The 126,272-nt window shown below is 34.7% G+C and overlaps 3 protein-coding genes across 5 annotated transcripts; 2 read left to right on the top strand and 1 right to left on the bottom strand.

Annotated features, from left to right (window-relative positions):
• Positions 1 to 9,228: 9,228 nt before the first annotated feature.
• Positions 9,229 to 42,232, top strand: LOC149806126 (heterogeneous nuclear ribonucleoprotein F-like). Its single transcript, XM_089951016.1, has 10 exons — positions 9,229 to 9,325; positions 14,511 to 14,601; positions 16,941 to 17,099; positions 19,835 to 19,978; positions 22,624 to 22,762; positions 24,600 to 24,829; positions 25,125 to 25,441; positions 32,082 to 32,217; positions 38,367 to 38,558; positions 41,430 to 42,232. The coding sequence occupies exons 2-10, from the start codon at positions 14,517 to 14,519 to the stop codon at positions 41,540 to 41,542; spliced, it is 1,515 nt and encodes a 504-aa protein (XP_089807142.1). The 5' UTR covers positions 9,229 to 9,325; positions 14,511 to 14,516; the 3' UTR covers positions 41,543 to 42,232.
• Positions 42,233 to 44,878: 2,646 nt separating this feature from the next.
• On the bottom strand, positions 44,879 to 116,568 carry LOC149806125 (calcium uptake protein 1, mitochondrial-like). Of its 3 annotated transcripts, none has more exons than XM_089951012.1 (13): positions 116,479 to 116,568; positions 110,890 to 111,263; positions 107,712 to 107,862; positions 101,400 to 101,562; positions 93,437 to 93,474; positions 90,640 to 90,660; positions 72,689 to 72,797; positions 64,063 to 64,145; positions 62,521 to 62,715; positions 56,734 to 56,874; positions 51,426 to 51,534; positions 49,562 to 49,651; positions 44,879 to 46,767 (listed from the first exon to the last, which is right to left on the bottom strand). In XM_089951012.1, the coding sequence occupies exons 2-13, from the start codon at positions 111,237 to 111,239 to the stop codon at positions 46,616 to 46,618; spliced, it is 1,602 nt and encodes a 533-aa protein (XP_089807138.1). In that variant the 5' UTR covers positions 111,240 to 111,263; positions 116,479 to 116,568; the 3' UTR covers positions 44,879 to 46,615. The 3 variants fall into 3 exon arrangements, with proteins under 3 accessions (XP_089807138.1, XP_089807139.1, XP_089807140.1); XM_089951013.1 differs by having other exon boundaries at positions 110,890 to 111,260; positions 116,479 to 116,548; XM_089951014.1 differs by lacking the exon at positions 90,640 to 90,660.
• Positions 116,569 to 116,657: 89 nt separating this feature from the next.
• Positions 116,658 to 125,950, top strand: LOC149806124 (DNA sliding clamp PCNA-like). The gene is made up of 6 exons (XM_089951011.1): positions 116,658 to 117,057; positions 121,234 to 121,331; positions 122,295 to 122,362; positions 122,696 to 122,840; positions 124,862 to 125,035; positions 125,449 to 125,950. The coding sequence occupies exons 1-6, from the start codon at positions 116,837 to 116,839 to the stop codon at positions 125,523 to 125,525; spliced, it is 783 nt and encodes a 260-aa protein (XP_089807137.1). The 5' UTR covers positions 116,658 to 116,836; the 3' UTR covers positions 125,526 to 125,950.
• The last annotated feature ends 322 nt before the right edge of the window (positions 125,951 to 126,272 follow it).

The following is a 126,272-nucleotide window of genomic DNA, read 5'->3' as shown; positions in this document are numbered from 1 at the left end:
AGAATTCGTGTGTGTCATTTACTCCGTTACAAAAATTTCCCCAAATTAGATATGACTAAATTCCTTTATTTGTTATTTTATTAAAACCTCATTATATATTGGATTCTTGGCTTTAATAAAAACTAAACAGATATCGCTGACATAGAGGTAGATAAGATATAAGATAAAAAAACATATAATGATATGATTACAAAAACAAACACCATGAAATTAGAAAACATTACAAAAAAAAAAAATTCTAAGAATATTTAAGGTAGGAAACATTATTAGGTCTTTAAGTTTGTTCTTGCAGTCAAAATAAGTGAGTTTTGAGAGCCCTCTTGAATGTGATCACTGTGTCTTTGTGTCTAAGTTCAGTGGGCAATTCATTCCACGTTGCTGGGCCCTGGTATGCAAAAGAACGCTGTCCATATGACAGTGAAGCTGTTGTTGCTACAAACATGTTACAAAAACACGTCACGCAAGGGCTGGAAAATATAGAAAGCAGATAATTTGGTAAGCAAAGGAAATAATAAGTCCCCGAGAACATACTTTGAACAATGATGTGTTTGGGGCACTAAATCTACAGACTTCTGGTCAACTATTACACATCATTTTTGTTCCGCGGTCGAAAAAAGCCATTCTTGTTGAACGTAAACAAATTGTAATCAGTAATAGGGAAAATAAGTGAAATCTTCAATAACCTTTATGCAAACGTGGCATAAATACAGAGTTTGCTTTTTTTTTTCTTTCGTAAAGGTATCAGGACTATTAACTGTAACATAAATACAGGTCTTGAATTCAAGCAGATTTACAATGAAGAAGTTTCAGATTTCCGTGCAACTGTTCCAAGCGTTGGCGCAAGTCTGTTTTGTCCTTGTAACAATCTAAATAATACAAATTAATACTAGTTACAGTCTAATAATTTTCCCGGTGGTAAGAAGGAAGAACCGATAGTCTTGTGAATGAATAACTCCTTGATAAAAGTAATTACATGTAGAGACCAGTCCATTTGATAATAGTAATTGCATACGCAGACCAGTTCTCTAGATAAAAGTAATTACATGTACAGACCAGACCCTTTGATAAAAGTAATTACATGCACAGACCAGTTCTCTTGATACAAGTAATTACATGTACAGACCAGTCCCCTTGATTAAGGTAATTACATGCACAGACAAGTCCCCTTGATAAAAGTAGTTACATGCACAGACCAGTTCTCGTGATAAAAGTACTTAAATTTACAAACCATCTGTCATTTTACCATATATATATATACACACACAACACACCATATAACTCTAACAGAAATCAACTAAGACCATGTTGGCATAATTTATGAGAATGTTTTAAATACGTATTGGGGTATTTTGTTTATAAGGTTACATAAGACAGATCACTGCTTCACATTTACTTGCAGAATGGAAACACATTAGTAACTGCAGTTCTGGTGGAATTATCTAAGGTCTTTAACTGCCATCCACGTGATATTTGCAAGTTGAGTACTTACATTATGTCAGATGGCTCACTACGTCTCCTATTGAGAACTCTGTAATCATGCGAAGCAAATTAACTGTAGCGTGTCTTATGTATGTAGACTGAAATTCTGGGTTCCACATAGTTTAATCCTCGGATCTTCATTTTTTAATGCATTTAGAATTTATATTTTTGTCTTATTTCATGAAGAATGGTTGGTTCTCTTACCAAAAAAAAAAAAGGGGGGGGGGGTGATGGGGGGTCTCATTTGAGCTATGTCAAATTGTTTTTCAATCATGCCGACTGTAAGTCGTATCTTCAGTCCTACTAATTGCTGATAAGGTAAACTGGCAATTTGACTAAAATCAGATCACAACTGTCCTACGTCAAGATCTCAAGGCGACCGCTTTGGTTATGTTCTGGTGACCGATGTTATTATCATAATCGCTAAATTGTATCAGCCAATTAGATGAAGTTTTATATCTTTACGTTTGGGAGACTGTGCAATATTACCGAATAGCATCAATGTATGCCATACAACATAATTCACTTTCAACTTTCTGAAAGCTGTATTTCCATTGCCTAATTCAAATGTCACCAGACCATAACCCCTAAGCGGTCGCTGTCAGATCATCTTCTGATTTTAATCATATTGGTAAACTGTATGGAAATTAATCGACGTCAAAAAATAAAAAAAAAATTAAAAAAATACAAACAAAATGGGCAATTAAAAAAACACACAAAAAACCCCCCAAGAAAACCCGAAAGAAAACAAGCATGCGTGAAGCATAAAAGTAATGCTCAGACAATAAGTTCAATACTCAAATAAAACAAATGAGGCACAAACGAAACAGACAAATGTAAAATGAAACAAGGCATGAATGAAACGAGCAAATGCCAAACGAAATAACTATATTTAAAACAACTAAGATTAATGCTCAAATAAAACAAGCGAGGCATAAACGGAATAGCCAAGAAACAAACAAGACACAAACGAAACAAGCAAATGCCAAGCAAAATTGAACAGTGCTTAAATGAAACAAACAAAACATAAGCTGGTTGAGCTAACGTAAAATGAATAAGGCAACAACAGTAAATGTGTGTTTCTACACTTATTATACAACACGCTTGAGAAACAAAATGAACGAAACATGATAATCAATGATCAACATCATGAAAAGAACAGAGGGCGGGGCTGCATTGTAAAGGGATATTACAACCCCCTCCCCAAAACAGCAATGAGACTGGTGGCACGTTTAAGAATCAACATTTAAGACCAAATTGGTGATAAAAGAACTAAACATGAATTGAATTTAAATAGGTAATTAATGATTTTATCCAATGTAACTCTTATGTTAATTACAGATAATGAATTTGTCCATACACCGATCAACAATATGTAATTAATGACAATCAAATCAATTAACCATTAATAATCAATTTTTTACGATTATTATGAGGACGACAATACGGTGTTTTAAATTCATTCTCTCTCTCTCTCTCTCTCTCTCTACTTTGAATGACTGAAAATTATTAACAAATACAGACATTTTATCCTCGTGTTGGGAGGAATGTAGCTTTGCTACACATACCAGCTATAAGGATGATTTTTAAATAACAAATTCAAATCTTATTATAGTGGTGAACATATAACCCTTTGAGTCGGTGAAGACTTTTTATATCAAAACTTTCGTCTTTATATATTTTTTTCGATTTGAATAGATTCTGCTTTTTTATCCTTGTGGCACAAAGACAGACTCAAGTGATAATAAATACCCATACCGTTGTAAAATATGTCACACGGTTCTGCGAATCTTAACATTTCTTTTTCTTCGTTAGTACGGTAACCAGATTCCTCCGCTCATATGGATAAAACGTGTGTATGTGTTAATAATTTTCAGGCATTTAGAGAAAGGAGAGATACACAAAGAATTTTTAAATCCGTGGGATCAGTTGCACATACAAAAATCAACATTTGCCGATTTCTTTGTGTTTCGTTTGTTTTATTTGTGTGTATTTTATTTTTACAAGCATGCTTATTTTATTTCGGCTTTTTGGGGTTGATCTGAAAATTACTTTTGTGTCTTAATTTCACATTTTGCAGAGATGGCCTTCCATAAAGCTGATGTTGAGTCGGACAAATCCAGCTTTGCTTTTCAATGGCCCAGATGACATCATCGTATGCCGCTCTGTGAATGAAGAAGATACAACGAGGGGAAACAAATCTCACTTTTTTAATGAGTTAGTTGCCACCATTCATGCCCTATTCAAAATATAACATGAAATAGCGACTAGCAGAAACTAATTTGGAGTTGAAAGAATACGATCACAAGTGGGAAACGGACAACTGAGATTCCAATGAATTGTATAGATAGTTGTAGTACAAGGAAAACACTACGAAACTGGGAATTAAGATATGATTTTAATATGTATATCTACAACTCTCTAAATTACTTAAAATGCAAACAAACTGAAGAATTCTTGACATGGTAAAGTAATCTTTAGGTGAACATTTTTTTAAAATTGCGTCTAAGATCGAGTTAGGAATACTGTCTGATTCGGATCCTGTCTGATTCGGAATCAATAACGGGCTGATTCGGCCCAAATTACAGGCTTATTCGACATAAATGAGAGTCTGACTCAGACCATGTGAAATGTTAAAAGAAACACAATAGAACATTGACTGTTTTAGTAGCTATTACTAAATTAGCATCTATAGTAATATACTAATATCTATAGTAATATATTAATATCTATAGTAATATACTAATATATAGAGTAATATACTAATATCTATAGTAATATACTAATATATATAGTAATAGAGTAATATCTATAGTAATATACTAATAGCTATAGTAATATACTAATATCTATAGTAATATACTAATATATATATAGTAATATACTAATATATATAGTAATATACTAATATCTATTGTAATATACTAATATATATATAGTAATATACTAATATATATAGTAATATACTAATATCTATAGTAATATACTAATATATATAGTAATATACTAATATCTATTGTAATATACTAATATCTATAGTAATATACTAATATATATAGTAATATACTAATATCTATTGTAATATACTAATATATATATAGTAATATACTAATATATATAGTAATATACTAATATCTATAGTAATATACTAATATATATAGTAATATACTAATATCTATTGTAATATACTAATATCTATAGTAATATACTAATATATATAGTAATATACTAATATATATAGTAATATACTAATATCTATTGTAATATACTAATATATATATAGTAATATATTAATATATATAGTAATATACTAATATCTATAGTAATATACTAATATATATAGTAATATACTAATATCTATTGTAATATACTAATATCTATAGTAATATACTAATATATATAGTAATATACTAATATCTATTGTAATATACTAATATATATATAGTAATATACTAATAGCTATAGTAATATACTAATATCTATAGTAATATACTAATATATATATAGTAATATACTAATATATATAGTAATATACTAATATCTATAGTAATATACTAATATCTATTGTAATATACTAATATCTATTGTAATATACTAATATATATAGTAATATACTAATATATATAGTAATATACTAATATTTATAGTAATATACTAATATCTATTGTAATATACTAATATATATATAGTAATATACTAATATATATAGTAATATACTAATATCTATAGTAATATACTAATATATATAGTAATATACTAATATCTATTGTAATATACTAATATCTATAGTAATATACTAATATCTATTGTAATATACTAATATATATATAGTAATATACTAATATATATAGTAATATACTAATATCTATAGTAATATACTAATATATATAGTAATATACTAATATATATAGTAATATACTAATATATATAGTAATATACTAATATATATAGTAATATACTAATATCTATTGTAATATGCTAATATCTATAGTAATATACTAATATCTATAGTAATATACTAATATCTATAGTAATATACTAATATCTATAGTAATATACTAATATATATAGTAATATACTAATATCTATAGTAATATACTAATATATATAGTAATATACTAATATCTATTGTAATATACTAATATCTATAGTAATATACTAATATATATAGTAATATACTAATATCTATTGTAATATACTAATATATATATAGTAATATACTAATATATATAGTAATATACTAATATCTATAGTAATATACTAATATCTATTGTAATATACTAATATATATATAGTAATATACTAATATATATAGTAATATACTAATATCTATTGTAATATACTAATATCTATAGTAATATACTAATATCTATAGTAATATACTAATATCTATAGTAATATACTAATATATATAGTAATATACTAATATCTATAGTAATATACTAATATATATATAGTAATATACTAATATCTATTGTAATATACTAATATATATATAGTAATATACTATTATATATAGTAATATACTAATATATATAGTAATATACTAATATCTATAGTAATATACTAATATCTATAGTAATATACTAATATATATATAGTAATATACTAATATATATAGTAATATACTAATATCTATAGTAATATACTATTATATATAGTAATATACTAATATCTATAGTAATATACTAATATCTATAGTAATGTACTAATATCTACAGTAATATACTAATAGGTTGATTTAAGCTCTTACATCAGATAATTATTAGCAAATTTTTCTAGCCGAAATCAAAATATGAGCTATCGCATTTAGACTTTCTTTTAAACCAAACTAATTTTCCATTGTATCAGTAAAGAAAATATAAAATCAGCTATTCATAGATCATGCCAGTTTCAACAATATGAAACAGGAATGCATATAACTGATCCGTTGTATTTATTGATTTCTCATCAAACTCGTGCTTTCTTCGTTTATGTATTATGCAAAGGGGTCTCTTTACCTAGCGAATCCATCACTCACGTGAATTCTGCCAGAAGTTACTTGTTTTCCCCTTGTTTCCAAGGATTTCTCGACAACAACCGCTGTCTACTGGAAATTCTAACAACGCGCCAAGACTATAAGTATTTTTTTCTTTCTGTAATCAATGAATGATCACCAATATCACAACTTCACAACTGCATGCTAACCTCTCAACTGCGTGCTTTCTTATTGTTAGATTTCCGTAACATAACGCCAGTAATTCACGCTGCGAAAATATAAATTTAACTCAAACACCAAATACAGGGAACTATATATATTTTCCTACTCTATCCCTAGGTCAGTTGAATTTTACACGTGAACTTATGTCATATTTACCATCATAGCAACAGTAAAAGGTGTTTCATAATAATGGAACAATCCCTTATCATTTATTTCGCTGTACAAAATATCAGTCTCGATCACAAATAGTTCCCATGGAGATAAACAATCAATCAACACACCATGTCCACTTATTATGCTCTGACCTGAACTCACAACGAAACTAAACCATGCCATCACGAAATCTCACGACGTTTGCCCTGGACCAGGGGTATCCAACTCAACCGACCAGAGGGCCGCATGAAGGCATTTTCGATGGCTCAAACATTTTGCGGTTTGGTCGGGCGTATGCGGTCCGCGGGCCGCATGTTTAATACCCCTGCCCTAGACATAGGCTGATTACTCGGGCAGAGGAATATTTCTCCAACATCGACTTCCCATAATCAAACAACTAATCACTAAAATCTAATAAACCTATAAAACGGAGACGTAAATTCAAATGGCACATAGGTACCGAATTCGAGCGATTGACGAAAATAAAATAATGCAATATTTGCCATTTGAAAAGAGAAAATTGCCACCAGAATATTCTGTTCAAAATAATATTAATTATGGACACATGGGATACCACCACTGTTTTTTTCATGACTCGCGATATGTCGGCCTATTCTGCGCGTAACTTTGAAAAGATGTGATGTTAATGCATTGGGCTATGGAAATAAAATACACCACTTTGGACTATGGAAAGAAAACTCACTACTTTGGGCTCTTCCTGTCAGCATTTCAATAAATGAATTATGTCAGGTTTACAGCTGTTTTACAAATATCAACGTAAAAATGGCAAAAGATGGCAAGAGATATTATGCAAACTAAACCCATACTGTAAAAGTAATTAGTAAAAGTTCATCATTTTGTAAAAAAAATAAGCTATTATGTTGAAGATGTGATGTGATGTGATTTTGGATTTTTAACGTAGCTTTAACAATTTTTCAATCATATCGCTATGATGTCTGCAATGTGGCAGTTTATAGTGATGTTTAGCACTGGGGCATCATGCCACAGACATGTAGCATGATGTCCCACCCAGTCACATTATCCTGACACCAGGCCGACCAGTCCTAACACTAACATCTTAATGCTGAGCGCCAAGCGAGGCAGTTGTTTGTACCATTTTTGTAAGTCTTTGGTATGACTCGGCCGGGGATCGAACCCACGACCTCCCGCATCCGAGGCGGACGCTCTAACCACTAGGCCACATGAGAGGTATTATGTTGAAGAGAAACAACAATTAATAGTGTGTCATGTGTTTACAATGTGAAAAAATTACTTAAGTATTTAGAAACAGACTATACGCCAGGGAATTTCTGGATAATCCCGTTCGAGCTGCAAGGTGACAAGTTGGATAGCAGACGATAAAGTAGGTGTGGGTCAACTTGCAAAATTATAAACTTGAATTAAGATGCAATATTGTTCTAAGGCAAAAATTTCCAGCTTTTAAATAATGTATTTACTTGTATGATTCTAAAATATAAATATTAAATAGGTTATTATGAGTTACAACTTCAAGAAAGTAATGGAGTGGGTCTTCATGTTGACATTTAGAAATCACATTTTGATTGTGGGTTATTTTTGTACACTTTATTAATATAACTTTACTTAATTAAAGGATGGTTGTTCATTCTTGATACAGATTGGATTCTCAACCAAAAATAACACGTGATCCAACGCTTACAGAAATGACATATCGTTGCGCAGAGTTACACGACGCTTAGAATTGGCCGACATGGTTATATATATAGTGTTAGTAATTCGTAGAACCTAAAATGACACATTATGAATTCAGAGAACAAAATTTATCATCAGGTGTTTTAACAAAGAGGGGGAAAAAAAAGAATAAAATATATTTATTCTTACGAGGTCGACAGAATTAAAAGAATATAGACGTGTGATATTGGAAAATCATATTGCATGAAACTAAATGATAAATATTACGGGACCCTCATTTCGGATTTTAGAATACACATTTTTTTTAGTACTATTTGTGTATAGTACCATAATAATAATAATAATGAGGACTTTGTATAGCGCCTAATCTTTAGAAGCTCTAAGCGCTTTACAACATTAGACAACATCTATAAGTTAAAAAAACATATAATTATATGATTACAAAAACAATCACCATGAAATTAGAAAACATTAAAAAACACGCTGAGAATATTTAATACACAGTATAACAAGGAATTCTACATAAGTCTAACAATGGGATCGACTTACCAAGATGTATCTGTCAAATAATGAGAAATATAATATTTTATACGAATATAAATGTCACATTTAAATCCAGGATGAAACTTAATAATATTTCGGATGGTCCGAATCAGCCCGTAATTTGGGCCGATTAAGCCTGGTCTGAAAAAGCTCGTTACCAAACAATTTGAAGAGGCAATTTTTATAACAACACCGGTTCCTGCAGACCACGCTAGAACGCCATTTTGTGCTGCTTTGGAATATTGACGAACACTAAACGTAACAAAATAGTACTAAAAGGTATAAACTCTACATAACATGTATTTCAAGAAAAAATAATGTTATTACTAAGATTTACTAATATGTATAGTTAGCTGCCTTCTTCCACGTCCAAGATGTAAGGGCAAGACATGCAGTGCATGACGAAAGAGAAACAACATTCAAGTCCTATTTCTTTAGTGTCACATAAGAGGAACGAATTAGATACATTTAATTCTGAATTTGCAGGCACTAACATAGGTCTATTGAGTTTTTATACCGATTTTATTAAGCCGCTAACTATAATAAATAGATGTAAGGCCATTTGACTGCCCCATTGTCAGTTTGTACCCCTTTTGAGATTTTGAAAACGAAAAGCATGAAGAATGTGTAAAATGCACAGAACTTACACATTTCATTTATTCATTTTAATTTCTTATCTCGACTGTCACCAAGTGGTCCATAATGTTATGTTCGCATTTTAGATCTAAAGGAATTTGTCACAGGTGCTCGACGCGAGCTTGATGTTGAGAAAAAAAGCAATAATCTGAAGGAAAAAAATCATACTGATTGACAAAAATACATTAGATTACCCCCCCCCCATGACCCGTTCTGACATAGGACCCTCTTTATCATAATATATAAGAGAGAAGGTACGTAACTTCCAAATACTTCGTTCAACCCATGACCCTCGATTTCCTTCTGCTATTTCTGTCTTAAAAGGTACACGACCATACTGTATGGCTTGTTTTACTCCTGAGATATTTTTCTATTCATCAAGCCATCACTGACATTTCTGCATTGTACCAAACTGAAGTAACAGGCGCCTAAAAAAACAAGATTTTTGCAGATTTTTTCTCTTGGGACAAGTGTGTGCAGATGTGAAAACCGGTGAAAAGACCTACATGTACCATGTTTGCAACTCTGTTTCCTCCTTTTTTGAATTACAGAATGGTGGTGGATGCAAAAGTAAGTTTTTACTTAACATTAACTCGATTCAACCTTATGAGTCCTGTTCCATGCAAGAATGAGACATTGTCTTCTTCACTGCACATGCATCGTATACATGCGACTCTATTTTCAAAATAAGTAAACGATGCGACACACACTTTAATGCCGAAATATGATTGGCTCAAAAGGTTATACTTCTTGTCACATGAGCTTGGTTTTGTCTAAGCAGCAAAAATGCGAGAAAATCGCACATGTCGGAGCCCGTAACTTCTATGATTTATTTACCTTCAGATTTTTTTTCTTAACATCAAGCTTGCATCGAGCACCTGTGATTTGTATTGGATAATCTGTGTTATTCACACAGCATGAGTGATTTAGTTCATAGTGGTCCATACCACTGGGTAATTCTGTTTGTGTGATTTGGATTTTTAATGTAGCTTTAACAATTTTTCAGTCATATTACTATGATGTCTGCAGTGTGACAGTTTATAATGATCTCTAGCACTGGGGCATCTTGCTGCAGACATGGTAAATATCAGCACAGCTAAAGTGATCAATTGATCAGCACATTATCCCACTTAGCAGGTGGTTGAAGCAGGACAGGCAAGCGTTTGAATTTGCTGTCTGGCTATTGCATGGATATGGAGGACTCCTGCTTAAGTGATTATCTGCATCCCAGATAAAATTGCATCCAGATATATGTAATTAAGCATTTCCAATACCTCTGTAGTGAGACCTGTTTGAAGGCTGCATTGGGTGAGCCCATTTTGTTAATTTGCATAGGTATGATCATGAAGTGGAACAACCCATTCTAGATAACTCATAGAGATGCTAGGTAAGTTTACAAGAAAAAAGTTATTACATATCATTGGCTTGAATTAGAATGTTTAAGCACATGTATTATATTTTTGACAAGTTTGAAACAAGGGCAGTGTTTCTTGGAATTCGGATTTTACTGCATATGCAGAATGCAAAGCATGATCATCACTGAAGCCCAACAAAAGTAAATTTCAGAACTCTTGGTTGATGGAGCTTTACTTTGTGAAGATGCCAGCAATAAAAAGATAAAGGGATGCAATTAATTCTTTGAACACATCAATATATATCAACTTGGTTATGACCAGAATTCACTCAGAGAATCCAGCAGAGAAGTTTGAACACTAATAACACTGGCATTACCTTCAAACCCCTTTGAACTCTAATGAATTTATATTTGAATTGTAGCTATTGCAACGCTGGGTGACAATATTCAAAAAAAGGAAATTTTGGGCATGTGGAAATGGGAGTCCAGGCCTGTGGAATTTCAGTCAGGGCTTGTGAATTTATTTAAGTTGCCAGCCCTGGGCCAGTGTCTTAAATTTTTTTTACTTTGATCACTTAAGTAAGAATGAACTTCCTTTTGCCTGGATGTCCTGACTGAGTTGCTGCTGCATATCATGGAGAATTGCTCTGCTTTTGTGTGGAGTTGCATCTGAGTTATAATAATGTTAACACATGATGCCAGATGAAATTTTTGCTAATATCAACATAAAAACAGTATATTGCAAAATGTATTAATACTACCTTATGTAGTAAGTCTAATTATTATTATGTTTTTGAATATACAGAGTGTTCAATCTAGGTTTGGAGCCAAGGGTCCAAATTAATCCCACCATGTAATCTGAGGGTGCCAATTTGAAATACAGAGGGTCAAAAATAATGAACTTAAATTACTGTAGTTAAAATTTTTGCTGAGAGAAATGTACAGGACAAATAATATAGCTAGTCAGGCTATGACAATTGTAAATAAAGTTCCTCAACATAAAGTCCATTTCATGGAAAGTACAGATTGAAATGCTTTATCTTGCTTAGTTGCCTTCCATGCAGCAAGAGCTTGGCTGTAATCAAATTCTGCAATGTTCACTTTTTTGCAGTGAAATCAGACATGATGTTTTTCCGTTTTAAAGCGGAATAATTCTGCTTTTCTCCTAACTTGGACCAGATTTTTCTTGATATAGTCCATTTTTTATATCATCTACGATCCAGTTTTAAAAAAAAACGGTCTGTCCATTCCCATTATGCAATGACCCTTGTAAATTATTCATACATATATTGTAAATTATTCATACATATATTAGTTAGCACACGACTCTTATAAAGAGTATTCTGATTGATTTTGGTCATAGGTTTAAATTCATCCATTGAATCTTCGTGTAATGGAAGTGAATCTTCGTGTAATGAAAACTGATGGCAATGGAAAGAAGAAGCATACTTGCAAAACATGGCGTCTCGGGTTGTTGAGAGAGACCACGGCGGGAAAAGTTTAAATAAAGCTTAAAAAAACATATGGGAATAGGAGTGGCCAGAGCAAAAAGTTGACTGAAATTTTGTTGGTCAATTTATACTAAGACTGAACGCTAGAGGACTGGCATTTTGTGACCTCTGCAAGAAACATCTGAATTACGGTAATCGCATTTCAAAGAGTTTGGAACAGCACCTACAAAAGAAGCTGCATATGGAAAAATTGAAGCTCAGAAGGCATCTGGAAAAAGTGTAATTGACTGCTATAGGAAGAAAGATTTCTTGCATGAGAGAATAGCTGTAGCCATATGTCAGAATAGGCGCACTGTATGTCGCCAGTACAAGGACCTGCTTGAAAGGAAAAAGGCTCTCATTGAGAAGGAAGAGAAACAATTGCATATTGACAAAAAAGTCGGTGGTGACAAAAAGGCAGGCTAAAGAAATCTTTGACTAAGCTGCAAAAAGAGCTCGACTGGCATATCAACAGATTGTGTCTATTGGAAAAAAAGACAAGTGAATGTATGGGATTATTTGTATATAGTTAATGTACTTGGGTGTTTATTTGACAGATTTGTTATGAAAAGAGAGAAGTATTATATATTTGCTGCAAAAATTTTGAAATTATTGTGACATAATTACAATGTGAACACTGGCATGCACATGAAATAACTCATGTGACTATAAATATTGTGAAATTATTCAAGTTGAACATTTTTGGTAAGTTTATTAGTTTTTCAAATGATTATTATGGTTTATTTTATGATCATAAGTTGCAACAGAAGCATTTTTTTAAAGTGTAAAATCCAGTTTTGGCCGGGGGCCTTCATCTCCCTGGAACCTCGGATTGGCTTGTTGCCCCTCAAAGACCACATTGATAAAGGACCCGCAAACCCCCTTAAAAAATTTTCAGCTTTTTTATTATTATTGAAGACCAAAATCATGTCTGTGAAATTCTCATGAGCTTGCTGAGGCTGTCTGCTGACAGTCCATTTCTGTTAGAATTTGTTTAGTCATTTTATATTTAAAATCTATGCTCACAGTCTGCAGTTTATAGTGGTGCAAGTTAAGCAATGTTAAGGAAATTAGAAAATGGGTCACCATGATGCCTGTGTAAAAGTTTTCATAATACGTGTAATATCACAAGGATTTTTTCGTTGCAACACAATGGGCTTCATAAGCACCCATTCTGATTCCACTGCAGCTTATCAGTACTGTAAGTGATGGCTCGAGTGGCGTAGTGGTTAGAGTGCTTGCGTTTGCTGCAGAAGGTCATGGATTCCAACCCCGGCTCAGTCATACCAAAGACTTGTAAAATGTAAAAATAATAATAGCTGCCTTGCTATGCGCTTAGCATTAGGAGGTTATTATTAGGACTGGTTGGACCGGTGTCAGGATAATGTGACTGGTGTGTCATGATGCTACATGACTGCAGCATGATGCCCCAGTGCTAGACATCATTAAAAACTGCCACATTGCAGACATCAAAGTGATATGACTTGAAAATTGTTAAAGCTTCGTTAAATATCCAAATCATATATCAGACAAAAATGTAAGCAGATTTCACAGGCTTTTCAGAACTTTAGTTTTTACAAAAGAAATCAATTTCATCCTTTCCTTACTGTTTTTTTCTGGTACAATTTTTCACAAAAAAAAGAGGATTAGCTGCTGTTTGTACAGTTGAAATCATTCCTGTTCCTGCCTTCAGAGTTTGTTGATTGTCCAGTAGCATGACAATTTGAGTGTATCAGAGCATACATGCCAGGTGTCAGCATAAGTGGATTATGATCCAGCATTGCACTGTTAAGATGGTTTTTTGTCAGTAGGAACAACAGATTTTTTCAAGTATCATTAGATACATTCCAGTGCATTTTATATCCAAGCTTCCTTTTTAAATGTTCAGTTATTCATTTCAGTTATGCTTTACAACTGCTGTTAACCATGGAAATATTGTATTTGGTGCAAATGAATGATCATCTTTTTTCATATTTTTTTATAGATAAAAATGGGAGACGATGATGGATTTGTCATCAGGCTACGAGGACTCCCATGGTCAGCTACAGAACAAGAAGTAGTCCAGTTTTTTGGAGGTTATAGGCATTCATCTTTTTTCTGTTGTCACACATATATATATATATATATATATATATATATATATACACACACACACACACACGTCACATCTTACTAATTGAGTTTGTTAAATTCATGTAAGTCTTTCCATGGCTGGGAAAATTTTCATTGCACAGTTCCACACTCTGTGTACTTGAGATTGATTTCATTAAATATACAGTCCTTAGTATTTAGTATTAAAGTTAATGTTAGAACACTTACTGGACATGTGTGGATTTCTAAAAATAAAAACAAAGATATATAATTTTTAAGGACTTTTTGTGAAAATATAAAGCAACAATTTTACAACATATGTAGTTAAGCTAGAATTTTTTGTTCTTGAAGTTTAAATGAGATACATGCAGATTTATATGAATTTCAATATTTACACTTGTTACTGGCGATATATCCAATACATGGTCATGTATTTAATTCAGATGTTATGGGTGGGACACATAAAAGAAGTCCACATTGATTTAAAACAAGACACATTTTCAGAGTTATTTTTACTGATTCCATCCAGAGAGGGTTGTAAGCGAATATTGATAAGACTAATTTCGTCCAGGAAAAATAACCTCAGAAGACCTGGAAATTTTGTTTCAGAATGTAAGGTGATAACATTGACGAGTATGATCTTTATGTGTAAATGTTGTTAACCTTGAAGCATAATGCAGGAAAGTTTGGTTACAATATTGTCTGCATTGATATACAAGATCAAGGTCTCTGGTGATATTTTAGGTACAGTTTGCATTTGTCCTTTACAAACAATTTAGCTGAACATAATGTTTACCATCACTGCTTTATTCTTGGATTACACATCTGAATTTTTTAAATATCTGTTTTCCAGCTTCAGAATAGAAGTACTTACTATTGTTAAACCTTAATGAAAACTGCTTAAAGGAAACAATCACTTGCATGACTGATAATATCTTATTAGGGTAAGCAGGCCTGCATGTAGTTGACTTACAACATGAACTCATGTTCCTTTTATTGTTATTTTCATATTTTGTATCCATTAAATGTAGTTTTGGTTAATATTTCCATAATACTGTGGCTTGCATCTACTTCAGTTGAACAGGTATATTTGTAAACCTTAAAACTGAGAATTTAAACTGAAATTTGATTGGGAGGGCAGGTTCTTTCATAAGTATTCTGTAATCTCATGCATGAAAAAAGTATTGTCCTTTATTTAATTTTCATCTTAATGAGGTTTTAAAGTATTTATTTACCATTCAAGCTTCAAAAAATTATTTTAAAATTCGTTTCACACAAAAAATAAAAATTCTTTAGTAATAGAAGTTATACTCTAGCAAGAGTTTTACATGCATTCTCGATACAAGCAGATATTTTAGTTGTTGTTGGAAATAATCCAAGAAGGAATATCATTTATAGTAATCACCAATATCATTCAAGGCTTTTCGTTGTTTGAAGATCAATATTTTTAATAAGAAGTGGTTTAGTGAAAATTTTATTGAATCGAATGTATGATAAATTATGTTTTCAGAAGTAACTTCAGCTACATCAGGAAAGTGTTTGTGGCAGTAAAGCATATAACTAGTGTGTCTTGCAGATAATAGAATAAGTACATGAGCCATGTTTTTTTAGTGCTATTGGTCATAGATGAGAAGAGTTTATGGGATGTCCATCATCTAATATAAATACTTCTGTTAGCACTTTTTTTTAAAAATTGCTACTGCTAAAGTATTTAGAGGAATGCCAGGAAACTTTACATGCCATGGGCAAGTTGGTCTTGAATGAAAGTAGTGGTGCTTGAAATCTGGTATGGCCATTTTGGAAATCTTGTTATCTTCATTATGGAGGATCATATCAGAATGAGGTTTTACTCAACAGACTTGCAATGTCTTGTTGGTCCTCCAAAAAAAAAGTACTGATCTGATATCCAATATGATTACCATTACAGCCATCTTGAAAGTTTTTTTTATTGAAACTACTCCAGTATGTCACCAAACATAAAGGGCACCACCTACCACTGACAGACCTTCAAGTTCATATGTGTATCGATAATGTATCATATCTTGTGGGCGTGTGTTGTGAATTGTATCAATAATAGGTCTATCATTTCACATAGCTGTGACCAGGACAGTCTTCTGGGCTTTTCAGTTGAATAATAGCTTGGTCCCATACTCAGATTGTCCATTTTTCAACCATGGGCAAAGGGGATTTCAGCTCCTGACTGTCAATACATGTTTTAGATATATTCTTTAGTAGAATTACTATACCCCCTCCCAAAAAAAAAACCAATGAAAAAAATGCACGAAGATATTAGATATTGATTGCAGTCAACTTGATTTTTCAGATGAAGTTGAAATTGTTGATGGGGAAGATGGGGTTCATTTCACATATTCTCGAGAGGGCAGACCAAGTGGTGAAGCTTTCCTAGAATTGACTTCAGAAGAAGACATGGAGAAGGCTCTCAAGAAGCACAATGAACACATGGGGAACAGATATATAGAAGGTATGTTGAGTCAGGGGTCAAGCTAGACTTGAATTTTAGGGAGAAGTGACTTCTCCTTTTGGACAGAACAGGGAAAAGTAGGAGCTGAACAGGGAGAAGTGGGGCCTAAACAGGGAGAAGTAGGAGCAAAGCAAGACATGCAGTATATGTGCATGTGTTTTTTTCATTCTCTTAGTTGAATTATGGCATCTATTTCCCAGTTTAGTTCTTCAGTGTGTTGTCTGTCAACAGTTACAGGAAAGTTTTACGACAACAAAGAAATTAGAACGAACAGTATGATCTGAAAGATGTATGCATTTTCTCCTATGTACATGGTGCAGGGGTTGTTTCAAACTAGTTTAGAAATCTTTTCAAATGACATTTTGCAATGAACTTTCAGAAAGTAAAAATAAAAAGAAATTCTTGATTGATTAAGGGTAGTTGATTAAGCATTTTTACTAACTTGTACTAACTTGAAATTACAGTCCATTGATATGATTGCAAATGAAAGGGGGTCCTGAGTGGTCTAAAGCACTCTCTGTTACGGATCACTGCCATCTCACCTCTGTCTGCATGGGTTCAAGTCTCGGAAATAGCCAATGTTGGTATGTGAGAAAGCTTGCCAGTAGCTTCTCGTGGGTCGGTGGTTCTTTCCTGGGTTTTTCCGGGTTCTTCCTCCACCATTAATACTGACCGCCATGTATAGCCTATCGTATGCTGAAAAATGGCGTTAAACCCTACAACAGCAACAGCAACAAATGAAAGATTTTATTATTTGTCTACACACTTGGTGTAACATAAAGCATTGGTTAAATAGTATTTGCTTTGATGTTTTTTCTTCTTTTTTTCCTTTGTATTTTCACAACAAATTAGTAAACTCAGAATACAGTCTTGACCTTAAAGCATCTCTTGTCGAATTCCACAACATAGCATTGTCCTGTATATTTATGACCTACATAATTGGTTTTAAAGCTAAATCTTTAATGTAATAGTCTCAGCTTTCTTACAAATTGTATATTTTCCTGAATATATTTGCCCAATGGTTTACAAAAAGAGACAATCTAATAAAACAGTACTTCCCAGAACTTCAATGTCTGCCATTACAGTTCTAACCTGATTTTTGTCAAGAAAATAATGTACATGCGGCAGTTAAAATATTCGTGTTCCGATTATATTCTTAGAACTCAAATTGCTATTTACATAAATTTAAGTTTAGAAACACAAGGTCGTAAGTTTTTATCATGTAAGGATAACTTGTGGAAATCGGGCAGTATAGTTGCTAACTTACTCAGGAAATGGTTAATGGTCAATCAGCTATCAAAACACGTGCCTGTGAATGTGCAAGAGTTTGTTGGCGTAATTGATTATTAACACCAACTAGTCGATGGTTTGCAGCCTACATTTCGCCTTGAGCTATCTAACATAACACTGGAATTAACCTGGCCAAGGCGAGGGATCATCTAAAAAAGGATGGTCATTCAATGTTTCTATAAAAAGAACATCACAGGACAAAGTTGTTTTCGCATTCCTAACGGAAGGTGAAGTTTACACTTTTTAGGCAACTTTTAGTCACCTACTTTGCCTGGTAGCATGACCCCTGATGATTCTGGTATGCTTTCATTATCATTTTAATTGCATTACTATATTATCAGTCACTGTTACTTTGCTTACTTTCCAGGACATAAAGCCCTCGTCTGTTCTCACAATTTCAACTTTCCATTAAAACAGAGAATCCATAACCAGTCTAACTTCTGTCTTCTCATGCAGGATATGCTTCAAAATGCAAAGATGTCTTCAGTCTGCGTTCAGATAACTGCCTTTGCTTGCCTGATTGACAAATTATTTAAAATTTTCATTTAATTGAGTGTTTATCATCTGTCCTTGCTTTGATTGAGAGTTTAGCTCTCTTGATATTTAGGGAACGTTATTCTGCTTCTTTTTGTTCTGGTTTTAGATAAACAATTCCTCCAATATGGTAGTTTCAGAATTTTAATTGAGTACTTGCATTCACAGTAATTGAATGCATTTTTGCTTAGGGTAAGTATTACTACCCATGTGTGGTTCTGAAGTCTTAATTTTCTTTTTTGCATGTCATTTTTTGGAAGTAATAATTAACAGTACTTGCTTAGGCAGTGCCCTTGATTTTTGTTTATCACTTGTTCACATTTTAGTAATTTTGAAATTTTATGATGTTGAGAATATCATTTAATTTCATTTTGATTAATCCCTTGCAGTGGTTATTATGGGCTACTCAGTACTTTTTTAAGATGACTAAAAGACCATATTGTTGATAAATACATGCTTTATTCATTTCCTATCCTACAAGTAACGATGCTTTTTTTAAATTTAATGTTCCTCATGACAACTTGGCCATATAAGGGAACACGGGTATCAACAAATTATTTTCTTCAGAGCTAATTCTTATTACCACTGTTCTTGCTGTAATTGAGAACTAGAACTAATTTATGTTTTATCTGGAAAGCTCTTATTTACGTTGCCCTCCCATTTGTCATTCAGTTGTGATTGGAGAAACTATGTCAATGATACTGCCATTAGTTGACCATCTTGTAGTTTAACGTGTGATTTTATTGGCATATGAATATGACATTGAGTGGTTATATCCCAAGAGGTATTTCATCAAATGATTGGCTCAAAAATTTGTACGAGAGTACAAGGTTCATTATGAAGTGTAATGTTTAACACCATTGAGATTAATTCCCTCAAAAATTTGTTTTTTATGCTTTTGTCATTCACAGTTTTCAGATCTAAAAAGAGTGAGATGGAATGGGTCATCAAGCGAGCAGGGCCAAACCAAACAACTGGCACTTCAGAAGCAGTTGTTCGGTTACGAGGGCTCCCATTTGGTTGTTCAAAAGAAGAAATTGCTCAGTTTTTCACAGGTAACATCCAAGGAAATTATTTTGAATCCATTGCAACTTTTTAAACCTCAAAAGCTCAGTTTACATATTGCTAAAGGAAAGTCTGTCAGATGTATCAATAATACATATATTACCGTCGTGTTATAATTGTTGATAAAACTTACCTTTATATTGCTCACGGTTTCAATTTTTGTTCTCAACCATCCTTGCAGTCATGTATTGCCTGCAAGCATAAGTGAATGTAGTACCACATTTCCAATTGTATTTACAGTGTTTATGGCATTGACAATGATGTTTTTGCATTTTGTTATAAATTTGGATGTATTGCATTATAAAACTTTATGCCTGGATTCATCTGGAGTAGTACAAATTTGTACCTACAGTGGGTTACATGCACAGTGGTCCCCTTATTATAAGGTCACCCCTCTTGTAGCAGGAAATTGATCTTATAAGATGGGTTGTACTTTTAAATGGAGATAACATAGATCTAAATAATAGTTACATCCAAAGTATGAAAGACAACTATAAAACACAGATGTGCTATGGAATCAATGTGGTTGAATTATATTATTGTTATTTAAAATAATTATGAATACGTTATCAGTTGTGCAAAACCATCTTGTCATAAAAGTCAAGTACAAACATATGGCTGTAACTATCATTGTCCATTTGTGTATTCAATTATTGTAGAATGTGTAATCAGCAATTTAGTTTTCAAATTTCACAGCGTTGATCAAAGGACTATCCCTCTTTTTGTCGAGTCTAATTGCTGTCACTTTTCCTTCTGAACTGAGAATGTTAGGCGATATTTTGTACATTTTGCAACAACTTATTATTTACTAGCAGTTTATATTTTACAGGAAATGCTTTGTGTTTACAATGGAAGCGAGCTTGTCACTCGATCAACTTCTTATAGTCTTGTACAGTTTCAGACATGTTTAGTAAACTTTGAGAGAGAAGACACGATAGCTAAAGTACCATTTGGATTTTATGGAAAAAGGTTAGCTGGGGGTGGGGGCATTTAAGAAGGGGACCACTGCATTTACAATATGTGTATTTTTAGCATTTTAGTTCCATTTCACAGATACTTTGCATGTACAGTTAGTAAACTTTATGAATGCACTTCTCAAAGAGTACTGCTCTTAAGTATCATAAGCAGGTTATATTGAATCGGTCCAATGACTACATTTATTTCCTTTTTATGCCTCTGCCATATATATATGGAGGGGGCATGTAATGGTGCCTGTGTCTGTTGGTCATGTCACATCCCATCACAGATTTAATTTCCAATCCAGTTTTGAATCCCTTCATGTATAGAAATTTGATCTGGGGCTTTACATTTTTCAAAAATATATGTCAAGATGGATTCTTGATGTTTTCCTCCACAGTTTTACTGACTTATGGTTATTTGTTATTTTTTTATTTTTTTTTGTTTCTGCACAATAACTCTAAGGACTCGATAGATTGAAAGTCATGGTATATTTAAAGTTTTGTACGGGACTTTGCATGTAGGTCAGGTTGAGGTTTTTCCATTTTATGGCCGAGTTTTACAAAGTTACATCTTTTTGACTTGGAACATTACTCTTAAATTTTGTTTGCACAAAATAACTTTCAAAGGACTTGATGGATTGAAATAAATTTGGTATGATGTTTGACATCAAGAGTCCCAATATAATTGTTTATTTCTCACCCTTTTCAGTTAAAATTTTATGAAGTAATGGCTCCTGTTTGGCTTGAAACTTAGATCTTCTGTTTTGCTATTGTTCAATAGCTTTTGTAGGGTTTCATGGATTTGGTTCGAGTTTTGTTAGGAAGACAGTGGTCAGGTTTGATCATTATCATTTTCTTGCCAAATTACAGTCCCCCTTTAAATTTTTTCAAATGAGATTTGTTTCATCTCATAAGCATTTTAATTTGGCATGGGTGTTAACTAAAGGAGACTAAAAATATATTTTGTTTTCACCTCTTTCTGTCCCAATTTTACAGAGTTGTGGCCCCTGTTTTACTTGGAATTTTGCCCTACCATTTTGACTTTGCAATTTTTGAAGGACATCATTAATTGAAACCAATTTTCTATGAGGCTTTTTATTGAGAAGACCTTGCTTTACTTTGATTTTTACTGTTTTCTGGCAAAATGTATATGGGGTTATGGCTTCTATATGACTTCCACTTTTATCCTTTAATTGCGTCATATTGGCAGTTTATCATTGGACATAGGACAAGTGTATAATATTATTCTGTATTTTTTCATGCACTGTTTAAGAAGACATTCTACAGGATACCAGTTTTATGCTGAAGTTTTTTTTGTTAAGCTCTATGGCTTGCAGGCATTTGTTATGAGCTCCTGGAAAGGTACCTTTTTTATCTGAATGATAGTTAGAATTGTAAAGTATATTTGTATGTATTAGTGGCAGGGTCACTGATAATCATAAATTGTATTTGTGTAATTAGCTCTTTTTATATAATTTTTTTTTCCTTGCATGATCTTAATTCTCTATTACATGAAACCTGTGTGGGCAGTAAAATAATAGAACCTTGTACTTGTCAAAATATGCAGATATGCTGAAATACTGATGATCTATAAAACCATATATTGATGCAGTGTACATAAGATGCTATGCCTATAACAAGGATGCTGTTCTATTTCTGTTGGGTCGGGTGTATAGGGTTGGAGATAGTACCCAATGGGATTATGCTACCTGAGGACCGACAGGGGCGCAGCACGGGGGAAGCCTATGTCCAGTTTGCTACCCAAGCCATTGCAGAAGAAGCTTTGAATAAACACAAGGAAAGAATAGGGCACAGGTGGGAGGATGGGGCCCATGAAGGGGTGTTCCCATGATCTGTCATGCTCTTACTCTTGGTTCTTTTTCACTGCTATGGGCTCCACTTTGTCAGTTCAAATCGAATTTGTCTTCAGTTCACATATATAATGCTGTTATTAATTAAGAGAAGGTTGTTATAATAACTTCTGTTTAAGAAGCTTTGACAGTAAAGTTGTACTGTATCCTTGTGATGTTGAATAAAAGGTTTTTACTTGAACCTTGTTCTTATCCCATAACAGTCTCTGCTATTTTCTTCCAAGATTTAGTTCGCTTTTGCAGAATTTTTTCAAGTATGTTGATTGCAGGCCAGAAATGTTACTAATTTATGTCCATCACTCTTAAGTTGTAGTTATTCCAGCCTCTTGTACATGGCTGTCACAGAAGTAGTATGCAAGAAACTATTCATTTATTTTTTTCTGGAATTAAAAATGATGTAATGCTCTCAACTGCCTTCATGTGACCTCCAAATTTAAATGGAGGAATGCTAGTGAAATTCTAGGTAATCACATTGGAGCCCATAGACAGAATTGTTTTATTATTGAATTTATGTCTGTATGATCTGGGTTCCCTCAAAAGGGGGCTGCTAGAAACTTGAATATCCTAAGTTCACAAAGAATTGGATATTTAATACATTGTCAGATTGAGTTGCAGTCATAAAGGTAAAATGAAAGCTTTGATACTTTTAGCTTTTGTGACTGATTTTGATACATGCTTGAAAATGTAGGATGTGAAAATTTGAGTTTTCAGAAACAAATTTAAATAATTAACCTCTGACTGCTAATTTTGGAAAAGCAATTCTTTGTGAAAATGGGATCTGTGTAACCAATTATTAATGGAGGGTCTTCATGGAAGGACGGGACTTTGATGACTACATAGATGTAACTGAGGGAGGAGGAGAATGGGAATGATGTCGGTCCCTCAGACAAAGGTTTGGTATGGACGGAATGGGGCATGTGGGGGGCGTCAAAAGGATATCTGCAGTGCTTCATCTTCTCAGTATGATTCAATATGAGTTAATTTTATATTGAGTACTGAAAATGTGTAAAATAGGTAAGATTGCCAGTGAGGAAGTTCTCTTCGTCTTGTAGCTGAACTCTCTCATTTGATATTTTTTTATATTCCTATTTATTATTATTTGCTCATATTTTGAGATTGTATTGTTTAAAGTGTGACGAATCTTTTAAAAAATGCAATAAATTAAAACGGCAGTGTTCATAGTTATTTACTAGGCAGACGTTGAATGCCATTGATACATGATATTTATAGGCATGGTCATTGTTAATGGCACTGTGTACTGCCTAATGAATATAAATGACTGTCCCTGTCAAATGTAGGGAAAATGCTGGAAAACCAAGTTCCATTCTCTGTTATTAATTTTTTTATGATGTCAAGGACAAACATATAATTGAACATAATTCAGAATGGCACATATTTTCTGTTTCTCTGCATCTGGGAATTACTGTGAATCTGTTTTGAAAGAATTTATCTATTATTGATGTTGCAGTGGCAAAAATAAATGTTGGCATCTCATGACCACAGTATGTTTAATTTATTACTATGGCTACTGTTGATTGTATAATAGATGGTAGTAAAATATGGGTACATTTTGAGAGAAAGACTGAAAGAAGTTGAACTTTGATGTAATTTTCCAAAATTGCACGTAGTAATACCATACATCTGTCAGGTTTTACAGGGTTAAAATATGCATACATGTGTAAGAATATAAATAAAATTAAAGCAATATAATCAGCATTTTTCCCATGTTTTCCTTGTATGCATGTATTCAAAGTATACTAGCATGGTCTTTGACTTTGTAGGTACATTGAGATCTTCAAGAGCAGTTTGCAGGAAGCATACTCAGCAATGGGGATTGGAATGGGTGGTGGAATGGGACAGATGAGACCAAGGCCATTGATGGGAATAGTACGTCCCAGTCCCTATGACCGCTCAGAACGATTTGGTGGCATGGGCGGAATGAGCAGCATGGGTAGTGGAGGCATGGGAATGGGATCATATGGACGAGGTCGTGGAGGAAGGAATGTCAAAGGTAAAAATAATGTGGATCATCCACTTTTGGGAATCTAGAAATGGATTCACAAGTTTGGCATTGAACATTAAAATAATAATTGGAAATAATTGATATAATCTCCACTGATTTCAGAACTTTGTGGCATATCTTTTCTTGTGTATCCAACATAACTTTGTAGATGCACAGGAGAAATAAAGATGCATTATGCACATGTGCACCCAGGATTCAGGCACTGCTTTCTCAAACAAAAATCTACAAAAGAGATGTTCTAGAGATTCTTCAGAGTTACATGTGCTTTCTTTTCTTGTTCTAGGGTTCTATGATGACGACTTTGATGACTACAGTGGCGGTTATAGTGGAGGCATGGGAATGAGTAGTGGCATGAGTATGGGAGGAATGAGTATGGGAATGAATCGCCGTGGCAACATGAGGCAGCAGCGGGTGATGGGTAGTCGGATGGGAATGGGTATGGGCAGTGGAATGGGAGGCAGTGGAATGAGCATGGGAGGGATGAGCACCGTGAACAGGGACCGTGGAGCTGTCCCAGGTAGTCACTACGTTAGCAAAACTGGACACTCAGTTCACATGCGAGGACTCCCTTTTCAGGCACTGGAATCAGACATAGCTGAGGTGAGAATTATTCTATCACTTTTTATATGATCACTGCATGATAGAGTATATTTTGGTATGCCAGTTTTTGTCCATCTGTCATGATGTTTGTAAATGATCTGGATTCTGTGTTTGAACCTTTGCTTTACACACTTGAACAAATCTCTGAGGGTGGATTGCCTTAGGATTCTAAGAAGCCAGTCAGTTTTGGGAGTCTAAAGTCCAAATTCAGAGTCTGAGCAAGCAAAGCAATATTTTCTCAGTGTAGTACAGTAACTTGAGTTCTATTTGACACAACTCTACCAAACCTTACAGCTTCATAATAGATGCAAACAAACTGATTGGTTGTGAGTTGTAAAAGTTAAAGGTCAAGGACATTTTATTCAGGAAAGAGAAGAAAGTGTGTTGATGTATAACTTAAGTTTGTTTGTTTTATAGCTTAGATAAACCTTATAATTCCTTTTAGGGCCTCAGTATTTCTGAGGATTGATGTTAGAGATAGTATACAATTGCAGGCTAGCAGAAACTGCAAAGATCTAACTAACCCCTTCCATAACAGGAACAAGAACTCTACAGCTGAACACTGCATACTGGTATTCTGGTCTTGTTTATATGTCGCGTTTTGATGATATATTCTCTGATTAGTCATTGCATTATCAGTGGGATAACCCATTGGTAAATATGTTTTAGTAGGCATACCATTTGGATAGTCTGACTTGCCAGTGTGTATTACACATGATCGTAATATTCAGATATTTTCCAAATGAGTAAGCCCAACATGAGTATTTGATGGATCTTGAACACCTCTTACCTGAATAATCACATGTGTGAGACTAAACTTGTATATGAGCATATTTTCATAGATGTGAATTTTTCTTCTTTACACTTCTTTCAGCATACATGCCACCCAATAAGCTTTTTGACATAATCATTACACTTTTTTCAGTAAATTATACCTTACACGTAAATTTATTCAGATTACGTGTTTTTGATATATTCCCTCCCCCCCAAAAAAATTAATAATTTGTTTTCTTGTTTTTATTAACATCCCATTAATTCCACAGACCTGATTCTAGAAAAGATGACTTCTGTGTAACCTATGACATAAGAGTATGCTTGTCCATACACTTGCATGCACTTTCCTAACAGTATTATGTTCCGTTTATAGCAGCTGTACTAATTCCAAGAAACATGCTGGTTTCTACTTTCAGTTTTTGACCTTGGTTTCTATTTAAAGCAGCTGTGTGGTCTAGTTGGGAGCGAACAGACTGGTTTTCTGACTTTTAATCTTTGCTCGCAGATTTTTTGTTCTAATTCATATCTGGTACAAAACCAGTCTGTAGGTATTTGGTGCTAAAAGTCAAGTCATATTTATTCTAGTCGATGCATGTGTTAGAGCAAAAATATTTTTCAAATAATGTCACAGATGAATTAGGAAAAGATGAAAAACCAATTCAGAGATGAATACATAATTTTCACAATACAGTGTTCCATTTTAGGGCAGCTTCATGCCCATTGCATGGTGTGTGGAAAGGATTTTAATACTGGTCATGGTGGTAAAACAAAGAAAGAAACCTTGAATTAGCTTGTTTTTCTAACTCCAAAACTAAGGTAACTTCTTTTTTTTTTTTTTTTACAGCAGAACTAAATTGTGGACATGAATTATCTAAATGCAGAGGCATTATCTACAGAGTTCTTAATAGGACACAGACTACCCCTAGCGGTACAATACTACATTGGTTCTTTGTTCAAATAGATGTTTCCTGATTGCAGGAAATATGCATGTGCAAGAACAAAATCATCTAATATTGTTAGGTGTTTAGTAGAAGATAGTTCACTTAAAATTGCAGGAGCCATGAAAATTGGGCCGTTTAGTATCGCAACAGTCAGGAGTAGTGATTATGACAAAACAAAAGTTGTACCCAGTCAGTGTAAGAGACTTTTACAGTGAAAAGGGCAAAGTCAGAGTGCTCTTTCATTACCAGAATTAACAGTAGATTCCACTGGAGAAAACATTTTTTTTATTTGCTTGATAATGCTTTGGCAGAACTGTGTAGGGTTTTCAGCTGATACTGCATCAGTGATGACTGGAATTCATAAAGTAGTTGCATTCTATATTTTGACAAATGTCTCATTGCACATATGAGGTTGTCTCTGTCATATGATGCACCATGCTGCAAGAAAGGCTGCTGATAAATTAGGAGAACCCCTGAAGTATCAAGTTGGTACTCTACCTGACAATGTACTTTATGCGGACAGAGTTGATTTTTTTCGTCTTATTTCCCAGCTAACAGACCCAGTAACAGGAAGATATAAATTTCCTCTGCTTTGTTGGGTTATGAAAGGAACATTGGTTCTTTACCATTCTAATGCAGACTGTGAAAGATTGTTCATTATTGTGAACAAAAATAAAACTGAATTCAGATCCAGGCTCTAACCCAGCACAGCGCTCGACTTGTGTTCAGAACATTCAGTCTCAGCTGGTACAAAGTGTTTTGAAATGCAGTATGAGAGTATGTTGCTTTTTAAAGCTCAAAGTGTTATATATGAAAACTTGAAGCTGTAATTGATGTTAAAAGTCCAGAGGGAAAAGTAAATCATTTTATACATATGCTCATTGAATTTTTATCATGTTATATGTGGATTACTCTTGTTCTGCTCAGAATACTCTTTTTGTCCACCTGGATTACGCACTTTCCTAGCCAAGGGTTGGCATGTATGTATCAGATATGTATTCCTATCACAAGAAATACAATTTGAAAAATGGCGTTAAACCCTACTAGAACAATAAAAACAATTTGAAAATATATTGCCTGCATTTATTGGATATCTTGAAAATATTATTTCCATTGTCAATGCTGTTAGAAAAGTTAGAATGCATATAAAGTCAAAATCAATGACAAAGACTTATGATCTGAAGTTTGCCGATATAGCACAGAAGTAGAAAAGAAAGTGTAAACTAGTGAAATGCATCCTACATCCAGTGCTTGGTCACTTGTGTGGTAGTAGAGGTCTGCAACCAATTAAGCCTTCAAGACTCGAAATATGAAAGGATAAAAGTGCTCTGAAAAATTTACCATGATGTGTGCACATGACCTTGGACCACACAGTATAGTGATTGGAGGACATTTCAAAAATACAAGTACTGAGCTAAATCTTGTTTATGGTTCTTTCTTTATTTTCATTATTCATGTCGATGCCTGGTAAATTAAGATAAGCTTTATTTAATGTAAGTCAACTGTGTGACCACCTGGAACTTGTTGATGGAGGTGTAGTTCATAGCACATTTTAAGCGTACCCACGGTCCACTTTGTAGAAACCTTACACAACGTCCCCTCTTCTTGCAAGAGGATTGTGGGTTGGCGGATTGTACCTGCTTTCAGGGGGGCCCCGAGTGGCCGAGTGGTCTAAAGCGCTCACCGTTCCGGATCACTGCCACCTCACCTCTGTCTGCGTATGTTCGAGTCCAAGGCTTGGCTAGCGTGGGTACGTGGGAAAGCCTGCCAGTAGCTTCTCGTGGGTCGGTGGTTCTTTCCTGGGTTTTCCAGGGTTCTTCCTCCACCAGTTATACTGGCCGCCATATATGGCCTATCTTGTGCTGAAAAATGGCGTTAAACCCTAGAACAACAACAACAACAACCTGCTTTCAGGGTGTCCGCTTAATTTGGTTATTGTTATCTAGAGGTTGACCACCCTCAATGTTATTGCCTGGTTTGAGTAAATATAAATATAAGTGGTGTAAACAACAGTTTAATCAATTACATAAAACAACTGAGAATTCATTACATCAGGAATATACTCTGCTTTTAGAAATAAAACTTTCACCGAATTATAAAGAACACAAATATATTTAAATAAAGTAGCCAGTCTGTTTTATGATAGATTTAGTTCATCATAGGATCAAGTTTACAATAGAAGTCAATGCCTTGTACAGTTGCATAACCTGCTTCGTTCTCTCCACTTCCACTGTAGCTGTTCCTTCGACCTCCCTCTGTGTAGCACGTAGATTCACAGATACCTGGATCTCAGGATAATACGTCTCAGAGATAGTACGTCACAGGATATGTCTCACTTAATATGTTGCAGGAGCTATTTTCTCCCTTTGAGCTTTCAGTGTTCCTCGCTTCTACCACCAAATTTGTTTGTTGGTTTTTCTCTACAACAGTCCTCTTGGATAAGTTTTACAAGAAAATTTCTCCATATTTACTCTCAAGAGTCGTCTTACACTTGTTTTCTCTTGCAGAAAAGCTTTGATTAAAATTTTCGAGGTGGCGATATTAAAACTAGGAAATTTAGTGTGGGAAATGCGTAACCAATCAGGATCAGATATATCTGCTGCCTTTTTCCATAGGTGCCAGTCTTGTTCAACTTGACCTTGTAGTTTGAGTAACAGTGTTCTGCGATCTTTTAATTTTGACCTTTACAATGTGGAATCGAAGTTAGTTTTTGTCTCCACTAGTCTTCTGTTGGCTAAATAAACGAATGCTTAATTAAGAATGAAATTGTCCCCTAGAAAAGACATTACTGATCATGGAAGTACATAGCTGCCAACCCTCGCGAATTTGGTGTGAATTTCACGACTTTTTAAGCAATTCACGGATTCACGCCGTAAACCAAAAATTCACGTATTTTCCAATCCACAATTATTTTTAATTTTTAATAAAATAACCGATTTCCTGTTAAGCGCTTTTCGTGATATTCGCAGTTGCCGAAATGGTCCGGTACTGCTGGTCACGATATTAGTAGATCTACAGCCGATTAGTACAGTTGGCCCGGTAGCAAGCATTTTAGCCTCTTTTAATCTATATGTATAAGAGTAGTTTTACAAATGCTTTTGAGAGAAACTGGGGCTTAACCGGAAATTTGCTCCGTGCATGCGTCAAAACACTGATTTGAGTTACCGTTCAGCCTCGCATGTAAGATTTTGAAAATGTCTTCACCACCAAGGAAAAAGAAATGTATTACTCAAAAAGTGAAGTTTAATTTGGAATATATCAAAAATTGGCCGTGCATTCTGCCATTAAACATTGATATTCATTCATGCTTTTTGTGCTCAGTGTGTCAACGCAGAGACGATGTGAGGAAGAATGTCGGTTGCAAAAAAACACGTAGAAGTTGGGAAAATTAAGAATTTGCAGATTTCATCTCTGGAATATTTTAAACCATTTGCGGAAAACCTGCAGGCTACCAACGCTGAAGCATTATTTGTGAGTTTTCTTGTCGAACGCAATCTACCTTTATCAGCTGGAGACCATGCTAAACATTTGTTCTGACAAATGTTCCCGGACTCGAAAATCGCTTTTTTCCGTGGAAGAACCGAAAATGCTGCAGTTCCTGTGCATTACTCACAGCAACAGTGACAGCGTAAGAGTATTTTCTTTAGTGAGGAAAAATAAGACAGACTTTAGGGCCTCCTTAGCTACAGAAAATTTGTCAGCAATTTTAGTCCCCAAGATCAACCTGCAGGCAATAAGTCGGAACTGTTTAGAAAACAAATTTACGATCAAGCAGTTGAGGAAGTTCAAGTCTGCCACAGTATAATGTCTTGATAAATAAATATTTCTGCATATTTGTAGTGTTTTATATTTATTTTGCGAACTTGATATAGTGTAGTATTGACGGTCGGAGTGGTCAGAGTGGATGGAGTTATTGTCATGGTATTTTTCACGAATTCATGTCCAGATTCACGACTTTTTATCCCTATTTTCACTAATTGTGAGCCTGGAAGGTTGGCAGCTATGGAAGTATGGCAATTTGATACGCGCATGTCCCCATAAATTTAATTAATTGTTCTCTGGTCTCAAACTAATGTGTTCTTCATAGATCGCCAGAAATTTGCCCCTTCACACGCATCTATAGATGTTAACAATGAATTTGATTGGTAAATTTTTCAATCTAGAGTAGCAATTAGATAAAAAAATAAAAATAAATTTAGTCTTTGAACTGTTGCATTGAGAAACTACTTAGATGACAGTTATCTAGATAAAAAATGAAAACTAGTAATGTTAATTCAACTGAAATTGTTAAGACAGATCTGCATGTTGCTGATGTATGTCAGAGTTGTGGGTAAAAATGTTAGGGACTTGGGAACTCCTTTTTATTTAAAAAAACAAAACAAAAAACTTGTATATTTGAGGAACATGTATAAATTATTCATCAACAGAAAAGACTGAGTATCATTGACTTGTTTGAGAAAGTCACCATCATCATGGTATTTACAGTTCGTCAGTTTCAATAAATTTTTTTGTTTAGATGTCTTTTCCCTCAGCCATACGTTCATTTCCAGGGCAAAACTCCAGAATTGTTTAAATCTGTTAAAGTTGGTATGTTTATAAGACTGGTGGTATAGATTGCCATCAGATGTTCTAATCCATCTGTGTCTGTCCAAAAACATTTTCATATCCATTGCATAATTCTCAGATCCTTCAAGATCTTTCAACCCCTCCTTTGTACTTATATGTCAAGCAAGTTGTGCAGAAGTACCTTTTCTAGAAATTTGTTTGCATAGTAACTAGGCTGCATGTACCAAGGTCTCGTGTTAATTATTTGAGCCTAGAAAACTGATGTCATTTTAAGTAGTGTCTTTATCAGCAAGACTAGACTATTGGACTGTATATGGTTGTGTTTCAACATACTCAAAATCATGTTTTGATATTTTCAGTTTTTCTCCCCACTTGTTCCAGTGAAGGTAGAATTTGAATTTTCACCAAATGGTCGTCCAACCGGTGAAGCCAACGTGGATTTCTCCACCCATCAGGAGGCAGTGGAAGCCATGAAAAAACACAAGAGCAATATGCGTAAGTAGTCAATAGAAACAAATTCATGAGCAATTACTGTCCCAAATTAGCATCGGCCAAGAAAATGTCAAATTCCAAATACACTGCTGTGGTACTTATATGAAAATGCTTGAAGAAAATAGTTGTGCAGTTTACATCTCATTTCAAGTCTTACAATGTTGTGTTACAGAGGCATATGGTGAATACTTAAAAATAAAAGCATGCTCTGTTGTACCAGGGATAAAACATGCAGCTAAGATCTTGTTTTGCATTTTAAAGCAGAATTAGGCTTTTCTCCTGGCCTGAATCTGATTATCCTAAATATGATCAATTTTTTTTTCTATTATCTCCGATCTGGTTTTTAAATAATGGCTTATCCAGCCCCATTCTGCAGTAAATTAATTGTATTGCGATGATTTTTGCAATAGTATTTGTTCCATGTAATTTAACAGATGACCACTGTAAAGAGCATTTTGATTGGTCAAAAGTTTCTACTTGTTCAGTGAATCATGGAATGAAAATTGATGGAAATAAGCCAGATGTGTACCAAACATGGCTGTTAAAGATGGTCATGTCTTGACTGAGTTGTTTTCATGGCACACAAGTAGGTCATCCTTCAATGACACAAATGATACCCATGTCTATCAAAGATGGTCATGTCTTGACTGGGTTGTTTTCATGGCACACACGTAGGTCATCCTTCAATGACACGAATGATACCCATGTCTATCAAAGATGGTCATGTCTTGACTGGGTTGTTTTTGTGGCACACAAGTAGGTCATCCTTCATTGACACGAATTATACCCATGTCTATCAAAGATGGTCATGTCTTGACTGGGTTGTTTTCATGGCACACAAGTAGGTCATCCTTCAGTGACACGAATGATACCCATGCCTATCAAATATGGTCATGTCTTGACTGAGTTGTTTTCATGGTACACAAGTAGGTCATCCTTCAGTATTATGAATCATAGGGAAGACAAACAGAGAAACCTACAACTTGATACAAACATAAAATTTGGTCAGAAGGCGTCAGGGAAAAATTGTGGTACAGCATTTTAAGCAAGATTTCATACATGACAGGGCAGATGCAACCATGTGTAAGAATATGTGAACTGCTTGTAGATAATATAAGGAGATTTAAAAGAGCATATAAAACTGCTCCTGGTAGCCCTTTATTCTAATATTATGAGAGTACCTATAATTCTCTCGTGTGAAAGATGCGATTTACTGTTTTTCAGAAATGTTTTTCACTAAAATTAATTCTGTCAATGTATCTTTTAAAACCAAAATTATGACAACAATTGAACATTCCTCTTTTCTGTAGGTGTTAGGGGTGCATATTGAAAATTGAAAATCATTGCAATATATTGTAATATTGAAATAAATGTAGTATTATTTCAAATTTCTGGTTTAAAAAGAAACATAATGATTGTATACACTAGCACACTAATTAAAATGGTGGCTAACAAGAAGCAAGAGTAGAACTGTTTTCATGCAAGGCTATTGTTGCAAGTACACATTGTAGAAAGTATATAAAAGTGGTGGAAACACCTGAGCATTTTCTGCAGTATGGTGACAAGTCATATAGTCACTTATATATGATGGAATATACATAATTACATACTTTGTAAAGTATTTCTCCTTGGCTTGAAGGCAAAATATATAAACTATATACTTTGTTCTAGTTATCTCATCAAATTTATTGAAGAGTAGATTGCGAAATATTTCATTAGAAGGGTAATCATAATAGTACTTTGGAAGAAACTTGAAAGTTTATTCTGTGTAATTTTGGCATTTTGATTAAAAGGGATTCATCTTCTATTTCCTCACTGTCACATAATCATAAGATGCCAACTGTCCTTGTTGAACAAGTCTGAAATGTTTTAGAGGTATACAGCATATTTCCCAAATTGTGTCCATTATCCATTCCCTATCATTCTAGAAAAATCCCAATATTCAAATTCTTTTCTTCATCTCTGATAGAAATTACATAGTTAGTGGGGGTATTAAAATGTTTGGTTTATGGCAGGAACAAAATCCACATGCATTAAAAGGTTTGCATAATGTGTTTGAGCTTGAAAGGCCTTTATGCTATGATGCTTTCTTTCAGAATTTGTTAAATATTATTGTTGCTTCCTTTTTTTTTTTTCATGTCTTGAGTGTGTGTAAAACTAAATTTGAACTAATACTTTTCTGCGACTATTGTGGTGCTTACCTTTTCTGGGTCTAAAAGTCCCTGTTCCAGCCATGAAATTACTACGTCCAGTTTGGATCATTGGATTGCTGTAGAACAGAAAGAGGATTAACTATTCTGACTCTTAAGTTGCATCCCATATTTAGATATTTAGAATATGATCCTCTTTTGACTTGGACCTGAACATGCAGGACATCAGATCAGGCAATTTTCATGCTGACTGTCTAGCTGAATGATCCTGTTGACTAGCGGTCAAAAGTTAGTCACTTCGGGGAAGTATGCCACATACTGGTTGACAGTGTAGTGATACGTGGAATCATATGAGGATCACTTTGTTTGATCTTTCTGTTTTGCTACATATTTTGCATGGGCGGTTTTTGAACTGACCAGTCAACAGCCATCCATCCCATGCAGCCATTAAATGAGCCAACCATCCAGGTGGCCAGCCTGTGACTATAAGCATAGCTTAACTTTTCCCTGTTCAAACCATAAAATTCCTGTGTCCAGTTTGTATTTGTAGCATTGGTGTGCTGTAGAACTGAAAGAGCATGAATCAGTCCAACCTGTTTCACATCCCATATTCATAATCCCATTCTCGACGACCTATCTCGACTGCCTGCAAACAGCCTACCATTTGGCACCAGGTTCCTTCAGTTTCTTTAGTATTGTATTGAACTTTGTTTGCAAATGAATTGGCAAACCAAGTTGTTTTGGAAGTGATTCAGATGGCAGCCTTCTACAATTTTTGTCTTCCCTTTTCATGACGGATGTGCCAATCAGATTGGCTGTGGGTTTTGTCTAGTGCCCAAGGCCAGGCGTAGAATTTATCAGGGAATGGAAATGAAAAAGTGAATTAGGCTTTGCATGTGAACAGAAGAATTTATTTTTAGTTGAGACTTAACTGACCATTTTTTTACATCTCAGTTCATCTTGACTTCATGCCTATTGAGAATAATTATACCATATGCATTCACATTTGGTCTTAGCATCAGTCCATGAATATTCACACAAAAAATTATCAACTACATGGTCTGTCTGTGCTGGTTGAATTTGTCAACAATGGCTCTGGTATTTCTGGATTCCATTCTGAAAAGTGATGCATGTTCAGTTTGGTCAAGGACAAGAACGATCTTATGTCCCGTTTATTTGACCTAGGTGTTTTAGCAAGCTGTAGCCTCAAAAATAAATGAATAAAAATAAGAAAGGATCTCAACCCATCTCGGCATTCTGCCAGACACCTGGGCGATTAGTTTCTGATGAGTCTTAATTTAGTCTGTCTCTCATGTATGTGTGGTGTGAGTTGTAAAACTCCTGGAGTTTACTTTCAGCAAGAGTAGATTTCAGTGCAAGTTTTGCAAATCCTCCATTTGCTAAGTATACCAGCGGATCTAATTACTTTTGGCTACCTTTACAGTTGCCATATTCAGCAAGCAATGATACCAACCAAAGTAGTGTTCCTGTGTCATTACTGCAACAAAAATTGCTTTATGTAAGGATTCCCTCTGGAAATGCTCCAATTGTAAGTTACAACAGGTACAGATATCATTTTGTACAGTTGGGGAGCCCACCTGTTGCTATGCTTAACCAATGTAAGTGATTAGTGGTGTCTTTATAAGTCATGTTGGACAACTTGGAATTGATGACCCACCTTAGACGGTGTGCTTGGGTGTGTGGCAGAGATCACTCAAACTAGGCATTCTGGTTTGAATGTGTCTGTACTGGTACTTTTGGCTAAAGATAGCCATCCAGATCAAACACATTCCTGACAATCTTAGTACCCTGGCTCACTTGCTATTATCGAAGTGCCAGACCCTTCACAGTCAACTGACATCCAGTGATTGACCTTTTTTTGCAAAAATGTGGAATCACCAACTGACCACTTTTGTCTCTCTGTTCTAGGTGGTTGATGCCCTATCAGTAAGTTTAGGTGGGGGGGGGGTAGGGCCTAGTTTACCCCTCCCCCTTCTTTTGGTACTTAAAAGAGTACCAAAATTGAGAGGTCAGAGCTGCTATATGATTTTGATAGTCCCTGTCTGTTGAGATGAGTTGTGGACAAATGATCTTCTCAGTTTAGTGATGGGCATTGCCAGGAAAATTCCAGTGAGGTCCAGCCTGCTCTAGGAGATGTGGTCTCGGGTGTTTCATCCATGCCAGGGTATACTTATCCTTCACATATGACTTTTGTCAGGAGAACCTTGCAAAGAAAGAAGTTTTAACTTTAGTTGTGTAGAATGTCATGAGTTAGAAGGACTTCTACTTTGAAGGCTTAAGAGGGAAACTTTGCACATTTTCAGTGACTGGTCAACAGTATCTTCTCAGTGCTGCAACCCTGCAGATAGCTGATTTTATGTCCTCGGGCTTTTGGGTAGTTGACTTTTATTGCTATCAAAGGCTTCCACTTCATGATATCCAACACTTTTAGGCATCTTGTCATATGGGATATTATTTCCTAAATGGAACCTTGTGTAGACTTTGATTTTTTTCTAAACTCAAATCATTTTGAACCTTTAGACAGAACTGAGCTGAAGCTGCTATTATACCGGACATGCTTTCTTATAACTTAACTTGCATACCATTTCAATCAATCCAAGCTATCTCCAGTTCAGATTGAATGATTTTTTGGTTCTCATGACAACCAGGCTTTGTAGCTAAGAATAGGTTGCCATTACCAGGTGATCAAAGAGTGGTCATATGCTCTCTCTCTCACTTTTCCATGAGTAAGTTGAGAAGCAGCAATGCAGTAACTGTTTTTGTGATGTAACGCATAACAAGAAGCACACAAAGTTGTGGGGCATGGCATTTTTTTCTTCTTCTGGTGATTGCCAGGAAAGGGGGAACAACCCCTCTTGCCATAGTATTGTGACTAAAGCAAGTAATATACTTATGTAAAGTCAGACAAGATGAGAAGCCTCTTTTGAATATTTCAGCTTATGAGCATGGAGCAAACTCTGCATTTGAAAGTAATTTTTATTATTCAAGACCTAATAAAAGCTTTGCTTGGCATGCACAATCAGCCATTCTCAGGTTTTATATCAGTGATCTGGCTTCAGTTGAGGCAAGATTAAATTTGGTGGGTCCCATGATTGCAGCCCTAATGACCATCAGGCCTAGGGTGATGTATGCACAACTTCCTCATGGGTGGGTTTAGCACTTCACTGGATTTTATTTTTGGTAAGAAAGAGTCATTATTTTCGCAGCTGTATATGGTCAGTTGTACTTCTCAATAGTTAGGAGGGAGAGTTATCCCTCGTATACGAATCCAGCTATTCTTCTCTTGACGGGTGCCTGTGGTAGGATGCTAAGCATTTTCCCCTCCAAGTACATGTGAACAAAGGATAAGCATTTATTCTGCGTAAATTCAGTTTTTCAGAAAATTCGTGCCTTATCAGTTACCCATCCAACCTCCCACAAATGTGAGTGTTTTAGTTGATTTATTGCTTAGCTTAAAAACTTGAAAACATCTGGTCAGTGGGCAGCAACTAGGCATTAATAGGGGAAGGTAATGGGTAAGAGTTTCTTCCCTTTATATAACAGAACAAGACACTTGTTTGTATCTTTTTATTAGAGCTGGAGGAAGGTAGTGGAGTTATTTTCCTAATGTTAATGTGGTTGGGTAAGAGACAAATATTTCTTTATAAGTTTGCTTTTTCCATTCTATTTCAGGTGTAGAAAATTTACTTTTATGGCTGTCAGGTGAATATTTCAGTAATTCGTCTTATTGGGCAAGTGTTAATTAGGGCTGACCACTGTTTCTCTTTAATGAAAAGGATGTACTGTCAAGAATATTGATGACTTTGTTCACTAAAAGTTTATACATTTGTTTTTGTTTGGTTTATATTTCTATATTGGCCAGTTCAATAGGAGTTTATATGGTGAGTGGAAGATTTTTGTTTTTTTTAATCAACCCTGACCTTTCTGGCAGGAATAGTTGCAGTAATCAAACATTAATTTAGTCTGTATTTTGTTTTACAGAACATAGGTATATAGAACTGTTCCTCAACTCCACACCTGCAGGGCGTGGGGACAGTTTTGGCAGTGGGAGCAGCATGGGAGGTGGTGGTGGGTTTGGTGGAGACATGAGGGACAACTTCAACAATTTTAGTAATGGAGATGGCTATAATGACATGGGAGGAATGGAAAGCTATGGTGGTAAAAGTAAACTTGGTAATGGCAATATTCTACTTTATAATAACTATTGTGTACGAGTAGAAAACTTTTTGTTTCTTTAAAATTAACTTCGATAAGAAGATGGGTTTATTATTATTTAATTAGTTGTACTGGTCAGAGAAGAGGGTCTGTGAGCCTCTGGGTAGCCTGCTGTTCATCGTTTGTACAGTAAGACAAATTTTTATCACTACTACTAAACTACATTGTTGCTATTCTTTCTAAACTTCATTGAGGATTACCATATTTACATATGTATTCATCCCATGCTTTGGATGATCCTAAATGGAAATGGTGCCAGTCTGATGTTTAGTAAGGTCACCATGGTAGCCATTTTGAAAATCCTATTATTGCTACCAATCCTAGACAGAAAGTCATATTGGCATGGGGTTTTCACTGGAGACTTCATATTATGTCTGGTTTGTCCTAAATGAAAATGTTGCTGATTTGATCTCTAATATAGCAACCAGTGTCCATCTTGAAATTGCTTTGCTTAGATGGAAGGTCATAACGACACTGGATTTTCACCAAAAAACTACTTGTGATGTTTCATTGGTCCCAAGTAAAAATGGTACCAATCTGACAGAATGGCTACCATGGCAGCCTTTATGAAAATTTAGTTGTTGCTACTCCTCCAAATCAGGAAGGCATTTTGAGATAAAGACTTTTTTTAGATCTAGTTTGTCCTCTGCTGTGAAAATTCTGCTCAGGTGACTTAAATAACTTAAGGTGGCCATTGTAAACATCTCGTCTCAGTTCTTCTCCAGTGGACGGTTGCATCGTCATGGACCGCTCTGGTGGACTAGTGGTTAGAGCGTCCACTTCAGATGTGGGAGGTCGTGGGTTCAATTCCTGGCCTAGTCATAACAAGACTTAAAAAATGGTACTAACAACTGCTTCACTTGGTGCTCAGCATTAAGAGGTTAGTGTTAAGACTGGTTGGCCTGGTGTCAGGATAATGTGACTGGGTGGGGCATCATGCTTGATGCCCCAGTGCTAGACATCACTATAAACTGTCACACTGCAGACATATCGATATGACTGAAACATTGTTAAAGCTATGTTAAAAATCCAAATCACATGCATTGTCATGGGGTTCACGCCATTAGACTTCTTACGGTGTTTAGTTCATCCTTATAAAAATGGTCAGACATCCATGATGGCTATCAGGCTTTTGTTTTTTATTGCCTGCAATTTGTGCATTTGTAGAACAGGAGAGCTTATGGGATGGTCTGTATGTTGTCCCTGTTAACACAAGTTATTGCTACTCCTACTAAACAACTTGGAATGAAATGAAACTTGACACATCACATTGTCTAGTTGGTCCTCTGTTGGATGTTGTGACCCATATTTCATGCTTATTATACTTGGTTATATTTATGTGATTATATTTGAATTTACTGTTAATGCTTGAATCATTAAACTGGAGGAATGTGTCTGTTTTCAATACCACACAAGTACAAAAAGGTGTCACTCTGCCATTTATTTCACATTGTGCTAGCTTAGTTCAAGTTTTGCCATTTAGCATACAACCACATCGATCTTTTGCATGTTGTGTACATACCATCATATCTAGAATCAAGAAACTTAGTGATATGTTGCATCTTGATAAGTACCACTTCATTTCATTATGGTCGATATTTTACATCTCATTTGTTTGATGTTCATTTTTTGGGTAACAGTCATGCCTGAGTAATGAAAGTTCAATTTATGCATGTTAGTACCACACCCTTACAACAAAAACACTATTCATGGCCAGAGTTTAATTTTATGCTGGCTTTGGTGATGTTTTTCTGTTTAACTTAGGAGTACAAGCTTTTGGTAAGTTGTATGTGCACATTGTGACAAGTTACTTTCCAAATGTTATTTGAGCTACTGGTTAATTGTGTATTGTACATTTGAATGAGTTCTCAAATTAGATAAGTGGACTGGATGCAGTTTATACAAGTTTTCATGGCAAATCTGGGTAATTATTGATGTTTGAAGTATATTACTGGCCAACACTCCCAAGACTACTCAAATTCTGTGGCTTTCACCCAGTAACATGTAGCTTTTAGGAATGGAGAATGATAAGCAGATTTTAAGAACAGTGGTTTAAAAAGGATAATAGGTCCATGACTTCAGTCTCTGGTTTTTATCACCTTATTAGTACCTAAACAGTAATATCATAGAAAAGAATAATTTTATTGTTGTATCTCGTGGTACTTCATGTCTATATAATGCCAATTAAAAGTTTAAAATATTTCAAGTTATCATTTAAAGTGAGAGAAAAAAAGCCCAAAAAGTAGAATTTGAAATGGGGCCAACGTGTTGTCAAGGTCATTTTAGTCTGAATTTGTTCGCAGCATGATAGTAGATGTATACAATGGCAGTTGGAGATTGGGGGCCGCATTAGTGGTCTAAAGAGCTCTCCGTTAACGGATAACTGCCATCTCACCTCTCTCTGCGTAGGTTCGAGTCTCGGATTCGGCCAATGTGGGTATGTGAGAAAGCTTGCAAGTAGCTTCTCGAGCGTCAGTGGTTCTTTCCGGGTTCTTTCTCCACCATTAATACTGGCCACCATGTATAGCCTATCGTATGCTGAAAAATGGTGTTAAACCCTACAACAATAACAGCAGCAGTTGGAGATTACTAAAAAGCTTGATTGAGGCAAATTACATTTTCATTGATTATACAAAGGTTTTATATAGTGTAATAGTACCTGTTATAACTATGATAGTCACAGTGCATGCATATTTTTAAGCAATGCACTGAATTTTATGAGAAATGTAGAAAAATGAAGGAAATACAGATAAGTTAATTAATTTAGTGATACCTCCAAAGAGTTGGATAGTTTTATTGTTGAACTTTTTCTTATTTGTCTTCTTGCAGGAGGCTATGGAGGCATGAGTGGAGGTGGTATGGGATCTAACATGGGAGGTGGTATGGGTGGTGGTATGGGAGGAGGAATGGGCGGAATGGGCAGCAATTACACGGCTTTTTAGGAAAAGAAATCCATGACCTCATCTGGAGACATTTGGTCTGATCATTTCAGACGTGTAAATATACTGAGCTGTGGAATACTTGTGGAAGTTTTCAAAGCAACTGGACATGTTGTGAAATGCACCTGTCTACAAACATTTCTGTATCATTTAAATGAATATTTTGCATTCATGGACACTGTTGTTGAAAGACTTAGAAACATTGCATCAATATTTGAAGATGTGCAAGGTGTGTAGAAAGATAATGTTACATAACTTCTTTCAGGAATAGTTGTATTTTGTATTCGTGCCTTGTTTTGTGAATGTAGTTCATGTGTAAAAATGTACAGAAATATGACTCTTAATTGAGATGGAGAAAACATCAGGTTGACAAGTGTAAAAAGTTTTGAAGTACACCATCTTGGAGGCTCGTGATGTTTGTTCAACATTAAAGAACAAGCTTTTTAAAAAATTGTAATGATTTCATGTTACACTTCATCCATTTTTAAAAAAAGAAAATAATATTACATTATCAATCCTTTTGTATTTATGTTAAATGGTCATTTTACCATTATATATTATCATTGTGTGAAATCTTTGAATACACATTATAAAATTTCATCCAAGTTGATCACATTTCATAAATAAAGAATCTGTTTTATATCACTTCACATGTAAAACTTGAACATGCTAATAAACAAGTCTTCATGTTAATGCTCATATTTTGTGATGTTTGAAACACATGGGCACAAAGGAACAATGATGATATAAAGGCTTCAGCTTTGAAGCAATTTATGTCTTGGTGGCTTGTGATGTCCTGCTGCCCAGAATATTGTTAGCTCACCTGTATGAAGTAAGAGGCAAGCGCTTTTCCCTAGTGTGTGAATAGTTTTCTGTACAGGTAAAAAGCATATATACGTCTTAGATGAATCTTGTCCATTCTATACTCCCACAAGTTCAAGGCAACAGTTTGAAGTGGGTTTCATAGTTCCTACACCCAAGTGGTCAGAGTGAGGAGCTCTAAATTTTTACATAGCATTTGTTGTACATTTTTTCACACTATGATTATGGTTGTACCAGTAATCCTGAAACTTGGTCAAGTGATTCATCTGGAGTACTAGGCCTTCACGACAAAAGTAGGTAACTCTGGCCAAATTTTGTGCTTCACTTACTTTGGTTACAGTTGTTTTTTTTAATGTGTCTTTTGAAATGCTCATTGTTTGATACTTTTAGAAGTGGCAGTCAAATCTGATGGCAGATTTGATATGATTTGATTGATTATGTGAGTTTAATGCCATTTTTCAGCACATGATAGCTATACAGGGCAGCAAGTATAATTTGGTGGAGGAAGAATCTGGGAAGACCCCCCCCCCAAAAAAAATACTGACCCACAGGAAGCTACTATCAGGCTTTCTTACATGTGCAGGTTGGTCAAGCAAAGACTCAAACTCATGCACTCAGATGTGAGTGATATGTAAAGGCAAACGCTAATTGGCCACCTGGCACATCTGTTGCTTTAGGGAGATGGTTTTAGCTTTACTGATCATATACCAGAAGAGCTTATTGGCTGCTCTGTTGTCAGTTGTTGATTTGTTGGCACAGGTCTGTTATCTCGACTTCCCCTGAACCCATTGGTGTATGGCTATGAAACTTTACACAGAACCTCATTTCATGCTAATGTTGGGTCCTGAATGAAAATTGTGTGGATCAGACATCCACAGGTCACCACAGCAGCTATCTTGAAAATCTAACTCTTGAATGGATGATCATGACCTGGATTTTTCACCTAAAGACTTGTGATGTCTAATAGGTCTTAAATGAGATTGGTGCCAATCTGATGTTCAATATGGCCATCACAGCAGCCATGTTGAAAATCTTGTTGCTACTAAGTAATGGAAAATCATATTGACATGAAACTTTCACTTGAAGGCTTCTTGGGAAATCTAGTTGGTCCTAAATGAAAATGGTGTCAATCTGATGTCCACCACAGTGGTCATCCTGAAAATCTTAACACTTCTTGAATGAGTGGTCAAGTCAATATAGTGTTTCCACCTCTCTTAATGTTGAGTTGGCCCATAATGACATGGGTGCATTCGGTATGGTTGCCACAGTGGCACTTTAATTAGTCTACATCACATGTTTTACTTTTGCTGAAAGGTCATAAAGTCCACAAATTCTTTATGCTGTATTACATCATTGTTGAATTCCTCTTTCAAAATGGTTTGTCCTTTTCCTGATGCAACAAGTTTTTCAGCTTAACAAAATCCCTCTCCTCTAAAATCTTTTGGTCATATAACATCCACAAGTCACATTGATAAAGCCCATTTCACTTAATATTTCGTGTTTCAATATAGACTGGTCTGCTACTTAAGTGTATATCAAACTATAATGAATCTGTGACACATGGTTTCAAGTTCAAGAAACCCATCTTTTTTTTAAAATGTGTCATAGTTGTTATAAATAGAAAGTAAACTTTGACATACATAGTCAAATGTTTGCACAACTAGAAAATATAAGATCAGTAGCCAATAATCACATGACACGAGTCTCAAAATTTTCTCGTTACTCTGTCTCTTTACATGTGGGTCAGCAGTTCTTACTGGGATTTTCTACAGGTTCTTCACTGTTAGTTATACTGGCCACTAATGTATTATCATGTACTGAAAAATGGTGTTAAGCCAATAACAATAATGACATTTTAATTAGTATTGCTTGCACGGCCTCTGCAGTGGCCATCTTGAAAATCTTGTTAATGAATAGATGACTGGTCATATTGATATTGTGCTTTCACCAAGAGCTTTTATGATGGTCAAACATGGAAATGGTGCCAATCTGGTATTCAACATGGTCACCATAGTAATCATTTTGAAAATCTTGTTTTTGTGACTTTTCCAAAATAAAGTCAGATCAACATGTGGTTTCCACTAGAAGACTTTATTTATTGCTGGTCAAAAATGAAAACTGTGCCAATCTGACATCCACATCCGCTAATTTCAAAATCGTATTGCTAAAGAATATCAGAGATAGCTTTCTTTAACTTAGTCCCTTCAATGGATTCTTATTAGAAATGGGTACCATATTTGATACTGGATTGGCATTAATTGTACAAATCTGAAATGCCTAAATGTTAGTGTGCTTTCTGCTAAATTAGTTGCAATTGCTCCAGTGGTTTCTAAAAAGTGAAAACTAAAAAATTTCAGACACACAAAGAACTGGATGCAAGATACCACAGATTCAGTTGGTTTTTTTAATGGTCAGGTGAACTAAGAAATGAGTCGTCGTTAACATGCATATCTGTGGTACACCTTAAAAAATAACTGCAGAAAGTTGGCTTTGGACTGAAATTGATACAACACACCATCACTGTAATATATGGATTTATTCAAAAAGCTGGAAAAAAGCAAGAAAGTGTTTATAAAATGCAGGGCATAAAAAGGGTTTACAGGATGTACACAGGAGCAACAGCTATAATTATTTACATGTACAGTATAATGCCACAGTATTTGGTTGTAAGGTCTCAAAGATTTTGATATGAAAACAACAAATCTACTGGTACGAGTTTATAATTAGCTTCCAGATGTTCTGCACATACTTGTGGAAGGAGATTCAAAACAATGTAGACAGCTCTTACAGACTATAAAATGAATTTACATTTAAAAAAATTTACTACAAAAAAGAATTTAAATTTAACTAAAAAATTAAGACGTCTCATTCTCACCATAAGAAATTTTATTACTGTAAGTGATATGTTTTGGTGGGCATTTTAGGTACCTTGAGAATTGGAAGCTATATTTGCAACAAAAAGAAAAGTGATTTTTTTTTGTCTAAACAGGAAACTAATCCTTTGAAAAGGACATATTAGAATGTTTCATACATTTTAAATGCAAGATGCAGTTATTGCTAGTTGCAGTGATTATTTTTAATAGATGATGCACTGCTTCAAAAACAAAAAACTTCAAATATATCCTTTTCTTTAATCTACATAGCACTGGGAAGAATCATAGAATATAAAGATAAAATTGCTAAAAGGTAATTGATACAGAGTAGAAGAAAATGCACAATATTAATTTTGAAGAAAGTGAAAGCAAGCCTTCCTTGTAGTCTCACTTACATCATGTAAACTTGGGTACAGTAACACTTCTTAAAATACCACAGACTTATGGTAAATTGAAATTTGTAAAAGGCTGTGGACCGATAGTAAACATTAGATTTAGGTAAATGATGTATCATTTTCAGCACCTAAGTGGTTCGATATTCATTATACATTTCACATATATGAAGCTGTGTAATTAATACCACATTCTGAGATTTCAATACTATTTAATAGGCCCATACTTCTAACTGCATCCCAAAAATGGCTCAGTAATTATCCAAAAACTATTCACTTTCCTAAAATCTCCGTAATTATCCAAATTCTATTCAACTTCCTAAAATATGTTCATTCTTAACAACTGCTGTGAATTTCACCTCCCTGTGTCATTTGATGAACAATGAAAAAATTATCATTTTCCTATGAAAGTCTATGGGATTTTGGAATTTGGAATGAATTTGCAGCCATATCAAATATGTAGTCTGGCACAGGAAATTGTAGTAAACATATCATTCTGTGGTATCTCAGTTGTTAGAATGTCAGACTCGTAATCAAATGGTTGTGGGTTGATAACCATCAAGGGCAACAGTTGTTTTAGTGTGCCCTTGCGGAAAGGAATTTAACTTGTGTTGCCTCAGAAATGTACAGCCAATAACGTGTTAAAGTGCCATTACACCTTCCACCAAAATGCTTTTTTTTTTACTCTGACCCAACACACCACAGAATGTGGATGCCTATGACTAAACAAAAAAGCCTTTGCTAGCCACAAGTCTCTTTCAAATATATTACCATAAACCTAAGTAATATTTCTTTGGACAGAAACTGCTAAATAAGATACTGATGTTAACAAGTCATATTGATAAACTTAACTACTTTTAAAATAGTTGGTATGTACGTTATGATAGTAAACAATAGAACTGATAAATAAATATTTAACAAATTTACAGAATAGAACAAATTGAAATGTAATCAAACAACAGATTTACAAATAATAATCTTATTGCAGGCTATTCTATCAGGCTCCAGGTCTGAGTCTTGGCACATTTCCACATGGCATTGACCAGTTTAATAAATCCTGTATCTTTTGGTTTCTCAAGTCCTCTCATCACTCGCTGCTTCATGACCCACACAAACTCCTTGTTACTCAGTTGTCCATCATCTGAAGTGAAATGATTAATTACAGTCTAGCTGTTTAAATCTTTTTAAACATTTTATGTTCATAGTTACAGAAAGTTGTTACAGGTGATATTAAACACTGGTTCAGATGTTGGATTACACTTTTGCATGATATATGAAACCATCCAAAGATCTATGCATGGTGCAAAATTAAAACCTGGAATATTTTAACTCTATTTGTACAAAATATGTTAACTCTTAAATGTGAAAGAAATAAGAACCCAAAGAAACCCATCAATCTTGGAAGGATAACCTCCTGACCCTTGCATATGCCAATGTGAGGGATCAGACCCAAAGTTGCCAAGACATTATGTTTGTTACCATGGCAATATGACAGTTGCTGCCATAAGAAAACCCTTAAGGATAAATGTCATTATTTGACCCTGGGTTAAGAATTCTGTGTGTGACTAGTTAAAATTCCAGCATGTGATAATTCAACAACATTATGATCTTCCAACTACATCTTTTATTGTGTTCTTCATGACCATAAAGATCACCCTCATGTACCCAAAATTATTAGTAGCTTGACCATCATCTCCAAATGTTCAAATCACTCTTTGTTTTGTTTGTTTTCTTTGTAAACATGAGACTAAATGTGCTCATCATGCTACCCTTGTGTATCTACAGTACAGTAAAATCCTGCTAATTTGATCACTGATGATCACTTATATTTGTTTTTTTAATCCAGCAAAGTTGATAATAATCTTATGTCATTCACTTTACAGATCACTTGAATTGATTTGCTGTCTCTTGGGTGTTCAAGCTATCCTGATTCTATTGTATTTACTGATGTATAAGCATCATGGTGCCTATGCATATATGCTCACATTTTTTTTCAATTAAAATTTTACTAACTGCATGCAACTGTTCAATATAAAGATTTATAGGAGCTTGGGATAAAATTCAATAAACCAGCCTTCCCATATCAGTCATTTCTTTTCACCAGGTAATGTCACATTTCTTAAGCATAAAGAATTACTGTCATTGTTTCATGTCAGTACAACTTATTGTCTACCCATGATGTAAGCAAAGTTACCTATGGAACAAGCCATTTGTCTTGGGATGTTCATATGGATCAAGCCCCTAGGAAAGTTGTCATCTGTCTTGGGCAGATAATTCAATATAAAACTGGTTAACAAGGAAAATATTTGGATAATGTTAGATAAATAGGGTTAAATCTCACTAACCTAGATGATATTGTCCATTAAAAAAAGTAAGATGTACTAAGTGATTCTTGGGTACATATAAAGTATGATAAATGAAAACAGCAGAACTGTTTATTGGAATTCAACTTAAGATTGCAAGATTACAGAGGAAGCTACAAGGAAAGGGTAATGAAATTGGAATGCTTTTTATGTTAACTTGTGGGGGCGATACCCAAAATGAATATTATACATACTATGTACTATATGTTATTAATCCTGCTTTGGTTTTCATTATTTAGCAATAATGGACCAAAACAGAAAAAGCGTCTTGGCGGTCTGTCAGAAACTAGTATATTATTGGCTGGATTATGGATTTTCCTACCCCTAAAATGTAAATGATTTAGCACTGGTGCATCCAGTAAATTTCCTGCACCTAGAGTGTTGATGAAAATATATAGAGAGTACTGGACAAATCTAGAAAATGTATAAGAATATAACTTGATTTAAATGTTATGTAAAATTCAGGTATTGATATTTTATAAAATATTACCATATATACTCACTTATAAGACATGTACAACTGCAAAATGCACAAACCCAGATCTGCCAATTCATGTGCCAGAAGGTCTGGGTGTGTTCACTTTGTTAGGAGTAATCAGTAGAACAAAAAAAAAGACCCTAAACTGCAGGTGCATTATGCTAATGCAGATAAGGATTGTTATTTTTAGTTACAGTCTGACTCGTCTCATAAGCAAGTACGTACAGTACAATTCAAGTTTTAAAATGTTCATTGTTATAATCATATCTGTATGAATCCAATGCAAAAGGTTGTCCATATGGAAGGAACAGCCAATAACCAGAACATCCAGTTTAATAATAGTAACCATGTGCTTTCTGTATGTGAACTGGTACAATAGCTATGGCCAGCACTGCAGTCTCATGCACATCATGATCATTAGTATTTTGATTTCATATTTTTCATTCTTTGTCCTCTGCCACTACTTCCTATACCATACATTGAACTATCTGGACATTGTGTTCATAAGCTATTAATCGAACAATGATGGAATTGCAAAATAATAAAGTACATGTGGCCTGACTTCATACATTTCAAACTGACATCATGAGGGTGGGGGAAGAATATTACAAATTATGTAAGACTAGTAGTGACAACCATTATTGCCAAGTTTGCCCTGACAGTGGAAGTTACTTTTTGGTTGGTACTAAAACAAAATTACTAATGCTGAAATTGGCTCCACCACACTGATTTCATGTGCAAAACACACAATGAAATACCATGGGATTTTATTCATTTAAAACATTACTATACATTATAATGATCCAGATTACACAAGATGGCTCTGAGTGACTGTGGGCTAACCAAATTTACAGCTGACTTTTTGAATATAGACATGTATTCAACCTGGAGAAGTTCATGAAATGCAACCCCCAAAAAGTTTAATAAAATGCAGGTCTTCATTTTCATTTTTCTAGATACATTTTAAATATAATTTGAGACAAATGTTCATGATCAGAATTTGTAAGTTGTGGGTGAGGGTGATGGGCTGATAATTGGTTTATAGACTTAATCAGTTGCCATATCCAAGAAAAATAATATATCAAAGAACTTACTGTTTTCGTCAAAAAGCGTGAAAACTACGTCAATCACATGATCAGTGAGGTCCACATGTGCCACAGTTTTTGCTACATGCTTGAATGTCTCTGAAATATACATGGAAGTATTTGCATATACAAGTAATATTATAGTTACATGATAGAGGATTCATTAATATTTCCCGCATGTTCAATAATGATTATTTAGCTGTTATAGCAATTTGAAATTATTTCTAAAAAATTAGTTATTGACACTCATGTGATGGATTTTGTTATAGTTACTATAACAAAATCCATCACATGAGTGTCAAGTCTTAATTTTAAAGAAATAATTTCAATTTGCTATAAATCAAAACTCAATGTATTTAAATTGAAATTATGCAAGTCAAATGAAAAATCATTTACTATAAAAGTTTTAGGACTTCCAAAAATGAGAATGTTTTGGCTACTCACTTTAGATAGTGTGGGGCTCAAGTTAGAATGAACTCCTCAAAAAAGGTGATCAATCATCTTTTTGAATGAAAGTAGCATAGCAATGTTATTGAACACTGAAACATTGGGCTGTAGAAATACATGCAGGCTTCCATATGACTTCAGCATTGGGCTGTAGAAATACATGCAGGCTTCCATATGACTTCAGCATTGGGCTGTAGAAATACATGCAGGCTTGCTTATGACTTCAGCATTGGGCTGTAGAAATACATACAGGCTTCCATATGACTTCAGCATTGGGCTGTAGAAATACATGCAGGCTTGCTTATGACTTCAGCATTGGGCTGTAGAAATGCATGCAGGCTTCCTTATGACTTCAGCATTGGACTGTAGAAATACATGCAGGCTTCCATATGACTTCAAGCAAGTTTTTATTTTTCAACTCAAGAAGAAAGGTTTCAGTAGATGTGAAAGGAAATTTTATAGTAAAGTATGTTTTTCTAAAAATACTAACCCAATTACTTTAATGTTATGGAATTACCTCAGCGACCTCCAGAATCCAGCCTTCCTATAGACTCTATTTTTTGTACATTATAATATAGTCACCCTGATAGATTACTTCCCCTTACCCTCCTAAATTGCAATCCTTATACCGGATTTTGTCACTGTCTGGCACTGCAGGGAGGGATTGACAGTAATGTGATTGGTTATGTATTTTCAGATAAACATAATTTACTAAACAATTTCCATTTTAATTTGCTATAAAATTTCCTTTCTCCATGATCTACATTACCCAATCAAATTAATATTAGGAGAATAGATAAGAGGAGGAGGATATGATAAGCATCCAACCTCTAAGTAAAAGAACCCTTTAGGGTCAATAGAACTTTCTGCTTTTAAGGGTAAAACTTTCCTAACCAAGCAAATTTAAGTGTATATAGGGTGCAAAGAACTGCCCTGTGGCCTCCCCCACTAGATAAATAATTACCAAGAAAATGTTTTGCTCATGTTTATCCAGCAAAAGTTGACAGGACTTACCCATGGCTGCATTTGTGTCAGGACTGCCACTGCAAATTCAAATATTTCAACCTCTTCCACATTCCACCCCACTTGTTCATTCATATCCACAGCCAGTAATCCTGGGGTCATAGTGCAAAACTGATCACAATATACTGAATCTTCTTGCTATGACTCCATTTAATAAATCTGGTCAGAAAACACTTGAATTGTAATGAAATCTGGCAACATCTGACCTTTAATTCCCTTGCATGACACCTCTAAAGTGGGAGCCGTGAGTGACATCCCTTTTGCACATGCTTGGCCAATGGCAACATAACTAATATGTTTCATGAATTTCCACCAAACTGTTTAGGATATGGTAACAAACAGATGGTATCAAAATATCTCTGCTAAAGTGTGATGAGACAAAATTCACTGTATATGTACATACCTTGATCAATGGAAACTCCAGCCATATGATAAAAGCTGAGGGCAGTATCTACATCATTGATGCTGTTAAGGAACTTCCAAAATTTCTGATACTCATCAAAGGAAATGCCCTGGAGGAAGGAAGCAAATCCAAAGTCAACATACTAAAATGATGAGACAGACAGATAGATTAAATAGATAGATAGATAGATAGATAGATAGATAGATAGATATAGATAGATAGATAGATAAAAAAACCATCCAAACGTTCTGATGCTCCTGAAAGGAAATGCCCAGGAGGAAAGTAGTAAAATCCAAAGTGAACATACTACAGTGGATGGATGGCTGGATGGCTGGATGAATGGTTTTCAGTAATCATCATAGAAAAATGTTCTTCATTTTTCCTCCATCAACAGTATTAATTTTATTTTGTTTAAATTACCACAGATACATTTTAGTGCTAATGTTAGGGGCCTTAGACTCACCATTCATGAGGAAATATAAGCATGAAATATTCATAATAGGGGATCAAAAGTACCAGATTAAACTATAGGTAGTATAAATGTGTCAGAGGTATTTGGGAGATAGAGAAAGGTATTTGGGAGATAGAGAATGGGGATGGAGTATGTGAGAGAGTGTGAGAAGTTGTTTAAAATGGTTTTATTGATATTTCAACATTTCCAATGTCAGGATCTTACCAATTCCCTTTAACACCATCTGACATATAATTCTTGAAAGTCCTGACTCCTAGTTTGGACAGTCTATATTAACAGATATGTGTACAGTCTCTCTCTCTCTCTCACTGTCCCACACAAACACATACTGTAATGCAAAGACAAATATACCTGTGTGTTAACACCTATCAACAAAAATAGTGTTACTCAAGCCTAAATATATGATGTAAAAATATAGAACCCAATAGCAGATACAATGTTTGGCTGAAGTATGCTATAAACTGTTTAAGTTCCAAAAAAGGGTTCCCTTTTTCTCAGATGTGTTCATTTTATTATAGTTTTGTTAAATATTTCTTCCATTTTTATTTGGAAGCATAAAACTACATTTTTATAACTTGCAATTTTTTTACAGGCACAGCATAACTTATAAATTAGATATTTTGCAATCATAATGAAAAATGTTAATTAGATGACCAAACTTGTCATTTCCAAAGAAAACATCTTTTTTAAATCATAATATTTGGTATATAATTTTTAAGCCATGCCATAAAGGATTTCCAAAACTCTTCAATCACTGGATGATCATAAAATAGCAGTTCGATCTTTTCAATTTCTTGTTGACAAAAAGTATGTGTCATCCCCAATGAAATTAATTTTTTTCAAAAAAAATGTTTACAATAATTCCATGCCTAAATTTAAACTGAGGCAATTAAGTTTGTATCTTTGGTGCATTTCTTTGCTAACATTATATATTTTTTTTAAAGGTTTGATCACTTACCTGGCACCTTAATTGTCTTAACCATGCCTCATGTTTCCCATAAGGTATATTTGTTCTGCTCTTTACCAAACTGTTATTTGCAGATTTTAAATTCTTATTTAAAAGTAAACTTTTTTTTCCGAATTTACATTTGTAAGAGTATTTTCCTTGTTAATATAATTATTTGTCTTTTCCAGTGACCATTTACTTTTGAAATAATTGAGAAATATTCAACTAAATTATTACTGTGATCCTTCAGATGAAATGCTTCAGAATTTGAAAATTAATCGTGATGATCAAAGAGATTTTTTAAAATGCTATTCCATTTTATTATACAGGAATTAAAGTTATTAATAACCAAAAATTTAGAATATGATAAGTATTCTTTTACTCGCAAGGACTCCTTTTTTCATCTTTGAAAGACGAGGATAACATCCAAACAAAATTTATTACTGGTACATTTACTGATCTGTTAATTTTGTCTCTACTAATTTTAATATCTGGATTTTCCTAGAACTTGTTTTGTAACCATTTTATGTCAAAATCTTTCATTTGCAAGCAGACATTTAATCCAAGTGTTGAATAAAACATTGCACATGAACCATGCCACACTGCTGTCTGTAGCTAGGTCTATAAGTATATCTCTGTATCCTTTTCAGCATTATCATTCTAAATAAAAAATTTATATTATTTTATTCAATGAGATAAATTTTAAAAAGTATTTCATTCAATTCATTATCTATATATAATGGAGAATTGGGTAATGCCAAGAACAAATGAATATATCTAGGTACAATCAATGATTTGATCAAAGTTATTATCCCAATATGGGACAGATTTCTCCTCATCCAACATCAAATCACTTTATAAAACTTGTTTTAATTTCTTGACATAATTTAACTCATGCATAGGTTTAAAGAGAGTTCCATTCCTAAAAGCCAAACGGAGGAAGTAGACCCAATGATTTCAATGTCTGGGCATATTTCTTCTTTGGAGAATTTGTTCCTTCCTATCCAAATGGCTTTTTATTTTAATACCTTATGTAAACCAGAGACTGAAGTGTTTTGATAGTAGACATAAAACACTGGAAAGCCATCCAGTAGTAAACAGGAATCATCTGCACAATGACCCAGTTAAAACTCTCATTTTAATAGAGATAGTAAAATTTCTGAGATCAATGGATAGAAGTTTTATTCCTATAATAAATAGTTATGGTGTTAACAGGTCTCCTTGATGGCACCCTCTCTTTAAATGAATGAACTGACCATTATTAACGACATGGCATTTGGACATGCAAAATACTCTGAACCACTTACAAACAGAATCACTCAAGTTAAAAGATTTCATTTTCCACAACATCGCAGTCAAATGCTTTTTCATAATCAATGAATAAGAGAAGGCCATACTAATCTGTTTCACTGAGGTGGTTAAAAAATATCCTATAAAATTCTAGTAAATTCACCAGCAAATCTCCCTTTAATAAAACCTTTCTCATTACATGCATCACTTACAAGAGAAGGAAGTATCTTCTTAAGCCTGTTTGTTATTGAACTGATGCTATTTTACAGTCCATACAGGAATTCAATTACTTATAAATCTACTATCTTTATCTTATTCTGGAATGCATGTGATAATTCACTGGGACTGAAATTCAAATAGTTTGCTTTCATATTTAGAATTCAGAGACCTATACAGAAATCCACCCAAATCTTTCCAAAAGAACCGATACAACTTTAATGTGAATCCATCCGATCCAGGATTGGTTTATTTTATTTTTTTTAATGCTAAACCACACTTAGGAAAGGACAGCTTTATCTCATACAAGTTTTTTTCTGCAGCCACAAATTTTTTCATGCATGTAGACATGGTCGTTAGTTTATAGATTACTATGGGTATCATTTTTCTAAAGTTTATATAGAAATCTTTTTATTGATTCAGTATTTCATTTTCATCTGTTAAACTCTTCCAAACATGCAAAATTAATGCCTTCACTATTATATAACTGTAGTTTCTCTTTTCCAGATTAAGAAAGTTCATGTCATTTGCTTTTAATCTTACCATTACTCCTTCTATATGGGTTTTCCTTATTTCTTTATATTCTGTTTGTTGATAAGTGATTTTTGCTATAATCTCTGTATCATTAATCTTTCATTATGTGATTTATTTCAAGTTATAATTTCAATTTTAATACTTTTGGTGTGTTATTTTTCCTGTTTTGCCTTTTCCTGTGAATATTCAATTGTGTCAGTTCTAATTTTCATTTTGTGAATTTCCAATAAGAGCTGATCATTACATGCTAGCTTTACTTATAGTGAATCATTTTTATAACACTGAAATTGATTGACAGACTTCAACGGCATTTACAACACATTTCTTTTACTGCATTCCTTTTGTCTCAGAAGTCTTGCACTGAATTTCCAATAACCATGACCTCTGGGAAGTGTAAACAATGATAAGGTTTTAGTTAATGCAGAGTAACAAAAGATGAATCTGTGAAATATGAACATGTCTTCAGAAATCTGCAAAAAATCTAATCAGCTTTGTTTTATAGGACTGGGACATTACCAGGTAAATAACCTAGCATCTGGATTGACTACTCTCTTGGATTTAGTAAATTAAGTTTATTCCTAAGATCCTGGACTGCTGCCTGCACCATTTCTATTATGAACAAATATTGAGTTCCATGTCCAGAACAACACATCACCAGTCAACACAAGTGATAAAAGATAAATTATCAAAACTAGCAATATCTTGTTTTAGATTCTTAAAGAAATTGGGATTATCATCATTATGACCCGATAAACTGACCAAGATTATTTTATATATCAAAATATATAATACAATGTATCTACCATCACCATCACATTTCATTTTTTGGACAGAAAATTCAGAGTAATTTCTAAAGAGAATGGCAGTCATTCTTACTGAAAGGTTTTCTTTCAATTTCCTTTTGTCATTAACATGGGCTATTTTAGCCACAGAATTTTAAATTTCATTATTAATGGGTTTGGTACTCATGTGGTTCCAGAAATTCTATTTAATGGCTAATTGATCCACATCTCTTACTTACAACTCTTTTACCTGAGCCATTTTGGTTTTGAAATTGTCATTTTTTGTCTCTGACATGTTAAATATTCTCTACCTTCAAATTCACAGTCCACAGGAATTAGGCGAAGATGGATCCAAAGAGGAATCATTCACATATTGATATTTCCAACCTAAATCACTCCATCATACTGTAACTTATAGAAAATACACCAATAAATACGTGAAATTTACACTAGTTTTTGGCTAAGATCCCATCTTCTATAACTAGTATAAATGTGTCAGAGGTTTTTGAGAGACAGAGAATGAGGGTGGTGAGAGCGTGTGAGTATTTTCGTATTTTAAAATTTCCTCTTTAATGGTTTTTGTCACCGATCCTTCCATGTGTGACTGCAAAATGTACCCTTATGCATTATTCCATACAAAACACACACACACACACACACACAGATGCCTATACATACAGAGGTATTACAAAAATCCTCAATAATACATTGTAACCAACCTGCACCATGCATTGCTGGGACAATCTAGGTTGCTTAGGAAATGGTCTAACAGTCTTTCATTTTTTTTGTCAATAGTTATCACTTTATATTTGAAAACCCAGGTGGATGACACATCTATATTCACACTCCAAATGGGACACTCTGACAAAAATGTTCTTATCACAACATTTGGAGGATTTATTTAATTTGTCTTACTGAAATGAAATCAAACTCTTTACCATGAAAACAAAACAAATGGTAACCTTCTGAATTTTTGCAGAATCTCGTGCCTACAATTTTGGCCACTGAAATTATCATGATGCATCCATTAGGATTATATAACCAGACTATAAGGGAGATTAATATTACCTGTGAATTTTCTTTGAATGCTTTCTTTACTCTTCTCAGCATGTAGCTCTTCTTGGAATCTGGGAAGCCTGCATACGTCAGTAGAATTAAGCCAAAGTCCTTCTCCGAGATCTTATTATCAACTGGGTCATACCTTCCAAACTGAAATGATATAAATGTAACACTTTATCATGCTCTGACACGATCAGAATCTACAGTGTGTTGAGGTTGGTACTAGGACATGGAAATTCTCAGAATCTACAGTGTGTTGAGGTTGGTACTAGGACATGGAAATTCTCAGAATCTACAGTGTGTTGAGGTTGGTACTAGGACATGGAAATTCCAGTCAAGTGGTTACTGTTTGTATTCTATGAATGCTCTGCCAGGCAAATGAATAATGTAACTTGAAGACAAGGATTTTCTTGTCCAGAGGCTAACCCCATAACTAATTATATTTATCACCCTCATATTCATAAAAAGAGAAGTATTTATTCTTTTTGAACTCCAACACATGACTGACTGACTTGCCTAACTGAAAACATGGAAGTTGCATTGAATGTTAGGATATTTTAAGGTATGATTCATTCATATTATGTGTGTGTGTGATTTGGATTTTTAACATAGCTTTAACAATTTTTCAGTCATATTGCTACAATATCTGCAGTGTGGCAGTTTAGAGTGATGTCTAGCACTGGGGCATCATGCTGCAGACATGTAGCATGATGTCCCACCAGTCACATTGGCCTGACACCAGGATGACCAGTCCTAACACTAACCATTTAATCCTGAGCATCAAGCGAGGCTGCTGTTAGTACCATTTTTATTAGTCTTTGGTATGACTCAGCTGGGAATCGAACCCATGACCTCCCGCATCTGAGACAGATGCTCTAACCACTAGGCTACTGAAGCGGTCCATCATATTATGATATCATCAAACCATTATATTACAACTGAACTGAGCCACCCAGAATGTGAAAGAAAAGGTTGTTGTTGTTGTTGTTGTTGTTGTTGGGTTTAACGCCATTTTTCAGCACACGATAGGCTATGTATGGCGGCCAGTATTAATGGTGTTGGAAGAACCTGGGAAAACCCCAGAAAGAACCACCGACCCACAAGAAGCTACTGGCAAGCTTTTTCACATACCCACATTGGCTGAATCTTAGACTCAAACCCACGCAAACAGAGGTGAGATGGCAGTGATCCGTAACGGAGAGCACTTTAGACCACTCGGCCACTCGGGGCCCCCGAAAGAAAAGGTAAGGCCTGCAATTCAACAAGATTTGTTTGTAATATGGGGAGACAATTGCCTCATCCCAGAATAAATCTGTAACAGCCCCATTACTACATGATGACATTTTAAAATTCATTGACAAACTATTCCCTTATTCAGATGTTTGAGTTCTGTTAATGAATGTTTTGAGTCTGGTCTAACAATCACTGATTCATTCTGAATATATTCAAAATATTGAGTTATCATGAATTACTGACATTCTCCTTATCAATGGAAGAAGCCTTCTCACACTACTCTAACATACTTCTGAGGTTACTTAATCAACTGTAAAACGAACCTTTCCGGCAAAATATTCATCCATTTCATGTGATATCATATGCAGTTTGATATCGAGAGGCTAATGCTTTTCTCTGGAACATTTTACCTTAGAAAACTAACAAAAATCTCCCAATCCACCCATTCTTTGAATATTCTATAACACATTACATTTTGAATTATGAAATCCTCTGAAAAAAAAAAGAAAATGAAAATAAAAGTAAAGAAACAAATAGCAGAATTGACAGTCTTTCCTTAATTAGTTATTAGAAATATCTTCAGCTTAATATGCATTCCTTTACAAGATGTCCAAGTGGGTGTGACACCTGGGTAGTCAATGCCAATTCACACGCATTTTGAAACTCCACATGGGAAAGAAAATCTTGGCATTACAAAGCAAAATAGCATGTGCAGTAAGCATAGATTCCTGGATCTGTCCATAATGCTCTTTGGCCCCAACCCAAGAATCCATACTTGGAAACCAAGAAGTTATTCCCAAAGGGAACTGCAGTGACTCAGTGGTTAAGTCACTGGACTCATGACCATAAGGTTGCAGGTTTGATCATCACCATCTCTAATCAGAAATATGGCTTCTAGAGTGCCCACAATCTGTCAATCCTATGCAATGTCCACTCATTAATGTGTGGATGACATTAATAACTGAATTTACCAAGGTCTTGATATAAGCATATATACCGAATCTGATCAGAAATATGGCCTCCAGAGTGTTCACAAACTCAATGAGATACAAAACCACTGCATTACTGTGCATGGTATCATACATAACTGACCTCATCCAAGATCTGGATGACACAACCTTAAATATACATCTCATCAAAGTCTGAAAAGAAATATGGCACCAGAGTGTCACAAGCTCAGCCATTAAGATACATGTGGCAGAACTGAGAAGTCAGCTTAAGACAAAACAGGATACTTGCATACTTTTTGGTGGGGAGTTTTGACACCAAAAAGGGAGATTGTCAATGAGAATGGCAAAATGTTTTATTGTGGCACATGTCTCTGACTTTCTTAGCCCAGTGTGGACCTAAACTTTGGGTCACTGTGCGAGTAGTTTTTGTTCATTTGTATAAGAATGTTTGTGTGACTTCTAAGTCAGTGAATATTACTTCAACTAGATCTGAAAAATGATCTGCTACCATAAATTTGAGACTATTCTGAGCATAAAGTTGGCAAACAGCACACGTATCTTTATCTACATTTGAAGCAGATTCAGAGATCGCATATTTGTTGTCACGTCTAATATGCATTTATAAACTACATGACGTGTAAGATCATTCTTGCAACTGCAGCAGATTTTAGAATCATCTTTATGGGAAGGGCAGAATGTATATTCATGTCCTTTTTGAACTTTATTCCAACCAGTGAAATTCTCATCTCCATCCATCACTTAAGTTAATGTGATATTTTGGTTGCTAAGATCTTGGTGTTTTAGCATTAGTTGATAAAGCACACTTAGATATCTTGACGCATTTTAATCACAGAAGCCAAACCAAAACTGTTTTATGTTGAATAATCTCTTTGTGATCCATCATAATCAATTAATCATAATCATAATCAATCATAATAAATTTATGTCTTTAAACGTTTTTGAATTATTTTGGACCATTTGTTGAGAAGTTCCAAACAATGAAGCCAACAAACTCTGCTGAATGAATCAAAAACAAACATTCTGCATACAGGGGAGATTACAGTGTGTAATGGGAGGGACAGGAGACACCAAATATTTTGCATACATGGAAGACTACAGTGTGATGGGAGGGACAGGAGACACCAAACATTTTGCATACATGGGAGATTACAGTGTGTGATGGGAGGGACAGGAGACACCAAATATTTTGCATACATGGGAGATTACAGTGTGTGATGGGAGGGACAGGAGACACCAAATATTTTGCATACATGGGAGACTACAGTGTGATGGGAGGGACAGGAGACACCAAATATTTTGCATACATGGGAGACTACAGTGTGTGATGGGAGGGACAGAAGACACCAAATATTTTGCATACATGGGAGACTACAGTGTGATGGGAGGGACAGGAGACACCCCTCATCTTTGGAGGAAAATCCTCCTATCAATGATGTTTACATGTATGCATCAGATATAAGATCACTGGTTAACATGCACTGATATCATTCATAATCCAACTCATTCAAGGTATTGTTAATATATGCAAAAGTATCAAATTTGAAACAAAATCTATCAGAAATATGGCCTCTAGAGTGTTAATATGCTTAGACAATGGTAAGCGAAGTTACCTCATTAATATGTGGAGATGTCACTCATAGTTAAGCACATCTGATGCCTTGATGATTTAAGCTTAAAGACCAAATCTGAACAAAATCTGATGAGAAATAACATCTCTAGAGCATTCACAAGCTCAACTGACCAGATGCAGGATCACCTCATTAATATGCATGGATAACACTCATAATCAAACCCATCATTACAAGATAACAAATCAAATCTAACTGAAATAAGCCTCAAAAATATTTACATGCAAGTCTTGATGGATGGATAGATGACTAACGATGGCGCATGATGGATAAAGTGTGTCTTTGGGAAAGTCATTGGCTCTTGTTTCCTCTGGGTATCTTTGGGAAAGGCATTAACTGCCATTTCCTCAGGGCATCATTGGGAATAGCACTGGATACCACTTCCTCAGGGCATCTTTGGGAAAGGCATTGGCTCCCATTCCTCATGGTGTCTTTGGGAAAGACATTAGCTCCCAATTCCTCAGGGCATCTTTGGGAATGGCATTGGATCCGACTTCCACTGGGCATCTTTGGGAACGGTATTGGCTCCCATTTCCACAGGGTGTCTTTGGAAAATGCATTAGCTTCCATTTCCTCAGGGCATATTTGGGAATAGCATTGGCTCCCACTTCCTCAGGGCATCTTTGGGAATGACATTGGCTCTCATTTCCTAATGGTATCTTTGGGAATGGCTTTAGCTCCCATTTCCACAGGGTGTCTTTGGAAAATGCATTAGCTCCCATTTCCTCAGGGCATCTTTGGGAATGGCATTGGCTCCCACTTCCTCAGGGCATCTTTGGGAATGACACTGGCTCCCGTTTCTGAAGGGTATCTTTGGGAATGGCATTGGCTCCCATTTCCTCAGCATGATAAAAACAAAATAAAGTGCTGAATGTGCAGTTATAAACCAGCTTATAGTCTGTTAAAGTCACAGATTTTTCACACATACATAAACCAAATGTAATACGGAAATAAACACATTCAGACTGAGGCTCAAACATGGGACCTTGCTAACTCTATATCAGCAGATGCCTCCAGTCCTACCCATTAACTTTCCATCTGCCTTTCTGAGACATGCCCATAATTCAACTTTCACTTAAGTACACTCACCACATATGAGGGGGAGAAGCAATGTAGAATCCTTATTCTAGCATCAATGGATTTATACTTATTCAAAACAGAAAACTGTTTACAGTAATACCTCAAACATTTGCGAGGGTAGGTTCCAGAACCAGTCGCGGATCAGGAGGAATCGCGAATGTTTGGTACGAGTCACTAAAAATGCTAATAAATGCTTATTTCTAGGGTTTAAACCCTAAATATGACCCAAATCATGCTCCCAAAGCACTTTAATTTCATTTAAAAGTTAGCTTAATACATTACCCTTAAAAAGAGAAATAAATGGTTGACGTAAAAATAGAGTACAGTATCGCCTAATGGGTATTTGCCACACTAGCGCATTTACAGTACGGTATACTAATATTACCCCTATACTAATCCATTGGCTGCTGTTTTCTTTTGCACTCACAGTAAGGTAAAACCAAGTAACGAATGGGACTGTAAACTTAATGACTGACGTTTTCTTTGTCATTGTCAGGAAGGTAAACTAGGTAAACTTCATATGTCACAGAAGTCATATAACGAAGGTACAATTCAATAAAATAAAGAAAACATGTACGTAGAGGGTACCAATGAAAATTTCGTGAATCCGTGAATTCGCGAATCCAGAAACGCGAATGCACGAGGTATTACTGTACTTCAAGTCTGCATACAAATTTTAGGCTCAATTTTTTTCACAACTATCTTGTCACATGCCTACTGAAAGTCAATGTATGCCAAAATTATACATTTGTAATACTGAATTAGATATCACACTCTTAAGAGGCCTCTCATAAGAAGCCACCCTTGTGAAGAAAACAAATAAAAAGACCCTGCAACAGTTTTTCATTTTGTCCACCTCGTGAAAGGTTAATACTGCATTTTACCTCTAGTCTGAGGATCTCTTTGTGGAGTTCATGTTGAAAGTGGAGGAATTCCTTATCGGTCAGTTTCTTCTTGCCGTCTTCCCCAAAGAAGTAGGTCATTAGGGCAGAGCTCATCTGCTTAACAACACTGCCTGTCACTGCATGGTCACGATGTCTCATTCCAACACTGGTCTGGTTCCTGATGATTTCTTGTACCTGTAAACAAACAAAACCAGTCTTGTAAAGACAGGCCCATCTTCGCTAGCCAAGGTTCCGATATGATAACCCTATCTACACCTTGGTGGATTGAACAGATATATTGGTGCTTTGGCCTAGCAACATTTATTGGATTTCATGAGTTGCCTCCCTTAGTATGTAATGCCAACTAATAGCATGGTGTATTGTACATTGGCTGAAAGTGGTGTGGGGCAATTGACCTAGAAAGGGTACATTGGAAGTTTAAGATCCAAAGTATGACTATGTGCCAGAAGGAAGCCATTACAGGTATATTTATGTGTAATGTATTTGTGCAAACACGGATTGGCAGTGGAAAATTGCTTTTTTATTAGTCCATTCAAGTTGTGTGCTCCCCTTGTCTTGACCAGGAAGGAATAGTGTTCAAATTTGAACAACTTAATTTTGATTGGATGCACTTGCATCCAATGAAATTCACAGACCCAAAGCACAGAAATATCTGTTTGATATGCCAAGTTGAAGACAGGGTTATCATACTGAAACCTTGGCTAGCAAAGATGAGACAGACTCAGGTTCTAATATTTACTGCACATCTGAATATGTCTTTTTGTGCCTAGCAAGTGTACATATTCTTTTAGGGTGGTTATGACATCTGTATGGAAACCAGGACAGGACCTAGAGTTTCATTCAAGACCCCATTTGATGTGTTGACACATGGGTCAGCAACTACAAATACCAATTCTCTGACAAGCAAGACTTAAACTGAGGAGTTATTTTATTTAAAGTCACCCAACCCTCACCACCACCCAGGGACTGATCAAACTTTTGAAACAGTTGAGGACATATGGGAGGTAATTTGAAGAAACTGATTTAATACAATAATCTGCACAGGTTCCATGTATTGATGTTCTCTCCTTGGATTGCAATATGGAATCTCGGGGGTGCAAAACTGGCTTGGGCACCCTCTTGTATATCAAGTGACATGAATAATGGGGGTAACCAGTCTGACATAGGATTATTACACCATGTGACTCCAAATGTCTTGCACTTTTTAAAAAGACTGCTTTATATAGAAAAAATTGTACTATTTCTTTTTTCTTTTCTTCTTTGTTCTGTATGTTTTTCTTGGGAGGTTTTACAACAGCTTTACCTTCATTGTCTTTTCTTAAGATGCATAATTGCTTCTGATTGGAAGGATTGGTCTCCCTAGTGATTTTGGCAATGTTTTATCATTTATGGGCGATGCTCTATTTATACAATAACCTAAGGAACACATCTGTTGTGAAAATCAAAAGTAATTTTCCATAGGATAATTGTAAATTAAGAAAGTACTTGGGCAAAGTTAGTATAAATCTATTAAACTCTGACCTTTTTGAACTCGCTGGCATCCACCTCTCCATCTCCATTGATGTCGAACATCTGGAAGGCAATTTCAAAATTTCGTGGTGGAGCTGAAATGCCAAAGAGAGTGAACTTTTTTTAGATCTTGTTTCCAATGGTGAATGTGATGAAAATGGTCAATATATGAACTGTATATACTTGCTTCTAAGTCCAGTCAAATTACAAACTTCATAATGCACCAGCTCATCTGGGCCTTTGCAGTTTGTCAAGAGTAATCAGTAGAAAAAACCCAACATAAACCCTGATCCACTGTATTATGTGACTGCAGATCAAGCTCTATGTTGTTTCCAGTTGGATAAAAGTTATAAGACAGTATAGATGGTAGTTATTTGGGACAATTGCAGTGTTGTTGTTGTTGTTGTTGTTGTAGGGTTTAATGCAACTTTTCAGCACACAACAGGCTATACATGGCAGTCAGTATTAATGGTGGAGGAAGAACCCATAAAAACCCCAGAAAGAACCACCGACCCATGAGAAGCTACTGGCAAGGTTTCTCACATACCCACATTAGCCGAATCCGAGATTTGAACCCAAGCACACAGAGGTGAGATGGCAGTGATCCGTAACGGAAAGCACTTTAGACCACTCGGCCACTCGGGGCCCCTCGATTGCAGTGATTTCGTGACATAACTGGATATGATCCCTGAAGAACACAGTTCTTTCCATAGAAGAAGATGAATGATTTGCAAAGAAATGCAAGTTTTTGCCAGCTCCTGTGTAAAGAAATCTCACTGACACATACAATTCAGCTTCTGATTCTTTATTCAGCATTTTCTTTCTCTGAGACAATGGCCAGAGAAGATAGCAAACTCAGAATTTGATAAAATAAGAATTCTTTTTTTAAGACTACATAGTCCATACATCTAAATTAAAATATAGATATAAAGTAAAAACATTGTAAACATAAAAGAACATATATATATAAAGTTTGTGTACAGTTAAACCATTTACAACTACAATCATACTGCACAGAGCAATTTTACATAAATGCACTGTTGTCAACAACTACCTTCACTATGTAATCAGTGACTAAGACTTTTTGGCAAAATATGCATGTCAACTCCGCCATGAACAACTACATTGCAATAACAGAGATCAAGACCAATGACCTTGATTTTAATCCTTTGTAACCATTACAGCTTAGAGATTATTCAAAATAGCACTGCTATGAATAACTTAGTTGCAACAGCAGAGACAAACACCAGAAACCTATATTCAATAATAAATTTAATATAAAAGGCGGGTAGTGATTACATTGCGCGGAAGATACCACGATTCCATAAATTGTTTTTCTGAGTTTCGATGAGACAACAGATCACGTGGTCCCGTGATGCAATACTAGCCAGTCCTCAAATACAAACAGAAATATGGCGAGCGAGACAGACAGGAGGAGATCAGATTTGGGTTGCTCATTCAAAAGTTGAATCTGCTTCTAAGATATGCTCATAACTATATCTGCTGAATTGTGTGTTAACAATGTGTTTATGACCTGACGGCAGAAAAATACAACAGTAAGAAGGTGCTCATATTTCATATTTTGGAATTTAAAAAAAGCAATGTAATTTTAAAATAAATACTTATACATTGTGTGCTCTGCAATAAATTCATTTAAGAAGGATGAAATTCAATTGTATTATATATAAATGACATATTCATTACCCCATACACATAACCACACACCCACCCACACCCACACCACCTAAGGTCTGATATCTTGAAAATATACATCCAACACTGAAACACTGAGAGATAATACTGAATTCTGGGCAAAGAGATTAGAACAGGGACTTGTGTGTGAAGGTGTAAAAGGCATTGAGAACAGTTTTCATCGGTCGTAACTTAAGCATTAGTTTTTCACACAAAAAAACCCCCACAAATAAATCTGCAAAGCAGAAATCACAAGTAATTAATTTAAACATTAAGAAGCTTCCTTCTTATGATTCAATTACAGTGTATTTTACATGCAGGCTACAGTTAGCGTATTGACAAATCTGATAGTATTAACATGTTTGGTATAAATATGTACTGTATTGGACAGTGCTCAAAGAATTTTTTTTTAGGCACAGGCCCCAGGCTGGTGATTTAAATAAATTCACTAGCCCTGACTGAAATTCCACACGCCCGGATAGTTCATATCCGTCAACTCTCAAGCCGGGAGAAAAACCTCCCGATGTTGGGGGTATTTCCACACCTACCTCCCAATCTCATACTATCTCCTGAGTTTTCACAGAGAACTCCCTATTATTACATTATGTCTGTCAATTTTCATTTCTCAGAAGAAAAAACCCCCAAACCATACATAAACAGATATAATGTATGCAATCCACAGTTGCCAAATAATATTGATCATGTGTGAATACTGCAGTGACAAAATAATTAATATTACACGACAGTTTTTTTCTTCAGTAAATAGAATGTTAAGATTAAACATTATTCATGTAAATTTCAGATTTTTTAAAACCACTACAACAGAACTGTAGTAAAAATTTTTTTAAAAAGAATTGTCACCAATTAGCTCATGAATGATCACTGTGAATATTGTGTAATATTCTCTGCAAACAAAATCGCATCTCCATTTCCACCAAAGAAACTTGGCCAGTTAACACCTGACATTTCGCTACCGTATATGTAAAGTTTAATTACCATGATTAAATTAAAAGAAGGGATAAAACAAAATATACCATGCAGAATGTAACCCCAAAGAACTAATTCAAAATAAATATTTTGTTCAGTAAACAGCATTATGTGCTTTAAGACATAAACTTAAGGAAATAAGGTGGGATATAAAATGTGGGAAAAAACAGTTGCCACATGTACGGTAACTTGTGACTGCAGATTTGAACTGTTAAAATGAAGTAGTAGGCATCGTAAGTTACAACAAAATAGGGCATCGTTTATTTGCCAATCAACCACTGATGTTTACATATACACGCTGTATAACATGGTTTCTGTGAAGGACACACGGTACTAATTATACGGAAGAACTGTGAACCAGTCTAGAAATGGGTGAAGAAATAATAGAGTATTTACAGGTTTGGTGGTCCATAATTGGTTAATAATGAAAATTAAAATTTTAGGAAAAATATCTTTTGAGAGCTTATCCTATATGTAATGTAAAAAAAATATTGACAAATTTCTACTGATGCAACTTTAGCATTTTTACAGGCTTGACTCAGGAGTACTCAATACTGAAAGTAGCACCTGATTCATTTGGTGCAGAATCAATAACACGTGTTTCATGCACATGTATGTAAACAAATTGCCGCGGGTCATATGGTGTTCTCCACACATAAGCTTGCACCAAGGTTAGATGTGCACGAAAAATTATAGGTGTTATTATCAGCACCCATAAATTTTAAGTTATTGAATTTTGAATATGATAGTGTTTCCATGTGTTTACCATTGGAGTGGAATTAGTACCGTGAGTCCTATATGTGACCTATACCATAATAGGAGTTTGTTGTTTCCATGGTTACCACGTGCATACAGGCTATCAATTTGGTGGTTTTTACATATGACAATCATAATGGAGTCTTTTTATCATGGTTTGAATGTGATTTTGGAGAAAAATTCTATACAAAAGACAGATGGGGATGGTTTTATACAATGGAGAGTGGAAGTAGATAGCTCAGGCCATAGGGAAAAGAGCATAGCATGGCCTGATGGCAGAATTTCATATGATGGTACCCATAGATTGGCCTATATGGTTAAATACCATTTAACACATGCAACAATTCCCCAAAAGGGGGTGGGGGTGGGGGAGATTTTATATGTAAGCCACTTATGTCACAATCACTTATGTATCAGTACTGATCATTTAACTTTAGAGACACACTCAGCAGATCAAAGCAGAGAACATTGTAAAAATAAGGACTGTGCACAAAACTGCACATGCTGCATTGCCTCAACCTGTAAATTGAATTATTATATGTCGAGTCACACTGAATATCAATTATACTGGTCTTATTTCTTATCCTAGAATTAAACTCCTTGACACCTATTCTATGTTCAGCATGTTTCTCATATTGGTACATTACATTTTTGGGTAAACAGTATTGGAACTTTTCTGCATTCCTTTTGTTGAGGGAGCAGGGAGGGATATTTTCACTTAAAATAATAGTTTTCAACCCTTCATTCCAAATATAACTCTGCAAAAGTCCTATCTGTATTGCATTCTTTACACAGGCAGTTTTTCTTCCCCAACCTCTCTTCATACAGTTGAAACATTCTTGATGTATAACTGCATGGTGAACATACTGCTCTCTCCCACCAAACCAGATCTCTTTTTTCTTCATGTACCAAGTCCCATGATAGAAAACCTTCATACTCAGGGTGTTGCAACTTGTGGTCTCAGAACACATTATTCCAAATCTCAGCATTTGATTACTGCATGCACTAAGCGATATGTGTTTTGTTCACCATATATGTTGTTGTGAATAAATGAAAACAAGCTTCATGTCAGAAATATGGTTTCATATTTGAAACAAAAGCTATTTATAAAACCTACATTGCTCTGTTCTTAACATCAAGTAATAGTAAGGAATCATTTAGCTGTAAATTAGAGCTTGCTATTTGGTTTGCCAAATCAAGGTGTATTACCTCCCCTTTGACTGTAATTGAGTGATTGCAATGTTTGCTTTGTTTCTCTTTTGTTCAATAATGTATGCATTTTTTCAGCTTTATATTAAAAAGTAAGTAATTTAACACTGCTTATAGTGGAAAGCAGCCACAGTAATGATTTTTAGACTTTTTCTTAACTTTTTATGAGCTTTGGGTAAATGTAGGTATATGTTTATGTATTAGACAACTTCAATATGCAATTCAGTTCTATTACTTAAATTTAACAAGTAGTGTATTCAGTGACAATTTTTATCAGTGTCTGCATATTGCATAGAGACATGAACTTGTCTTGGCAGAGCAAAGTTTTTCACACATTTCTCCACCTCCAGCATACTTAATAGCTTGAGTCATAACAGTTTGTGCATACACTTTCTGTCTCCAACATCAATGTCAGCATTATAGGAACTTTGGATAGCTTTTTCAAATTTGTCTCTTGATGTCCTTATGTAACATACCTCATGTTGATGTGTTATTTGGGTTGATACACATTCCCCCCACCCCCTTTGTTGTGGGGAACATTACCAGGCTTGAAGAAATTACTCTGTCTATTCTTTGCTTATTCACCCTTCCCCATAGTTTTATACTAAAAAGTAGCACTATGTTATTTAATTATTCAGTATAATACAGCTTATGGAACTCTTCCTTGGCTTTTATACCTTTTTATTAACATTTGGGGGTCATGAATCACATGTGATGATAGTTTAAATAAGTTTGGAATATCAGCATCTCTTGATGCTTCATGGGTGTGTGTATTTGTTTTAGTCACAAAAGGGCAATGGCCTCGTATCATTTTGACCGGTCATGTGGCACACTTATTTGTTTTGTTTGATTGATGTGAATAGGGATGCACTGTGTGTTATTTCTGTGAGAGTCAGCAAGAAAAGAAATGCAATTTTGAAATTTGAAACATTTAAAACTTGTCTTATAGCCAGTGAGAGATGAAAATACAATGCGTCATGTAATTTGATACCCTGTGATGTCATACTTGCTGATGTCAGCATGCTTGTGTTTCTTTTGTGTAGCATGCATGCCATAGAAAGATAACATGAAGATACAAAGGCAGAAAACAATCATTTTAATAACAAGAATAAGCCATTAATAAGTACAATACAACACAGCAACATGTAATGCGGATGCAATTTAACTACAGATATTGGTATCACATAAAATGCTATTGCACTATTATCCATGCACAAGCATGGCCAATTCTTTCTTACAATTATGCTCTAATATCAAGGAGTAAAATACAACTTTTTCAAAAAAAATTAAATCTGGTTATAGGACACACGGTACTAATTATACGGAAGAACTGTGAACCAGTCTAGAAATGGGTGAAGAAATGATAGAGTATTTACAGGTTTGGTGGTCCATAATTGGTTAATAATGAAAATTAAAATTTTAGGAAAAATATCTTTTGAGAGCTTATCCTATATGTAATGTAAAAAAAATATTGACAAATTTCTACTGATGCAACTTTAGCATTTTTATAGGCTTGACTCAGGAGTACTCAATACTGAAAGTAGCACCTGATTCATTTGGTGCAGAATCAACAACACGTGTTTCATGCACATGTATGTAAACAAATTGCCGCGGGTCATATGGTGTTCTCCACACATAAGCTTGCACCAAGGTTAGATGTGCACGAAAAATTATAGGTGTTATTATCAGCACCCATAAATTTTAAGTTATTGAATTTTGAATATGATAGTGTTTCCATGTGTTTACCATTGGAGTGGAATTAGTACCGTGAGTCCTGAAGTATGTCCGAAGGGCAGTCCTTTTCACAAGATAAATGAATTGATGAGGATTAACTGTTAATTAGTCGCACTAGCCTTATGCTTGTGTACTGAAGTCTAACCATTAGCTATTATGCAGTTTAGTCACAGCTGACGAGAATATGAAAAAAGGGTCTTGGGGAATAATAAGGTGTATCACAGGGAGAAATGGCGTGTCCCATGGGCACTCACACACTGGGGCGAGGGGGTGGGGTCAATAGTTGCCTCTTTTCTTTTAGTTGCTGCTATTTAAACATCCAAATTGATAGTTTTATATCAGTTCCAATCATTACAGATTACCGTTTATACATACTATGTGTAAGAGTTAAAGTTTTCTTTAAGATTACTGAAAATTGTGTTTTCTCTTAACACAACCGTATCAAGGGTTAATGATCTTATTTTTAGCAAAGCCTCCATTTGACTGAAGTCAGATCTCAATTTCATCTAGGACAGGTGATTTGATTTAGAATGTGCCATGTTAAGGCATGTATGTCAACATCTTGAAAATACATTTACACAGTTCATCAGCATGATCAAAGTTTCCTTAGGCGAACAATTTTTTTTTCAACAAGCACAACAGGCACCTCACTTTGAATACAGGATGGGCCCGAACTAAAATTAGAGAGGCCCCGGTTGACGGGCTATCAGAGTTTTTAGCGCTGCTGGCAGAGATAAAAGATCTGTGAATTGATTGTTTCATATTGTGGTTACTTACTCGGCTTTCTGCCTATTTTCGTAACTCACACATTTAACACTCTTCCAGGATTTAAAACATCCAATAGTATATCTGGAACAGTGCCAACTTTTAGTCTAGGCCTAGCATTTGCTTATCTTAGAGCTGCCATTTTTTCAGGATCCCTCTCGTAACATTCCTTTGAGAAATGTAATGAGCACAGAGTGCTGTATGGTGTTGCTCTGAAATCAACTTGCTTGTAATAATGTATCCATAGTTTCTTTATGTCTTTATCTTTTGGAGAAGAAAAAAAATGTTGTCCACAGCCTTTTTTTTTAATGTGCTATTATATCTGTAAGCAATGCAAAATGGCATTGTCTTTTACTCTGGCAACTGCCAGTCAGGATGCTGGAGTTGCTACTATGACATCACATCATGAAAGTAACTGAATAGGCACGGAAAGTTTGCATGCAAAGTCATGGAAATTCATCTCCTAGAAGATATACCAATATTTAAATATTGGCATTATGGTCGCAGATAATACTTCAGAATAAGGTTTTCTTCTATAGTGCTTTTATTATTATTCTATATTCCCATTGATTTCTGGTCTCCTTTAAGCCTTTAACTTTTGTCATTAAATAAATTTATTCTGTTTCTGGATGAGTTAATTATGCCTTTTGATCAAACACACACAGACACACACACACTTTCCATATTTCCCCAAAACCTGAACAAAACCACAAGTTATTACTACAATTCATCACTGACAACATCAACACCTTAGAAACTAGTCCTTTGCAGTTCTGAGAGACCATTTGTCTTGAATGACTACTTTTGTTAGCAGAAGGGGTGGTCTCTCAAGCAGGCATTACTGTATCTATCTTAGGCTTTCAAAGAAAATACATTCTAAATAAGAAAACCAATATTGTGAATGTTGTTGTTGTTGTGGGGTTTAACGCCATTTTTCAGCACATGATAGGCTATACATGGCGGCCAGTATTAATGGTGCAGGAAGAACCCGGGAAAACCCCCAGAAAGAACCACTGACCCACAATATTGTGAATGTGATAAGGTCTGGAAACTGCAAAGCTCTTGCACCTGAGATGTCATTTAGACCAACCAAAACTGTCGTTACTCTTTAAAAGTCTGTTTCTGATTTCTGAAAACTCTATCTCCAACTCAAGGTTGATGATCTTGGACCAAAATGCAAAGCATATATTGAGACAATGAGGTAAGTACAAAACTTACTCTTAAAACCAATGAAGCATGAAATATAGGTCATCTGGGAGACTTGAATTTGTCTGAATATGCAATAAGACACAGCTCCATAACGAGGTATATAATTGCAGGCAAAGTTATAGATGACATGGAACTAATTACAAAACCAAACCAAAGTGTTGGTGCCAGACAGATGGACAGAGAGACAACAAAAATCAATCCTTAATCCAGAGTTGCTTTGCTTTATATTTTCACTGATGATTGATTGGAACTGGGTTCCACTGTATTTTTAATATTTAATACTTACTTGAAAGTACAGTAAGAAGGAAGACATAATCTGAGAAAGAAATGAGGCCACAGTCTCCCAGTTTGTAGAAGATGCTGTCCTTTGATATGTCCCACTCGACCTTGTCATGCTGTCAACAAAAAAAGAAAAAGTACTTGTCAGACTTCATCACAGAAAATTTTGATGCCATTTGAACAAGACTAGAAAGCACCTCTATAACAAATACAAATGCATTGTGGCTACAACAACATGGCATAAACAATACTAGATACCCTCCAAAGAATAACTCAATCAAGCCAAAAGCCAGACTTAATAATGCTTAATTGCAAAACTTTAATAAAAACACTACTGTATATTTTCTATAAAACAAAGAGATAGTGCTGGTGAATACTAATCGAACTGAAAGTCATGCTAAATAATACACAGTTACGAATAATTATTTACTGAACTCTATCTTTCCAATCTACCTTGGTAGGTACTATTCAGTTCATTCTAGATGCAATTCAAAGCTTTCATACTCTCTCTCTCTCTCTCTCTATATATATATATATATATAAATAGTGTGTGTGTGACACCTCTACAGCACGCTCCGTTATAACACAAATTTGGATATAACATTATCATGGCATGGCTCCCAGAATTCATATAGATGTATTTTTCTCATACATGAAACAAATTTTCTTCTTAAAAGTATGACAAATAACATATAAAAAGTTTACTATCATTTGGGGGAAGAGATCGCATATAGATTCTGATACAAGACGATTGTGACATGGCTGCTGAAATTTTTACATATATACTTTTTTCTTGCACATGAAAATATTGTTTTCTTCTGAAAGGTATTAAAATAAATATGTAAAAACTTTATTCAGGGATCTCACTGGGCATTGCCAATGTTGCAAATTGCAACTGTCTTCCTTATTGGTGACAAAACATACCATCTGGTAATTTTTTGGGTGACAACATTGCTGGCTGTTAAACTTGTATATACAATCTTGGGATTGGAGTGGAGAATTCAAAGCATGTATTTTTGCACCCACCCCCTTCCCCCCTTCCCATTTTTTGGTACATGTATGTGCTGTAGCGGGGTCACACTTTGTATATACTTAACTGTTCAGTTTGAATTTTGACACAAAAAGTTGATAGATGTTTGTGAAAATTGTTCAAACTGAACAGATTTATATTTTTCAAGGAAAAAAGTAGGCCTATCTGGTATATTTCAAATATACAAAGATAAGTAATCTGTACAGCATGATTTCTTGCCCATTCTAATCATAATGCCAAACAAGAGATATGATGTACCTTATTTATCTAGTATATTTTGTATCTGACTGCAGTGTAGACTCTGATCGACCAGCTTATGATGTGCTGGAAATCATAAAAATCTGAGCCTGAATTCCAGACTAAGTTTTAAGTTTCAGCCAAATCAAAAGTGACTTTTCAAATGTAAAGCATGTGTTGCACAGTGATTGGTTGACTTGAGGTCAAACTCAAGCTTGGAGGTTTTATCTCCTAGCCAGAGTTCAAATTATTTCCCAGAAATCCTGAGTAGAATAAATTGCTGGTCAATACTGTGAATTTACTATACTTTTGGTACCCATTTTTCTGAATTTTATGGTTGCTGTGAACCACCAATATAAAGAAAATGAATAAAACTCCTTCCATGAAAACAATAAGCCCCCTACCAGCAGACCTGCCAACCCTGACCAGTCTGTCTCAGTAAATCAGTTGATTTTTTTCCATAAGATTGACCAGTTTTCAGTAAGGTGTAACAAAATATCAATAAAAGCTATTGTAAAGCTGTAAAACATAATTAAAAGTTTGATGCATCGATGATAAACATTATGTTCAACTGAAAAGTTTGTAAATTAAAAGTATGCATAGACTTTATTTACCACTAGTATAGTTGCACGAACTCTAGTTCTAAACCCTATGCAGCTCAGTGGCTTGTTGCTACCTCTCAGCTTTACATAATTCTTGGAAATTCTTTTCCATTTCACATGACAATGGCAATCTTACCTCCCACCACAACACATACTCAAATTGGCATGTGATGTCCAATAAACGTAATTGTGTCCTTTCCAGCTTTTATTCACAAGAATCTGAATACTCCTTTATATTCTTCTGTGTTGATTATTAACACTTTTCTAGAAACTTATTTTCCCTTTCGTCTTAAACATGCATCGCTTTCTGATGCCATTTTTAAAAATTCTATAATCAACAGTTTGATCATGAAGACGCTTTACGTGAACAAAAAAGGTACAGTTTAAAGTGTCTGGGCTGCTGCTGTAAAGTTAGTCTGGTTCCTTGAATAATTTTGCATGCTCTAAGATGAAAACTGGATCCAAATAAAACACAGATGAATCAATTATCTTTATTTTTTGGCAACCATAATTTTTCCGTAGTTTTTAGAAGTTTGCCCTAAGTCCATATATAAAGGGTAATTTTCGTAAGACTTACAGCAAAATCGTAAGAGTTGGCAGGTCTGACTACCCTTATCCATGAATTTAATGTTGGTGTTCTGCAGTAGAACAAAACTCTGAAGGTAAAAACTGAAGTAATAATGAAATAGTCATTTTTCTGCAAAAAACAAAATTTGAAATCCACCAAAAATAAATGAATTCTCAGTATGTGACAATAGATCTGGCATAGAAACTAAATTGTTTCTTGTAAAATATGTTTCTTTGTGAATACTTACCCAATCATAATACCTTAGGAGTACTATTATCTCACAAATCCAGCCCTTCCAGATAAAACTATTTACCTAAAAGGGCTAAAATTTATCAGCCTGTATAGGTGGTTGTAAGGCAGAGTGATCTCCAACTGACTAAGGGACTGACAGCAAAACCCATGAATATAACAGCTACTACTGGATCATAAGGCACACTCTCTGTAAGGATGATAACAGTTGTGATCATAGTTTGGCCTTATGATGATCTTTTAGTAAGGTGGAGGCAGAGAGCAATGCATCTTGTTCTGCCAGCTGCTGTGATGGCATTGGCTAAGGTATGTTGAGCAGCTCAGTTTAAAACCCAGGCCATTCTGGACACTGACTCCCATGCATGTCCCTTCTACTGACCAAGGGTTGAGAGAAAAGAGAGGTTGCATCTGTTGGAAGCTGAGGTACTATGCATGGCATCGTACAAAGAGAATGCAGTGAGGCCATTATGTTGGTTAGACTGGCCTCCATAACTGCCTGTATACACCAGGTTTGACAATAGATTCATTTCTGGGAACTTATTGTGCTGAGGTCTTTATCCCTGAAAATCTATGTAGTAGTCCGAGGCCGGATGCAAAAGGAATAGGCCATGTTTATAGGGAGGGCATCATCTGAGTCATAATATTGGGACTGGTTACGGACGTTTGACCCATGTAACCAGTCTGTGAATAGGTAGAGCAAAGTATGTTTTGCTTTGTTCACTGTTTATCATCAAGAACTGTAGAGTGTAGCCTTGAAGGGCCAAGGCCTAAAGGTATACCCAGCAACAAGGAATCCTGTGGTGGTGATATATGTGCCAGAGCTGCCTCTGATTTCTGCCATTTTGTAAGTGGATGCACTGAGGCCATGTCGACATGAAGCCTTATAGTGTCTTCATCCTTAGTCATGCATTTCTTGCCCATGGCCTGATCTGAAGACAAAAGTGTGGAATGAATGAATCTATGATATATCTACTCTTGTTTCTTATAACAAATAGAAGTGGATGCAAAGTTCTGCCTTACAGCATTACTGAACAACAGCAGATGATTTCCCCCAAATAATTCACCCTACTACTTGTAAGAGGTACAAGAATATATGTCTCAGGGACGTGCATGTTAACATAATGAAACTACAGCCTGAACTTAGTTGTGAAGTTGCATAGGCTGCCTATGCAAGCACCCAGGTACAAAATTAAGTAAAGATGACAACGTCTGGCTAAAACTGTAAAGGCAGAACTTTGTTGAGATAAAAAGAGAGACAAGTTGGAAATATAGATGGAGTATACTTACCTTGTGAAGTGAGAACTCCTCAAACCTTTACTACTGTTGATTCTGGCTTTTGCAAGGTCTCTCATGTTGAGAGCATGCTTCCTGGCACAAGCAGAAGTAGTCACTCTAGATAATCAAGGGTTTTGCCACCATTCCTTATATCAAGGGGAGATCACTCTGTCTGACTGCCAGCTAGGTGGGCAGATAATTTTTAGCTCTTTTTAGCTGAAAAGTTTTATCTGAGAGGGCTGGGTTTGCATGGTAGTAGTAGTACTCCTAAGATATTATGATTGGGTGACGTATTTAAAGAAGAAATCATAAAACTCTCAGCTTTTATTTTTTTACGAGTTTTTATTATTAACAAATTAAAACTGATGTTACAAAATAAAGTTCTTCTTGACTGGCTGATACAAAAATCTTAAGCTAGTACTCAATATACATTTTTTTAAAATGATTTTCAGGCCTGCAGGTCCACATGATTTCATGTAGAGTGCAACATGTATACACAAATCTGTGCCAACATCACTATCATTTACAGGATACAAATAACACATGAATAGATACTTAACTGACATAAGCTCCAAAGATCAAAGGTTATCCTGGGTAAAATTTCTCTTTAGAAGCAATTTTGACAATTACATGTAGAAATCAGATTTTAGCTATGCTATATAAAAAATGTATGTCTACTCTAAATTAAGACAAAATTCATCCACTTTTTTGTCCTTCAATAACTTTTCTCAAGAATATGAATAAGCACCTCTTTATATTTTTTTCTGAGGTCACATGCAAGAAAGGGCTTCATGCTGCCACAAAGCAAGCTGTAGTCAGTATGTGAATGATTGATGCTTCTGTTATTTTGTTATATGAGTTGTGGTGTGAGAGAACGCCACTGCAGACAATATGTCATTGTATAAAACTGATGTCAAAAGATTGTGAGATATATTCAGTCTTAATACTTACATATTAGGTTAATGAAAATACTGTACTGGGGATTCATTGTTAAGGGTCCAGATCTATGTTGCTTAAGGCTGGATAAAGGAGTAAATCAAACATTGGTACATTTTATTTATCATAAGATTACAAAGAAGAAAATGGCAGTATGTGTGGCCAGTTTGAAAAGCATAGTTTTGTACGAGTGGTGAACTCTCATTATGAATTTACTCTGCAAGTAATTGCATCTATCTGCAGGTAACAGCATCTATCTGCAGGTAACTGTGTCTATCTGCAGGTAATTGTGTACATCTGCAGGTAGTAGTGTCTGTCTGGAGATAATAGTGTCTATCTGCATCACTTTTTAAGCTACAATCAGAATAACCTCAATTTTCCACCACCCTTGATTACTGTCATTTGCATACTTGTACAAAATTGGACAGGTAATCTAACGTACACTTAAGTGTCTATCTACAGGTAACAGTATCAGCAAGTAATAGTGTTTTATCTGCTGATAATGTTAATAATGAAGGTAATAAGGTAATTATCTATCTGTAGGTAATAGTATCTCTCTGTAGATAATAATGTAATAGTGTCTCTCTGCATGTAATAGTGTTTCTGAAGGTAATAAGGTAATTATCTATCTGTTGGCAATAGTGTCTCTCCGTAGATAATAATGTAATAGTGTCTCTCTGCATGTAATAGTGTTTCTGTAGGTAACAAGGTAATTATCTATCTGAAGGTAATACAGTAAGAGTGTTACTGCCAGACAGGAGGACTACCATACTGGGTCAGTGGACAGATGAACAGACATAATTAGTTCATAGGCTGGAGTTTGCTTTGCAGTCCGTCCATTCAAAGGAGACAAAGAGAACTAGGTTTAATTAGTACTGTAAAAATAACATTAAAGGGAGATCATTAAGTTGTTACAGTCTAGTCAAGAACAAGAGTTAAAGAAAACCATGAGCTGAAAAATAATGAATGTTAGTTGGTGCACTGAAGGAAAGGATATAATTATGAGAACTATGAGCATCATTTTACCTAACTTCAAAAATTCAGTAACAAAAATACAGAAAACGAACTCGAATTACTTCAAGTTAGTAAATGCAATGTAAGATCATCACTACTGACATAATCATAAGCCAGATTCTAACAAACTCCAACCTACCAGTCAATACTGCTGAAATGTAGATGAGCTATTTTTTCAAGTTCAAATAAATACAGAAAATAATCAGATGAATAATATGTTAATGCCTCCGTGCATATAGAACTGGAAAATGGACCTTTTGGACTCATTTAAGTAAAGAACCGGAAAATGGACCCTTTGGACTCATTTAAGTAAAGAACTGGAAAATGGACCCTTTGGACTCATTTAGGTGGCGCTCTACAGATTCGTATTTTGCATAGCTTTAGGATTTTAAAGAAAAAGAATTTCCCCTGCTTTCCTCACTGGTTATACTGGTTATTTAAAAAAGACCTTGTATATCTTAGGTATAATGCAAAGAACCTTTAATTCCCTTTATTTTGGTGTATGATTGATGGGTGTACTATGGGTTATAGAGTATACAGCTTGGCCTTACTTCAGATGTGCACCTTTCAAAAAAGTGCTAGCTCTACTTGGTCATTTTCACTTCCTGAACTTCAGAGGTAAATTGTATAAAAAAGAGCCAGTAACCTTTTTTTACATTTTATATATTTGGTAATTCATTCATTGCACTTTCAGCAGCTGGTATTGTCTAGTCTGGCAAAATTAATTTTCCCTATTTTAATAGCTGCTATGTATAGTGTACTTTAGACTAATTCAGGCTTATTTTTTAACACAAGGGAGCAGTCATTTTAGTTAGCAGTGTACTTAAATCATGTAAAATTTTCAAAAGTACAATATCCAAAAGAAATATCATCCACATTACATTAATGCTGCATAGAGGTATGCCAACATTCTCTCCATTGTGCATGTTTTAAATGCAAACTACTTCACCTTACATACATCACTCTCTCAAAAGTACATATTATCTGGTGAGCGCCCCCTTAAGTAAAGAACTGGAGAATGGACCCTTTGGACTTATTTAAGTAAAGAACTGGAAAATGGCCCCTTTGGACTCATTTAAGTTAAGAACTGGAAAATGGACTTTTTGGACTCATTTAAGTAAAGAACTAGAAAATGGACCCTTTGGACTCATTTAAGTAAGGTGGCGCTATACAGTTTCGCATTTTCCATAGGGTTAAGATTTTAAAGAAAAAGAATTTCCCCGCCTTTCCTCACTGGTTATACTGGCTATTTAAAAAAGACCTCGTATATCTTAGGTATAAATAAAAGAACCTTTAATTCCCTTCATTTTGATGTATGATTGATGGGTGTACTATGGGTTATAGGGTATACAGCTTGGCCTTACTTCAAATGTGAACCTTTCAAAAAAGTGCCAGCTCTACTTGGTCATTTTCACTTCCTGAACTTCAGAGGTAAATTGTATAAAAAAGAGCCGATAACTTTTTTTACATTTTACATATTTGGTAATTCATTCATTGCACTTTCAGAAGCTGGTATTGTCTAGTCTGGCAAAATTAATTTTCCCTATTTTAATAGCTGCTATGTATAGTGTACTTTAGACTAATTCAGGCTGACTTTTTAACACAAGGGAGCAGTCATTGTAGTTAGCAGTGTGCTTAAATCATGTAAAATTTCCAAAAGTACAATATCCAAAGAAATATCTTCCACATTACATTACTGTAGCATATAGGTATGCCAACATTCTCTCCATTGTGCATGTTTTAAATGCAAACTACTTCACCTTACATACGTCACTCTCTCTAAGTACAACAACTTTTCCATTTGATCTGGAATGAACAGATTTTGGTATTTTTTTCGATTCTACAAACTTTCGTGATTATGGGCTGGATTTGTATGTGACAATTCCACATGAAATACATGGAATTGAAGAAGCTAGGGAGAAGTGTGTTGACATCTGCAAATGTGTTTCTGTTTCTGTCAATGAATGTTTGAAATCATAATGTAGGAAAAATATGAAGTCTTTCAATTGCAATTATCAATAAGACGCTATGGAATTTAATGCTTATTTCATTTTGAGTGCAGTAAAGAGGATGTAATTGCACTTACCATCAAAATTACAGTACAATCTCGAAGTGTGTAATCAAGAATGAGAACCTATGACATGGCTCATGTAATTCGGATTTGCAGAACTAAGAAAGTACATTTTGAGGAAATTCAGGATGTAGAACTGTAAGTGTATTTTTTTTGCCATTCTTATCACCAGCTAATGAAGACAGTGTATGACTTGTCACTTGTATGTTATTTGTACAGACCCTTTCTGGCATCTGTTGTATACTGTAGCTAGCCTAAATCCAAAACATTGTATCAATGCGGAATGTGCCAAAGCAGCTGATATGTGGCAGTCCATGAAACATCTGTTTTAGTTCATTCAGAAACAAATTTAAACAACCACAACCTAAAGCGCCTCTTATGCGAGTGTACATGAGTGTACATGATTTGTTTACAAATCAAAAGTGCTGGCATCTGCATCCATTGTTTGTTTACAATAGAAAGTAGTTCCTTTATGCACATGAATGCTATATGTGTATTGTCACGCAGATTCAATATCGGGTAAAACTGAACGATTCTGACAATGTAAAGTTAATGCGGAAAAAAATGAGCATATAATAAATCATGTTTCATGAAACAAAATTCAATAAATTTAAAAAGATAACTTGTTCAGCAATATCATGCAAAATTAGTGAACAAAATTAATGCTGATGAATATCATTAGAAATGTCATAGAATATCACAACTCTTTTATTTCAACAAATCTTCTGTAATATATATAAACTGTTTATTATCATGATGAAGGTGTTTATTATCAAGATGAAGGTGTTTATTATCATGATGGAGATGTTTATTATCAAGATGAAGGTGTTTATTATCATGATGGAGATGTTTATTATCATGATGAAGGTGTTTATTATCAAGATGAAGGTGTTTATTATCAAGATGAAGGTTTTTATTATCATGATGGAGATGTTTATTATCAAGATGAATGTTTATTATCATGATGGAGATGTTTATTATCAAGATGAAGGTGTTTATTATCATGATGGAGATGTTTATTATCAAGATGAAGGTGTTTATTATCAAGATGAAGGTGTTTATTATGAAGAAGAAGGTGTTTATTATCAAGATGAAGGTGTTTATTATCAAGATGAAGGTGTTTATTATGAAGAAGAAGGTGTTTATTATCAAGATGAAGGTGTTTATTATCAAGATGAAGGTGTTTATTATCATGATGGTATTTATGAAGGTTTTCTGAAACTGTCAGACCTTTAGATAATACAAATTAGTTACAATTATTACAGCAGAACTGCTGAAAGAAAGCCACCTACTATATCACTACAACCACAACTGGCCATTTTTTTCTTCAAATTTGAAATCATTCCTATGAAACTGGCCCATCTATCAATTGTGATAATTCTTTCCCTGATCTAGCTGCCTTTGTACTTCAATTGTGATCACTCTCTCCCCAAGTTGTCAAAAGTGGCTTTAATAACCGATGTTTATATTTACTAAATTGTACAATATACAGATGGGAGTCACCATCTCAATTTCTGATTGCACAGTTATAAAGCTTTCAGCCTTTGAGTGTTAAAGAATAAACACATCGTGATTAATACAACTGACCCCAAAAAATAGCTAAATGTTAAATTTACAACAAAGTTTAAGAAAACTGACTGTAACATGTGAAAGAATCAAGTAATTATAGAAAAATAGATGAATTCATGCAACAGATGAGAGATAAGCCTAAATGAAAAAGCATATTCACTAGCCAATGTTCCAATATGTTAACCTATCTACACCTTGGTGGATCGATCAGATATTTCAGAGCTTTGTCCTAGTGACATCAACTGGATTTCATCAGTTGCCTCCCTTAGTATGATAACTAACCAAGAACACATAACAGCAGTGCATTGTCAGCTGAAAATGGCGGAGGCAATTGACTCCATAAGGATACTTTATAAAATTAACATCAAAAGAATAACTACGTACCAGAGAGAAGCCATTAAAGGTGTATTTGAGGAAAAGAATGTATTTGTGAAAACCCAGACCAACAGTGAAAAATTGCTTATTCATGAGCCCTTTCCATTTATGTGCTCTCCTTGTCTTGATCAATTAAGAAAAGGGTTCAGATTTTAACAATTTTATTTTTATTAGATGTGGTATCTTGAGTGCTACATCTAAGGAAATTCACAGACCCAAAGCACTGAAATATCTGATCGACCTGCCAAGGTTAATATGTCAGAACCTTTGCTGGCAAAGATGCTGAAAAGGATGATTTAATCATTATCTCTTTCATTAAAATGCAAAGAGGTAAGTTAATAAATGTATCCCAGACATGTCTCCATGGATGACTGTTACAATATATCTTCTGTATAGTGCTCTCAGCACAATGGAATTATTTTATGCAGAAATAAACCAATAAACTGGGCAATCTTGAATAATGTATTTTTAAAAAATACATTTTTGCTAAAACAATATATAAATTATAACAGCAAAACCTGTCCATACCAGTCTGAGGTCTGACTCCATTCTGTTCATTATGAACAGGTGTCCATTGATTAAAAACTTCACTGTACTATGAAACCAAATTAGTGTCTGTAAATCATAAATGGTCCAAATGCAGACCAAAAAAGTTCAAGTTTAACATGGTTTAAAACTGTAGAAAAAAAAATGAAAAATTACTATAATGGCTTCAACATTAAATCTTGTTATTCAGTGATGAATACAACTATGTAAACCTCATTGCATTTGTTTACTGTACATTATTTTTATTAAATGGTGCTTACACAGATATTGTTTTAAAAAGGTGACAACAGTTCAAAAATGTGTATTTTAAAAAAACTGAAAAGTGTTGAAATGGCCTAAAAAATCAAATCACGTTCTTTACTCATGACGATGATAGAGAATTTAAAAGTTCAAGTCCAATAATTTAATGTGCTCATCTGCTAAAGTGGATTCATGAAAAATGTGGACTGACTGACATATGGATGGATGAAAACAAAGTAATTTGTTCCATTACCTATCACACTGGGGGGGCACTGTGGGTGGTTGTCTGATGAAATCAGGGATTAATTAAGAGATGTTATACTAAATGGAGTTTGATTGTTTGAGACATACAAATGTGGTAGGGAAAGTTTTCATTGACACTGGAATTAGCTGGCATTTTTAGACAATACTACAGATATCATGTGGAACAAATACCATGGAAAAGAAAGAAGGTTCTTATATTTTTTAGGAAAATTCTCTACCATAAAATGCTGTGCATGCATAAAAATTAGAATCATAATTGTTGGGACATAATTTTTTTCCTAATGGCAATAAACATAGGGAAAGTGATTTCTGCAGGTTATATGTGTATGATGTTTTTCAGGCTTAATTTGAATGGATCATATGGTTATGTTTCCCAAACAGAGACAATAGTCCCTTCATCCAGTTTATAACTGCATCAAAACTTCACAACAACTTCCATCCAGTGTATACATAAAAACAAACTTCTGACCCTTTCTATCCCATAAATAAATACAAAGACAATTCATGGTATGTCCTTGGGCTAGGCACATTACTCCAACTATCTTGGCACAAAATAATCAACTTGTGCCATAAAACAACAAACCAGTCATCATTAAAAGAGCAAAGAGTGTGTGTGTGTGTGTGATTTGGATATTTAACATCACTTTTTTCAGTCATATCACTACAATTTCTGCAGTGTGGCAGTTTTTAGTGATGTCTAGCACTGTGGCATCATGCCACAGACATGTAGCATGATGTCCCACCTGGTCGCATTATCCTGACACCAGGCCAACCAGTCCTAACACTAACCTCTTAATGCTGAACACCAAGCAAGGCAGCTGTTAGTACCATTTTTGTAAGTCTTTGATATGACTCAGCTGGGGCTCGAACCCATGACCTCCCACATCCGAGGTAGATGCTCTATTCCCTAGCCCACTGGAGCGGTCCAAAGGAAGAGTAAGAAGACCATGAAAGGGACAATCAAATGGTAGAAAATGAAACAATGTTTGCAATACATGTGTTCACAATAAGTGTACCAAAACTGCAATTTCTGCACTGTGTAAAAATCAATGCCCTAGTGACTTAGAGTATTTTATAAATAATAGATATCTCCAAATCAAATAGATGGGGTTTTGAACCCTATCTGTGGTAAAATTTGTATAAAAGTCTCACTGAATGTTTCAAGATCCACAAGAACAAGAAATGTAATAAGACCAATCCTTGTTTCTTGTAGATCCACTTTGTTCCGGAAAAAATATTTCATACTGAATTTGTGTAATGAGGCAAAACAGGCCGAATCTGCCACTGAAATATGGATATCATCAATAATTATCAGATGGACATGAAGTTCCACTATTTTACAAGGGCCTGAAAAGTGTGTGTGTGTGTGTGACTTGGATTTTTAACGTAGCTTCAACAATTTTTCAGTCATATCACTACAATGTCTGCAGTGTGGCAGTTTATAGTGATGTCTAGCACTGGGGCATCATGCCACAGACACGTAGCATGATGTCCCCACCGTCACATTATCCTGACACCAGGCCGACCAGTCCTAACACTAACCTCTTAATGCTGAGCGCCAAGTGAGGCAGCTGTTAAAACCATTTGTAAGTCTTTGGTATGGCTCAGCCGGGGATCGAACCCACGACCTCCCGCATCTGAGGTGGATGCTCTAACTACTAGGCCACCAGAGTGGTTGGCCTGAAAAGTATGGTGATCTAAAGTCCCAGACTTAATTTTATTTAGCTGCGGACTAGGCCATTGGACACTTAATACTTCCTATTTATTTCCACAAATTGCAGAAAATTTGCTTTTTAATCCATAATAATCCTTACAACATCTGAAAAGAGTGTGTGTGTGTGATTTGGATTTTTAACATCGCTTTAACAATGTTTTAGTCAATCACTACGATGTCTGCAGTGTGGCAGTTTATAGTGATGCCCAGTACTGCTGCATCAAACTGTAAACAAGTAGCATGATGTCCCACCCAGTCACATTATCCTGACACCAGGCCAACTAGTCCTAACACTAACGTCATAAAACTGAGCAAATAGCGAGGCGGCTGTTAGTACCATTTTTTATAAGTCTTTGGTATGACTTGACTTGGGTTCGAACCCTCAACCTCTGTCTGAGGCGGATGCTCTAACCACTAGGCCACCAGAGCAGTCAGTTGTAAAAGTGCACTGATGCCAGTTGAAGCTGATTGACAAAGACTGGTGATGTAAAATATGACAGGAAATCTGCAAATTTAGCACACAATACATTGATAACAAGTCTAATCTTGTTCTTCTTTAATAAAACATAAACTAAGCATCAATAGTATCTGATATGTTCTTGATGCAATGAGTTTGTTTAAATATGGATGAAGGCAAGAATCAACCACAGGGAATTTGTCCGCCACAAGATGTGTTGCCATCTATCCAGTGGTGTGAGTGTTCTCTGACCTTCCCCATTCCATTTTAGATATTTTGACAAAAGAAATGTAAATATATCTAATGGGTGGGAAAGGTCAGAGGAAAGTTTGACCCTCTGTTAAGTGAACTGTTACTTATGGGGCAAATGACTGCATACAGATTGACTTTATGGGTGTTTCCCCATCTGTTTTACTGAAAGAGCTTTGAGTGGCAAATGTGTTCTTTTCTATTTGGGTGCTTGATATCTTTTTTTTTAAAGAGCATTTAGACTTGAAGTTTTAGTTAAATGCAGCACTGAGATTCAAAGAGGATCCATCAACATAAGGCATGATCATGTGATTTAAAATTTTTTAAAAATGTTATGGTTAGTAAACTATTTCTACGATTTAATAAGCAATGAAGTTTTCTGTAATTTGAGTTTGCATTAGTTTTGTGATTTTTCCAGTCTTTCACTTATGGTTATGCATGTGAGCGTGTGTGTGTGATTTGGGTTGTAACGTAGCTGTAACAATTTTTCAGTCATATCGCTAGGATGTCTGCAGTGTGATAGTTGTATAGTGATGTCTAGCACTGAGGCATCTTGCTGCACACATGTAGCATTATGTCCCACCCATACATGCCATCATCTGATGACGAAAAAGTGTAATCCAAGTGGACAAAAAGAGTAATCTGAGCAGAAAAATAGTAATCAACATATAACATGATAAAAATTCAATAAGCATATGTACAAAATGATTTATTTATCCCTCTGGACTTGTAACATCAATTACTGCTTCAAGTTTTCATATATAATACTTTGAGCTTTGAAAAGCAACAGACTTTCATACTGCATTTCAAAACACTTTGTACCAGCTGAGACTATGAATGTTTAGCATACCAGGAGAGCAGTACGTGCTGGGTTACAGAGCTTGGGTGTGAATTAAGTTTTATTTTTGTTAACAATGCTGAACAATCTCTCACAGTCAGCATTAGAATGGCAAAGAACCAATATTCCTTTCATAACCTGACAAAGAAGAGGAAATTTATATCTTCCTGTTATTGGGTCTGTTAGCTGGGAAATAAGGTGAAAAAAATCAACTCTGTCCGCATGAAGTATATTGTCAGGTAGAATGCCAACCTGATACTTCAGTTCTTCTAATTTTATCAGCAGCCTTTCCTGCAGCATGGTGCATCATATGACAGAGACAACCTGATACGTACAATGATGGAGACTTTGTCAAAATATAGAATGCAATTCCTTTATGAATTCCAGTCATCACTGATGCAGTATCAGCTGAAAACCCCTCTTATGTTAAATGTTTAGGCTCTAATAAACAGTAACAAAAGGAAGAGTGAAAACAACAAGCTTTGAAAAATTTAACAAATAATTTATTACTCTGGAAAAACTCGTGTAAAAATGAAGAGAAAAAAGAACTTATGGTTTTAAGAATCAAACCCAAAAATAATCCAAGAATAATCCATGAATCAAATTTTAGAACTCCTAGTAATGAAATGTTCTGATGAAATCTGAGTAAGAGTCCCAACAAAAATTCCAAAATGGAAGGCAATGATGTATACTTGAGCTTGTATGGTGCCACTGAGTCTACAGTTCTTTGTTGATTGTATGGTGCAGTTCTTTGTTGATTGTATGGTGTCATTGTGTCTACAGTTCTTTGTTCATTTACAAACAATATTCCAGTGTTTGAATTTCCGAATAAAATTTAGTGAAATGTCTTTGTCCAAGAATTCTGTATGAGTGCTCAAATATTTCCAGGAAAAAGAATTAATCTTTTAGAATCCAAATAATTTAAATAAAAATTAAAATATAACTCCAAACTGGTCACAAACAAACACTTTTCCAGTGTCCAAGATAAAAGCCCAAACAGAAAAATATCTCTCTAAACACCACTAATAAATCTAACTACTGTGCAATTTTGGAAAACCCAGAATTGCAAAATAGGGCTGTTAACAATCTAACGTCACATACTCACTGTATGACCTTGGTTTTTCCAATCATTTTACTCCAAGAATAAAATAAACATAGAAAGTTGTTTACTTGTCTCAGTGATTTCTGAATCAAACTCAGGAACTAAGTCAAAATAGAAACAGTGCTTCTATTATTAGGTATCATGAAAAGTGTCAGGTCAAACAGAATTTTCTGAAAAATATCAAATTAATAGAAAACAAAATTACATTATTTTGACATATAATGAAAATTAAATCAAATATACACAACACCCCACACAGTTCTGCCAACTTATGTTTATTCAAAGCATTATCAAGCAAATAAAAAAATGTTTTCTCCAGTGGAATTTACTGTTAATTCTGGTAATGAAAGAAGAGCACTCTGACTTTGCCCTTTTTGTTGTCAAAGTCTCTTACACAGACTGGGTACTACTTTTTGTCATAATGACTACTCCCGTCTGTTGCAATACTAAACGGCCAAATTTTCATCGCTTCTGCAATTTTAAGTGAAGTATTTTCTACTAAACACCTAACAATATTAGATGATTTTGTTCTTGCACATGCATATTTTCTGCAATTTTGGAATCAGGAAACTACCATTTGAGCAAACCAACATAGTCTTCTACTGCTGGGGTAGTTTAAATTCTATTAAGAACTCAGTAAATAACGCCTCTGCATTTATAAAATTCGTGTCCACAATTTAGTTCTGCTTTAAAAAAGAAGTTACCTTAGTATTGGAGTTAATAAAATGAGCTAATTCAAGGTTTCTTTGTTTTACCACCATGACCAGTATTACAATCCTTTCCACACAGCCTGCAAGGGGCGTGAAGCTGCCCTAAAATGGAACTCTGTATTGTGTAAATTATGTATTCATCTTTGAATCGGTTTTTCATCTTTTTCTAATCCATCTGTGAAATTATTTGAAAAACATTTTTGCTCTAATACACGCACTGACTAGAATATTTTTAGTGCCAAATACCTACTGACTGGTTCTGTACCAGATCTGAATTAAAACAAAGAATCTGCAAGGAAAGATTAAAAGTTAGAAAACCAGTCTGTTTCTCTCCAAACTAAGCCACACAGCTGCTATAAATAGAAACCGAAGTCAAAAGTTTGAAAGTAGAAACCAGCATATTTCTTGGACATAGGGCAGCTGCTCTAAATATAACATAATACTGTTAGGAAAGTGCACACAAGTCTACGGGCAAGCGTACTCTTATGTCATAGTTATGTAGAAGCTGTCTTTACTAGAATACTGTCTGAAAGATTAATAGGATGTTGATAAAAATTATAAAACAGAGCATTAATTTTTGGATGAGAAGGATATACTGAAAATGTGTAATCCGAATACATTTATGTGTAAGGCATAATTTAGTGAAAAAAAGCATAATGATTAAGCCAAAAGCATAATGGTTGGCATATATGCCCACCCAGTCACATTATCCTGGCACCAGGCCAACCTGTCCTAGCTATAACCTCCTAATGTTAAACACCAAGTGAGGCAGCTGCTAGTACCATTTTTATAAATCTTTGGTATGACTCGGCCAGGGTTCGAACCTGCAACCTCCTGCATCTGAGGCTGGAGCAGTCTATGGTAATGCACTGTAGTAAGTATCTGCATGTCAGGTTTTGCTGTTGCATCAGTCCTGACTAATGTGGACCTGGGCAATTTTGGGTCCTCCTTGTCATGGACCAGTGACTTAAAAGTTAAATTTTCCAGCACTGAGAATGGAACTTGGTTAAACTTGCCCATTTGTATTTTGGAACTTGACCAATTTTCAGCAACAAAATTCAGTCCCTCATATTACTGATCTGACGTTAAATAAAGCAGGTTACTGTCAAATTGACCAAAATGGCATGGCCTCATTATGCTGATTGAGATTGTATTATAAAATGGAGTTGTGGTGGCTGATTGATTTTGGTGACAGACTCGCAGTCTGGGGTTTGAATCCTGCCAAGAACAGCCCAGATCAACTACATTGTTGTGCATAATACCTTACTCCCATTACCTTGTCATTAACAGTCACTCATGTGCTAATGTGCCATTAAACATCAATTAATCAATCAATCATCTGCACAAAGTCAATTAGCACTCAATACACAGACCTAAACTTCCTATCAATAAACAAGCACCTGAAACACAGACCTAGATTTCCTATCAAGAAACAAGCACTCAAGACAAAGACCTGAACTTCCAACAATAAACAAGCACTTGATACGAAGACCTTGAATTTCAAACAATAAACAAGCACTCAATACACAGACCCAGAATTCTTATCAATAAACAAGCACTCAATACACAGACCAAGAATTCCTAACAATAAACAAACACTCAATACACAGACCGAGAAATCCTAACAATAAAGAAGAATTTTTGAATTTAGGTGACCATGATACTGAACCTGTTGATCATACACTTTTATTGCCTCATATATCTTGAATCGGCTGAGGCTAAAACCTTTCCTTGATAGCTTCATATAAGTATGACAAAAACAAGAATAAATTAACAATTAAACCAGATATATATATTAACTGGTACTTTCTTTTACTGAATTAATGATTCATGTTAAACTGCATATGCAAACAATCGATCATAAAAGTGGGAAGAAAAAAAATAACAAAACTGCAAGCACATAAAAACTCACCAGTGAATGCAGGCTGTCGTTCTGTGAGATTCACAAAAGGTTAGGCATCTAATATCTAATGGTTAAACAGCTACATGTATACATGTAACAATACATTGAAGCAAATAAGTCACACAAAGCTAAAATATGATTTATTTATCTTGATATCATTTATTTATTCATCTGTAATACAGCTGTTTGCATCCCTGAAAATTATAAAACTGAGCAAGGTTTCTCACATATAGACATTGGCTGAGCCTGAGACTCATAACCATGAAGACAGACGTGAGAGGGCAGTGAGCTGTAATGGTGAATGCTTCAGACCACTTGGTCATTCGAGGCACAATTAGGATATATGTGCAAAATGGGTACAACCCCATGCAAAGAGGGGCTAGAATTTCTTGAATTTCTACCCCCTAAATAATGAATATCCTGAAAGTGTGCTTGTACATTTATATCATTTAATCAATCACATGGCATTCAGTATCAGAGCTCTAGATAAGAATTTTTTTTAAAAATCTTCCCTGTTTGGAACTCACACTCTTTATTAAAAATTGTATAACATATCTTGTAAAAACTGCAAAACACAAACCTACATTTCCATGCTGACCATGAATCATCAAGTCATTAATCGTGATTTAATAATTTCTTAAAAGAATCAAACACCTTAGTGACCAATACTAATCCAGTGAGAATTCTCCCTGTGATCAAGTACATGTTGAGTGAGAATTCTCCCTGATCAAGTACATGTTATTTGAGTGAGAATTCTCCCTGATCAAGTACATGTTATTTGAATGAGAATTCTCCCTGTGATCAAGTACGTTATTTGAGTGAGAATTCTCCCTGTGATCAAGTACATGTTATTTGAGTGAGAATTCTCCCAGTGATCAAGTACAAGTTGAGTGAGAATTCTCCCAGTGATCAAGTACATGTCATTTGAGTGAGAATTCTCCCAGTGATCAAGTACACATTACTGAAGTATCATTTATTTTCATTGGGCTCAATTTTCGTGGTTTTGTTAAAAAAAAGGCATTTAAGTGGGTACTTAAATTTGTGGTTTTGCTCTCAAAGTTTGCATATTAATATGTATTCAATTTCAAGGTTTAACCTCTACAAATACACAAACTAAAGAATACAAAAGAATAAAACTATGCCAATGCAAACAGCAGTCACTTTAATGTTTAAAGCAATACTACCACTTGTATGAGCACAAATCAAAGACCTGTCAAGTTCAATTCTTACACCGTGTTTTCGACCAAGTGAATAACATCAGTCAAAGCCGATGCAGCCAACAACAATAAAACAATACTTTCATCTCTATGAGCACAAATAAAACACCTGTCACAACTAATCACTTTCTCCCTGATTTCATTTGAATGCTGAATATCAAAGGAAGCCGTCGCAGCCAACAACACTAGGCCAATCAGTTATTCAAGAAGAATTAAAGTCACACATCCATGAGTGGTATGCTAAACAGATAATGGATACCATTACCTCATTAATCAAGTCAATTCATGCTGAATGGATAATTGCAGCTCACGTGACAACAAGTGAAAGATCGGACCTAATTATCATTGGTCTTGAGAAAGCTGGACTTGTTAAGTTCAGCAATTTAGGGATTATTTACATGAGAAGCATTTGTGAGTACCTTGAGACTTGATTGACACGATGTTAATACCGTGGCTTTGTCCAAAAATCTGTGAAGTGTGAGCTTTAATACTCTGCTGTAATTAGTATATATACATAGTGTTTCATTAATAATAGTGTTTCAAGAAACAATTATAATATTTTACAGGACTGTTGTTCATATGGATTAAAAATGCATGGATAAAATGAAATATCCTTTCAGAAGGATATAAATGCTTTAACAACAGCTGTACTCGAATGAAGGATCGATCTGAACAAGTATTAAATTTAATTTTCATATATTGTTATTTTGTATTACTTTTTCTTTCATTTTCAGTATTACCATTGTTTGAATACCTTATGCTTTTTCTCTATTTTCTCTCTATCCTTACTTATCTCACATATCGATTTAAGGCAGTGAGTGTAAAATTACAGCTATCAGATACCTTATCAAACGTGTGCATTGAAACAATATATAATGATTTATAATTCTTGTTTCAAAAGGTTAAAATAAAAAAAAGAACAAACACATGTAAAAGCTAATATTTAATTACCAGATTACAGTATTGACCTTAATTTATCAAATACTAGTAGCTGTGTTAATGTCTAGGAATGAAACACTGTAGGAAAACTGGGCGGAGGGGTCCATTGTCCTACGTGGCTCATTTTTCATTGGGGATTTAAATTCGTGATTTAAGGCAACAACAAAAACCATGAAAATTGGTCCCCCACAAAATCTGTTCATACTACAGAATTTGAGTGAGAATTCTAATAGTGAAGAAGTACATTATTTGAGTGAGAATTTTCCCAGTGATCAAGTACATGTTATCTGAGTGAGAATTCTCATAGGATGCAAGTACATGTACAATTATTTCAAGCATGCATGGAACAACTAGAACTTGAATTGACTGTATAGCTTATGTTGACTGAACATGCTATCCCATGACATGGATTGTGCTTACAGCAGAAGCAAGCAATAATGTTAGAACTTTGGATTTGGTGTAAATGCTTAAAATTAAACTGTTTTGCATAATCCAAACTCTAAAAATGATCTTTAAGAATTATAAGTCTATTCTCAGCATAAAATCTGTAAATATTCCTCTTTTATAGAGCTCTACACTATATTTCATCGAAGTTGATCTCCTAACTAAAGTAAAACAAGAGGCATTCTTTTCTGTTTCATTATACTGACCTGAGGATCAAACTTTCTGAAGGAATCTAGACCAAGTCCTGGAAAAAGATAGCATCTGTAAAGTTGTGAGGCAATAATAATAATAATAATAATAATAATAATAATAATAATAAAACAATAATAACAACTAGAGCAACTGCAATGGCTTACTATCGTAAACTGCTATACTCCTTACTGCATATTCCAATAGCCCATAGTCCCCATCCCCCTTTAATAGAAATAACTGCTTGGTCCAAGTCATGGACCAGGTGGTCATAATTCAAAATCTGTCATGTAAATGATGCGTTCTTCAGCATAGACTGTATATATAAAGTTTGGTCAAAATAAATTTGAAAAGTAACTGACACTTTTGTACCTTGGACCTCTGACCCCATTCCAGACACCTCAGTGTTGGGAGCCAAAGATGATTTCTGCCTTGAGATTGTAACCCCAAACTCAACATGGCTATGAAATTTGCTGAATTTCAAACAGTGGTTTAGGAAAAAATGTGGTGAAAGAGGTACAATTGGTACGAAAAAAATAGTGAATTTACATTATCTGTAGCTTTAGCTCTTTATCGCCTAATGAAACACTTACTTACGATAAACATTAGCTTTGGGAATCAACTGAAATTTTACAGTCATCAGTGGTATAAAAGTAACTGATGACTCACAGTATATCCCAAGGGGTGCAAGATTGAGAGTCAAAACTCCCCTTGGTATTAGAACTTGGGGTCATATTGAGTAAAAAAAACAATTCTTGGTGCCAAAACTACGGGTCAGATTAAAGATTGAGGTTTCTGATGCACATATGAGGTGGTTTCTGATGCACAAATGAGGGTAATGGGAAACAATGACTGACTATAAATGGTTAACTTAGCATGAAAATTTGTATTCTATTTGATGCTTTTTTCACTGCATCACCGCTTCTCTATTTTTCATTTTTATATTTTGTTTGCTTTAAACTGGTTTTTTTTTCTTCTGAACAGTTCTTTTAATATTATTTCATTTTACTAGTTTTGTCTTTTCTTTAACTTATAAAAGTTTTACTTTCTTCAGTTTGCTCAAGTTTATAAAACGCTCCCAATGGCAAAAGCCATCACAGGTTTTTCTATGCATTACATTTTAAATTAACCTGCACACTGAAAATAGAGAGCTTATAAGCATGATTTGCAGGAAAACCAGACCTATGAAACTACATGTATAAGAAATGGGCCAGGGAATTAAGAGAGCAAGAATTATTTGGTCCTGAATTGTGACCCAAACAATATAAACATGTTTAGACAACATCTGAATGCATACTTCTCATTCTGTGTTTTCCTTGTTTACGAAGCCTTCACAAGTCTTAATAAAATCCAGAAACTTTCACATTTTAGATTGGGTACAATTCCTGGAGTAGTTGTATACCTGTTCTTTAGTCTGTTCTTCATCTGCCATTTTCATCTGTGTGACATATCTACCAAACACTTGTCACTTATAGAGTATCTAAATGTGTTCACATGAACATCTGCAGCCCTATGAGGCACTGATCCATTAAAATACCCCACACAGCTTCCACAAGCTAAACTAAACTGAATAAATCTACTTATTGGTTTGAGGATTTATGAATTGAACTTGACATGTTTAACTCCAAGGGGTCTCTTTTTTCCTATCATCAGGTACTTGGAATTACACAGCAAGCTGCGAAGTTTCTATTTTAACAGTCACCACGAATACACATGCAACTTGCCATTCATGATGATGTTTGATGAGTAATGAATGTCTCTGATGATCAAAGTTCTGAATCTGACTTTATTAATGACGATTTATCTATATATCAAGACAACTCTGACCCGAAATTAGAGTCAGGTTTCACTGATATAAATACTGTAAAACAAGGATCCATGAAATGCTTGGTCATAACAAAGTTCCCAGCTGTAATCTTATCACTCATTCCAAACTGCCTGATAATTTCAATCTGTCCACAACACAGTTAGTGGATTACTTTTCTCCTTTCATAGGAGACACAGTCAGTGACATATCATAATGCATATTTAAAGATACCATGTGTGAGACCACAGTCAATCACCAAATCATAATGCATAGGTAAAGACATCATGTATGAGACAAAAGTCAATTACCAAATCATAATGCACAGTTAAAGACATCATGTATGAGACAACAGTCAATTACCAGATCATAATGCACAGCTAAAGACATCATATATGAGACCACAGTCAATTACCAGATCGTAAAGGCATAGTTAAAGGACACATGGTACTAATGATATGGAAAAATGGGAACCAGTCTGGAAATGGGTGAACATAAAATGGAGTATATATGGGTTTGGCTGACAAGGATTGGTTAATAATGTAAGCTATGTTTTAGGAAAAAGAACATTTTGAGAGCTTATCCAAGTTGTATATGAACAAAAATAGAGACATTGCTTTACTCTGAGTCCTAAAGACATCATGTATGAGACCAGTTGATTACCAGATAACAATGCACAGATAGACACTACATGAGACCAAAATGACCAAATCATAATGCACAGCAAACACCATGTGTGACACCAGTCAATCACCAAACTAATGCACAGTTATAGACACCATTTATGAGACCAGACAATGATTAAATCATAATTCACATTTAGATTGCATTTGTGAGACCAGTCAATGAACAAATCATAGACAGCATGTGTGAGATCACAATCAATGAGAAAATTATAATGCACAGCTAAAGATATTATGCATGAGACCACAGCCAATGACCAAATCATAATGCATGTCTAAAGACACCATGTATGATAACAGCCAATAACCAAATTGTAATTCACACCTAAGACACCATGTATGAGACCAGTTTATAACCAAATTCACTAACTGATGTTATTAATACCTCTCTCTCATCTGGGGAATTCCCATCATTTTTTAAAACCGCCACTGTAAAGCCTCTGCTGAAGAAACCAACACTCGACCAGAAGGATTTGAAGAACTACTGCCCAGTTTCTAATCTCCCATTCATATAAAAAATCTTAGAAAAGGTTGTTCTGTCCCAATTTGTATCTAATCTGAATTCAAACAGTCTTTTTAGCAATGTACAATCTGCATCTCGCCCTTGCCACAGTACTGAAACTACTCTTCTAAAAGTACTTAATGACATTCTGCTTTGGAAGGTGGAAAGATTACAGTCCTCACCCTCCTTGATTTGTCTGCAGCATTTGACACAACAGACCATGATATATTACTTCACCGACTCCAGCATGTGTTTGGCATTCACGATACAGCCTTACTGTGGTTCAAATCCTACTTGATAAGCAGGACACAAATTGTGTCTGCAAATGGAATACACTCAAGCCCAGTTAATCTATGTTGTAGTTTTCCACAGGGGTCTTGGACCTGTTCTCTTCATTCTATAAACTCAGCCACTCTCCATTGTCAGAGATCATCATCCAGTGTCTCACCAATTGTATGCTGATGACACCCAAATATACAAATCTAGCCATCCAACTTAAGTTGAAGTTACCATCCAAGGTGTAGAGAGGGGCATTTCTAATTTGAAATCATGGATGACATGTAACAAGCTACAGATGAATGATAAAACTGAGGCCATTCTGATCACAACACAAAGACTTTCTCATTCACATCCTTTACCTCAAACAACAAATATCAGCAACACCAACATTAAATTCACACAGTCAGTACGAAACCTAGGTGCCACTCTGGACAGTACTCTCACATTGCACCAACATGTCATGAACATATGCAAGGCTGCATATCTTGTGCTGAGACGCATCAGCTCCATTTGCAAATATCTTTCAGCTGATGCCACTAAAACACTTGTATCTTCATTAGTACTTTCAAGACTGGACTATTGTAACTCAATTCTGTCTGGTTCATCTCAATATCTACTTCAGAAACTTCAGAAAGTTAAAAACACAGCTGCTTGGATCATACTTAGAGTACCACGATCCGAGCACACCTACTGGCTGCTCTCTACCCTATATTGGCTATCCATTCAATCCAGAATCAAACACGAAATTTGTTCTCTGTGCTACGTTTCACTGACAGACTCCAGTCCAACATATCTATCTGACCTCACCCATGTGTACACACCAGCAAGATACTTACGCTCCTCTTCTGACAATCGTATACTCATTATTCCCACTATGAAAACACAGTCATATGGACAATGTTCTTTTGCATACCAGGGCCCAGCAACGTGGAATGAATGACCACTGAACTTAGACCCATTCAAGAGTGCTCTTAAAACTCAATTATTTTGACTGCAAGAACAAACTTACAGACCTAATAATGTTCCCTACCTTAAATATTTACAGCATGTTTTCTGTAATAATATCATTATATATGTTTTTTATATGTTACAGATCTTGTTGTTGTTGTTGTTGTTGTGGGGTTTAACGCCATTTTTCAGCACGATAGGGCTATACATGGCGGCCAGTATTAATGGTGGAGGAAGAACCCGGAAAACCCCGGAAAGAACCACCGACCCACGAGAAGCTACTGGCAAGCTTTCTCACATGCCCACATTGGCTGAATCTTGTTACAGATCTTGTCTAATGTTGTAAAGTGCTTAGAGCTTTTAAAGATTAGGCGCTATACAAAGTCCTCATTATTATTAAATTATAACGCACACCTAAAGACACCATGTATAAGACCAGTCTATAGCCAAATTATAATGCACACCTAAAGACATCATGTACGAGACCAGTTTATAACCAAATTATAATGCACACCTAAAGACACCATGTATGAGACCAGTTTATAACCAAATTATAATGCACACCTAAAGACACCATGTATGAGACCAGTTTATAACCAAATTATAATGCACACCTAAAGACACCATGTATGAGACCAATTTATAACCAAATTATAATGTACACCTAAAGACCCCATGTATGAGACCAGCCTATAACCAAATTAGAATGAACACCTAAAGACACCATGCATGATACCACTACCAATGACCAAATGATAAAACCCACAGATGAAGCAATGATAAACTCATTTCACAAACACCTTTAATGCCTGATGAAATTAAAGTTTTGAAAGGTTTAAATATCTTCATGGGGTCTCACCACATCACTCATACCAGGCTTACTAGTTAGGTTCTGGAATTTATAACACAACAAGACTATCACAAACAGTAATTATACACATGCCAAATGTTCCAAAGTCCTTTGTAGGTATTCGCGGGCCATGTTGGACTATGAAATTGACAAATTGGTCTTAAGGACCTGGACATTTGATCAAGGTATCCAGCCATGAACAAAACTTATTATGCAGATACCATTATTTTCTTATCAGGCATAAAACATTTCTCCCAGTCCATAATTCTTAACTTAGAAAGAAACTATTTATTTGGTGTTCAAGAAGTTGAAAGATTTTTTATATAGTGTAATAAATCACTGTGTAATTTCAAAAAGAAGAATGCCTTTTAAAATTGGTGGTCATATTTGATGGCAGGCTGGCATAATGTTTTAAAATGAATATGGCAGACTGGCATAATGTAAAATAAATATGGCAGACTGGCATAATGTTGTAAAATAAATATGGCAGGCTGGCATGTTTTAAAATGAATATGGCAGACTGGCATAATGTTTTCAAATAAATATGGCACTATGAATAAAATCCAAAAATAATTAAAGAATTATATAAAAAAAGTCATAGTAATAAAACTGTCCTAAATGAATCTAAGTTGGAGACCTGATAAAAAAAATCCCAGATGGAGGACAATGACATATGCTTTGAATTCCGAATAAAGTTTCAATAAATGTCTTTGCCCAGGAATTCTGTATGAGCACTTAAATATTCACAGGGAAAAGAATTACTAATTCCATAAAATAGAATTTCAACTCAAACTGGTCACAACAAAACACCTTTAAGTGTCAATGGTTTTTAGCCCAACTGACATAATTCTCTGATGAAAAAGGTTATGCTCTAATTTAAGATGTAAAACAGATTCACGTATGAAGTCACATGATCATATTTCTAGAACCAGATAGAAGCTTTACATGAATAACATCACATACTCCCAGTATGACCTCGATTTCACTTTATGAATCTACACTTAGAAAGAATTATAATAAAAAAAGTTGTTTACTTCAACTCACTGATTTCTGAATCAAGGTCAGGAACTAGGACAGCAATTAGATACAAAGTTTCTACTATTAGTAGTCAGGTCAAACTAATTTCTGGAAAATGTCAAATCCAGTAAATAAAATTAAATTACAATATCATGTAACGGAATTAAAAAAAAATCAAATATAATTTAAATAAAATATACATAACATAAAATAAATCTGAAATGCCCTTATATTACCAGAATGTTTTGTCAAATTTTTTCAAATACTGTTCAACACGTTTTGAGAAGCTGATTAAAAGTATTGTTATTTTTAGTAACAGTGGCCATATCTGATGGAGGATCAACATCATTTGAACATAATTTTGAAGAACCTCAATGCCAGGATGCTTTCTGTCAAAATCTGGTCAAATTATTCTGATCAAATTATTGAGAATAAGTCAACTAAATGTTTTTTCTTTTTGATTTTTAGTAACAGTGGCCAGATCTAATGGTGGATCAACACCACTGAACAAATTTAAAAGACTGCAATGCTAGGATGCTTTCTGTCATTAGTCAAATTATGATGAGAAGATTTGAGAAGAATTTGTAAATAGCATCTGTGAACCGATGGCATACAACTTACATTGATACAAATGCGAGATGGATGAAGGACCATGGACCATACCCCATAATCTCTCTTGGTCTTAGGGCTGAGAAAACTATAAATCAGTCAATACATTTCATATAAATGTGCCAGCCGCACAGGTGCATGATCACAATTATCAAATTAGCAAAGTAAAACCCTTTCATAACAACGATGATGGCTGATTTTGCACATGCCAATGTCATTTGGGTAGAAACCTGACAACTTCTGTGGAAGAAATCAGTTACCTGACATACAACATCATGGTGGCAGGGAGATTTTTGTACTATCTGATAAACAACATCCTGGTGGCAGGGAGAATTTTGTACTATCTGATAAACATCATTCATTTACATCCTTATCTGGCCTAAATGAAAGGTATCAAATTTTTTCTGCTGTGTGTACAACACCCATATGTATCATGTGTGCTTCCATGCAGTGCATCGTCAGTAATGAACCAGTTGTAACAGTTTTCTGTTTACATATAATGCCAGAAAATTTACATTCAGCTGTTATTTTCATGTTTCTAACATGTCAACAGATGCTGAAAATACCCATTATATGATACAACCTTGTTTCAAGGTGAACAAGTTAGTGTATTCGATATGGCTTATAATATTTTGAGACATGGTCATTGGAAACAGAGAGAAACCAAGGAAAGAAATGAGCAGTTCATTGAATGTTTAAATGAGAGGGGTTGTAACTCACAGAAGACAGCTACAGGAGGATGTGGTTCAGTTCCCATTAAGTGAATGGTTGTTTTCCTTATTCTGAACACTTTTCATGCTTTGGTTTTTTATTACTTCATGAAAACATAATGACAGATTTAATTTTGCAATAAACTTGACCATTTTTAAGGCAGACATATAAGATGGAGATATTCATTGTTCTCTAAGAAGGGTACGTCTGCATCCTTTCTTCTATTTAATCTGAATATGCAGATTAATCATAAAAATATTTGTTTTTATTTTAAATTCAGTAAAAGGTTTTTGGCTAGGCTGTATCAATGAGAAGTACGGTGAAGCTTTGAATAATATTTTTCTTCGCTTTTATCTTTCCAACATGTTATTTCTATGGCAAGTGGAACACAATACCCAAACTTGTGTCAAAAATGAAATATCACCACCTTGTACATGTAATTTACATCATTTAAAGAAACTTTGTGGTGGCAGAAAATGGCAACTATTTAATATAGTCCATTATACAGATATTTTATATAAAATTATTTGCTAGTAGACCGACACAAGACAATGAGATTATGAATAAAATACAATACCCTCTGGTTGTTTCATTCCAGGTGTGATGGACCTCACAAAATCTTCTGGTGTCATATAAACTTCCCATGCTCCACTATCATGGTGAACTTTAAGTGTAGCAAAGTAGCGGAAGATTTTGTCTGGAGTTGAAAAGGCACGAATTCGATTTTCATACTCTATGACCTAAAAAAGTTAAAGTAAGAATATTTTAAAAAATGGAGTTCATACATTAGATGTAACAATAATGGAATTGGGTGAATAATGTTATGGAATACTGTAGTATTTATCAGTGCTAAAGGATATTACCAGAATTCGCCAAAAAGGATATTACCAGAATTTGCCAAAAAGGATATTACCAGAATTCGCCAAAAAGGATATTACCAGAAGTCGCCAAAAAGGATATTACCAGAATACTCATTCGCCAAAAAGTGCATAATAACCTCATGAACATCAATTGGATTTCACATTTCATTAATACATCCAAGATTATTACTTAAAAACTTAAGCTTCCATGAAACATTGATGGTGAAAAAAATTGGAATTCCTTAACCTTCTAACACATGGGTACAGACTAAATGAGGGGCTTGCACCTTGTTGTTAAAAAGACAAACAACACACACGAGAGAGTGTGACTCATTGCATGCTCCATTATATTTTGAATTCGGATATAACACGATCATAGCATGGCCTCCAAATTTTATGTACATGTACATGAAAACATGTTTTTCTTCTTAAAGGTACTAAATATTATGTATGTAACGGGAAGAGATTGCATAAGAATTCTAATGTAAGATGATTGTAATGTGGGTCCTGCAATTTCATATACATGTATTTTTTCTCTTACACGAAAAAATAACTTTTCTAGTTAAAAGTACAAAAAAAATAATGTGTAAAATCTTTATTTTACTGGGCTTTGCCAATGTCTCAAGTTGCGATTTTTTTTCCTTATTGGCATCAAAATATAACATCTGGTGATTTTTTATTGTGACAACATTGTTGGCTGTTTAAACTTCTATATACAATTTTGGATTTGGAGTGGTGAAATTAAAGGCACCATAAAAGGAAGCTGCAAACTTGGATATAAAATGCACTGGAATCTATCTACTGTTACATAAACAAATCTTTTGTTCATAATGACAAACCTTCTTACCAGTGCATTGTTATATCACAATCTGACACCTGGCCAGAGTACTGGATGCTGTGACACATTCATATAGTCTTGCTGCATGACTAGCTACAATCAACCAACCTCTGAAGGCAGAACAGCTACAATTGACCAAAATGACATCTAATTCTTATTTTTTAATGTACCATAGTTGAAAATTCAAAGAAAACTGACTATCTCTGATGCACTGATCGTTCTGTATAAATACTAAGCAAATGAAAATCTCAGCTGCAATCAATGTTCTATAATTATTTGATGTTTGCCGCCGCAATCACAAATATGCATTTGTTTGAGCCTCCAAAATTGGTCTTTGGTGATTTTAACAAAACATGCAACCTTCATCAAAGCAAGCCAACTACAATCTTCAATAAAACAAAACACCTTTCATCACAGGAAATCAGCACCAAACTTAAATAAAAGCAATGGGATCTGTTGGATTGTTGCAGTTTCAAAAATGACTGAAAAATGTATATTGTGCTGTGAACCTTTTCTTTTTGCTGGAAGAAAGTTTATGCTTATGATCGCTACCAACAGCAGCATAAAATGCAAACTAAATTTCCAATCTTTCGAAATCACAGATATCTTACTGTCAAGTTACTCCAGGTGGGGCATCTCACAAAAGTGTTCACTAAACTTTCTAATTTGTTCATATTTTCATTTCTGCATGAACAGCATGAACAGCCTCATCCCAAGGGTAGCCTCGGCAAGATGATAGCTGTCTCCAGATGACCACAATCTAGGCCAATGTATATGTAGCCTGTAAACAACTAGACTGGCAACTATGAGTATCATTGTGAATTGTTTAGTGACTAACATTCGTTGACAATTTGATATAGATCAAATGACTACCATTTTTTATGTGTTATTTGTGTTTTCTGATGGGATGTGACTGATACATCAATTTTATAACATTTGATCTACACTCAAACACATGGATTTTTTCATATACATATACAGTACTTAATACATTATGGATTGTACTATACATATGTAAGTTGTCAACATACAAGTTTGTTTCAGACTAGTTTTGTCTTCATTTAATCAAAAGAACACACATATTTGTGCCCTGCTTTTAATACTCCCTCCAGCCATGTTTTGGTACATGCATCATTTTCTTCAGCTAACTGACTTGGTTGGTTATAAAATGGTATGGTACACAACATGGTCCGATTTTATGAACTCCAACACACATCCCTAACTTCCTGGGTCTTAGTCCCTGGGTTACAGCTTGGTAACTATCTACTTCCCAAATCATCCCCTTTAAGCATGTTGGCTACAGGTATATTCTTCTCCATATCAGACTACACCCTTGGGGCACAGATTCTTACCCCTATGGGACTTGACCTAAAGGGCACAAATTCTAACACAACTAATAAAAAAATTCCTCCCTGTGAAAATAAATGAATTCACATCATTTCATAACCAAGAATTAGGTTCTAATACCTAACATTTTGCAGTTGTTTAAATTTTAAATGAAAACATTATCATATCTCTTGTTGATGTGAACCAAATTAGTGAAACCAATCATTTGGTTGACATTGATCAAAACATTCTTATGCAAGAGCAGAAAGCCTCTAAATGGGTATCCTGTGACCTATTGTTGTTGTAGGGTTTCATGCCATTTTTCAGCACAAGACAGGCTATACATGGTGGCCAGTATAACTGGTGGAGGAAGAACCCTGAAAAATCCTGGGAAGAACCACTGATCCACGAGAAGCTACTGGCAAGCTTTCTTACGTACCCACATTAGCTGAGCCTGGGACCCCACCTGTGATCTATCAAATTTTATCAAATTCTGTTGAGTGTTTTAGAGCAAAGTCATTTAAGGTTGTTTTTCTTTTAGTAATGGTCAGCATAAGTTATCAACATCATTTGAAAAAAACTGGAAAGTTCTTCATGTGAGAATCATGTTTCTCAAATTTGGGAAGTTCTGTCAAGTCTTTTAACAGAGTTTTATACTTTCAGCATAAGAGGCCATATTTGGTGGCAGACTGGCATCAATTCTGATCTGATTGCCCTGACAGGAGTCTATCAGTGGTTTGGAAATGTTTTGTCCATAACTTCAGCCACCTATGTGATGTTTATTCTCCAAACAAGAGTCTCTTGAAGAGACTGGTGTTCTACTATCTGAAAAGAATTTCCTAGAAATTCATGATAAGACCATTTCTTCTTTTTAACTGCTGAATGCTGAAATCATATCTGATATATCTGAGGGAAAAGAGTTTCAATTTGGCCACTGTCGTAACCATATCTAAGATCATTACCATTTTCATTCAGGACAATCCATATATCATGAAAAACATGCTTGAAGAATACAAAAAACATGTTGATAGGACCAGGAGAATTAGTAAAAAGATTTTGCAATATGTTCCTTCTGGCAGCCATATATGAGTTCTGATTAACACCAATTTCATTCAGGACCAATCAGATATAATAATTAGTATTCTGGTGAAAACCTTGTGTTGATCTGACTTTCCATTTAGGAGCAGCAACAAGATTTTTAAGATGGCTTTCATCATAGCTATACTGGTTATCAGATTGGCACAATCTTCATTTAGTATCAACTAGACATCATCAGAAATATGATGGTGAAAACCCAATGCTGATGACTTTTAATCTACAAGTAGAAATAAAATTTGCAAGATGGCAACTGTGCAACCATATTGGACATCAGAACAACACAAGTTTTATTCAAGACCAAGCAGACACCATAAGAAGTTTTCCTGTGAAAACATAATGCTTCTATGATTTTCCATTTAGGAGGAGTAGCAAAAGCAAGCTTTTCAAGATGGCTGTTGTGGTGATTATACTGGATGTCAGATGGGCATCATTTTCATTTAGGACCAACCTGACATCATACAAAATCTTTTTGGAAAAATGTGTGTTGATATGACCATCCATTCACGTGAAGTAGTAACAATGAGATACTGACTATCTTGACAGCACAATTTTCATTTAGGACCAACTAGATATCTTACAAAGACTTCTGCAGAAAACCCCATGTCAAAATAACTTTCCTTTCAGAATGAGTAGCGAATACAAGATTTTAAAGATGGCTACTGTAGTGACCACATTGGATTGCAAATTGCCACTTTTTAATTCAGAACCAACCAGACATCATAAGATATCTTTTAGTGAAAACTCTACGCTACCATCAGTTCGGGAGAAGTAGCTACTACAAAAAGATTTTCAATATGGTTGTTGTAGCATCCATACTGGATGTATGGGCATCACCATTTTCATTTAAGACCAACTAGACCTTGGGATAAATGTGAGCATAAAGTTTCATTGCAATCCTCCAAGTCATTTAGGGGTAGCGATAACAAATTTGTACTAATGGGCAGACAGATGTCAGATGACAAATAGTCCATCCCCAAAGCTCATCTACTCTACATCAAGTTAAAAAATGAGACTGATCTAGCGAAGTGTTATACCCCAAATCTGCCCCCTAATTACACAAAATATCCATATCTTGATCATTAATGTGGGTCTGAGGTACATACCATCGACAGCACAACTAAGCAGCGACACTGCTAACATTAGAGTTTAAATGAATAACTTAATTCAAGGTCACAATCCCTGTTGCATACCTTCATTTTCCAGTATGACTATCTCATTTGATACTAACAATGACAATAAATCCCATCAACAAACTGGAGTGCTTAATTTATAATGTTACAGATGCTCGGATGTGCATCCCAAAATGCCTGTGACTGTGTTGATTATCTTAATGAATGCATGAAACTCTGGCATGCTGGATGTTTGCAGAAAAAGAGTGCCCAAAATTGTGATATATTTAACCATAGTTTGTATTTTAAAGATTATGGTGAAATTGTAGCCTTAAATAACTCCACTAACCTAACAGGCATTGATGCCAGGATGCTATATCTCAAATTAAGTTGCACTTCAAAAGAGGTCAAATTAAGTTTCTTTTTGTCACATTTTTTGTAATGGCAGATCAGCATCAACGGTACAGACTTACAGGTCTTCATGATAAGATTATATCAAGCAGTTCTTAAGAAGTCATTAAAAACTGTACCTTTAAGTGATGTTGGTTTGGCATTGTAAAGAAATTACTGGGATGATGTATGTCAACAAGGGTCAAATTCATATTAAGAATTACTGAGAAGAAAATGTTTTACGCTTTTGTGCATGGAGATTTGAAGGCAGCCCATCACCATATGGTCATTGTTTATGAAAGAATGCCAGCTATAAAACTTTACAAAATTTCAGTACAGCAACTGCTTTAGTTGTTAAAAGTTATTTCTATTGTACTGGAAATAACCATATTCATAAGTGCGTTTGCAACATTTTTATAAAATTATTAGTCCTTGATGACAGAGTGTTATCTTTCAAATTTGTTTAAGTGGTTTTTGAGAAGCTGTGTCATGGTTCTTCTATTTTCAGCAATTAATGGTCAACCAACATTATTTGTACAAAACCAAGACTTGATGCTAAAAACTATCTCTAGGAATTTGCATTCATTCTGTCAAGCATTTCTTGATATGAAGTTATATAAAGTAATCATATATTCAAAGACAGGCAATTCACTTATTTCTAAAAACAATTGTGCTGAAAATATCAAGAGAATGCAAAAAAATATGCATCACATTTTTTTGCTTTTTTCCTTCATAAATCTCTCATATTGTCAGAAATCTTCAGATTTAAAAAAAAAAATGAGGATGAATTTCCAGACTGAATTTAAATTTTCAGTTCTAGGATAGACCCTGTAAAGTATTTGTTAAAATTTGTAGTAACAAAGACATATTTGAGAGCACATCACAATAATTTGTACAGAACTAAAAGGTTAATCCTGGATATTGCCCATCAACTTTGCAAATTTCTGTCCAGTGGTTTCAGAGAGAGTTTTAAAGGTTTTTCATTTTGTAGAAGCAGTGGCAATATGGGATGGCTGATCATCATCATTTATACAGACCACAAAGGTCTCCATGCCAGAATGCTCTATGTGAATTCAGGTTCAAACTAATTCACTGGGTTTTGAGGAAACATGGTAAACAGCAATGTCGAGGTCAATACATAATGGACTATGCAAGCCAAAGAGAAGGCTGAAGCCTCACTTGGCATAATAACCAGTTGACCTGAAAATCATTTTGAAGTGTCACAACTTTTACAACTTGAACAAGAGAAATCAATGAAACACTGGTACCTTCTTATCACGAAAACCAATGTGTTTCTTCTTCTTTTTCTCTTCTCCTTCACTTTCTTCTTCTGACTCGGAGATCTTCTTGCCAGCATTGCTCTCGACTTCTGGGGCGGCTGCCTCCACATCCTTGTAGCGACCTGTTATTATGCCTATTCTATAAAGTAAGAATTAAAAATAAAGCCTGATGAAAAATGGTGCAAATGCCCAATATATTAAGCAATTACAAAACTGAGTTCATCCGAACTCCTGTGGGAAATAAACAATGTTCAAATAGGAGTTTGTTAAAAAAAGAGTTTTGGTGGTAACAAAATTTGCATGTTCACAGGACATAAATATTGTTTAGAAGTTAATAATCCAAACGAATAAATGTTGGTTTCACTGCTGACCATTTCAAACAGTTATGTCAGTCTGTGAGAATATACATTCTATTATCTGCGTTGATTCACTGGACTGAATTGGACAGAACTAGTCTTATTTTCGTTAGATCACTGCCCCTCTGTAAACTAAATAAATGAGACAAGATTGTCGTCTCAAACTCTGGACACTATTGACCCTGAGCTACTTCTTCTGGCAAATTCCAATATATCATCATGCCCTCCTCCCCTGCCCTCTTTTCAGTCTACAACCTTTCCCATTCTAGACCATAATCCATTATAGGTCTTATATATGCACCTGTCACAAATGCATGTATAATGTTTGGTTAAAAATGTCACAGTAGTTGCAATAGTTTGCCTATTGGGCCTCTGACCCCCTCCCAAATACCCCTGATGATGACCTCACTCAAAGATGACTCACATGAATAACCTTTGTACAAAGTTTTGTAAATTCCACCCTTTAGTTAAGGATGAAACTAAATGAGTTACAGATATATGGGCAAATGGAGGGACATAAATAGAAATGTATAGATTATCCTATTGCCTTTTGAAAGGCAAGGGTATAGAAAGACTAGTGTTTGAATGCTGTGTGTTAGTGTCAGTTGGCTGCCTGTGTGTTATCTGCATGATAATGTGAGTCTTGTTGTTTGAATCTTCCTGCATAAATTACTTTAATAAAAGATATGGGACACAACCACTACACATAAAAATACCAGACATATTAAGAGTCTGAAATCCTGCCATTGTACTTTAAAAACTGCCTTAAAAAGAAATCACCAATATTTAATAGCTGCTTTAAGTACCTTACCCCAAGTTATGGTATAAATAAACCTCCTTAAGCAAACATTTGTATTAGGAGGTAAATTTCACAGCATTATGCTGGGCTGTAGAAGCCTCAATGCATACACTTCTAGTCATTGTGCGGGGGGGTCAAGCTAAAATCTTGGTGTTTGGTCCCATGGGGGTGGGGAGGTCATTGGGCATAATTCAAGGAATGGACATCTTTAGTCAGTTATCTCATAATTACTGTTGCATGGTATTACAGAAGATGTCAGTCTATATCATTGAGATTAACTCAAATCCTGCCCCAAAGTAATTTTTAAATCCCAAACACTAATTTTATTATTATAATTTTGAATGTACCTGGAAGCAAATGTGTATCCTCGCAGCATTTGGTAGAAAGTATTTTTTTGCTGTAATTAATATTTTTTCTCATTTGATACCCTTTCCTTCTTTCATAAAACTATACTCCATTTAAACTGAACCTGGTCACATAACAAAATTTATCAAGGATACAAATCATAATAAAAACAAGGTCTATGTATTTTATTTGCATATTTACATCATAAGGTGTGGCTCAAAATCATTATCCTGCCTGTGTCCTGGAGGAAGTTGCACATGCCTGGTTTCAATTTCTAATGTGCAACCTTTTTTTACCTCACTTGTACTCACCATACTCTAGTCACGTTAATAGTGTCTCAAGGGTATCAATAGATCAAATTTGAAAGTGAGGCAGTTTTTATCATTAAGTTACAGGGACAAAGCAATTGTTTGCTGGGTGGTGGGAAAATTAGTTGTGTTATTGAAGCAGAAATGGAAGTTACCTACTGTGCCAGTGTTACAGATATGGTTTGATATCCTCATCTACAGATAGATCCCAATTGAAATTATCGGCTGCCATATCTGTGGTGAGCTTGCAGATTTACTTTTGATTTTATATGGTGTTTGGAAGTTGAAATAAATTAACTGAATCTCCAGACACTGTTATAAAACATACACACATAAACAGAATGTAAATCAGGCTTTCTGTTAGTATCTATATTTATAATTTATACACTGATTTTGCCTCAATGGGCCTTGTTCAAAATGGCAATTTTGTGGTCGCATGTAGGAAAAACTGCCAGGTTGCCCATCGTCCAGGTAAAATGGGCAGAAGATTGTCTGCTAGTGACCTTATCAGGCAGCATCTACTGGCCTCTCTGATGAAAAAGTTTGTCTTTGAGAAAAGATACAAGTTACATTCCTTTTCATTAGGGTCATCTAATATTTGAAGCTTGTCTGCAATGGCTGGCAATGTTTCAATTCATGTTCCACAAAGAACAGCCATATAGGGTTTCTTTTGAGTTCCTATTCATCATAGGTTTCTCACATAAGATGATGGTCTTTTGACTCTATTAATAATACTTTATTTTTACATATTCTATACTTAATTTGATATTTTTTGTCACTATAATTGATTTTATTTTAATGTATTTTTTATTAAAATAAAGACTCTGATCTGATTCTCATGCACTTTTTTTCAGGCGCAGTAAACCATGTAACACAAAACCAATAAGTTACATCCCCTGCAGCTTTCTTTATTATGAAATGGATGTAACATCAGCAGCAAGTTTTGTGCATTCTCCTTGACGTGATTTGCAAAATGATATGTTCTGTGCTCAGTAATACCTTGATGAAGGTGTAGGGTGTAGATATTCTCCAAATTATATGAATTTAAAAGCAGAATATATAGCATGGATTTACATCATAAAATATCTTAATTGTTCATTTTGTGCTCCATTAAGACAAACCAATGTATAGGTGCCTCCACCTGAACAGTCTTGGAAAGAGGAAGCAATGTGTATCATCATCAAAAAACCAAAGTTAATTTTATTATTTATGATGTCAAGCTTTTTATGCCAGGCTAATACGTCAATACTGGAGTTTTATTTCCCAGGCAAAATATTAACAAATGTAATGGTCAAAAGTTATATACCCAACTTGAGATATCACCACAAAAAAATATAAAATACCCAAACAAAACTTACCCATCAACAAGTGAAAAGAGTATTGTAAAGACCAAGAATGAATGATAGAACCAAGACCACTTGGATGCCTTCACTGTTTTGTGTCCAAACTTTGTATAGCCAATTAATCCATATTTTTTCATCCATCTTCGAGGCTGCTGATTAAGTATACAATTCACTTTTCCAACACTTAACAAAGTTTTCAAATTCTTTTCTGAACTACCAATGCAGTGGGTCCTGGTCCTTGCAGGGATGAGTTGCAGCAAAAATGTCCTCTCTTGAGTCTGTCTACACAAGATCGACAAGCCATTACTGCCAGGTCTTAATTTCAAATGCCTCCAAGGCAGCAGATGCCCAAAGCTATGCCACATTGTGTTTGATCTCAGGGTCAGCAGCTGAAAAACATAACTAAAGTTAAATAACTGAAAAAAGAAATCATAAATAGCCTAGCAATGCATTATATAAAACTGTATTAAGAGAACAGCCTGGTTAACTAGTCTGTTCCTATCTAGTTTTCAATTTTTTTTTACAAACAGACATGGCCACAATCAAATAACATTCTGTAAATAACCAAAACAAAAACAACCCAAATAAACTGAACACAATCATTTACATAGAAATTGTAAATTCCCTCACACAGAATACCATATAATCTCACCTGTAAGTACTACAAACAACACTGACCCTGATTTGCAATTGCATCATGAGATTGCAAATTTGGGTCAATGTTATTTGTTTCATTAGTTAATTCTAACAACCAGAAAATATTTAGATCTGCCAATGCATCAAATTATCACAAATATGGGTCTATGTTACTTGTTCCACCAGTCAATTTTAACAAACAGAAAATACCTAGATCTGCCAATGCATCAAATGATCACAAATATGGGTCTATCTTACTTGTTCCACCAGTCAATTTTAACAAACAGAAAATACTTAGATCTGCTAATGCATCAAATGATCACAAATATGGGTCTATGTTACTTGTTCCACCAGTCAATTTTAACAAACAGAAAATACCCAGACCCAGATCTGTCAATGCAACATCTGATCACAAATTTGGGTGTTATTTGTTCCACTAATTTTAACAAAATAGACCCAAATCTACCAGTGCATCATGATCACAAATTTGAGTCTATATTATTTGTTCCACTAATTAATCCTAACACAGAGAATAGACCCAGATCTGCCAGTGCATTATCTGATGGAAAATTTGGGTCTATGTTGTTTGTAGTTGGATCTAACTTACACATGCTGCTATACCGTATGCATCAGATTGTAATGTATTTTATTTACAAATTGTAAGTCAGTGCTTGCAGTCTGACAATAATGTGGACCCAAATTCAAAATTCTGTATAGTATTTAATACAGTCATAACCCCCAATCTCAAGGTTAAGGTCATAGCCATGGAAAATGTAAGCAGGATTATGTATAAATACTGGTAAATTAAGAGTATATCTGCTTCCAACAAAACTTTTTTCTTAAAGCATAATTATATATCAGAAATTGCAGGTCATAGTAGCAAAGACTATCCAAATGCCTGCTGTTAATCTACATGTTAGAAATCAACTGCCATACCAGAATGAACAAAATCTGTAATGTTTGGAGAGAAAATAATTTCAAATGCATACTTAGTAGCATGATCAGCTGAGCTGAAAATATTACTCAATCACTGGCATAAAATTTTCATTTTGACAATACTGACTGATGAGCATTTAAAATGCATGATATCAGTAAATGAAATCTAATTATAACATGGGTCATAGCTCTGCTCCAAGGTTAGTTAGGCAGTTATGGCTTCAAAATGTCCAGACACAAGTTGGTCAAGTTCATGATGAATACTATTCTTTGAAATGAACATAGTTATTATTACAAACTTTCAGCAGTGAATTTGCAAAAATGAGTATTTCTATTTAGGCTATAATGCTGCAATGTCTGTATTTTTGTTATGTTTAGAACTGTTTGAAGTCTACTCAATCCATAAATTCAGTTACAATCTATTACTGAATTTCCAAATATGCAAAATGGAATGTGGAAGCAAACGAAAATAAATATATCATGTAACTATGAAATTGCATAAAATTAGGTCTGGGAAACCTGATGAAAGCAGACTTATCATTGGAACCAAAATGAAATCATATCATCTGGTGACCTTGACCTAAGATATCTGCATGCTAGAATCAATAGGGAGGCTTTTCCATCAATGCAAAGGCTACCTATGATAAAAACTGTATCCCAGAAAATTGACTTACTGAGCACAAAAAAGACGCCTCAAATTACAAGATTAACTCAGGGCTTTTGAATCAATAGGTAACTGCCATGCCCAAGTGTAGTCTACCAATGAGGTTTGATGACAATTAGGCAAAGGAAATTTGACTTATTATACAAAAATGAAAATCACATTTTCAGCTCCAGTGACCATGATCTTGGAATATGCAGTGCCCAAACTGAATTTGCTTATGTCAATGGGCAAGCTACCTAAGGTTTTAATTAGAAAAACCACAAAAATATAACATTATGATCTGGAAATCACCTTGTCTATCCTTGTCTATAAATGGATGTAGAGATAAGCATTACTATTACTTGGGTCTTTGTGGTCAAAAATAAATAATTCATTCTATTTAATTTTCATCATGACAATAAATGAGCAACTATATTATTTAGTGGTAATACATAATTTAACTTCAAGGATATCAGCAGGTAAAGCTTGGAAAGTGATACAATGCAACCTCTTGATCTGGTAATGGGTAGATCTAGTGATAAAATGAAAAGTCTTCATTTCCAGTTTTGTAAATTAAAGGACAAAAAAAAATGCAAATGCAATTGTTCCTAATATTTACAACTTCATACTTAAAATATCTTTTCACATCCTTAATGAAAAAAATTAATATTCCAAACAATTATAAACTACATTTTTTTGACCCAGGTTCAAAATGCAAACAAGTTCTAAGAATATACAAAATATTATAATCACAGCATTTTGTTATTGCATTTTTGAATTCTTATACCATACAAGTCGGTAGGTGTACAGACCATTTTTTTAGCTATATCCAACTGTACATATTTTGCAACAATTGTTTATGCAAAACTATTTTTTCAATATTCCTTATGTTTTCCTTAAAGATGGAAATGTACTAATGATTGGAAATGAGTCCTCTCCAAGTAAGTCCTTCCAAAAGTTCCAATTTCTGATAGAATGTGGACTAAAACTCAACAGAAAATAATTTCATTCAGGCATATGGCATTTTCCTTATCTGAGGTTTAAAAAAATAGTAAATATGCCTTTGTTAGTTATAGAAAGTACTTATGGCAGGATTTAAGGAGTACTGGGTTTGGAGCTTTGATAGTGGGTTAAGGGATCTTAGTTATGGAGAAATCTTACTTTAATAACCAACCATGTCAAACAAAAGGTGGGTTTTTATTATATGAGATTAAATAAAAGAATGTAATAGTAATAAATATAATGCCATAAAAGTTTACATCATTTTCAGGAAAACTTTGCTAGTTTATGTAAATGATTGTGGTTTGGTGGAAGAAAGATGTTTCTTGCAGATTTCTTCATGATGGACAAATTTGCCTTCTCTCAGTGCCTTTGTAAAGTACAATTGATTTCTTTCTTTAATTTAGCTCATAAATTAGTGTAGTTAAGTTCATTTCCTGGTTGACATATCATTTAACAGTCTGCAATTCCTTCAAATATTAACAAGACTGGCTTTTTGTTACATAGTATCGCACCTTAGCTAAGTGTTGATCATTGCACCCTTTATAATAATTCTGAATAAAACTGCTTAACCTTTACTCATGCAAACTCAACATCATTCTTTTGATCATTCCAAAGAAACAGAGATGTAGTATCACTGAGTTTTTGTCATCTAACATTATGATAATATAAACATGTGTTCAAATAATTCCATCATTTCATGTCAAAACTCTGCTTCCTTACTTATCTGCACAAAATGTCATTATGAAAATCTCAAGTAATAGAGCAAAACGAAATGCATGTGCTGATCTCAATAACAAATAAAAGCCTCAAGAATTCAAAAATGATTCACTATTGCAAATCATACAGTCTAATGGATAAAATGCATCAATATTTACAGCTTAACACAAAAAGCATACACAGTCTAATGGAACTGATGAAATGCATAAATATTTACAACTTAACACACACAAAAATCAAGAATACAATTTTTGTCAAGCTTTATAAATAAAGGATGAGTTATCAACACAATCTTTTGTTTAAAACAAATGTTTAGTATGGCTTTTCTTTTAAATCATTTATATCATTTTCGTACTGAATGAGGTAATGCAGTAAAAGCCAATGCTGATTCATTGATCTCGTTCACAATCCCTCCACCACCAATTTTTTAAAACTATTTACCTCAGTTGAAAAAAAGTTCATTATCATAACCTTTGCCGAGTAAAATTTTATTTTCAAGAAACACCAAGGAAAATGTCTCATCTAACCAAACAGCTATCTTCTAATGTGATTAAATCCATGAAGAGATGAAACCTCAATTGTGCTCTTTATAAAACTTTCCTCAAAGTATGTACTTGGCACATGTGAATGGGTGAAACTGAAAAAGAAACGTTCTTAACTGTCTGACTCCACACTGTTTTAACATAACTAATTCCACATCCTGTTCAAACAAATAGCATGTGACTTTATTTAATGAAATAAATAATTGATACATGTAATGCAAATGACGGACTTGGTGGGGGAAAGTGAAGTGATAGTTTGTAAAATGCAAACAACTGAAATCAAAGTCAGCATTTGATAAGGAAATCCGACATTGATCTTTGAAGCATACCATCTGTGTCATCTGATTGGATATTATGCTTGGGTAGAACTACTGTCATTTTAAATTACCACATGGATCAAGGGAATTGTTCTTAAATTATGCACACATTTTATGGTAATGTAATGATATTCAGTTTACACTGTACAGGCACAAAAGATCTTGGTTACGATTTTGGTTGAAGTTTTCTCATTTGCTTATATTTATAAAATCGAATGACGAATTTCGTTCATATTATGGATGGATCATTATAAAACTAAGACAATTCATTCTTAAGTATGCCTGCTCAATCGTTTTGATCAAGGTCAAAAGTTGTATAACAACATGCTGGCCCTGGCCGTCTGTTTATTATAGTCAGCCATCAAATGGCATAATGCATATAAACATACATATATGGCTGAAATATAAATGCGTAAAGGAAATTATTTGCCGACACAAACCAGTGTCCCTGCGTGTTAAAATTTAACCATCATAATGGTCCTTAGAGGATGAGGTGACCCTACCCCCAAATTCTGGATTTGTTCGAGCCTCTATGCTACTATTTACAAGAATGGCGAAGCAACCGGATGTAGAGATTATAATATTAATATGCTTCCTGCTTCAAGAAAACTGTAATTGTTCAATTTGTCATAGTCACAGTGACAAGATAACGAGTACGTCAGCTACAGTATATTGAAATTTTCATGGTGCAAAATGCAAAGATCTGGAACCAATTTGTCCAGATGAAAATTGGGTTTTAAGCTCTTAAATTCCAATGCATCTGAGACATACAAAGAAAACAAACGCTTTTGAAACATATACTGTAACTTACGAATCAATAAATGTCTTAAATGCACATTTTAATGTTATTTTGATACATTTATGTCAACATCCCATCGTAAAGAGAAAAGATAGAGATAATCCGATTGTAAATGCAATTTCTCGTATTTTCTCGTTAAAGATGAGAAGAAAAATACAAACCAATCAGAATTCAGCTTTCAGTGATATTTCCCGCCATTACTAATTGGCGGGAGTTGGTCACCATTTTACCAAGGTCAGCAGAAATAGAGAAGTTGGTGTTCGTGTTATCTGTTTTCATCACACCTGATATCGCTGTTCTTGATCACTTTGGTTAAATTTCAGAACCTAAATATAATTTTTAATTATTTTGACGAATTTATTTTACAACAATGTTCGAGGCGAGGTTAGTACAGGGTGCACTTTGGAAGAAAGTAATCGATGCCATAAAAGACTTGTTAACAGAGGCAAAATGGGACTGCAACTCAACGGGGATAACGTTACAAGCAATGGACAGCTCACATGTCAGCTTAGTTTCCCTTAACCTCAGAGCCGAAGGATTTGATACCTTCAGATGTGACAGAAATCTATCAATGGGAATCAATCTTAGCAGGTAAACTGGATAGTACTCTTAACACCCCATCCACCCCACCGACGATTCCCGCCATATTTGTGGTATCGTTAAGCAGCTTCATTTGCGGCTGGTAATGGGGTATTATTATAGGGGACTAAAAGTCTTCACTAAATTTCTCCATAATGATAAGTAAATAGCACTGACGTTTGTCAATCTTTTACAGAAAAGTTGAAGACCTGGATTGGGTTTAAAAACGGTCCAATGCAATCATTTCATATTTATATTGTGTTACTAGTGTATTTAAACGTTAAGTTATATTTTGTCAAATATTAGTATATCTTGATTTGTAACTTTATTTGTAGTATTAAAAATATAATTGTGTTGCTGGTGTATTTAAACATTGTTTTATTGTCATGTTGAGTTCTGTTTATTCAAATATTATTCTATCTTCATCTGTAATCTTCATTGTTTTACTTGTCTTGTGACGATATAGTTGTCAAATATGGTTTAATCCCAGTAGGATCTATGTGATCCGATTTCACTATTTACTACCTTTTTATTGTTGGATGATGACATCAATTTTATGTGTATGCATATTGTATCAACTTCGGTTTTAACCAAATGTTTTAAGATTCTGGAACAATTTGGCCCTTGACATACTCAGTCCATTATTTATATAATAACAGAGGTAATGTTCCTTTGTTTATCAGTGGTCATTTACTTTTCAAAATAAGTATAGAAGGAAAAAAAAAGTTTAAGCTAGCACGCATCTAGTCTGTGTGAGATGTCGACCCTGATATTTTCGTTTTGAATGGTGCATTTTAGAATGCCTTTTTAAAAAAATTCAGATTCTTGCACAAACATAATCATCAGTTATCAAGTTCCATGGCTTGTATTTCAGTTGCTATGTAAGTGAGGAAATGCCAAACTCAAAGTGGTTTTTTTTTATGAAGAGTACACGAGGATTGAAGATGTTTAGATACCTTTGTTTCTTTCAAGATTCTTGTCCTTCTAACTTGAATGGCCCACAAGAGCTTGAGCAGCTATATAGTCGTTGCTTTTAGTTTTCTGCTGTGGCCCTCAGCTTCAAGAAAAACATTTTTCAGTGGCCCATGGTGTCAAAAAAGGTTGGACAGCACTGTTCTAACTGGTTTTGGTATTCATTTTCAATCACATTCCAGCCAGCAGAAATGTAGGCCAATGGAGCTTTAAAACTGTCATAATTGTAAACAATTGAGCAAGGGGTTGTTGTACCCGACTACAATTTAATATGTGCTTTGGTACAGAAGTGTTTTGAATCACTGGATTCAGGAAGGGGATGCTCATTGGACAAAAATCTTTAATGCAAAGAAAGGATTATTCATGAGCATGAAAGATAAGCAAGCTGCAACATTCCAATCTGAATTTTTCCTGAATGACTTTACATTCCACTTTCTTGAGAAAATTACCCTTAAAATACAGACATAACGGCATACTAACAAAAACTACCGAAAAAGTATCTTCACAGCAAAATCCGCGTAATTGGTTCATCCATGTTTTATTTGGATCCTGGTTTTATTCTATAGTGATGTTAGTCAGGGAACCAGACTAACTTTACCGCAGCACCCCAGATGCTTTAAACTTTTTAAAAATGGCATCAAGAAAGTGATGCCTGTTTAAGACGACGGGGAAAATAAACTTTTATAAGTGTTGATAATTGACACAGAAGAATAAAAAGGACTATTCAGATTCTTGTGAATAAAAGCTGGAAAGGACACGGTTACATTTATTGGACATCACATGAGAATTCAAGTATGACTCGTGGCTAGAGATATGCTTGCCGTCATGTGAACTGGAAAGGAATTTTCAAGAATTATGTCAATTTGAGAGATGGTAACAAGCCATTGAGCTGCATAGGGTTTGGAACTGGAGTTTGTGTAACTGTACTAGAGGTAAATAAAGACTGCTCGTACTTTACAAACATTTCAGTTGAACATAATGCTTATCATGGTTGTGTCGAACTTCTGAACTAAACCCTCATTTCATCTGAATCAACACAGACGAAAGTGCATCCATTTTTAAAAGGAGGGGGTTTTCATATTGTAATCACTTCATGGGTAATTTTGGTGTATCCTGACCACTGGTCATTTACCTGAGATTGACAGCTACATTACCGAAGCAGACTACTATGCGCCTAAGTATGATATAGACAGCAGTCTATTAAATAAAGGTTTAAAAACCATATGGGAAATGGCTGGAGCAACAAGTTTACAGAATTTAGTTGCTCACTTTTCGTTGTTCAAAAAGCGTACAATTTGAGTTCTTACTGAAACTGTTATATTATGACTACATAAGCAAGGGTAAAGCCAACCATGTTGTGGCTTATTTTGACCTCTGATATGTGCAGCTCCAACCACTGTAAATGGACTGTATATATATATAGAAGTTTCATCTTTAAAATACAAAGATTTTGTTTATCTTTACAGATTTAAAAGCTTTTAACATTGTTTTATGCTTAATATTTCAGGCATTTTTTTATATTTTTCTTTTTAAATTTCAGACAGAAAGCAATGTTACATAAGATTTTTGTGGGGAGAATTGACATTTTGTTTTTTATTTCATATTTATTTTTCTTTTTTGCATACTAATTTTGTCGATCATAAAATTAGTGAAATTTTTATTATTTTTTAGGAAGTGTTATTTTATTATGATGCCCAACTAGGCTGCTTAATAAAAGATACTGTGAATGCCAATTCTAAACTCTTGCACAAGAGAGATTGCCAAGGAGATTTTGTATTAATTTGCATAACACATTTGCACAAATAAAATTAAAAAAAAAAACAAGTAATTTGCATATCTTTGTGGTAAACAGCTGGACGTACATCTGTGGTTGGAATTAACCTACTGGTTGGAATATGACCTTATTACCCCTTAGTTTCATTACAACAGTCCACTGATAAGATTGCAAACTTGTGGTTTATTTGTCTATGTCCTTGTAATAATTTTGGGCAAAAGTAAATATTTGCTTCACTGCTTTTTTTCTTCTGTATTTTCACAAATACGAGTCGAGTCAAGACACTACTTTGACCTTTAACAATGTTTTCATGAATTACACAACATTGCATTATCTGACCTACATAATTGCATTTTAAAGTTAAATAACGTAATACTTAGTCTTTGTTTGCAATGAATTGTATATTTTTCTTGTTTTATAGTCCAGAATCATCCATGACTTCACTAGAGTCATTTCTGATAAATATTTGGCATTCGTTTGATTGTGCTTTAAATTATAATCCACGTGTGCATACCCATTCCTGTCACTTAAAAGTAATTGAGAACCAAAAGGCTGGATGCTACATGTTTTCTGTCTGAAGTACAAAAAAAATGACAATTCTCTAACACGTGGTTGCACAGGTTAACAGATGTTTAAAGACTTAGCTCTGTGCTACTTTAATGTAATGTGGCTGACATTTCTTTGTATGTTGTACATTTGGAAATTGTACATCTAAGCACACTGCTTACTAAAATGACTGCTCCCTTGTGCTAAACAAAAATCCGCCTGAATTAGTCCAAACTATACATAGCAGCTTTTAAAGTTGGGAAAATGAATTTTGCCAGACTAGACAATACCTGCTTTTGAAAGTGCAATGAACAAATTACCAAATGTATAAAAAATATTATGGGCTTTTTTTTTATACAATATTCCTCTGAAGTTCACGGAGTGAAAATGACCAAGTGGTGCTAGCACTCTTTTGAAAGGTGTGCATCTGGAGTATGGTCCAGCTGTGTACTCTGTAAACCATATTACACCCATCAGTTGCATACCAAAATAAAGGAAAGCCAGGGAAATTATTTTTCTTTAAAATTCTAACCCTATTCTTTATGCAATGGAGAATACTTGCCACTGCAGCAAAGTAAATTGGATATGCGCATATAAAATGTTCCGGACAACTGATTATTCTTGTGGAGAATCCCATTTATAAACAAGGTTAAGCATTTAAAGTTAAATTACAATAAACGTCTGGTTTACTGTGCATCATTTACATCTATGTTGGTTATGCTAAAATCACTTCCACAACCTGCTGTTGTAAAAAAAAAAATTGTCATAGATATTCAAAAAAAAAGTTTATCTGCCCTGCATTAGTTCATGTTTACGGGCGCAGCTTGAGCATGTTTTCTGCGCATTTGTGGATCAATCTGTGAATGTTAATACCTGCTATTTTTTTTCATTTTCAGTATGTCAAAAATCCTGAAGTGTGCAGGAAATGATGATGTTATCACCATTAAAACTGCAGATGATGCTGACACTGTGACGTTTGTTTTTGAATCTCCAAGTACGTACCCAATACTGTAAAGGCATGTTTGGCTGATTAATTCACAAAAGTTGCTTTTTAATTTCAAATACAATATCATATTAGCCAATTGAACCTTTTCATTGGTTAAATGTCAGGACTTTTGATGCATTGTCATGCAAAGAACGTAGATATTTCTACAAGTGTAGAATTGCCAGGGGAAAAAAGTCTCCCTAAATTGCCTTTCAGTTCAAAGCGTCTGTTTCCACTAGTTTAAATTTTGAAATGCAAATGGGCAATTTTTCTAGAGACAAGAAATTTTCATACTCAACAATTAATGCTAATGTTCTCCAATCAGTATGATGATAAAAGCTTTACAATACCATTGACCTGGGCACTTTTTAGCTTAATCTGACCAAACAAAAAATGTCGTGTTCATCCATGAAGAAGTGTTCCAGATTGTTGACGGTAAACTTTTCACATCTGAATGAAATCTGATTAACAGAAGAATCTAGTACAGTTAAGAAATTGTTTGCTTATGAAACACTTTTTCCTCCTTTAATATCTAGTTGCATCTGTACATAGTAACAAAATGGCTTTCCAACCAAAATGTGATCCTTAGTATGCCAAGTTTTACTTGTTGAAGACAAGTGGTCTTCAAGGGACAAGTATTAGTGTCAAAAATTCCAGTCTTCTGCCATTCTTCATAGGACAGCCACTTTATCACTGGCCTATACTTCATGTTGTAGCGACTTCAGTCTACAATTATGCAACCGGGACTGTTGCAACTTGATTTAAAGTTATTCTTTTTGGGTCCTGTGCTTCTTAAAATGCTGGTTAGATTTCAGTTTGTTTGGCTGGTAAACATTTGACTTTAAAGATATTTCTTACTTTACTGGTTCTATCATTATATTCAATAATGACACTGACCTATTTTAATTTTTAGAATTTGTTGGACATTTGTTTGAGTGGCATTCTATGGCCATCTATTTTTTTCCCTTTCAGATAATGAGAAGGTATCAGACTATGAAATCAGATTGCTGGATTTAGACACTGAACATCTTGGGATCCCAGTAAGTATAGCATTGTAATGTCAGTTTGCCATATTGTTTCTTGTGACTTGGAATATCATGTCTGCCACTGTTGTACATACGATTTCTTTGAGTGTATTGCTATATATTTTTAATTTGTATTATGTTGTGCCCTCTATCTTTTGAATAATTTAATCTCTTTCTCTCACTTCTCCTCCCCCCTCTCTTCCCCTTTCTCTCCCTCCCCTCCTCCACAAGTAGCAAGTAGGTGGGAATATTCAGACCGATTATTGTTGTAGTTAAAAGATTTTAATTAACGTTGAGATTAATTTTATAAATTTAAGATTATGCCTTCTTTTTTCTTTTTTTTCACAGGAAACTGAATACAGTTGTGTTGTTAAGCTTCCTGCCGGGGAATTTCAAAGGATTTGCAGAGATTTGAGTCAGATTGGAGAGAGTGTTGTTATAACCTGTACGAAAGAAGGGGTTCAGTTTTCTGCCAGTGGAGATCTTGGCACAGGTACAAAAGAACTTGATATTAACTTTAAGCTAATATTTTGATAGTTTTACTATGACGGTTTAGTGGCGGACCTGAAAATTAAATAATAAAATGCCAACTTGGCATCACCAGTTTTGAGCCTTTACTTGGATCTTCCTCCATTCTCTTCAGCCAACCTAGACAACATTGGATGTTTAGGCACCTGGTTTTAATTTGATGATAACCTTTCTCATAACAACAAAACATGGTACACCCATCAATGTAATTTCATATCTGCATCAAAATTTATCAAACTTTGAGTACGGGTTGTAATTACGTAAAGACAAAACTTCTTAATATACATGTATGTTTAATGTTTATGGCAGCTTTTTATAGCAGACTGGTTTCTGTATTAATGAAAGCAAATAAAAGAAACAACCTTGCTAAATGAATTCACAATAACTGCAAAATTTAATCCGAAACTATCAATGAAAACTAGTAATGCCAATGAATAATTTAAAGGGGGGGCTAATACCCTCATTTTAAAATCCAATTAAATATGTTCAGTTACAAATAATAATTTAACTAAATGTAATCTACAGTAAAAGGAAAAAATCTGGCTAAGTAATATTATGAAACTCCAATTTTCACTTACAAAGTGGAAGGTGGAATTGCAGAAAAATATTGTTCTTGTATTCATTTTTGGATTGGATGTCAACTACTAGAAATGACTTTGAACCTAAATAGTAATGAAAAATTGCCCGCCATGAAGAACAAATGATTATAGATTGGGCATCTGCAGGTCCATTACGATTAAACATAATGCATACAGGTTTTCTTGTACCAGACACCAGAAAAGAGGCATTCTGATGTCAAGCAGGTTTTGAAAGTTGACATTTTATATTATAATTCTGTGAAGTAATACAAGAAGCTTGTTGCTATTTTGTAAATGTTTAACAGTAATATTATTTCATCAGCATCTTAATTTCTGGCATGTAAATATGGAAAAACAATATTTTTAAAGGGACTGTGTTGAATGCCCACTTTGATTTGGATTTCTGATGTAGATTTAAAATATTTTCCTCTCTGCTGTGTCTGCAATGTGGCAGTTTATAGTGATGTTTAACACTGGGGCAAATAATTAATGCATATCAGTCCTGACACTGACCTCATAACTGTTAGTACCATTTTTATGTGTCTTTGGTACGATTCGGCCACAGCTCAAACCTGAACCTGAGGTGGATGCTCTATCCATTCCTTGAAAATGGATTCAATTGACAGTCCATACCTGGATTACATTGAAAGTTTTTGCCAATTAGGTACATACTATTGGGTTGACGAGTCTGATCCTGATGGATCGGAGATTGGAAACTTGATAATTTTAAAAATTTGTTTTCTAAACCAAGACTCGCGTAAAAATCTAGCACGATCTGGAAATTGTTATCATGGAAACTACCATTTTCACTAGCCAAGGTTCTGGTAACCCTATCTATACCTTGGCAGATCAAACAGCTATATCAGTGCTTTGTCCTAGTGACATCTATGGATTTCATGTGTTGCCTCCCTTAGTATGTAATGCCAACTAATCAAAAGGGCATTACATTGTTTAAAATTGAAAGTTTATACAGATACAAGACCTGCACTGGTAAATTGCTTATTTATTTAGTCCATTCAAGTTGTGTACTCTCATCTCAATCACTTGGGAACAGTGTTCAAATGTGAACAACTTAATTTTGATTGGATGTGTTGGCTTGCCGCCACATCCAGTGATATTTCATAGACAAGAAGTACAGAAATAACTGTTAGATATGCATGGTGTAGATGGGGTTATCAAAACCATGGCTAGCGAAGATGGGGAACTGCTTACAAGGGCATGTTGTACAAACAAATCACACTTGAGATTTGTGAAAAAATTGGCCCGTGTCCATGCCCTGATGGGTAAGGTATGGTAATTGATATTTGGAAAATATATTTTTACTTTTAAATTGGCATCCTAGTCTTTATGAGATGCCGTTTATCACATCCAATTTATTCCAGTGCATGACAGATACTCTCTGTTACAGGTAATATAAAGTTGGCACAGAATGCAAGTGCAGACAAGGAAGAAGAGGCTGTGATAATTGAAATGAATCAGGCTGTCACCTTGACCTTTGCCCTGCGATACCTTAATTTTTTCACCAAGGCCACACCCATATCCAACCAGGTTACCTTGTCAATGTCACAAGATGTTCCACTTGGTAAGTCTGCTTGTTTTGGTTCAAACTTCTTTCAATGCCAGGTGTCCATATTTTTAAATGTAATCACTGTTTTCAAAAAATCAGTATTTACTGCATTTGTATTAAAGTGACCCTGTGAGACTTGTTTGTCTATATTGTACAAGTTGTGAAGCTAATTGTCCGATCAGGGATAAATCTTTTGAATAAACATGGAAATTGATCCTTTTCCAGAAACATACTTTTTTTAAATGAACTACATTTATTTTGAAAATGACTTTTCCCATTTAAAAGATTCATAGGTCAAGCAGAAAAAGGATGGGCCAAGCAACTCTCGCATTCTAGTAACCAATAATATTGTCATATCTGAACTGGCTATACATTAAATACTATGCTGTTTTAGTTTGTAGTGACTTTGTGTTTTGCTCATTTTGCAGTTGTGGAATATAAAGTGGCAGAAATGGGCTATTTGAGATACTACCTGGCACCAAAGATGGAAGACCAAGATGATTAATGAGGAAGAGGACAATGCAACTGGTGTTACTCGTTTTTATCGTGGATACTTAACATTAATGTTGTCTTAGCTCACAGTGTCTTTTAAATTGCAAGATGGATGGGTTGACTAGAACCATTCTAAATTCTGCAGGTCTGTTGTGTTCAACAAATTGGTTTGGTCACTATACCCAAACGTGCACATTTTGAAAGTGATGACAATTCAAAGGAAAAGTGCATTTAAAAAATTCTCATTGAAAGACATTCAGTTTGAACAAGTGTCATCAAAGAATAGCACATTGATATTTTCATAGAGAAAAGGAAGCAGTAGAAATATTGGAGGTGGTCTCGATTACAAAAGTGTTTGAATGAAATGGCATATTTAATTCACATTCGTCACGTCATTTTATTCATAGCTCGAAATAAAGTATATATTTTCGATCTCTTCGCTTGTTTTGAGGTGCGTTTATTTAAACTTGCTGGAAAAGTTGTTTTCTGCATCAGAATATCAATGCCACATATGAAACGCTTCGTTAATTATTACTTGTTAATATTGGTAACATACTGATGACATTTTATGCCTATTTATGTTGTTGTTCTAGGGTTTAATGTCATTTTTCAGCACAAGATAGGCTATACATGGCGGCCAGTATAACTGGTAGAGGAAGAACCCTGGAAAACCCAGGGAAGAACCACTGACCCACGAGAAGCTACTGGCAGGCTTTCCCATGTATCCATGTTAGGCCTATTTATGTACTATCCAGGCACT

The sequence above is a fragment of the Sinohyriopsis cumingii genome, chromosome 2 (genome assembly GCF_028554795.1).
Source record: "Sinohyriopsis cumingii isolate HCF-2022 chromosome 2, ASM2855479v2, whole genome shotgun sequence".
Classification (NCBI taxonomy): domain Eukaryota; kingdom Metazoa; phylum Mollusca; class Bivalvia; order Unionida; family Unionidae; genus Sinohyriopsis; species Sinohyriopsis cumingii.
Note: the sequence above shows the minus strand (reverse complement) of the source record. Positions and strands in the feature narration are given on the sequence as shown.

Excerpts from the sequence above, each read along its gene's own strand:
- LOC149806125 (XM_089951012.1), bottom strand. The coding sequence starts at position 111,239 with ATGTGGCATAGCTTTGGGCATCTGCTGCCTTGGAGGCATTTGAAATTA. Across the intron at positions 93,475-101,399 it reads TGGAATGAAACAACCAGAGG|GACTTGGTCTAGATTCCTTC; the intron begins GTATTGTATTTT and ends ATCTTTTTCCAG. Across the intron at positions 46,768-49,561 it reads CACGCTTTTTGACGAAAACA|ATGATGGACAACTGAGTAAC; the intron begins GTAAGTTCTTTG and ends ATTTCACTTCAG.
- LOC149806126 (XM_089951016.1), top strand. The coding sequence starts at position 14,517 with ATGGGAGACGATGATGGATTTGTCATCAGGCTACGAGGACTCCCATGG. Across the intron at positions 22,763-24,599 it reads AAGGAAAGAATAGGGCACAG|GTACATTGAGATCTTCAAGA; the intron begins GTGGGAGGATGG and ends TTGACTTTGTAG. Across the intron at positions 25,442-32,081 it reads TGGAATCAGACATAGCTGAG|TTTTTCTCCCCACTTGTTCC; the intron begins GTGAGAATTATT and ends TGATATTTTCAG.
- LOC149806124 (XM_089951011.1), top strand. The coding sequence starts at position 116,837 with ATGTTCGAGGCGAGGTTAGTACAGGGTGCACTTTGGAAGAAAGTAATC. Across the intron at positions 121,332-122,294 it reads GTTTGTTTTTGAATCTCCAA|ATAATGAGAAGGTATCAGAC; the intron begins GTACGTACCCAA and ends TTTCCCTTTCAG. Across the intron at positions 122,841-124,861 it reads CAGTGGAGATCTTGGCACAG|GTAATATAAAGTTGGCACAG; the intron begins GTACAAAAGAAC and ends TCTCTGTTACAG.